The following is a 121,896-nucleotide window of genomic DNA, read 5'->3' on the forward strand; positions in this document are numbered from 1 at the left end:
CCTTGCTGTTAACAAAATGTTCCTGACAACAAATTAGTTTTCATCTGGCCAGTTGTTATTAATGCACTAGATGCAGATAGAGTACTGCTGCCTCTCTATTCTGCCTCTGCAGGTAGTTAATTGCATTCAACGTGTATCCCTTGTGTAAAATATTCCCTGATTAGACAGCTAGAATGAAAAGCAGCTAGACTGAGAAACACTAAATTAACACTTATCTAGAAATACATTAAATGTTTAATAACTTGATCTGAAGGTGTAAATTGTTTTCATTTATTGTATTTGGTTTTATCACGTAAGTCAGGTGAAAACAACTCCAAGGGTCACATGGGTCAGCAGGTTGACAGACGCGTTCGTCCCTTTAGAGGACGTTGAACCTCCTCAACTGTGGCAGCAACCTCTGTTCCGCCTCCATGGTTCCTGCAGCAGCCTCCTCCTCTTGCCTCCCCTCGGCAGACGCCAGCCCTGCGTCCAAATAGAGTTGTAGAAACAAGACAATCCGGGGCTTAAAGAACAAAAGAAGAGGCCAAGTTTGAGCGAGACAGAGAGAGTTGGCGAGATTAGAGCCGTCAATCCCGGCATCTTTAGCACCTAGCGAGGCCTCCTTGTGGGATCAACCACAAAGTTATAATAGGGGCGAGGGAACTTTTCTAGTCTACCGCCGCCCCACTTCCCTCCCATCTCTCAGCAGCACCAGGACTGGGGTTGAGAGAGGTTTAGGCGGGGTGAGAGAATGGGTAGATGGGGCGCTGAAGAACTTTCCCTGAACTCTTGCTGGCTTTGTGTCTCTTACTTTCATCTCAGGTCACTGTCAGTCGAGGGTTTATCTCGTTAAAAGCGGCCCTGAGATGAAACAGGGACCATTGCTGCTGAACACTAAGGGCCTGGCTTCCGGTGCTGCTTTTCTTCTTCAGATACCTCAGAGTGAAGTTTTTCTTTGTGCTAAATATGGGTCATTTAGTCTTGAGATGCAGTAACCCCACTGTCTCTACCTGATTAATTAACTTGTGACTGGAAAATTCCACAAAGCGTGAAATTGTAAGGAATAAAATGGATTGTGCTCAGAAGAAAAAGAGCCCTGAAAATACCTAATCCCATATTTCATTCTTCATAATTGAAAGAGTAAAATAAGAGAAGCCACCACAAGGGAATAGAGAAACTCTATTATGATTCTGTAGCTCGGCTATATAGCAGCTAGTCACACTGGGAGAAAATAGCTCAGCCGGGCCTTGATGAACACAGAGGCATACCTAGACGACAAGTTTGGATCAGTCAGATAAAGCCAGTGTCAGGAAACAAAGACACTGACAAAACTGACAAAAGACACATTTGTTCAGTTCTGATGTGCCACCAGAAATCTGACAGTTACTGAAATGACTTGCTTTCATGAAAAGCCAGTGTTTTCTCACTCACGTGTTATTTGGTTATTGTCAATCGCGTCGCACTATTGTTGTTGCAGGCCTGGTTTTATGATAGCAAATTCATCCCAGCCTGCCCAGATAATAAAACAGTAGCAGCGATGGGAGACACAATGGATAGCAAATGACTATCAGAGCCTGTGCTTTATCTAGTGGCTGTCTGCCTTTCCATGCTGCACACAGGTAAGTTCGATGACACTGATGGCTCACTCAAATCATCATTGCCTTCCATTTGTCTGCTTTGTTGTAGTAGATGTAATGCTCAGAAACATCTCATTTGCTCTTGCTTTTACCAATTTTTAGCTTCACAATAGAATCAGAAATTTGTGTCGGTGGACAGACAATAAAGAGACAGCTTTGAGGAAAAATGATTTCTACAGACATTATGCAGCGCCAGATGCCTTGGTGTTCATTGTGTCTGTGACTCTTTAATTTGGTTGCTAAACCTCGCTGGAGCATAATGCAAAGCTGCTCACTTCTCTGAAAGCAAAGCTTTGACAGCTTTTTTTTTTCTTTCAAATTTCCTTTTCATTGTGGTCGTCCCTACATGCTGATGCTCTGAGGTATATAAATCTGCTTTCAGAAACATTTGATGTAGCTTATGACCTTCAGTAAGGACGTGCTTCACATGACTATATTTGTTGCTATTTTGATAAAAATAAAATTGATTGGCTTGTATAATTGAAACTGATTGATGTATCGAAATTTCCTTGATAACTTTAGATCAGCAAAGTCCGTAGATGATCCTGCCAAAGTTTCGGGACGATTGGCCCGACGGTTTCTGACGAGTTGTCCCTGAGTTTGCGTGGATTTTCTCAGGGTGCTCCGGTTCCCCCACCATCAAAACATGTACAGTATATTAGGTTAATTCTCCTGTCAGTGCTCTTGACCAAAGCTCTGGCTTAGAACTGGAGTTGGTCCCTGGGCACCGCACGGTGGCTGCCCACTGCTCCTTTGGATACTTTGGATGGGTTAAATGCAGAGAACGAATTTCACTAGGCGTTGTGCGCTGTGTATGATTGTGTATGTGACAATAAACGTGATTTGATTTGATTTAGCAAATCAAATCACAAAATTAGAAAGAAGAATAATGAGAACAAAAACAATAGGGCTCCAGCAGCTTGGACGGGTAACTAATCAGTGTAAATACATTTAATGGCCATAGCAGTGTAAATGCCAGCCCTAAATAGTATTAAAAAATTAGGATTGATAATGATGAAACTCTTAAGGACTATAACTTTAATGTGCTTTCAAACACTGAGCAGGTACAGCTTGATTTGCCACCCAAAAATATATTTTCCCTGCTGTGGCTATGCCCAAATTGACCTCAACACTACAGTTATCCACCGACCCTCATCTCATCATATGATGTAATATTTCAAAAAGGTGTACATGATACACTTAATATCGCAAGTTTAGTACATAGTAAACATTGTTTATTGGCCCAAGTTTGAAACTGTTGTAGCTCCATGCCCATTTGTTTCACTGATTTCTTTGTCCAGCAGTGATAAGATATCATATAATTTGTTGTAATCAAATGCAAATATAACTGGCTACTCCGTTGTTTTTCTCAGAGTGGTTCAAGTGGTTGCCATGGTCATGTGATGGAAAAGTGGAAATTAGTCGTGGACTTACATGAGAGCAGGAACTGCCCTCAGCAGACACTGTATTTTTTTTTTTTTAGGTGTGATCACTTTTGGTTACACTTCTAGATAAGTGCTTCAGATATATTGGCTTAATCTGGGGTTTGTTGTATGATAGTTTTGTTGTATGATAGTTTTAGATATTATATATATATATATTATATATATATATATTATATATATTGGCTTAATCTGGGGTTTGTTGTATGATAGTTTTGTTGTATGATAGTTTTAGATATTATATATATATATATATTATATATATATATATTATATATATTGGCTTAATCTGGGGTTTGTTGTATGATAGTTTTGTTGTATGATAGTTTTATATATTATATATATATATAATATATATATATATTATATATATTGGCTTAATCTGGGGTTTGTTGTATGATAGGTTTACCGTACTCTTTGCCCTGTTAGACCCTGTTGCGATACAATGACAGCACACCTCTGATCTGAGTAACCACTAGGAATGATATGACCCATGTTGTGTGGGGGTGGGGCATGTACTTACTTTGACACAGAGACACAGGAAGTCAAGTGTTATAACCAGGATGAGTCCCTCCTGCTTCCTTGTGTCTTATCCACATATAATCCAACACTGCGCTGTGAGGGATGTTTCACACAGCTCAGGGGAACACGGCAAATAAACGTGATCCATCTTGGTGCTAATTAGAGACGTCTCGGTTTTATTGGCGCGAGAAGGACCGGATACTGTTCATAACGTCAGCTCTGGTCAGCGTACGTGCTCAGGCGTCTATTCTTCATCAAATTTCCGATAACTAAATATAGCGATAACGCCCCTGAGGGCAGTCTCAATAATGGGTACAACTGTGATGCATCACTGTAGCACCTATAATAACAGTAAAGGATGTCCTCAGGGAGGTTTTCGCATTTATGCAGCAGTTACCAATGCATGTGGTCTGAATGAAAGGTTTTCAAATTTGTGCGTGGTAATCATCAGAATGGTGATCACGTCTTTAGCCAATTACATTGCTTGGGTGAAACTGCAGCACCTGTTGATTAAATAGAGTAATGCCTCATATTTATTCAGAACATTTTATTTTCCATTCCAGCCTTTCACAGCTGCAGTAAGACTTTACTTGCTGCTATACCATGGATTAGAGATTCATTTAAAGTATTGATTTAAGTTTTTCTATTTCCTGTGCTGAACACTGTGATGTTTTTCTTTTTTTTTCAAATCATATATTTACAGAAATTCTAACTTAATAACCACAAACATTAAGAAAGCCATCATAGGCCCACCCATGCAGTTACAAATGCAGTGCAGAAACAGCAATATGTGCTTGAAAATGGGAACAGACTGAAATAAATGAACAAATAATAAATCAAGTTAAAGAAATCACAAGTAAAAGTTCACACTGTTATTCATCCGATCTTAGAAAAACTCAGATAGTGAAAATAATGTTCAAGCCCACATAAATCCTCTGCACCTGTCAGAAGTAATTACAATGTACAAAGTGAATTCACTAATTTGGGAGTGCTAATTTGCAAGATGGATGATGTATTATATTAAGAATTCATTACCACAGCTGTAATATAATATAACCATTAGTTTTATATTAAAAGTACATAATGAAAGCAGACATGTATCATATTCATTTGCACTACTCAAATACAAAGTGTTACAGGAATGAGGCAATTTAAGATATTATGGAATAGTCTGGGAACTTGTTTAAAGCAGATTGGATTATGTGATCTATACATAATCCAAGAAGACGTGATGCAAATAATTTCTGCAGTGGGTGAAGGCAAAGACATTCTGTTTTCATTGTAATAACCTCGTAAATTTAAATGGCAGCTAGGAATCTCAAATATACATAGTAAGGTTAAAGCTGCCCTAAACATTACATTTATGTTTAACAATAGATCAAATGACTAATTGCTTATAGTGACAAACCCACAGAGAATTATCACCCAGCACTGCAGTTCCCCTCAGCTCTTCTGAGCTTTTTAGCATCTTTTTGCTCATTGTTTTTCTTTAAGGGCCCGCAACTTTAGCGTTCACTTTCACAACGCTCATCAACCTTGTTTCCAGAAGCAGTGGGCAGCTGTTTTTCTTAGTAAAAATGTGACAACAATAATAATAAACCCACCTGTCCAGTACCAAATGGCAGACAAGGTACAGCCTTTAGCAGCTAAAGAGCCAGATATTTCCCTCAGAAATAGGTGGAGGTCCAAACAGAGCTAAAAGGAAAGTGAATGTTGGACAAATGAATGCTAACGTTGCTCCATGTCTCCTGGATGTGTAAATAGGCAACTTCTTTCTAAAACGTCCACCATATCAACTTTAAAAAGCGATGATATGTCAGTGTTGTGTTTACAGCTTGTGCCGATGCTCCCAAGTGGTCAAAAAAAAAAAAAAAAGATTGCTGCTTTAAGGTAGTTTGAGTGGCAACTACTGTGTCAGGGTGATTCAAGATTTGTTGCAAGAGTCCAGAAGATCAGCAGGGTCATACGCATGGTTTTCAGAGTTATGATGAATGCCAAAAGTAAAAATTGAAGAGAAATACTTTAACTATGCCTTTTTATTATTTACATTAATTTTTGTGAGTCTCACACCACATATCCTTCAAACTGGCATTACTTGGCCAAGAGAGACTGTGGCTTTTGGACCCACCCACTGAGGGCTTACTCAACCAATCAGATTGTCGAAGTTTCCATAAGCTGCTGTTTGTTTGTATTCTGGTCATGACTTTCACAGCTGAGACAAAGCAAAGTTTCAGACTGGAGTTCCCAGGCTTGACTTAAAAGGATTTCAACACACAGCAGTGAGAAGGCTACTGTGAATCAACACTTCTAACAGCTATAGCCTTTATTATACCCGCAGAAACATATAAATAATTCCACTACAGTGAGTGTCTCATTTGTCATGGCTTGATGAATGCATCAGAGGATTTCCTATTGCTGGATGTGAGGCGCATCCATAAAAATGCAGCATTCATTAGTTGTATATCACGCATATATTGAAAATGTCACACAGACTACTGCGTTGCATCGGGAAAACAAATGACATAATCAGATGAAAAATTTCCTGTATGTTGGTACCTTTGCAAGTGATAACTTTTCAACATATCTCCTCCGGCCTGGAAAGTTTTGAAAGACTCCATATCAGAATGATTTACATCCACATCTGTAATTCTCTCTCTAACATGTAATTCTGACAAGTCCTTTTGTCATGTAAAACGATTACATGAAATTAAAGTACAAAGCTGTTGATAGTATCAACGGTTTACAGTGGGCCTGTGTAATGAAATTTCTTTTCCCAGAGAATCGATGAGCTCCATTCCCCTGGTGGACTGTGTAATTACAAAACCCTCATTAGATTATGAAACTATACAGCATATGGTGAGAGGAGGAGATTCTTTTTATGTGCTCTTGTAAAGACTGCAGCAAAATAAAAAATTAAAGAGAGAATTGCTTGCCCTTACTTCATTTGAATCTCTTGAAAGAAATCAAAGCTTTGAAAGCAAGCATTTCTGTATTTTGCAGCTCCCCCACCCCCGGACACTCCTCCAACTCCTCTGAACTGACTCAGATACCAAACAGGAGTCTGGCATTGACCCTGGAAATGTCGAGCTGTTTTGACACACCGAGGCCAGCAGTGTCACGGCCTTTTGATTCATGGAGAATGTTTGCCGTTTTGCCAAAGGACGCCGTCGGTAAAGAATAATTAAGCTTGATGAAGGAAGCGCTTGCTCCTTGTGAAACATGAGAAAGACGCTTTAGGCAGCACTTGGAAAAGAATAGCAGGCTGGGAAACAGTTGTTCAGTGTAACTATGTTTGACAGGCGCAGACAAGCAACAGTATCTACAGCAAGCGCAGAGGGTATGTTACAAAAGGAAAACCAAGGTCCATTTAAAAAAACCTGAAGAAACGAGCAATATCCCTTTTTCAAATTCTTTTGTTTCTCTGTGTCCGTCAAGCATCTGCAGCTGAATAACCTCCTGATTACACTATTGCCTCCGTTTTTTCTTGTAATTTCCCAAAAGAGAAGCATTTAGTCAGCAATGCAACAAAAAAGCATGGAAAATCCTCAACAGTAATCTGGAACAGTGCTTCTTAAACTGTGGGTTGAGATCCAAATTGACTTACAGGCTTGTTGCTGATGGGTCCCTTTATGACAAGGATATGAAATTTTTTAATAAGCCTGTTTCCCAGAGCAAGGAAAGCTAATTTCTCACTGGGGTCCTCAGCTAAAAACATTTAAGAAGCTCTCATCTAGACAACAGAATTATGTGCAATATTGGGAAATTTGTAGGTGAGATAGTGTCATGAACCATATGTTCATTTATGGGAGGATTTTGTCTGTATAGGTACGGAACTTAAAAGCAGCAGCAGGTTGTAAGGGTTATTTAGCTGTGAGCTACAACTTTAGCCCTCAATTCTGGCCTGTATTTGTTTACTTTTTGGCAAATTGGCATCATTAAAAGTAAACCAGCTACTAGCGGTTTCTGTTTGCAGTGTACCCATGATTTTACAGATAACTATCACTGGATTACTAAGAAAGCGTAATAACACGATGATTCTTAGGTAAGTTCTGGAGTTGAAGGGAGCGTCTTTTCTCTATGATTTCTAAGCAGATTTTTGGACGCTTATTTGCGATGGACATCAGAGATAATGAAGTCACACTGAATCTAAAAACGCGTATCATGTCTGTGTGTTCAGATTTGACTGAGTTATGATTCAGAGGGATATGGATTTTTACGCTAATTGCGGCTCACGCTTCACACATGGTGTATTAAGGAGAACTGGGTACCGCATTCAAAGATGGCACCCCATTCATTTCAATGAAAGTTGCTCAGTGAGCGCATTGCCCTGGCCTCCAGCACCACAGTAAGCCTCAGAGTTATCTTTGATCAGGATTTATCCTTTAACTCCCACATGAAACAAACTTCAAGGACTGCCTTCGTTCACCTACACAACATTGCAAAAAGCAGGCACATCCTGTCTCAAAATGATGCCGAAAAACTAGTCCATGCAATTGTTACTTCTAAGCTGGATTACTGCAATTCCTTATTATCAGGCTGCCCCAATAAGTCCCTTAAGACTCTCCAGTTGATCCAGAATGCTGCGGCACATGTTCTGACAAGCACCCCCGATGCTCAGAAAAATGTATTCATCATTTTACAGCAGCTCCTTTTCCAGTGATTGTGTATGGGGAAAAAAGCCTTTTGGGCCAGTGTGTATCTGAACCGGAAGTTGCAATACCCGATACGGCCACTATCCCTTCACATCCCAGCACCGTCCCTGGGGGCTTGGCCTCACGTCTCTCCCTCCCTTGCATTATTGATTTTTTTGCCACCTGGCTGTAAATCCAAAATTGACACAATATTACCTTACAGCATAAAGTTGAAATAGTGAATGTGTTCGCAAACAGTTGCCTATTTATTGAGCAGACACAGAGCAACATTGGAATTGAAGTCGTGTTTCTGGTTTCACTATCCTTTTAGCTCTGTTTTAGTCTCCACCGACTCCAAAATATATGGCTAAATGGTCCGCTGTGTTCACCAGCTACAGTAGTTGCTAACTTTGTGTGTCTTTGGTCTTGACAGTTAGCATACAGTGGGGTTATCAGAGCTTTTTCACTAAAAAAACAGCTGCCTGCTGTATCCAGAAACATTGCTGATGAGAGCCGTGAGACTGAACAAAAAAAATTAATATTGTGTGGTGTAAAACCAAAACAATCAGCTGAAGGATGCTAAAATGCCCTGTAGCACTGAGGGGAACTGTAGTCGGGTAATAATTCTCTGTGGGTTCATCTGTTCATCTGAGTGACACCTTGTTGATAAATATAAAACTTATTTTTTATATTATTAAACTGTTTATTATAGCAGCTTTAAGTTAGAATCCAACTTTGTGCTGTTATCTCCTATCTAGCTAGGAAATTGTTGAGTGTGTTTCAGGGATGAGCCAACTTGTAATTTTGGAACACTTTCAGTCGGAGCAAGTTGTACCAATTCCCTTCAAAGGACAAACAAAAAAATTAAGTCATTATTCACAGGATTGTTTCATTTTTCAAAGAAATAAGACTCAGAATGGGTCAACATGTTGATAACAGATGCTACTCTTGTTGTAGAAGGCAGGGAGAGATAAGAAAGACCATAATTTGAAACAATTTAACATGAAACTACAAAGCAGAGATAAATCTGTTGCAGGGCTGTGCAAAATGAAATGACCATTTTGTATGGAAGCAAATAAGGGTCATTCATATTTTGAGCTTGTGAAATGATGTTCAAATAATTTCACAGCCTGTATATCACCTTTTGTGTGCATGTGAAAAGAAATTGTAAAAAAAAAAAAATCTCATAAATTGAAGTTTGCAAATGTGCAATAAAGTTTTGCAGCTGTAAAAATATTTAGTGCATGCGTGATAAAGTTTTGTGCACACAAATGCAGCACACACAAACAGCAACATAGCAAAATGACTGAAAGAAGTAGGTCTAGTTTAGGTGGCCCTAACAAGATGAGTATTTTCAGTGTAATAATACTGAGACTAGCATAGTGACCTGCCACTGTTTGGTACACATAGCTAAATCTAATCAAATGCAGCAGCCCTGCAATACCTTTATCAAGGCTATCATATTCAGATTTTGATGACATTGTTTCAACTCTTCGGCCATGTCATAGTCCATGGTGGTGTTGTATTGTGTTACAAAACTCTGAAATCTGTTTCCAGCATTTTATCCACCATCATATTAGATACACCTTTCTGTACAAATCAGTCCAGTCAACACCAGCACTGAGTAGAACCTCCACAATTAACAGCTGAATCAACACCTCTCTGACACAGTGTCCTCAAAATCTGATGAATGATAAGCTTCATGAAGGTAGAATTTATTGCAGGGCTATTGTATTAAATTGAGTATAGAACCTGGTAACTCACCATATGGTTATCCCCTCTGAACTGTCTACTGTAGACAAATGTATGTGAGGTTGTACTTAGGCACAGCAGTGCTTTGAGCTAAATGCTAACGTGAGACATGACGATACTAACATACTGACGTTTAGCAGGTGTAATGTTTTCCATGTTCACCATTTTGATTTAGTGCGTTAGCATACTAACATTTGCTGATTAGCACTAAACATAAGTACAGGTCAGGCTAATGGGAATGCCATTGGTTTTGCAAGAATTTGGTCATAAACCAAAGTATTTGACCTGATGTTGGCCCTAGATGAAAGTTTAAGTGCCCCAAGTTATTTCAATTGAATCTGAGGGGGACATTAATGTCTAGCAATCCATCCAACTGTTGTTTCACTCAAACCCACAAATGTCAGCCAGCTGGTGGCACAAGAGGAAAAATTAGGGGATCACCAAAGTCATCCTAATGAGACCCTCAGTACAAAATGTTATGTCAATAAATCCAACTGTTGTTTTATTTCCGTCTGGACCAAAGTGGTGGACCAGCCGACAGACTGGCATTGCCATCCCTAGAGCTATGCCGCAAACGTGGCTAGAAACTAGTCATTGTTAGCATACAGATGCTTAAAAGTCACAAGGCTTTAGTTACACAACCATACTTTATTACTGATGTCATCACTTACACAGACAAAGGAAGTGTCAGCAATACCTACTGAAAGGTGATCAGCAAATCATACTCAAGTAACTAGTCGAAAACAGTTTTGGGAACATTGTTGTCATCACCCAGCCGGCGGCCAGATGCTGTGTGTTTAATTCACACTGCCGTTGTCTAGAATCTGAACACCAGAGCTGATACAAAAAACAAAATCTGGCAGAAGCAACAGGAAATGCAGAGAGATATTCAGAGGAAAAATAAACCGTGACTGGATCCAACTTTTTCTGTCTGTTAACAGCTGGTAGATTTGATCAGTTTATACCTTTTACAGCAATGGTTTAGTTTAGAGGTCCTTACATTCTTAACAATATCTGGGTTGAATTTAACACTTAAATACACAGATAATATAAAGTGTGGTAGTTTCAAATTGAATTAGGTTTATTTTCCATTTCTGTATTATGGCACACCGTATCAATGATACAGTGATGAATGTGGTTGTGTGTTTCTTTGAAAATCACCCTGAATATCTGCTGCTCAGCCACATATTTTCATATTTCATTTTATCTGAACTTTTGAAACTACACTTTGTTAGAGACGAAAGCCACAATTGACTGAGAAAACAAAATCACATTTTGTATTGAATATTTGCGATGCTTACAACAAACTGACCTGCTGTTCACCCTGGTCAACTTGTGATGCAAAATCCCCTGTAAAGGACATAAATACTCTAGAAATTAACATATAGGCAAAGTTCACCATTGTCTTCCACTACAAGCAGTACAATGTCAGAGAATAAATCCTGATGTCCGGTAAGGCTAATCATATGGAGTCCTTCAAAAAGTACTGAATGATCAGTACTTTCAATAGGATCTACTCCTCTTTTTGATGTCCACAGAGTTCAAGAAGAAGCATTCCGAGTTTTCCAAAGATTAATTGCAGTCCAGAAGAAAGGAAGTCTCTATTTACAGAAAGGTCCTTTGCGTTACTCTCTTCTCCTTTTGATGATCTGACAAAGACCAGAACTGTTGGTTCACCTGTGACAGAAAAAATTATGTTAAAATGAAATCAGAGCCATCAAAGCAATGGCAACATCAAATGCCATCTGAGAAAGTTACCCCACAAGCAACACTGAATGTATTTTAGTGTGTTTAAATAATCACACAATTTTAATATATATTGAACATACATGTCTGCTTCTCTCTGAGTTGTATAACACAAAGAAAATCCAATGGAAGCGAGCAGTTGACATGAGCAGAAACTGATACCATGGCTGAGCAGAAAAAGAAAAGAGCATGACCTGCAGTAATAAAACTCCACTTTATCAACAGAAAGTCCAAGCAAGAAGATATGAGACTCCCGCCCACACTGACTGGCATGACAAAGATGTTGGCCAAGCAACTACAAAATCAGAAGCATTTCAACACTCTTTTCATTCTTGCACTTTATTTTTTATGTTTGCCACTGTGAGAAAACTCTTGTAACTCCCTATCTTCTGAGGAAAAATAAGGATAAAGGTCTAAAACCCCTGCTAGTGGCTATGTACTGTAGAAGAGTTGGATGAAACAAACAGCAGGCCAATGGTTTTGCTTTTTGTAGAGGCTTGCCACTAGTTTATCATAGGGGTGGTGCTACGGGTATAGGCCATACGGTCACTAAAATCAGAAGGGTTTATCCCATTGGGAACATGAATGTGCTTTGCAAATACAATGACAATCTCCCCATTAAATATATTGTGTGTAAAGTGGATTTAATGACCTGTAGCTGCTACTAGAGAAGAGGTCATAGTGTCTAAAAAGAAAAGGGTTCAGTAAATTTAATGTCAATCTGCCAGATTTCGATTTTACTTGCGGACAAGTGTACATTTTAAGCTGATGGTGGTGCTAGAGGAAAGGTCACGAAAAACAAACTGGCATTAGCAGATCTTTTTGGCCATTTGGGGGCTGCAAAAAGAAGCTGTAAACACATCACTGACATTATCACCTTATAAAGTTGAAATGGCAAATTTGTGCTTGTTGCTTATTTACACATCCAGCTGATACAGAGCAACATTAGCATTCATTTAGAGTCAACTCTGTGGCCACCTGACGAATTACAATATTCACTCTCCTTTTAGCTCTGGTCTGGTCTCCACCAAGTTTCGAAAGAAATATCTGGCTCTTTAGCTGCTAAATGCTCCATTATGTTCACTAGCTAGACGCTAACTTTGTCTGCTGTTTTGTACAGGGCAGCTAGCATACAGTGGGTTTATAAAAGCTTTTTCTTTGAAAACAGTCATTCTGTACCACGTTGGTTTAGATCGTTTCGATAGGCGACGTCATTAAAAACAAGCCTCCTCCACATGCGGCTCACCTGTTGTAGTGAAAATGGAATTGCGGGTGAAAAAATCCAAAATGCGAGTTGTGTTTTTTGGGCGACTTTATAAAACATACTGCTGACAAAGAAAGTCAACAGAGCAGACATACAGCCTGTGTCTATCCCTGTATGATACAGTGAGAGAGAAACAGAAAGAGGCGGGGCAAGCCGATGTGTGTGTGCAGGATATCAGTGTTGGTGTGTGTGTGTGTGTGGCGGGGGGCGGGGGGGGGGTATCTGCACATCGATCAGTTGGAGTGTTATACAGTGTTCAGGATAGAGGATGCTGGTGAGTTGGGTTTGTGCTCCACGCAAAGGTTTTCTCTCTCCTAGTTCGATGCTGTCAGATACTCTGAAGACCTCCCTTCTCCTTGAGATTAAATTGCCTGTCATGAAGCACAGTGGCTGACTGGCAGCTCCTCTGCTTCTCCAAAAGTACGTTCTGGAAAAGACTCTCGAGGAACACAACATAACAACCTTCATAACGACGTCCGCTATCGATTCTAACTGTCTGTCAGCCGCCACGCAGGTTTGACGGAGGGAAGCCGTCGGCGCACTTGTAAGGCTCCGTTATCGATGCTGAACTTTTGATAGGAAACAGAAAGGTCTAACAGCCTGGTTAGATTAATTCACAAATGGGTCGTTTGACACAGAACAGGCCAGAGCAGCAGCACTGCACTGCACAGTGTCATATAAATCATCCTCAATAATGCAGAAAAGCAAAGCAATCCAAAAACCATCAGGCCATCGCTTGACAAGAAAACCTGCATAATCATATCAAACACGGGGTAAAGAGTTTCCACAAATTTAGGTTGTTGCAGCACTTTGCTGGTCTCTGTACAGGCTGCAATAAATTCTTCCCTTTACAGAGTCATTTACATTCTGAGCTGTCACTGTGATTAATGTGGTACTAATTTGAGAATAATTCCACGCTGAAAAGACAAAGAGCAGAGCTGCTTCTTGTCAGAAGAGAAAATGTCTTCAGAGATGGATCTACATTGTGTCTCACTTCAGGAGGTGGGGGGAATCATTAACAGTATTTGAGTGACTGTCTGAAACAATGCTAAAAATACTGAGAGGAAAGCTAAGTCTTCAGTGGGTGTTGCGTTAATTGGTGGCTGACAAATGCTAATTTAACTGGCAAAGGAATCATTTCTATTTAGTGTCTGAAGTAAGGTTGGCTGAAAGATTTAACACAGCAGGTGCATGGGCTTGTGTTTGTGTAATTCAGCCGTGTAATTGGCACACCGCAGTGTCCTTCTCAGCAATATGTTTTGGGTTGTAACTTCCGAGGCTGGGATTTTCATAGTAGGGCTATTTTAAAGCTGCACTAGGCAGGATTTTTATGTGAAAATCCACCTGTAAAATCGTCAAAAACAGAAAACAGGGACACTGCAGATTCCCCTTTACAAGCGGCATAAATTAGCTTCTTCACACCATCTACACAGGTCACACTCAGCAGTGCAGTGGCTCCTCCTGACAGGGTGAAAGACAACAGTCATGTGTAAAGGTCAAGGTCACCTGGGGAATTCTTTCAGATTCAATATCATTCCAGTACCTACTCGTACTAAATGAACTACTTGAGAATCTATTAATCGATTCATTACCAACTATTTGATGGTTCCAGTATCTCAGATGTGAGCATTTGCTGTTTTCCTTTGTCATATATGGTAGAAAACGGAATATCTTTGGCTTTTAGAATGCATCACCATCTGAAATTGAATCAATCTATACCATCTAAATTAGTGGGGATGAGACACTCCTATGAATTGCAACCTTGATTGTTTCTGATAAAACACTAATCGAACATCTCTTGGACAGTCTCTTGTAAATTGTAGATGGTGTGCCTTTGATGGACAGAAGAGTCTATATATAGGCATGGTATGACAGCTTACTGTACTCTGATACACAGACTGCACTGATGTGTCTCATTGTTCCTGCGCACAAAATGCCATCAGAATCATTTGAAAGAAACTATGATCACATAAACTTTCTACACACAGTGCCTTTTTAAAATCTGTCCTAGTGAACATTCAAGAGTAAAACACAAACGGCTCAGAGAGAAAAGCATCCAGTTTCCCTCAAACTGCAGACTTCCCTGTCTGCCCACATTAAATTGTGAGATCTGGTATGTGCAGGATGAACAGAGATTGACAAATTTAAAATTAAAAAAGAAATACAAACAGTGTTGTAAACAGCAGTCTGCACTCGCCATTGTTAGATCTTTATTCTCTCGCGTCCCTCTGGTATAAAGCATCACAGACTGTGTGCAGTTTACTGATGTCACCTTCCAGGATTTCTGTGTTTACAAGTCCAAAAGACACAATTTAAACTGTTGCTGCAGATGTTCAAATTTTATGTGCACAACCCTCTGAGATTTACTCCAAACTGAAATACTGTATTCCTTGCTGTATCTCGGGCTTTGTAGTAGCCAGTCCCTGCTTTGTTTGAATTCTCAAGGTGTTTCCAGTCTCTATGAATGCATTTATAATACAGAACGATAGAGGTCAGTATAGCTGGAGGTTCCAGGTTTATGTTTTGCTGTTTTCCTAAAAGCTCAGCAGAGGTGAAGAAGAAAGCCTGACCCCCCGCTGCCTTAAGCAGCCTGCAGAAAGATTTCAAACTTAAGAAGCTTGTTTCTCTAGCTGAGTTCAAAGGTGTGCGAGATAAATCCGCTGGGTAATGCTGATGCTTTGAACAGGTTGTTGTTGTCTTTTTGGATCGTACCCATCTCCTTGGTCTTCTCTCTCTGGTGTTGTTACACTACTGGGAAATGTGGTTAATAATACAGTTTGCCACATCTGTTTTAATGAAAATGTGACGGGACAATGATATGCATATATTCTTTCTGTACAATGAAGTAATAATAGAACACATTAATGATCCCTGTTGGGAATTTCTTTGTCTTTTTCAATTGGAAGTTAGGACTACAATGAATAAAGTAGTAAAGTACAAGTAAAACCTTCAAATGTAAAACAACAAACAAAAAAAAAAAACTAACCAACAGATTTATTACCTGGACTCTGCTGTGAAGCATCTGACGTTACCAAAGCTGGTCTCTGTCCGCGGAAATCTTTCCAGTCATCCGTGTTAAAGAAGACAACAAAAGAAAATATATGTTTAACTTTCATACTTTAAGGACTTATCAAGATCTGATAATTACCAACATCTATTTTCAGACATCACCAGACGTTCAGGCTTGTCTCAGAACCCTGGACCACTAAAAGAAAAAAAAATTATATATATCCCATTTTGAGGTCCCGACAAGTCCCTGAATCAATAGCCCCAGGCTCCAGGCTCCAGGCTCCAGGCAGGTGTGGTGCGGGCAGTTTAAATAATTAAGTACATGGAGAGAGGCAGAACTGAAGTCTACTGGTCGTCATAACACAGTGAGAGATACGGGCATCACGTTACAATGTTAAAAGCAGGTAATTGGAGTGAGTAATTGGCCAGTTTGGGTGCTCAAAGAGGCCTGAAAGTGCTAAGGAGACATGGCAGCCCATTGATTACAGGCCCCCGGGGGTCCAAGCACCGACTGCAAACATTAGCTGTTTTTAGGTAAATGCAAGGCAGACGACTGTAACAGAAGCCACAGCCTGTTGACCTTGAAGAGTTGAAGAGGTCAGATTCAACAGGTTTGAATATGGTGTCATGAAAGTGCCTTTTTTTCTTAAACTCACCTTAGTAGTTTTGATCTTGTTCCCTGTAGCACAGCTCCAGCCCTTCAGATCAGGAAGAACTTTGCATTCCTCCCCATCTAGGCACGGATGCATCTGACACCACCACTTCTGCTCCACTATCGAGGCTGGTAAAGAGATGTAGAGGTCAATGAGCAAATAGTTCGAATTATTTTTGCTCATGTTGTCTTCTGCTGGCTTCATGCCAGTGTTAATTGCTTCAGCAAAACCGGTATCAAAAATATTCGTTGAGGACCTGTTATTTTTCCATGATAAAAACAAGATTAAAATGAAAAATAAAGTAATTTCATTTTGTTTTAAATTAAAATTTAGAAGAAATGTATTACAATTGTTGTCAACAAATAAAAACTATACAATAATGTGAAAGAACGAATGTATAAATAATTATTGTTTTAATGCAAAATCTTATTCAACGACCTGCATGCAACTGCGAAATCACACATTGTATGATCCTGATTGGTAAAACTGTATCCTCCAATAGCCAAAAGTATCTCTTCTTCAAGTTGATTTAGCTGTCTCTGCTAGTTGTTAGCTAACGGAAGGACTAAGGTCCTACTGAAAATTAGACAAGAAATGGCAACAAAACAGCTGGGACAAACTATGAAAACATACAGGACAGCACACAGACATTTTACGAAAAGGTAAGCTAACGTAACATTATTAGGATGTAATGTTAGCTTCAGTCGGCTATCTTTCGTGTTGCTATCCGTAGGAATGAGTGCAGGATCAATGTAGGTTGTCAAGTATTTAAATCTTAATTCCCCTAGATGTTCACTAGTTCAAGGACTATTACTGTTAATGTTATCCTATATTTCTGATGATAATGTTACGTTAGCTTACCTTTTTGTCAGTGTTGCTGTGTTGGCTCGCATGTTTTCTTTGTGTCCTGTTTTGTTGCCACTTTCATCAAAAGATTAAGACTAACACCAAATCAAAATCAAGTGCCAAAATTAACACAGCTTCATGCTCAGCTATGAACTTTTTAATTTATTTATATGACCCTTTTTATTCATTTCAGACCATAATTTGTGTTTATGTTTTAAGCACATTCTCATGATGTTATGAGCCTGAAATGAGGAGTCTCCTCAAATACCATTCAAATCATCATAGCTGTGACTGAAGTCAAGTCATGTCACATTTTGACAGCTGTCTCAGGTAAACGATGTAAGGTTTGCTTTTTGACTGACAACACTCACTAAATCTATTTTGAGTATTCAAACACACAAGGTGCTGAGAGCCTTGTCATACATATCCATGTGCTCAAGATGGGAACTGCAAAAAGACTCCAGTCATGTTAAGGGAAAACCTTCAGCTGCATGGAAACACCTCCTCCATTGCCTCCATAAAAGTGAGCATTAAGCTTCTCCTACTCTATTGTACAAGACATCATTTAAATTTGGCGTATTACAGAGGTCATTATCTACGTTCCACATCCCTCTTCACCAGCATTAGTGTTCTTCCTAATTAAGAGGACGGTTATTATAATCCACACATAACACCAGAGCCTCAATAGAGTAAATTGCACAGAATTGGCTACTTTATGACAAGAGGGAATATAGCAGCAGTGTGGTGTAAAACATGCATCAGGTCAACTGCAAGCAGATGGTGGTTGTGTAACAGCAGCTATTAAAAAGCCACAAAGGTTTCTCATGAAATGAAATGGGAGTATTGATAACCAAACATACATAAAGTGCATGGGATACATTTCACTTAACAGTTAATGATGCTTTAAAAACACAAAGGCAAAAATGCCTCAACATTTTTTGCTTTGACCTTGAGCTCATATTCATAAATGTTTTTTTTTTCTCGGATTTATGAAAATAAAAGGCAAACAACTCAATTCAGTTATGGTCTGAGCTGTGTGGCCACATGAAGGTACACGGATATTTCATTTGTGAAAAATTAAGATGTTTTTCTTTTAATCAAAAGTTAAAATGCCTTAATTACAATCATATGCCAGCATTGAAGATTACAGTGCGAGTGTTATGGCTGAGTGTCTTTGGAAATGGGCCAAAGCATGTAGTTCTGGCAGGAGTGGGACATTAGCTAGCTCAAACAGCATAGTAGATAGTAAGTTGTAATTTTGCAAAAGTGCAAAATTGGAAACCAAACCTGGTAGCTCTCTCTGAAGGTCATGGTAAGATTTTACATAGATATTGATGCTCAGTATAACTTTCTCCTCCATATTTAAGCCTGTTGTACCTTACACAGACTGGTAATATAATTGTGGATTGAGTAATCAGCAGCAAATGGGGTTAAAGTTCAAATGGGTTGAACATAGGGTGTCATTATATATATGGGAATCTCAAGGGACAACTACGACCAGCAAGGCAGTGATCACATAACGGTTGGGGCCAGTTGTCAGGCAACCAGTGATTCCAGCCAAGAAATGGTCCGGCACATAACCCAACATTAAACAGCACGTTTTCATTTTTATACTTCAGTTTTTGTAGGGATTAAACAAACAAGACACAATGTGTCACAATGTGCTTTAGAGGTTTTTTCCTTTGGACAGAGCCAGGCTAGGTGTTTCCCCCTGCTTCCAGTCTTTATGCTGAGCTAAGCTAATCAGTTGCTTGCAGTAGCTTCATATTTACCATACAGGTATGAGAGTGGTATCAATCTTCTCCTCTAACTCTCGGCAAGAAAGCAAATAAGTGTATTTCCACTATTCCATTCCACTATTCCTTTAAGGTCCCTTTGACGTTTCTGTATTTCAGTTGCATTACACCGAATTTCTTTAATGGATGGATCTGTCACCCAGCAAAAGACTCCCACTAAAATTTGTTCAGGACGTCTTGCTGGAGAAATATCTGCTAATGAAGAGGGCACAGTTCAGTGCCATGTAGTGAAAAAACAACAAACACCATTTGCAATAATCAATTCCTACTGAAATGTATCCGTTGTTGCAAAAAAACATTGTCAAACCCACAGCCAGTGTGGTCTATGCTAGCAGATTAGCTTGCTGGCGGTAGTGCTAGCTCAACTTCCCTTTTAACGTGACCATCAGGTTGTAGTGGTCCCTCGTTAGTCTCCCATAGTAATGTATCTTATTCATCTAGTACATCAGGTTGATACCAATCCATCCACTAGATTTTACGTGTAAACTACTACAACCACAGTCCAGTGAATGGCTTTAATGTTGATCTGACATTGAGTGCAGAGGCAAGACGGGAAACCTCCGCCATGTGTTACACCCAGTTAGTGATTCTGCTCTCTCTATAGGAAATCAATGGCTCAGCCAATGCACACCAGTTTTCCCATTCATGATTTAGTAGCTTTATGATACAGTTTGCCCTCTAAATTTTCTTTATTTCTATCACAATGTTTTGGCTCATCAGCACCAACAGAATGTGCATGTAAGTTTATAAGCCACAATCAAGACACTTTTTTAGAAACTTCATCCAGTAAAGTTTGCAGGTATTTTCTGTGGCTACCTATCGAAATTACACATTCACATCTATTCAAGTTTTCTCAGATGTCTGGAGGTTCTTTTATCTTCATATAAAGAGGAGATTGTCTCACACAGAGTGGAGCTAAAGGTAATCCCTGGTTGTAGAAAAAAGAATAATTAAAAGGTTAAGTGCTGATCATTTTTTTCTGAGATCACCCGTGGAGCTTTAAACTGCGGCCAGTGGCTCACAGCTCTAATTTGCAGAAAATGTCAATACTAAAATGTCAAGTAATAGGTCAAACACAATTGAGTCCAGAGTTTAGCCAGAAACCTGTGCTTTTCAGACCAAAGTGAGGCAGGCACTTCAGCCGAGTTGGGGGTCTGACACATTAGCATGCTAAGAGACCCTCTGAGTCATTGACTTTACAGTCTGCAGTGGACAGCTTCACATTCATTCATCTGTGATTAAACAACCCTTCAGGAGCCTCTTTGTAAGGCCCCTGGATTCACCAGAGAGTATTCACTGGGTGCTTAAAGTCAAATATAACAACGTTACGTCAGCCTAATATGCTTGCTGCTACTAATGCGTCTATCACTGCTAGAGTAGATCTTTTACCACCATAGTACTTCAGTGAGTATCACCACTGATGCTACTATTACTAAAAAAGATACCACACCTAATTCTACGACTACACCTACTCCTGCTATTACTACTACTACTACACTTTTACTGCTACTCATACTCTTAGCCCCCAACTAGTTCCACTGCTACTGTACAGTATTATGCCCATTATTGTACATTATAAAAGGGTATTAAGCTAATGAAACCTTTCAAGGGAAAATAATAACAAACTACAGGCTTGATTTTATAGAATTAACCGTAGAATTACTGTTATTAATATTTTTTCTAAAATCAGATTTTTAAAGTTAGAAAGCCAGTTGTCGGGAGATTTTAAGAAAATCACAAATTGTGACCAATGTTGGAAGAATATAGGATGTAGACAGTTTGGGTGTTTACTTAAAAATGTACTATTGTAATCGTACGTATAATTCACTGGATCTACCAAGTTCAGACACAATTATTGGTTAAGTCATTTTATAAGCAAAAAATCCAAACGTTCTCTTTCCAGGGCATCAAGCATGTTAAACTGCATAGGGGAGTATGTTCTTCCTACTGGTACCACTTTTCATTGCACCTCCAGCACCTAGCAGAGCCTTTAAGCCAGCTAAGCCATGAACACTTTAATCCTTCTGACATTTTGGAGACCAAACAATTAATTGAGAAAATAATCAACAGGTTAATTAACAATCCACAGCATATGAAGATTTGTATGTAAAATGTATATATTTAAATGTATCAATTGAAATTGAAATGGCGTAATTATCATATGCAGTTATCACCAGTCCCTTCCTCATATTGTATAACAAGATCTTTGTGTCCATTGAGCAATAACAGAAATCACTTTTGTGTAATGTGTAATCCAACATGTAATTATGTAATTACCTAATGTTCCCATGCAGTTGTAATCTGCTAAGACAACAAACATTTTATAGCTTATTTCAGACTTCTTTACTCTTACTATACGTTGCCTCCTTGACAGCATCTTCTGGACAAAATTACACTTAAGTGAGTTAGTGTGTGCTGAAACAGTTATCGATGATCTCAGCAAAACTAATCCTCAAGATTTGTGGGAAGGAGTATCAGCAAAAAAAAGAAGATAGCCCATGAAATATTCAGCTGGAACGTACCATCTACACATGACGGGGCGGCTCTGGTGGTGCCGGCCACTTGCCCGGGAAAGCAGGAGCACTTCACAGTTTGTGACCGCTCCTCAATTTTGTTCTTGTTGCAACAGCGATGCAACGCCACCACCTCGCAAGTGCCTGTTCGGACAGGGTGCGCTGCTGGAGAAACGAAAGGAAAGATGGAATAATCAGTATTCAATCATTCCCTCATCTACACACCCACACTGCTGGCCGTGGACTGAGTCCCATAAGAATATCTCTCTTGGGTCTCTGTTGGCTGCTCTGAATCCCTCTCATCAAGAAAAAAATACCAACGAGAGCAGACTACCAATTTCCTTAAAAGGAGTCGTTTATTACAGAGAGTTCAATTTCCCTCTCTTTATATGCACATATTCTATAATATCGTTGTTTTTTTCTGAGTGGCTTAAAGTTTTTGAGGTTGAATACTGATTTTCATTGTCTTTAAATTAGACCAATTTCCTGGATAGAAAATTAATGGATATCACACCAATTTAATTCTCCACATCCATAAAGTTGGGGGACTCACAGGAGACAGATGGGGGGGGAGATAGGCGTATAATCAAAGCAGCAGAGGCAGAGATATCCTGACTTTTATTCTCTAGTATGGGTTATTTTCTTTACTTGACAAAGCTCCCCAAGAGCTGTCCCCAAGAACAGAAGACATTATACAAGTGTTTTCACAGGCTGAGTAGTAAACTGATTTAGTGTTTCCTCTCAGAATGTTCCTTTTTTGGGGGGGGGGGATTTAAAACTTGTGACAAAGTATAGCTCAAGCTCCAAAAACACTGGAAGCTACATTTCCCACAATACAACTGCATAGCATTATTCCTTAGGCCCTCCCTGACTGGTAAATGCCCACGTCTTTAAAAGCCCACACCCTCAATTTGTAACACAGGTTTTATTATCATCAATCTGGCGTCTTAAAGGTACCCTGTGGAGCTTTTGACCACTGGTAGCACTACAGAGCAATGTTTTCCTGAGTCCCTGTTTTGTTTGTATCACGTACACGCTGACGTTGTAATACACAGTCTTGCCGATCGTTTCACGTTATTCCACTGACGCCCAAAGAACTTTAGCAATTGGCCAGCAAAAGCAAGGAAGAAAATGACTGCTAGCAAGTAAATATGGATATAAACAATGCAGAATTAAAAAAATTTAAATTGTAAAAAAAAAAAATTTGCCTTACAAATGTTTTACGAGCAAGAACATGCATTCAGCACATTAGTCCACACAATACGTTTTGGTAAGAAACGTCGAATGTAAACAAACCTGATGACAGAGCCACAAAAGACATTGTACAACTGTACTGTAGCAAGCTGAGTAGTACTCTTTGTGACGAGTAAACTAATCTTCATGTGTAGAACTGTTAGAGTGTCCCTTTCAGAACATTTAGTACTAGCAGCAGCTTTAAGCACTGTAGTTGAGGTAACCAATCAGGATCTGGCATTGTAAACATCATGAAGAACATTATTTTTATCCTGATCAGTGTATTTGATGAAAAAAAGGTACCTTTAAATAAATAATCTGAATAACTGTGATAACTGTGAGAATAAGTGTGAGACGGTAATGATTGGAACTGATACCGCTCTAGATTTCTCACAATAAGCAGCAGTCCTTAAAAAAATTCAGATATGTCAAGGGGAAAGTGCAGCTCTGCAGTATTTTGAGCCAATTTCCAGATCACGCTCCATTGTCTGAATTATTTAGAGCCTGAGCTGCTCCATTCTCTTTTAATTGCATGTGACATTTTCTTGAGGTGTCCTTCTGCTGAGATACTCACTGCTGCTGCGGTAAACAGTAAATCTGAAATGACTGCGTGAAAGTGGTCCTACCTGTCTGTACTGTAACAGCTCAATTGAACCCAGTTAATTACGTTTTCACTTCAGCGTGTTATATTGGTGAACAGCAACACTTTGCAGCTGCTGTAACAACTGCTGAAACTGGGTAATATCAAATCTGACAAAGACAACTGTTGAGCATCACAATACCCCTGGGATTTCCCTATTTACAGAACTCAGAAAACATGACATTTACACGTTTTTCCCGTCCTACAGTGTTTGGGTTACCTACTGTCTGTGATTGGAGAGCATAAAACATTTCACTGATGGCTGCTGCTAGAATATATAAGCGAACAGCAGGTAGAAAAGGACAAAAAGCCAGGAAAGGGAAGTTCTGTTCTGATTATGCACTCAACTTTTGATAGCATATCTGCCCCCCCCTCCTCATACACCAAAAATAATGCAGGTAGTTGCCCAAAAGTAGCAGAATGCTTACTCATGTAAGAGAAGCGCTGCCAGTATCTCTCTAAAGGACATACTTCACACTGACAGGCTGTGGTTTTTCTGACTGGATTTGGACTTGTACTTGGATGCGTACTCAGCTTCTCCTGCCAGCAGACACAGAGAAATAGCATTTCACTGGGGAATCAGTCTGTCCTGCAACCCAGTCCAGCTTTAAACCCTGGACACACTGCTGCTTCTGCTGCTGCTGTGGTTGTGTTTGTCTAGAATTGTCTTTCAAAGTTTTATAAGACAGGCATGATGCCATGAAATTTAAATAGCACGATTCAGAGGCGTCCTGGTGGCCTAGTGGTTAAGAAACATACCATATAACCGCAACATCCCCAGTTTGCTTCTGGCTGGGGACCTTTGTTGCATATTGTTCGCTTCTCTCTCTCCCCACCAATGTTTCCAGTCTGTGTCTCAACTGTCGCTATCCAACAAAAGGCAAAACTGCAACAATAAATAAAAGTATCCATGCATGAAAAATTAAGAGAAATGTTTTGGGAAAAGGACACCTAACTAGAAATTGTGAGTAGTTATACAGTTAGTATACAGTATACAGTGGTGGAAAGTAAGTGGGACATTTACTGTACTTTTGACCGAGTTTCATTGTGCAACTTTTACTGTTTTATATAGCCTGGATCAAAACCAAGCTTAGTTTAATTCTCTAAACCAAACACTAACCTTTGTTTTCATTGTTTTAGTTGCCTAAACTGAACCAAATGCTTGTCTCATATTTCTTCAACTGAAAATCAAGTTCCATCCATCCATCCATTTTCTTCCGCTTATCCGGGGCCGGGTCGCGGGGGCAGCAGTCTAAGCAGGGACTCCCAGACTTCCTTCGCTCCAGACACTTCCTCCAGCTCCTCCGGGGGGATCCCGAGGCGTTCCCAGGCTAGCCGAGAGACATAGTCCCTCCAGCGTGTCCTGGGTCTTCCCGGAGCCGCCGCCCCGGTGGGACATGCCCAGAACACCTCCCGAGGGAGGCGTCCAGGAGGCATCCGGATCAGATGCCCTAGCCACCTCAGCTGGCTCCTCTCGACGTGGAGGAGCAGCGGCTCTACTCGAGCTCCCCGTGTGACTGAGCTCCTCACCCTATCTCTAAGGGAGCGCCCAGCCACTCGGCGGAGGAAGCCCATTTCGGCCGCTTGTATCCGCGATCTTGTCCTTTCGGTCACTACCCAGAGCTCATGACCATAGGTGAGGGCAGGGCGTAGATTGACCGGTAAATCGAGAGCTTTGTCTTTCGACTCAGCTCCTTCTTCACCACAACGGTCCGATACAGCGCCCGCATCACTGCAGACGCTGTACCGATCCGCCTGTCAATCTCACGCTCCATCCGTCCCTCACTCGTGAACAAGACCCCGAGATACTTGAACTCCTCCACTTGAGGCAAGGACTCCCCACCTACCCGAAGAGAGCAAACCACCTTTTTCCGGTCAAGAACCATGGCCTCAGATTTGGAAGAGCTGATTCTCATCCCAGCTGCTTCACACTCGGCTGCAAACCGTCCCAGTGCATGCTGCAGGTCCTGGTTTGAAGAAGCCATCAGAACGACATCATCTGCAAACAGCAGAGATGAGATCCTGTGGTTCCCAAACCGGACACCCTCCCGCCCCTGACTGCGCCTAGAAATTCTGTCCATATAAATTATGAACAGAACCGGTGACAAAGGGCAGCCCTGGCGGAGTCCAACATGCACCGGGAACAGGTCTGACTTACTGCCGGCAATGCGAACACAGCTCCTGCTCCGGTTATACAGGGACCGGACAGCCCTTAGCAAAGGGCCCCGGACCCCATACTCCCAGAGCACTCCCCACAAAGCGCCCGGGGCACACGGTCGAATGCCTTCTCCAGATCCACAAAGCACATGTGGACTGGTTGGGCAAACTCCCATGAACCCTCGAGCACCCGATGGAGAGTATAGAGCTGGTCCAGTGTTCCACGACCGGGACGAAAACCACTCTGCTCCTCCTGAATCCGAGGTTCGACTATCGGGACGAATTCTCCTCTCCAGTACCCTGGAGTAGACCTTACCGGGAGGCTGAGAAGTGTGATCCTCTGTGATTGGAACACACCCTCCGGTCCCCTTCTTATACAGAGGGACCACCACCCCGGTCTGCCAGTCCAGAGGCGCTGTCCCAGACCGCCACGCGATGTTGCAGAGACGTGTCAGCCAAGACAGTCCCACAACATCCAGAGACTTAAGATACTCAGGACGGATCTCATCCACCCCTGAAGCCTTGCCACCAAGGAGCTTGCTAACAACCTCAGTGACTTCGGCCAGGGTGATGGATGAGTCCGCCTCCGGTCCCCAGCCTCCGCTTCCTCTTCGGAAGACGTGACAGCGGGATTGAGGAGATCCTCAAAGTATTCCTTCCACCGTCCGACAACATCCCCAGTCGAGGTCAACAGCTCTCCACCCGCACATTACACGGTGTTGGTGAAGCACTGCTTCCCCCTCCTGAGCCGTCGGACGGTTTGCCAGAATTTCTTTGAGGCCGACCGATAGTCCTCCTCCATGGCCTCTCCGAACCTCTCCCAATCCTGAGTTTTTGCCTCTGTGACCGCACGGGCTGCAGCACGCTTAGCCTGCCGGTACCTGTCAGCTGCCTCGGGAGAAAATCAAGTTACCTTCACATAATTCTTGTCCACCTCAAATAATCCACACGTCACAATTTGTGCTCATTTCACATATTTCCATGAGATGTTGTTGGTTTTGCTTTTGACTGACAGATTCTTTTAGTCATGCTAGCAACGTGGCTCTGTGGATGGCAGTGTTGGCTGGTCTGTTGGTCGGTCGGTCGACCACTTTGGTCCTGACTGAAACTTCTCAACAACTGTCAGATGGATTGTCATACAATTTGGTACAGACATTCATGTTCCCTTCAGGATGAAGTGTAATAACTTAATCATCTAAACCAAACACTAACCTTGCCTAAACTGAACTTTCTCCAAAAAATGTCCAACATTGTGTGTTATGTGACAACTGTCAAATAATCCTTCAACTGTAAATTAAGTTTCCTTTACATGATTTTTGTCCACATCAAATATTCTACATGTCACAATTTCTGCTCAATTTTACAATTTTCTGAGATTGTGTTGGTTTTGCTAGATTCTTTTTGTCTAATCAGTAGCCTGGTTTTATCTACTGGTTTTCTAAACCACATTTTAGTTTGGGATGATATGACTTCTTTCCCTCTGAAAGAGGAGAATTTAATGCAGCCAGCGGGTCTGGAATGAAGTCATTTTTAGGGCAAGTCCACTTTGGCCTTTGATAAATACAAATATATTAACAATTACGAATCAGTGTATTGAAACACAGAACTGAGTTTATTTAAACTGTACACTGAATGTTTGACTTTTCCAAAAAATGCTGTCTGATAGATTTTTTTAAAATGTGAACAAGTCATTATATAAATTGTTATTGTTATATTTTAATGATAAAATGATGTTTATAAACAGCATATCAAAATTAATCTGAACGAGGTTCAACACCCATGCACCTATTAGCATTTGAGTCCGAGATAAGAGCTGTCACAAAAATGACTCAACTTGCTACAAGCTACGAGAGATTTCTCAGTAAATATGTGCTGGTTGGTGGATCAGATGCACGCCGAATTAAACACAGACTCCTAACACTGTTAATTCAACGTCTATCGTGTGTGTGTGCGTGACGCTAACTTCATTTGAGGAGTTTTTTCGGCGCTACCAAAGTAACTACCCAATTTGCTGCTTCCCGTTTGGTGCTGGATAGATATATGCGCAGACGGTAAGAAAAACTTTTTTTTTTGACAGCTGAGTTTATTTTGTTTATTTCTATTATTTCAACACAGATTTGCTGTTCACAATGCAACATTAGCATTATATATGTGCACTCCTTTTGTGGCATTGCGCTGAAAAAGTAGCACCCCGTCAGATCTCACAAGTTAATGTTACAGATAAACTCTATGAACGTCCGTAGTTAGCTAACCCTATGCAGCAATATCCTGGTAAACTTTAAAACACGTGTATTAATACTTAGCTGTGTGTGATTATCACATAACGTTAATTGTTAGCTAATGTTAGCTAGCAGGTTAGCTGTTAATGTTTATTGTTTACGTTTACATAGCTATACCTGTGGGAGTGGGAGAAATCTCGTGCTACTGACGGAGACAACCATCACTACTGCGCAGACTCTGGTTGCAAATGACATCAAAAACGCAAAATAGCAGCTCCTGTAGCTGGGATATTTTGGCTTCACTTTTGTACAGTGGAAGAAAGTGGAGATGTGTCGTCCATCTTTAAATACAGTCTATGGACACAGCGGCCAGTTCAAAACAGGGCAAGCCAAAGTGGCCGTGTGGGTAGTTCATTTTAGAAAGGGCAGTAGGGCCACACTTGTTTGGCCGTGGTGTAATTCCTGCCTTGAGCCAGTTACAAACAAAAGCCCTCAGGCATGTTACATTGCTTTGCCTGCAGGTAAAAGGGGGAAAATCATGTACAGTAAAGAGGCACTTCCAGAAAATAACAAGGGAACAAAACAATGATGTAAGTCTCTTTTAATGATTAGGTTTCATGTTAAAATCATTGCATGCATGGCCCATCGTTTTCAGTGCTGTTTTCTCACATCAAACTAGTCTTCATACCCTTTTCCAATTAAAGCACTGAATACATTTAAGATGTGACAGGGTATAAAAACAGTGTAATTGTCTACACTCTGGATCAAGATTGCAGAGCAACATAGTTTTGGTAAACATAGATGTTTGAAAGATAGCAGTGTAAAACCTGCTGGAGACAACAGGACGACTGACGTAAAGACTAAATATCTTCTAGACAGAGTGAGCAGCCAGGTGCTCCCACCACTTCTCACAATGAGGGCGTCACACGTGTGGAGGCTGACACTATTCCCCTGGATCCCCTCGACAGAGGCGTGCTGCAACTGAACTAATCTTTTTTTGTTCCCCTGAGTGGAAATGTGATGTTTCTGTTTTGATGACTCTCATCAACAGGTGGTGTTTGAAAAATGAAGACACACTGTTTGCATCAGATGTGTACGCTTTCAAAAACCCACATCCAGTGAGTCAAAGCATCAATCATCCTGCCAAGAAAAGAAACCTGTTTGAAAATGAAACACTACCTTATCACGGGTAGACAGAGCACAATGCAGTGTTGCAACATAAAAACAAGATTGAATTAACTTTTAGTTGAACTGCAGTGACCAGCAACCTGATGTTTGTTAGGACAAAATGACTAAAATGTAATAGCGAGTGGTTACTTTTTACGTTAAGTAAATTTTAGCTGATAATACTTCTGTATTTTTACTTAAAGGATCTGAATACTTAGAGATTACTGAGTCGATTTGATGATAAATCCTTAAGGTTGATAGATTAGGGCGAGTGTAGGAAGATATTGGAAGGTCAGCATCGATTGTTTTGCTTTTTTTTTGCTTGCATGACCAGCCTCAGTCCTGAAGCTACGGGTGAGTCAACCTGCTCACCCAATGCCAGCGAAACAGAACATATTCACGAGGGACAAACAGGAACATCCTCACGTCAAACTTGCAAGTTCACCAAAGTTGAACTCAAGCGCAAAAGGTTAGTGCTGATCTACTTCAGCCACTCTGTTGAACAGTTTTAAATTTAAAGCAATAGTCGACATTTTGCGAAGTCTGCCTTTTCGCTCTCTGGCAGAGAGGTAAATGAGAGGATTTATACCACTCCCACTCTCTTTAAATATGAAGCTAGCAGCCGGTCAGCTTAGCTTAGCATAAAGACAGAAAAGAGGCGGAAACAGCTAGCCTGGTCTGTCCTAAGGTAACAAAATCCACCTACCAGCACCTCTAAAGCTCACGAATTAACATGTTATATCTCATGTACTTGTTTCATCCATACAAAAACAGAAGTGTAAAAACGACACATCGTTGTGATGTTGCCAGGCAACCAACAGAGACTTCATAAAGTTACTGATCTGCATGCATATTACTTGTAAAACCACAACATGTTTAAATTAAGTTGAACCCCAAAAGCAGCTTAGAATGAAATTGCGATCAGATCCTGAGAACTAACTCTAACGGGAACTCCCAACACTTGATGCTGACTATCAGACGGTATTATGCTTTTACCAGGCATTTAATTCCTTTTAGTGAATCCTTTACTTTTAGCGAGAAGTGATGGGCCATTTCTCTCTGCGCTGTACTGAAATTACTCTGCTTGAGAAGCTTTTATACGTTGGTCTCTGGAGAGAAGAAACTGCAAATGATGCATACTTTGTATCATTCACAAAGCTGTTGTGAATAATAATGTAGTCATTGCTTTGCTTTATACGCAGCGTTGTGTGTAGCCAAAAACACCACCTCTCATATAGAGAAATGATCTCTGACGATGAGCTATGTACAAACCTACATAATGAGGTGGAGAACTGTTATGTTAATAGTGATGAACAGATTTCCCCCTCAAACTATGTTACTTTGTTAGTAGCAGTTTAGAAGAGTGACAGATGAGGAGCCGCTGTAGTCAAAGCACAATCTTTCAGCCACATTTATAAATGAGATTCAGGGAGCCAAACTCAATGCGACTGTAAAATACTGAGCATGTGGATTGATTGTTATGTTTAACATGGGAATCCTGTAGTGTCTCTGACTGTTAGTTAGTGCTCTCCCAAGGGTGCAAGCCGTGCTTTCCTTTCTTGGCAAGATGCTTCTTATCCATCACATAAGTCATTTTTATTACAAAGTGCAGAAAGTCTAAGGTGCAGAGCAAGCAACAATCGTTAATGCACATAACACAAGACATAAGTCGAGGTCACACGTCAGTGCAACATTTACAAGAGTAAGGAAAGCACCTCTAAAGACATACTGCTAACTGGAATTACACCTAGACCACCTGAGTGCTACATTTCTAAAAATACTTATGTATGAACCATCAAATATTCTTCATTCCGCTCAGGTTCAAGTTCCCCCTTAGCAACCTGTGTGCTTTGATTCTTGCTAAGTGGTTTCTCATTGTGGACACTGAAACTCAAGGCTGTAATGTGTCTGCAGGGATCACGCTAGCACAATTTGAAGGTCAGAATTTAAACTCTCTACACCCATTTGGGCAACCATAAAGTATAAAGGTACTGTACTGTGTCCAGAGACGTGCTGCGTCAGGTGGAGATGTATCCCGGCCGTTTTTCTTATGATGTAAAGTTGTCTCAATCACTAAGTTGATTTTTACGAAACTGATTAATTATCTGTTCATGTGAGCTAATGTTGCCTTCTTCACTGAGGATTAACTCTTACATATTATAGTCAGAACATAGTGTATCTTTACATGTCAAAACTATACTCAGCGACCTGTTGACTGTGCCAGTGTGTTTAGATTATTAACAAAGATAAGAAGTAAGAAAACAAACCTATTTCTACACCTATTCAAATTCTGTTTATTTTTTTCAGGCTTTTCACAAATCTTAGTTTTCTTATTGTAAAATACTTAGTATAGTTTTACTTCTAAAAGCCTAAAACGTTTCAAATGATACCCTTTCACTCTTTGGTTGAATTGCTCACAAGAAATGTGCAACCTGCGGCAAGAGGGTCACAAGTTGGCATCACAAATCTCTAAACCACTGACCTAGAGCTTCCTTCTGTTTTCTTTAGTATTTTTGTGACATTTTCTGCCTTTATTAGACAGTGGACAGCAGACAAGAATTGAGGGGAGAAAGATAAAGGGGATGACATGACACGGTCAAACAGTGCTGGGAAAAAAATGAATGAACAAATATTTTCTTAGGTTCGGTGTGTACCGGCTGCTTCTAGTAAATAACCACAGCCTTGCGAGTCCCTACATTACCGTAGCTGCATGCGTTCGCTGCTGAGGTCATTCAGTACTACAAACCCGAATACACGACTCCACCTGACTCGACTCTGCTGCTGCTGATACCAGCTCTCATACATACCCGCTACTGACGACACTTCCTGTACTTGCCAAACTGCTGCTAGATGCCGAGGTTAATAACTGTGTTGCATATTAATTTAAATTTTCTGCCACTGTGATGATACAACTTAACATCCAGGGCATGTTCGTGGATTTTTGTAGATTTACTATAAATATAAAACACAAGCAGAATCAGCACAGTTATCCCAGTTAAAACACTGCTTGAGTTACTAGTTGAATGTAGCTGGAGTAGTGTAGTTGGAAGGTAATAAAGCATAAAATGTTTTACTTCCACTCAATACCAACACATCCTGTTAGCATGCCTTGCATTTTTGTGGCCTAAAAGACGCCTAATGATGTCTAAAAAACCCTGAAAGTTCTGATAGATTTAGAGGTGCGATCCAGTATATACTGAGGCGACGTAACACTTTAACTTCCCGGCACTGGACTGGAACCGGGGACGCTGCACTTATAAGGTCAGTGCCTTAAAACTCCAGGCTGTCAGGATTCCCTGTGTTTCCTTATTAACATTTAAAAAGGCTTCCAAGAACAATATGTCACAGAGTAGGAAATGATAAACACATTTTCCTAGAACCTCCCACCGCTTATGGGTTGTTGTTTTTTTTTTTTGAAAGAGTAAGAAGGAAAGGAAGAACAAGTTGAATTTGGAAAGGGGCATGTACAAGCACAGGAGAGCAGGCAACTCAAACGATCGATTACAGAAGATGCTAATGAAAATAAATCAGATGTCCCCACAACTTGTGAGCCAAGCCAGCCTGGGACTGAATAAAGTCAATAAAGGACAAGCACAAAGGCAAACAGAATGACCACTGACACTTTTTAAGTTTATGTTGTAAACACCCACAGTAGTAAAGGACAGACTCCTCTTTGCAGTATCACTGTCTGACAAGAGAGCGCAAAGGCAAACCTTCTTTTTTCACGAAGAGGAAAATAAACAGAAGTAACATACTGTCAGAGAGTAAAAAAGGTGCAAATATGATCCCGTCTTTGCTGACACAAACTGGTTATTTAAAGAAGTGAAAGCTCATATGTGCATTAGTAAACCAACTGGTCTGCTTGCTGAAATGAACTAAATTGTCCCTGCTTGTTAGAGAGTAGGCTTACTTTTCCTCTTCTTCTTGTGTTCTCTGGGAAGAAATACATTTTCTATATTTTGGATGTGTTCTGGGTTCATTTCATCCCTTGAATGATAACAGGTTTACAGCAAAAGAAATAACACCCAGGGGAAATTAGGAGGCTGCGCTGGCTATCAGAGAGAAATTGAATGCGTGCGAGATTATTCTGATCCACTTCCTGCTGAAATGATGAGCGCCTTGAGTGGGGATCGCTGCCAATCAAAGCCACGCACATCAAAGTGCCACGCTCCCATCTAATTGGTCGACAAAGAGAACAGAGGTATGCACGAGTTCTATCATGCTCGCAAATGGACACCCTGTCCGGCAGCAGCACTGCCTATACACCACCAATTACCTGAGGCTGTGTATTGTCAGCAGGACTCCCAGTGATGAAACGTGGGTTGGCCTCTACTTGTAATGTTGCTGAGTTGCCATAATTGATCTCCCTGGGTTTACTAGTGACGACTCAACAACACTTTAAATGAGGCGAGGGGAGATGAGTTTGACTCATACCTCCAAAATAGCTGTTTCAATCCAATTACTTTTGGCCACCTGGCTGAATGTTCACATTGAGCACATGATGGGATTGGGACAACTGACTGAGCCAAAATCTCTTCAACCTTGATTTGCTTTTCTTTATTGAGAAACTGGAGCAGTGGTCTCCCTTTTTGAACCCTTTGTAGAATGATATAATAGGATAAGAAACTCTGCATACAGCTGAACTTCCAATGGTCTTTTGCTGTCATCACATTTCTGCTATTTCCTTTTTTTCCTGGTTCTATGAACAGCAGTTCACTTGATAGGATTCCTGCCATTCAAAGCTTTCCGGTTCCGTGTTTCTATTGAAATAAACATCTGAACTCCGATTCTACACCTCAGTATCAGTTTACATACTCTTTAGTCATAAAGAGTATGTTGTTTAATGTCTTCTCTGGCTCTGGAGGAGCTTTGTCAAGTCTAAGAAAATAACCCTCGATGATGTCATTAGGGATATCTCAGGTTAGGCTTGGAGAATAGATTTTTAATGGTATAGTAAGCCTGCCTGAAAAACTGTGCACGTGGAGTTTGAAAAAGAAGCACAAAAAAAAGCACTAATACAACGCTGCGACAACAGTCTGTGCTGCCATAGCGCTGCTGAATTCCATAGGCCACTTGTCACAAAAACGCACTTGTATTAGTCTTTTTGTCTGCATGTATATACTGTATGTATCGTACTGCACAATGTATCCTGGAGGCACGCATAATACACACTCTGTGGAAACATTTTCCCTTTGAGGACAATAGAAATCTATCTATCTATTGAGTTGCATTATGCAAAACGTAGGATGCAAGATTGTGGCGCTTGACTCACACTAGGGACTAAAAGTCAGCACATCTTGGGCTCTCCTGCATCAAGTTCACTGTATACTGTGTTCACTGGAGTACCTCTTTAAAAACAGTTGCTTTAAAGATGGTTAGATTGATGGAAAGCTCCTGAATCATTTCGATTGCTGCTTGCTGCCTAGCTACTTTGGGGTATATGGCTCTGGTAAAAGGGATTTAAAGGATAAGGCTGGCATTACCAAAAGACCAAAACCACCAAAACTTCCCGACACTGTTTCCACTGAAAATGTGAATCTTGTAATAAATACAGCTGGGTGCTGTTGTTTTTAGCAAACGTTACTCACACAGGAGTAAATAGTGCATGCCCTCATTTTCAGTGATGTCGAGAGTACAAAACAGAAACAGACAACACTTACTGGTCTTTTCATGGGATTTGTTGGCAATAATAAAAATACAGAATATCACCAGCCTTATCCTTTAACATTATGAAATTAATTTCACTTCATGAAACACCAGCCAAAAAAAACAACAAGATTTTGAATAAATATGTAGTTTCTTTTGCTATAAATCTTAGCAGCAGACTACTACATAAAGTCAGAGCCTTTGTCACTGCCAAAATCATCACAATATAACGCATAAACCGAGCTGCTCACACTGTAAGTAAGCAAAGAGGCAGTAGGATCAAGGTAGTCTGTCAGACGGTATGCTAATAATGTTTCTCAACCAACAAGTTACTGCAACAGCTTTGGAAACTTCTTAAGTGGTATCATGAGGATATTTAGGTTCCGATTCCACAAGATGATGTGGGGATTACAAATTGCACAAAGACAGAAGCAGGCGGTTACAGTTTTGACCTTTTAATAGTTAGGTTGCCTTATTGGAATATGCATTAGTGCCCATAAGAAATGTGCTCACCTCTAGTTCCTTCCGTTGGAACGGTCATCTCGCAGACGCTGATCACAAGCACCATTACAAGTAGAGCCCCTTTACTTCCGACCTGCGTGTATCGCTCACTCATCCTGGAAAAAAGAAAGAAAGAGGAGTGTTACCACGAGTAGCTCATTAATTACAGCAGTAGTTTTAACTTGTTCCGGGTAAACCCATAACATTCTTACCTTTAGAACAGCATTATACATTTTTAACACCAGCCATTGGTTTATTTACATTTACCAACCAACAGCAGTGTGAGCCCTTGGGTTGGATTTTAAGGTTTTATGGCGCAGAACAGGAAGAGGGTGCTGTTTGACTAGCTCACAGTTTAACTTCACAATATCTTAGCTTGTCTGAATGCATATTTGCTCTTATCAAGAAGAGATACTTGCTCTTATCCTTCTTCTTGCTTTTCAAAACAAACTACAGCTGTGAATGTGCCCTAGATTACTGTCTCCAAATTACCTCTTTCTTCCCCTGCACCTCCTCCCCCCTCTCCTCCAACAGAAAGGCTCTTACAGCGGGAACATGAACAGAAGGTGAAGACCCTGTGCTGCTACAAACAGGCTTCAATAAGCCTCTCTAGGCTCTACAGTAGAGTGGAAGAGAGCGAGCAGGCCGCAGTGGCTAATCCATCCCTCCACAGTACCTATTCCCCTGCACTCCCTCTCCCTAATGAAGTGTGGTGGAGCTGAGGCCACACTGCATAAACCATCTGGCACAGTGTGTTATCATTGACAGACAGCGATCAAATTTCAAACGGGGGATGCTGCAGTGGTACGGTAATTACTGGAAGAAGCATGGTATCGCATGGCGTGAGCGTACAATGTTACAAGCTGCGTTTACACCTTATTTACCGCCTCCCGCCTCTTATCTGCCTGCCTCATTGACATATAGATTGGCTAAACCTCGTTGGGGTTCTCAGATTATTTGTGTAATTACGTTTATTTTGGCAAAGCGAACATGAGCTTTTGACCAGATATTCCTATACCCAGTGTTACACAAGAATTAGAATCGAGTAATGAGTCAAAATAGCCCAGACAGGACTGACATGTCTAGTGTGCCCTCTAAAATTCTAAATAAGAAGACTATCATCAAGACATGCAGGCAATGACAACATAAACACAAGGGAAACAATTTCTCATACTGACTTTATGTACATATAAAAACACTTTGCAAACAATTGGTCTGGTTGTCTTTTAACTTTTCTGAAATTATGTGAGAAAACACCAGGTGAAGAAAGACACGCACTGATTTGTGTATCTGAAGCATGAAATTCACTTGCGAATGTTTTTAATATCTATATTTATTGAGAATTGACTTAAAATGAATATGTCATGTGCATTTCATTTGTTACTGACTTTTTAAAAAAGCTTGACATTTAGAGAAATACTGTCGGCTAGTTGCCTGGCATCCTCACATTGACAGCAAGACTCCGGGAGGTCACTGGCCTGGCCAAGAAATAGTTCGAGCACATGACTTCCCGCAACTGTAGTTTTTACGTTTGGAGAGCAGAAACACTGGGATTGAACTGATATGTTTGGCCGATATCAATCATTTTGAATGTAACTAAGTACCTTTACCCGAGCGCTGCACTACAGCATAAGTACAATTTTGAGGTACCTTACTGCAGTATTTAAGTTTTTTGCTATTTTACACTAATACTCCACTACACTTCAGAGAGAAATTCACTTTTTACTGCACTACTTTTAATTACTTTTCAGATTACAGATTTTGATACAAAATGATCTTATCATAGTTTAGGTAAAAGTTAGTTTAGCTTATAAAATACTATGCATTGTTATGGATTAATCTACCAAACATAAATAAATAAAAAAAGTCAAAATTAGCTCCATCTTAACCAAATACAACAGTAAAATGCTGCTAATACTATTATGCATCAGTATTAACAATCCAGTAATATAATAAATAAAAATATAACACTCACGGTTGCATTTTTCTGCATTTTGATACTTTTAGTACATTTTGCTAATAGTAATTAATAGTAACTAATACTAATAGTAACATTTTGGGAAATACATTGATTCGCCTTCTTGTTGAGAGTTAGATGAGAAGATTGATACCACTCTCACATCTGTACACTAAATATTTAGATAGAGCCAGCAGCCAGTTAGCTTAGCATATTACAAAAACTGGAAACAGCTATCCAGGCTCTGTCCAGAGGTACAAAGGCACAAACCCCCGTAAAACCACAGCATGTCATTTTGTTACATTTGGACCGAGCCAGGCTAGCTCGTCCCCCTGTTTCCGGTCCTTGTGCTAAACTAAGCTTATTACCTGCTGGTGGTAGATTCATAGCGCACAGACATGAAAGTGGTATCAATCTAAATGTCGAATTATTCCTCTAACATACAGTAAAACCTTTTTTCGTAGGAGCGAGAGAGGGAGACAGACAGACAGACGGTATTCCTTCTGCTATAGGCCTACTCCATTCAGGAAATGCAGACAAAACACGGATTGTGGAGGCGGGCATGGTTAGCGAGAGGTGGGGGAGTGGCTCAGGTGAGCAGTGTCAGGGAGAGCTAATTGTCACAGCTGTCTCTTGGTGACTAATTATGCTCTCCCCTACATAAGCAGTAGCGTGCTGGACCTGACGGCTGCCACGCACATGGACAAAGATCATTGTTAAAAGACCTGAATTGAGACCTTCAAGTTTTACTACTGCAGCTTATCCTGTCAGTCTGTGAAGCTAACATTAGCCACTTATCCACAGGAGGAAGAAAAATACACCAAAGAACTAAATGGGCCCAACTGATCTTTTATGGTGGATTTCACCGAAATGACGTAAACCTCCATAGAGGCCAAGATTGCCAGCTTCATACTTAGCAGGGAATGCAAGGTAGCTGGAGAGACATTTGAGGGAAAGTCACTCTGATGTTAAGTGTGATAGCAACGTAATGGTGAGGTTTATGTATTTGCTCAATTGGACCTTAAATTGTACACCTAGGTACTTGTACTAGAGCGGTGGGTGCTAATGTTCACTTTCATGGTGACAGATTTATAGCCGCTGGTTTGCCGAATAATTGGAGGATGGGTTGAAATGGTGGCCAGTCAATTCAGTGATGTGTGTGTGTGTGTGTGTGTGTGTAAAAAAAAAAAAAAGGGTCATTGGCATTGGTGACAGAGTGCATGGCAGAGTACTACAGCATCATTTGTTGGGTGCTGTCTAAGAGTGCAATTCTATAAATGACATCTCATTGTCCCTGAATGTGCTGTGTTGTCTTTGGTGCGGCGGTGTGCTTGGCAGAGCAAGACGCTGAAGATTTGTTACAGTTTGAGGCCATTTTACAACTGTTTATTTGACCTTGAATTGGAGCAGCTTCAGCAGCTTTGGAGAAATACAAAAATACTGCTGCATGAATCCAAACTACCTGCTGTTTATATTATCACTATAACGTAACTGTCTGTTTAGCTGATCCCTTCTCACTGATATAACACAACAACGTGATTCAGCCTGTATCCAGTTCATAGAGTTCTAGCTGCTTTTCTGCTGCACAGGAAGTGATACATTTTATGTTTATACTTTCCAAAACTGTTATAACTGTATGATTCATATTATAAAAAATGATTCATGTGACAGTTTTCTGATATGCCAGGTCTGAGTAGATTGAGGAAAAAACTACTTGGTTAAGGTTAGGGAACCTTATATCATGGTTAAAAGAAACCAACGTGGACCACTTACAGAAACTTAAACTTCATCAGAAAATATAATCCTTTTCTCCTAAAGCTGCACTAATTAAAATACTTATATTAAAAATGAATCAAATGACCATGTGTAATGTGCAAAGAGTTACTCGTAATGACGAATCCACATAGAATTATCACCTGACTCTGCAGTTCCTCTCAGCTCTACGAAGAATTTAGCATATTTAAGCTCATTGTTTTACGGCCCTCAACTTTACTGTTTTGGTTTGGTCTGACCGCTCCACAGCGTCCTTTGAGATGCAGCAGGCAGCTGAAAAAACTCAGATAAATCCACTGTATTCTACCCGCCCAGCATTACATTTACGTATGGGTTAAACATACAAGATACATTGTGTAAATAAGACACCTTTAGAGAGTTTTCAACTTTGGACAGTGCCAAACTAGCTATATTCCCCAGTCTTTATGCTAAGCTAGGCTAACCATGTTCTGACTCCAGCTCTATACTTAATGCACAGACATGAGATTGATATAGATCTCCTCATCTTGCTATCAAAAAGAAGGCAAATAAATGTATTTCCCAAAATGTTAAATTATTCCTTTAAAGGTGGGGTATGCGATTCTAATCCAATACACGTCTTTTTGTCAGATTCAGCAAATATCTCCTCACGGTCCGCTAGCTGTCCGTTCGGTGTACGCGCTGAAAAAAGGTCCGGTGTTTGTCCACAGCCCTGGCTCTGTAAATGGGAAAAATACACAGTGACTCGGACCGAGCCACACAACACTATTCCAGCCATGATTTGTGTGTCAGCTAACGTTAAATGACTTGCCCACGGACATTCAGCTTACTTTCTAGTTTGCCAAAACATGCTGTTGTTGTGATGTTAGCTGTAGTAGCAGGAGAGTTGTGAGTATCGCTGTCTGGAGCTGCTGTGCTGGCTCTGGGAAACCGTCTCGTCCTCTCTGGCTGTTAGCTTCGCAGCAGCAACTGTAGGGACAGTTTGCTAACCCACAACCTAGCTAACGTTAGTTACATTACTTGCTGTGTCGTTGTTCGCTCTGTATCATGGCATTTGTCATGGTATTGGATTTCTCCAGAATTGCCTACCCCACCTTTAAGTGTGATCAGCTCAATGATCATGGATTTTCTTTGAATATTCCCTGGAATTTCATTTGGCTAGAACAATAAAGATAATTCTCTTGGTAATAATTACTTTGGTGAAGTACTAAAGTATTTTTACAGGTTTTATTCATTCATTTTATACATGTTTGAACAGAGGAGCTTTCATTGCCAAAGGGACTTTATATTTCAGGTTTTAACAAAGACTGAAATGTGTGTTTTCAGAAGACACAAACTCTGACTTAGAAACTGTCTACAGTGGTTGGAAGTTTTAATTGTGCATTTTAGTCTGACACAGAATACTGTAGGCCCTGAAGTGAAACACATAATGTATGCAGATGATTGCCATAAGCATGAAACATGAACTGCACACTGAAGTGTGGAGGATAGCAGATGAAAAACAAATACTAATAAACAAAATCTTAAATGAAATGTATAATTATCCTCTGATTGTCTGCAGCGCTTTATTTCTCTTCTTGCCAGCAGACACAGAACGTTTTTCTATCTACAGTATATTGTGCGCTGCACTTGAGGACATTTTCAAATGCAAATGAACACCTTTACTGAGGAATAATGCATATTCTCTTCACTGGTGTCACCTCGGTAGTTCTCCTGGATTTGTGTGCTGAAATTTATCCAGAGATTGGACTTTTATCCCTTTGTTATGAGTTGGCTCTGTTGTGTGGCGCATAAGCCTGCGGTGTAGATCATTGGATTTCCTTTCAAGAGTACAAAGTGAATTTGTTTAAAACTGAATGAAGCAAGAAATCCCCATCTCTGACCAAAACGCTGATCGTCTCAGTAGTTTCGTCCTGCCCTCCCACTCCTTTCCTCTCTGTGAAACAAATTGGATGGCAGCAGACCAATGAGCCTGCTTTAAAGGGACAGTTCCCCCCCAAATCAAAAATACATATTTTTCCTCTTACCTGAAGTGCTATTTATCCAACTAGATTGTTTTGGTGTGAGTTGCCGACTTTAAAAAAAATCAGCCATAGAGATGTTTCCCTTTTTAATGAACTAAATGCACTCGGCTTGTGGTGCTCAATGCGCCAAAAAGATACATTTGAAAAACTCAACAACAATGTCTCTTTGCAGAAATCATGACCCGGTTACTCAAGATAATCCGCAGATTTGTTGCGAGCAGTTTCACGTAGGAGCTATTTTCTTTCTACCAACCAAGGTCACAACCACAGCAAATTCCCACCTCAATTAAATCAAAAGAAATAGTAGCGTCTGTATACTGCAGTAATGCTGCCAGCCTTATCTCTGATGTACTGTAGCAGTAATGTCCCTGTACTGCACACACCTCCATACACTCATCTAATAACTCAACATAAATTATGAACAAAGCAAATTAGACTTCCTTACTTATGATTTTCTATTAATAATGAAAATGCATTAATTTTCCTTTACTGTGTTTACAATAGAGTTAGAGTTTAAATTAAATGCACATTATTAGGCAGCTCCAGTTTTCACTGAAGGTTTTGTAACTGCAGAAAAGAAAAAAAATTGAATGGAAAAGTTTTGACAGGGCGAAGTGCAGCACTGCCCAGAGTCTACTTTCACTTTATTGCTGTCGATGGAGAAATAATAACATTTGGTTTACTGTTGCCTAGAGACACAGTGAACAACCCCCGAGTTTGACACTATGCCCAATGTTTTTTTTCTCCTGTACTGACAATGAGACTGAATAATGCATCAAAAAAGTTTCAGGTCATGTTCTTCTGTTATGTTCCCTTCTTCTGCTCCCGGCGGCCATATTGGGGCTCTCTCCTCTTAACAGCTCATTAGCATGCTAGTTAACATGTTTAGGGCCTATCAACTTGTCCCAATACATTTAGCAGCAGCGCACTATTTTGGCATTTAGTAAAAGGAAACCGATGTACTGTATCCTTTTGTGCTCACAGGATATACTGTAAGCACATGCTAATAGCTAACTATAGCTGCATTCAGAATGTTATCACCAATTTCAAATTAGAAAACTTCACAAATATCAAGTGAAATGTGTATTTTCAATATTAGGCTATTTTTTTGCACAGGCAGGTGAGAGCTTAACAAAGATTTAGACTGACTACAGTATTTTGTTTGACAAGCGCTGAAGCCAGCACACTGGCACTAACAGACAGTACATAAAAAGATTTCTCTACCACACAGCTACGATTTCTCAGTGAAAATTCAACCTGAAACCAAGGACAAATTCAGTGTATCAAACATCTACAGTTTGTAAAACATCAAGAGGAAAAGATAAGCTGGTATCTTCTTATACAGTCATGCTTTAGAATAGTGTTGTGGTGTAAGAGGAAAGTTGAATATAAAGGTGCATTTGATATGGCAGAACAACTCTGAGCACTTTAGTGAAATCAAGGACTGCAAGTAGATCCCGATTCTGACCTCTTTTCTCATTGTTGTCCCATTTGTGTCACTTATTTTCCTACTTTGATGGGCTTACGCAAAGCCGCAATACTTTTCATTAGCGAGTGAAGGACTCTATTGTCCTTGGCCTATTAATAGTAAATGTTGTTTGCGAAGGAGAAAAAAATGGGGAATTTGTCCTTCACCTGCTCTCTGCAGGCTGAGGTTTTTAAGGTGATTGTAACGACAATGCAAATCGTTTCTACAGCATGCAAACCTGCAGCCAAGCATGTACGACACATTTTAAAAGGTAATATGTCTTGTACAATGATGTAATTTTCTAGGAGACAATTATTGACAATCAAGGGCGTTACTAAATGTTACTAATCAATTTCGGCAGAATTGTCCTACCATCAACTCTTTGGTTAACATTTTAGAAATAAAGATGATTGTTGTGATCAAACTACTGTATATAGGAGGCAAGGTGAAGTGAAATGTCTATTTCATAAAACAGCAGTAGTAAGCAATCTTTTAGGTAAAAGTACGCCTGTCTGTTGAGTCTGCTTCAAATGAGAGGTATCTCTTCTAAATGAGACACGGTGGGTGTTTTGACCTTATTTGCCCAAATTCATTTCCTGGAAAATACATTTCTGGTGATATGGTCACTTATGCAAACACAGGAGGTGATGAATAACATTTTGAAGAGTTTTAGAAGTAGGCAGTCTGGACGTCTGGACAAAACAAGAACTGCAGAAACATTATGACTCATTCAGACAGGCATTCGTGTGGATTGTGGTATATGAAAGTGTATTTAGTATTTTAATATGAATAACACTCTACATGAAGGATGTTTTAGTCCACTTTTTGTATGAATGCCTCATTTACTTCACTTCATTAGCCAGAAACACTGTGCAGTAACATCAGGGAACTACACGTCATCTTCTCGCTGGAGAGTTCAGCTTTCTGCAGAGCTCAGTGTGCTCTTTCGGACAGCCTTTCGAATAGTTTTCTTAAGCATAACTCTTTTGGTCCAGGTCTGGTGTTGGTCAAGTACAAAAAAAGGAACAAATCTGAGGTTAAAGACCCCTTCCAGACATGTTTAGCAGACATAACTGCTGGACACGAGATGTCTCCTACTTCAATGAAACATTTTCAGTGTGTGTGCAGTGTTAAATTTCCACATCTCACTTGTGTAAGTTTAATACTGGACCAAGGCTTGGCTTCCATACTAGTTGTGATGTCACAAATCTCGCTCATACGTCCAAGTGTTCAACTGAGATTTAAGGTGAGCACAGAGAAACTTTTCTCCATTCAACAGATGAATGTGGAATCAGTCCTCTAGTATCAAACACTGCACATCCATTATTCTGCACAGTGAAGGTCAAGCATCCAAATTAAGTAGCAATAAGTGGAGGGGGACTTTAAGTGTTTCATTTTGTGGGAATGGGAAGTTCTTCCTTGTTTCAGACACTTTAAGGCCTCGAGGAATGGCATATTTTTCCATAAATATCTTGCCTGTAAAGCAGCTTTAGTAGTAAACCATAATGTGTTTTTTACTTTCGTGCTAGTAATCATTTTAAAAGTGTAAGATTCAATTTTCAGTTTCCCTCAATTGTAGGAAGAAGCACCCTGGAAATGCACAAGGCAAGTGTGTAATCCACAGTATCACAGAGATTGCAGGGCGGGCAGAGGCAGTGTTACTAAACCATAAAAAGCTGGACTTTCCCTCTCTGTTTCTGCAGCTGGATTCGATACAGGGATTACTCTCCCCCCCCCTCCCCTCCATCTCTATCTCACTCTTTACTTGGACCGTGACAGAGACTGTCACCTCGGACGGCTGCAGGGAGCCGATTGCTCCGTCGCAGAACAAACATCGCTCAGTCGCCAAAACACAGATGTTCCCTTCTGACAGTTGAGGAGTGAAGCTCTCAACCCTGTCACGCCAAACAAGGGAGTTTGCCCACTCTTTGTCACACGCTCTGTGAAGCATCTGCCACAAATCCTGCTCAGTTCACTTCATAAACACGACAAGACAGCTGTCAGGGCCGTGTTGAAGTTGATGTATGAACTTAGGACTATAAAAGGAGCCCTGCTTTAGCACATTGTCCTGACGACTTGCTAATCAAATCATTATACACCGCAGCGGGACCGAGTTATTCCGCTGCGTGATTCACATTCCAAATTCTGTCATAAGAGACTGTAAGTGGCTCTGTTCACACCTCAGGTCTTCATGCTCACTTCTGATTTGCTGCTCATGTATGATTTATTTTTGCATGACTGTTCGTATCAATTCCAGGATGTAATCCATATCACAAACCAAGGAGCTGACAGCTCTGTGAAATATCCGCATGCAATAAAAACGTCTTTGTATCTTCGTTTCTCTCACTTGTTTGTAACAGATTTCAGTTGAGCATTTTTCACGAATTTCTCCAAATCTCCTCCAATCACCAATCAAGCTACACATTTTCGCGCTTGCTTGTAATTGCAGTGTCTAGTTGGCCTGCTGCAGAAATGATGACTTTGTGAGATTTGCTTTGGATTTCAGCAAACCAAAATCATCTGATTGATCAAAACGGCAAAAAGTGACACCACACAGCTTTTTTTTCTGCTCACACTGATTATAAAATGCAATCTCTGAGTCACATGTAAGGGGACAACTGACTGGGACACTTCAAGCTGCAGCGTGAATGGAGCCTGAGCAAAGAAGGCCTTCATTTCAAATTTCACCAAAGAAGAAGCCCAGGCAGAGCAAATATCAGCGCTGTTACCCGACACTGATGCTGAGTGCCCTTTCAGAGAGTTAACCACCAAAGCGACCTTCCGTAACGAAACGTCGAGATGCTATCTGAGAGGCCGCGCTCATCAAAACCGCAACAGCCAAATGGTCTCAACCTTAGTTTTCCTTTGATCAAAGTGTCTATGCATCACCGTCTCATGATCCCGTGTGCTATTTCAGTCTAACCCCACCTTCAAATATTGCCTGGCACCATCAGCACGCGGCAGCATTCATACAGATCACAGTGTACCTCTCTAAAGCCAGTCTCCTCTTCTTTCTTTTTATAGTTAAGATCTCATAACACAACAGCCTATTGTTTGCCTTTGCCTGTAATTGCTCTCTTAGCTGAGGCTTTATGAATTATCAATGAGTACAGTCTAAACATTTTAGTAAAAATAAGCATGCTTGTGTCACATTAGAGAGCAGAAAAATTGGACTGATGTGTTGGGCTGATTTCAAAAATTTTGAATGTGCTTTTACACAAGTATCATTTTGTGGGACTTTACTGCAGTATTTAAGCTTTATGCCATTTTACACTTCTACTCCAATACTTATAATATTTCAGCGAGAAATTGAATTTTACTGCACTAAATTTCAGCTATAGTTACTAATTACTTTTCATACAAAATTAGCTTATCAGAGTTTAGCTAAAAGTTAGTTTAGCTTATAAAATATGATGCATTATTATGGATTAATCTACCCCACCATTATATAAAAAACTTATTTGGTGAATTTCAACAGTAAAATGCTGCTATACAATTATGCATCAGTATTTAGGAGGCATTTTTCTGCATTTTGATACTTTTAGTACATTTTGCTAATAGTAATTTGTACTTAAAAAATAGTTTGACATTTTGGGAAATATGCTTATTAACTTTCAAGTTAGATGAGAAGATCAACCACTCTCGTGCCTATACGCTAAATATAGCTAAAGCCAACTGCCAGTTAGCTTAGCATATCACAAAAACTGGAAACAGGGAGAAACGGTTAGCCTGAGATAACAAACGGCGCATAACCTACCGTAAAAAACCACCACATGTTCTTTTGATACTCTGGTTGTTGTATGAATTAAACAAACAAAATATAAACTTTTAATTAGTGAACTTTAGAGGTGCTGGTAAGCAGATTTTGCCCTATGACCAGAGCCAAGCTAGCTGTTTCCCCTTCCAGACTTTATGCTAAGCTAAGCTAACTGGCTGCTGGTGGTAGCTTCATATTTACTGCACAATCATAAATGTGGTATCGATCTTCTCATCTAACTCTTTGCAAGAAATCAAATAAGCTTGTTACCAGGATATCAGATAATTTCTCCAGGTCAAATTCTTAATGAGGGAATTTTACTTGTACTGGAGTATTTTTACAGTGTGGTATTTTATATACTTTTACTTGAGTAAAGGATCTGAATACATCTCCCACCACTGAACGTCATCAACCAGTAAAAATCTGGACTGAACGTCAGTCGTCTCGGATTCAGTGGAGAGTGTTAATGTCACACAATGGTCTAAATGTGTTTTACATTTGGAAGGGCAAATACCACAACCTCGTCATTTTCCCCAACAAAATAGAAACAAAGTGCCTATAAAAGAGGTATCAAGACAAAAACTCAGTTATCATTAGCTTCAATACTAAAATAAAAGTAAAAAACGAGTAGAACTGCTCTGAGCAGAGCATTCACAAAAGTGTCCAATTTCATAAACCCAAAGAGTTTCATGAAGGACAGGCAGGAAATGAAGTCAAACTGTCAAAACTGCATCAAGGTCCAAAGTAGGTTAAATCACCAAGTGGCATTTTTGTTAGCTCTTTTAAAAAATATATCAATGTCACGTTGCGGTGTCAGTGTGTCCTCGTGGCCACAGAGTCCGTCCTGTAACTGGTTTGATCCCTGTGACAGCCTGGTGTCCTTGTGCGAGCGGCTGAATCCCTCCGTCACTGTGCATCGCTGTGGATGAGTGTTTCAGCTCAATGACTGCAGAACAACATGGAGGATAATAAATAAATGATGTATGAAAAATTATATTTATCCCAGACAGCCAGTCAGGTGTGTGGGAGTCAGCAGGAAGCTCTCGGTCTGATTTAATTTCAGTTTTGTGGGTCACAATTTCGTGCTATTGCAGTTTCTAATGCGCTGGGATGTTTGATTTGATTAAATTAAATTGGCTGCAGTGCTTATTGTCTTTCCTCCGTCTCACTAACACCTCAAAGAAAATGATTATTACTACATTTGTGGAAGTTACTGGAGTTGTTCCTCGGGATAGAAAGGGGGGATAACAGGACATGGCAACCTGAGTTGGAGCCTTTTTTGCTGTCCCTCGGCTCCGCTGTCAGTTACGTGATACCCCAGAGCTGAATCACAGGCTTTTTGATTTTACATGTATCAGAACATTAAATGTCATTTTGATTTTGATCCAGTTTGATGACAGTAGAGAAATTGCATTCTGTATCAGAGAGCAGATAGGAGCTCTGTGGTTTTCACATTAAATGTGGTGAGAGTTGGCTTTGAAAAAATGATTTTGAAAGTATGTTGCGTTTATTAGATTGGTTGACAGCAGACAGAGAGACTAAAGAGGTGGATTCAGAGGTGGTCAGATTCAAACCAAGGACGTTTGTGTCTAAAGGACACTTTACTAGAACATAAACGACATTGCATTGCTTTAGCTGCTTTATATTAGGTTGTATCTATTATTTAAATATTTATTATGTATCTTAACCACCATTTAGCATTTATAAGCACTATATAAATAATTCATAAATGGTTTACACACTATAATGTAGTCGTAAGCAGATATACATTTTATGTGTTTATTTTTTAATAGTATTTTTCAATAATTATAATTTCTCCTATGAATGCACATTTTATATTATTTTATAACTATGTTATAAGACTATATTGTCATTAAGTATCTGTTTATACACCAGCATTTACTTCTGTGTGACCAGGTTTATAGTTGTTATCAAAGAATTAATAAATGCTTATCTGCTTACAACCACATTATAGCGTGTTACCCTTTATTTATTCAACACTCAAATGCATTGGTGTTTTGTGAAACATTCCTACAAACCCCCGGCCTTTAGAAACCCCTTACTTATATTTACACAGATTGACCTACAAATGATATTGTTTGTAAACTTTTCATAACCTTAGTATTAACAAAAGTGGTGCTCTGCAGTGAACCTCTAACATCAACTTCTTTAGCCTTGTGTCTGCATTCAGTGACACAAAGTGAGGCCAAACAGGAAAACACAACATTACCTGCTGTTACCATCTGCATACTGTAAAAAAAATAATAAATAAATAAAAATACTAGAGGACTGTGTCTCTAAAGACCCGAGGTCTGCTTTTAAAGGTAAAAGATGTCGTTTTGTTATGCTTGTTATTTAATTCAGTTCTACCTTAAGAGGTTTTAATTCATAAATATGTAATGACAGAAGCATAGAACAGGTATTTATTTGACTTATTTATATGATTTTTTTTTTACCTAGTGCTCGATAAATTTAACCAAAAGTTTTCTGCACAAAATTCTGCCTTTTTGCCCCAGCACATAAACACAACACCACTAGCGTTTCATTCCTTGTTGTTAAGATGTCATAATGTTGTTGCATGAATTTTTCAGTAGACGAAACATTTTTTAATTCTTCTTCTTATTGTTTGTCAGTCTTAATTGTATTTTCGTTCTAGTTTGCTGCAATGTTGTTTTACACACACCTTTAAAGCACCTTCCTCATAACATTAAATATTTGTGTATCACCAATTTTTTTAAAGATTTTACATGTATGTATATGTAGATGTGTGTGTGTGTATACAGTGTATATACTACAGTATATGTATATTTGTGTATATGCATATGCATGTATATGCTGTATATTGTTTCATTCATTCAACCTTTATTTAAGATTCTCGGAGAAATCCTTGGGTGACCCTCATTTACAATGATGCTGAAATTACACCATGGAAAATACAAATATACAAAATCAACAAACAAAATCAGTTAAAACAGTTACAGGCAGGTAATGGACGATTATTAAGTACATTCCTAAAGTGTCGAAGAGGTAAGGTCATGTTGCAAGCAATTCCATGAGTCTGCTGTACTAAAACTAAAAGCAGTCCTTCCAAGATCAGTCCTGGCACGAGGTACCTGAAGAACCAGTCAGTCACTGGACACCAGGGTTCCAATGCAACATAGATGTTATATATGATGGTAATTTTCCGACCAGGGCTTTATGAATACACAGACGCCAGTGCTCATTGCGTCCTTCAGTCTGTTTGTGTGTGTGTTTGTAACTAAATTAACGACAATCAAAGTTAAAGCTAAAGGAACAACATTCTGGAAACATAAGCAAAAAAACCCAACCCAACTACCACCAACAACATTAGCTTTTTTCAAATAAGCCCCGCCCACTGAAAACCAGCGGGAAGTGCGCATGCAAAAATTCAAAAATTTTTCACGTGAACAAAACAAAACTGCTGTAACTTTGGCAGATTATTGTGGGTTCATGTAGGCCCACCTTCGGTCCTGGTAGGAAGCTGATTGAGAAAATAGATTTTGAGGGCCTTGGATGTTAGTTTGAATCTAATGCAATATCCCTGACATGGCTGATTATGTCTCTGTGGCAAGAGTTTTGTCCCTTTCTTCAGATAAAATGTACTTTTGCTAGAACAAATGAGAACCTGATGGAATTAGTTTTGTTTAGGGGGAGCTTTACAATGTGGTTTATGTCATTTAAACACAATCAAATTACAGCTAAATCTCGACTGCAGCGCGGAGGGACTGATCACTGCTACTGTAACACAACTGCGATTCATTTCAAATTCGCAGCGGGGCCAGCTTCTCTTTAAAATTAAGGAAGAAAAGCTATTTGAGAAATCACATAGGAGAATAAGAATACATTACGCTCTGAGGTAGCCCGCCATTTATCAACATTAATAAACAAACAGCCAGTGCCTGAGTCTTGTGCCTGAACGTGTCAAAGCGTAATGCTGTCGTCTCCCTCTGCCCCTTCTTACCTTTTCGTCCCTGGCTTTAAATTCTTGCTGTGTTTTTACAGAGAGGAGCAGGAGATAATATGGAGTGGTTATATTCAGGTTCAACATGGAGCTGAAGCAAAATGGAAGGTGTGTGAACACTTAGTAACAGAGCCACAGAAGAGGAGAGTGTCAGTCAAAACATTGTGATATTCGTGCACTCTGTGTGAAATACCTGTCAAGGCTGCAGCCGTCTTGCTCTTTGCAAAGCTAAACAGGCTAATAAAAGAAGCAGATATGAACAAGGAGAGAATTTGTGTCTAAATTCAGACATGAGCTGCACGGCTGTGAAGAACACAGAAGAAGACGAGGTGATATTAAAAGGAGTGATCGTGAGTGCTCAAGTTTTCCAGCCATGTTTAAGAGCAATAACAGAGGCTGTTTTTTTTCCCCCCCTTTTATTTCCTTCGCGACTCCGTCTCACTTGTGACTATAAATGCTTTCTTTGTTGACAGGCTCAGCTCGCTCAGCCTCGGTGCACTTCCTTCAGTCTGTGTGATCGGAAACCCAAAAATTCCCACCTCGGATTAGTTGCAGCCAATAAGTGTTGGGGAAACATGAATAGAGTCGGCGCTCACGCTTTGATGAGAAGAAAAGGTGAGGAGTGAGGTGTCGGAGCATGGAGGAAATCTATTTTTAGGTGTCTAATGAAACTTTTTAGTGCCGCACCGACAACAGGAGAGAAGTTGACAGGCGATTATGATACTCTTTAATTAGCTCCCGAGCTCTGGTATATCTGTTAGCCAATTATCATCACTCAATGCCACATTTGATGCCTCCTTCCCAGGTTTTATGTCAAAGAGCCGAGGAAATGGGGACTTAATTTATTATATTTATTTACGGTTTATTTGATAGAGACAGATACAGTATACATAGACAGACTGAAAACAGCTATCTGATGCAAGTATCATAGTGTTTATAGCAGATGCTGATTTCGTCCCTTTTATGAAAATGAGATTAAAACAGTGAGGTAAAAATAAGGTAAACTGAAACTGAACAATAAAGCACACATTTAAAAACTAGACACAAGTACAGGTTTGTTGCTGAATTAACCAGGATTAGGTAGCACTTTTAAAAGTGGTGACGTTTGCAGCAAATTTCAAGTGATCGGGAAGCAAGTTCCAGGACTTTGCTCCTTTCACAGAAAAAAGCTGTCTGAGCAAAAGATGTTTTGCAGAATGGAACTTTACAAATGCCACTTGAAGCTGCTCCGGTTAGATCTGCTGTAGCTCTGTAATCTCTTGATATATTTGCAGAAAGGCTGAGAAGCAAGTCCATTTAAATATTGAAACACAAGTTTTACATAATGAAAATCAATAAAAGTGCAAAACTTCAAATCTTGTATTTACTTAAAATGCGGCAATGATGGTACCTTATTTGCTTTTTGTCCAGGATTTTCAAGCCCTGATTGTAAAGAAACTCTATGGATTTCATTAGAGACTGGCCTGGCATAGAACAGATGTGAGAACATCATTGAATTTAGAAACAGTAAGTCACAGTCAAATTATTCTTATTCTTATTCTTATTATTATTATTATCATCATCATTTTAAAACAGCTAAGGTTCGCCTTAATCATTTTACAAATCTTTTATAGATGACTTTTAAAATTTAACTGAGAATCTAAAATTATCCCTAAAATTATTATTATAAATACTTCACCTCTGTTACTTGTTCAATGAGCTCTCTTTTAAATGTATGACATAGTATCTATTTGTGCATGACTTTTCATGTGGAGACTTCATGACAAAGTGGTACAAGTTCCATCTTCACCCACTGAATCTTTGAATGAAAATAAACAGCATGAGACCTTAGCAAAAGATGAGCAAGAGTCTTCATCAACCACTGCTGTTGCTGTCAACATACATGTGGACATCTATGTGGGATAGTGAGCAATAACTAAGCAAACATAGACTATGAGACATCCTGTCCAGATGTTTTCAGCAACTACAAAGGAGTTGTAGCAAAAAATGCTTCTGTGATCTAAAACGTCAGCTGTAAAGACCAAAGGCATCTTTCTACAGGCGCCATTCCATTTTGCGCTGATGTTTGACACTCACACAGGGAGAAATCCATCGTAGAAGAGCCACAGAGGCCAATTTATAAACCCACAGAAGAAGAAAAAGACCAGCACACAATGCAGCAACAAGACAGGTTGGGTTTTGAGTCAGAGTCAGTTGGGAAATCTCTCACCATCACTGTCTTTCCTTCTGTGCAAAACCTGCAGCTGATTGCAACAACTTCACGCCACTTCTGTGGAAAGCATTCTGGGAAATGTAGGAAATCACTAAATAAGATGAGGCAGACTGAAGGAGCTGTAGAACTACAACTAAAACTAAATAATAAATGCTGGACAGCGTTTAATGGATAATTCAATTGTATTCCAACTTGGATCTTATTTTTGATGATTATTTTCATTATCGATTAATCTGCTGATTATTTTGTTGATTCACTGATTATCATTAACTAGAATATTCAGAGGAAAAAGTTCATGTGCTTGCTGCTGAAAATTTACAGCTGAAACATTTAAAATAATGAAAGAAGTCTAAATGTGAGTACCGACTGAAGTCGAAGTGCCAGTTAAAGTGATGAAAGGAGTTGAAGTGCCATTTGTGTAGGTGATAAATTGAGCTGGAAGAGTCAGCTGAAGTGGATGTCCTGAAAGAATAATAGTTCAAGTGTGCTAAGATAACGCAAAGTGTACTAAGATAACGCAAAGTGTGCTAAGATAACAGATTTATTGAAGCAGTGAGCAGGTGATGATGAGGACAGTGGTGAAGAGGCAGAAACATTAAAGACGAGTGAGCGGGGAGCAGGTGCTTTGTCATGCTTACATGCTATGTGCTGTGGACTAGCTAAATGAACTAACTAAAGAACAGAATGTGTTTGTTAACCTTGGGGTTTCAATGCTGGAGTCCTGCAGGTTTGACCATTTCCAACACTTTATATTAGGGTACACATATTCACCATTAAGTAGTTGCTTATTAGCTTGCATATTAGTAGCATGTTGGCTCTTTATTTGTCATTATAAAGCACTTATTAATGCCTTACTCTGCATGACTATATTCAACAACTACTCAATAACCTCCTAATTACTGCTTTGATATGACTGATAGTAAGTAAGGAAGATGTTGTACAGGAATTACGATCTTAATATGCTTTGCTCACTATGGGCCTTATAAGGTGGTGGTAAAGAAAAGTCATTCTCCCTTAATAACTATCGTCTATTCGTATGTAACAAAACACAAAACCACAAGTGTTAATAGTGTCCAAATAACTCTAAATGAAGTCTTTCTAACTCAGAATATGTTCCCCATTGTAAAGTGAGGTCTTGCTCATAACTAATTCACTAGTAGTCACTTATTAGAGACACTTATTAACCCACACAGGTTCCCTATTCTAAAGTTGGCCCTTCTTAAATCCATTATTCGCTACTTGCAGAATGTAGTGAGACATATATCCGTGCTGCACGTGACGTCTGTTTACTTCCTGTCAACTCTAACGTTACCTTCCAACCTTAGTGATCACCTTACAGTGCTTTTTCATCTTCAAGTTAGTTACTTAACTTTTCACAGTTAGCTTTGTACATATTGTTATAGTATTTACCGTTCGTTTTTGTATATAGTGTTTTTTTTAGCATTTTGATAATCACCTCAGTGTCTTAGATAACCGCAGCGTTAGCTAGTCAACCATTGTAGCACCAATGCTGAATTTCACAGCTTAGCTAACGTTAGGTTGCTATGGTTCTTACTAAGTGTGAAGAGGAGGCAACTTTAGAATAGGGAACCTGTGCGGGTTAATAAGTGTCAAACTACTAGTGAATTAGTTATGAGCAAGACCTCACTTTAGAATGGGGAACATATTCTGAGTTAGAAAGACTTCATTTTGAGTTATTTGGACACTATTAACACTTGTATGTTTTGTTATAGAAGAATAGCCCATAGTTATTAAGTGTTATTAAGGGAGAACGACTATTCTTGTGGTACTACCACCTTATAAGGCCCATACTGAGCAAAGCATATTAAAATTGTCATTCACTTACAACACCCTCCTTACTTACTATCAATTTAGCTGTAATTAGGAGATTGTTGAGAGAAAACTCTTAGTTAATGGCCTAGTAGTTGTTGAATATGGTCATGCAGAACAAGGCATTAATAAGTGCTTTATAATGACTAATACAGAGCCAACATGCTACTAATATACATGCCAATAAGCAACTAGTTAATGGTGAATATGTGTACCCTAATATAAAGTGTTACCCCAAGGTTTAACTAGTCAGACTCGATGCACAAACATTTACGCAAAATTTCTCTAAAGTGTTTAAAAAATGTCATCAACTTCAACTGCAAATGGCTAAAATAAACATGTACATTTGATCATTTTCTTCTAGACTAGGCTACTCATCAATTCTTTTTTGCATTATAGCCCATAAGGCATAAATAGCCAGCCCAGAAATAAAAATTATTTGTTAAATATGTATTTACCTATGTCAAGGTTGGACTGTTTATCACGAATTTAATGAACACAACAATATTTGAAGCTCATGTCATGAAAGTCCAAGTGATGTCTGTTTTATGCATTTTTAACAAACAGATAAACCAGAGTCAGACAGGGAAGTCTTTGCAGGGACCTCTATGGAGACAGGTATGTGTGACGACCAGCCAGTGCCACTGAACAATAGAGTTTAAAAGTAATTGAAGCACAGATATGTTTTGTGGTCTTATGTGGTCTTACTGATTGAATACAACTAATTACTGGTCATCTGGAAATTACAGATGCAGTCATACAACTTTAAATTTTTGGTTTCTGTACACACAAGCATGTGGAGGAAAACCTTGGAAATTAGTTTCATCATTTTACATATTAGCCTAACACAAACAATACAAATGAACAGATTGTGGATTTTTTAAAATTAATTATTCGTTGATCGACAAACATGTTGTGTCAGTTCGAATTTGGTGTATCAAATTGGGGCCGCTTGACAGCAATTTCCCAGGCTGCTTTTTGTTGCCGGTGAAGTGGTCTGAGTCCAGCCAAGAGAATGCTTTTGTAATTGTACTAAGATAAATGTATGTGTGTGTGAGGAAAAGAGAGCCGAACAGGAAGAAAAAGAAATTGGAGAGAGGGCAGCCCTGCCAGTTTATCATAACTGATCCACCCACTCCTGCACAGGCTGTATTTACATTCCGACCGTCTTTGTACAACACCAACGACGGTCATGAATGCGTCGCGAATGACGAGCTCTGCCGACACGAGCCATAAATCAACTGCGCATCGCGTCCTCTTATCTCCTGCTCTTTCGTGTCGACCTCTCTCGCATGTCAGAGCGAAAGCACATGGCTCTGATTAGGGCTGCTCCTCTATCCAAAGGCCGGCGAGGGCTGCTGGGACAGAATGGCCAGGGCAAGACGCTGAGGTAAAAAAAAAAAAAAAAAACTGTTTAATTACACAAAGCGATTGAGCAGAGCATACAGGCTTTAAATTAAAGTGCACCTGGGTTTTGTTTGTTTTTTTGTTACACTCCTCTCTCTGCTGTTTTACATCATGGAACAACGAGGCTCAAGTTATTTTAGCCATGGCCCTCGTGAGGCTTATAATCCAGGCTAAGTGACAGGCTAATTTGTGGTATTAGATTGCTTTCATCGGGTCGTTTGGGCCTGCTTCGAGCGTTAGCGGTATGAAAAGGCTGCTCTGGCTCAGCGGTCACATTGACTTGTATGCTGTGTGACTGCCGGGGGTGGACGTGTAAGGGGGAGGGGGTCACAGAGGCTCTCGGAGACCATATTTCCTCAGTCGTGTTTAATCTTCTCACTGCAGATAGAGAACAAGCAAGAAGGAGAAACTTCCAACCAGCCGAGATCAGTCGACTGTTCAGTCTAATCACATTCTGAATTTAGTCTGTTTATACAGTAATGAGCCATGAGAGTTACATTTTAAATTGAACTAAAGGTCCATGGAATGAGAAAACAGGTTTTCTGCAGGTGTGGAAATTCATCAAAGGGACAAGAGGCGACTCTGGTGACGTTAACATGAGACAAAAACATCCAGTTGAAAATCTCTCAGAGAAGAAATCGGTTTGTGAATGTATGTGTGTGTGTGTGTGTGTGTGCACGTGTGTGTTTGGGGGGTGTTATTGCCAGACTAAAGCCTCAAGATATACCCTTAAACACAGACACAAGACCATTTTCTTTAACAATAAGATGTGACCCATGCTAAGTCAACTTATTGCTGATGACCATTGAGTGTGTCAGAGGCCGGAACAAGTAATTAAAAGCAATAGAAAAATGGAGGATTAGTTAGAATTAATCCGCAACTTTTCCAATTTTCTTGCAGAAAATGCTGAAATGGAAGGATATGGAAATCTAGCAGAGCACAGCAGAACTAATGGGTTGGCAGCTCTCCCCCTGAAATGAGAAGGGACTAATGGATCCGCGGCCCTGGCTAAGATGGCTGAGGCAGATTGCATGTGGATTTAAGTGATTAAGAACATGGTGGCCCCCGGTCCTGCTTTTGTCAGAGAAAATGTAATATATGACAATGAATGCTAAAATATGAAATTCCTCATTTAAAGCTGTTGCAGAGAATTCAGAGTACAATTCACATCCGAGATTAGGAAAATATATGCTATTTGAATGCATATCGTGTTGGAAATGATAGGGATGCAGAGGGCGTGGTGGGCGGGACAGCGGGAGTCTGCAAATGAATGACTCAAATAATAGTTATGATAAAGGTTTATAAAGATTTACATGATTTATTTCAGCAATTTAAAGGAGACAAAAGTGAGATTTTTACTGTGGCTTTGGCAAAAACAATGGATTATTGATTAATAGTGCTAATTAAGTCAAGCTTGTAGCAACTTTCTATCCATAAGTGCGATAATAATACTGCATAAAATGTGACAAGTTGTAAGAAAGGGGAGACTTTTATCACATTAGTGGCCCTTAATATTGTTAATATTATTATTGGCTCATCATTTAACATTCTGTTATGCCTCACATGGAGATATGATACCATATAATGTAATATTGTGATGTTATGTTATCTGAGAATTGATTGCCTCACCAAACTCTATTGCATTTTTAAGCCATGTAAAGACACCATTTCTTACATTTCACCAAGTTATTACATCATCTATCAACAAAAAGACCAGAGGGCTATGTGTGTGTGTGTGTGTGTGTGTGTGTGTGTGTGTGTTAGTCTGACACATCAGAGAAACTAAATTCAAATGTACAAATTACAAAATTATAAGTTACAAATTTGACATGGCGCCATTAGTCAGAGAGTCAGAGTACAAATTTCTTTAGTCGTGTTACAAAAATAATTTATTCCAGATTTATACCAACAGGTTCTCAAATCTAAACGACATGTCAGTGCATTTCAAAATCCACTCATGGTTAAGTCTAGGCAACTAAAACTACCCGGTTAAGGTTAGGGAAAGTTCACTTGCATGATTTGAGACCAGATGTAAATCCAGATCCATCCACCCTGACCTCCTCCTACTGACTTGTTGCTGCACATCGTACTACTTCGGGTCTAAACAAAGGTCATTGTTGCCCGACCACGTCAGAAATGAAAAGTAGTATATAGGGGGTTTCCGAAGCAGTTCAACATTTAAAAAAAAACCTCAGAGAAATCAGGTTACACAGGAAACCAGACATATACACTGTAGTAACCTGGTTACTGTAAATCCATGTAGGCATGTAAGTCAGTAATCAGAATTCTCCCTACCCCAGAAATGATTTTGTTAGCATTACTTACTTATTCTAAGTATAGTAGTGATGAAAAACACTGCTCCCTGATTGTGTGTGTGTGTGTGTGTTTGGGAGCCTGATGACCGAGAGAGAGGACAGGCCCTGTAGTGAGAGCGCACAGCTTTTCCTTACAGTACCAATGTCTGAATATACAAATACAAATATACAAATTTTCAACCTATTTTGACTTCTGGAGGTTACTTTGTGTTAGTTCTGCGTGCACATCACTCCCTTCATCTTGCCGCTCAGCTGTCACATATATTTTCCTTGTCTGAAGTCTTTGTCATGCACCCTGTGTTTTCTTGTTTTCATCTTGAAACGGGGAATAGTGATAGTGTAAGAGGAGACAATAATGCTCATGTTCCCCTAATTGACTCTTTGAGTCACATCGGTCGTCAAAGCAGTTTCATTATTAACCTAATACCTATAAGATAATTACTGCACTACTTGGAGAGAGAGTATAGTGACCAACCCTGGATGTCTTTCCAAAACTCCAGTACTGGTCATTCTGACCTTCATGGTGGTGGGGGGAGGGGAATATGTCCATACTGCGTTTGTAACCCACCAATTCATCATTCAGATGTCACACACACACAAAGGCAACATACAAGTTGTAAAACCCTTCTCCCCCCTTTGATAATGTGTGATGTGTAACTTTTTTAACATCGAAGCTGAGGTTAGCTCTATATCATTACAATGCTTGGCCTTCTGTAGCCTATACCTCGGGATATTTCTGGTCTAATAATGCCTATGTAATTATTACGCAGGCCAGAGGCCGTCTGTCAACACTGGTGAACCGGATACTAAAGGTTAACATCTGTCATAAACACTCAATCTCCTCAGAAATTCAAATGTCTGACAGTATTCCATTTTTTCGCTCTGCGTGGCCCGTGAGGTGCGTGCAGCGGTCACTTTCAGCGCATGCGCACTGTGAAGAGTCAGAAATCCGCAAATCTGAAAAAAAATCTCAAAAGCAGAAATTAGACTTGTTTTTTGGTTTTCTATTTAATTTGATTACCCACTTCAATATGAAACAAAAAACTAAATTCTGACCCGTTTTTCACTTGCCAGATTTAATGGAATAATTGAATGATCGGATGGCACAGAACATGTAAAGAGCTGATTAGACACCCAGTTATGTGTATACATGGCCAAGAAATGGACTTTCTATAGGAGAAATAAAGCTGGTGAAATCAGGTTTCTCTAATCCTGTACACCGACTATGGAAACCAGGTTTTCCTTTTACATGATGTTAAAGAAATCATCTTATTGCAGAAAGCTGACTGTAATCTGGTTACTTAAGTGCATGTAAACTCACTGCATCATAACTATGATGTGTAAAAAATAAAGTGCATTAAATAGTTAATTAAGTTGACATCTGTGTTTGTTATTATTTGTTATCTCTATTTGATTCGGTGCATGTGAATGCCACACCGCTCAGCAGCTGACTTGGAAGTCAACAACAGCCCTTCTCATTCAAATGAGATAAATCTGCTGAGTGGAATCTTTCCACTTTAAATGCTGCAAACTGATTGGGCTGATTTCAGAAATTCTTTAGTGAGCAGAACCTGTCAGGACCACGTACAAATCTGATGCCTCTTTAAAATGTACAATTCAGTGTGCTCGTGCCATAACAACCCCCCTCTCATTAGAAGAGAGTAGAGGATATACAGTAGAAAGCAGAGGGGTGGGACTGCATGCGTGCCATCTGAAAACGCCACTCCGTACAGCCACGACTGACTTCGACAGGTGCTAGCGGATAATTGGGGCGCCATGCCGGCTACAACCGCAGCACTGCTGTCTCCTAGAGCTCATTACCATCACTCAGAAGCTCCCCTTAAAAACCTCCACAGCCACATGACTCTACGTATTTGGTAAACCGACGACTGAAATCTCTTGAAATGCTGACATTAAAGGGCCTGTCACTCTGCGAGCTGTTGTCGTGCTGTTTGGACGGGTAAATGATTGCGCTCAGCATGCCGTAAGCCTGGAAAGCATGAGGTGGGACACACAGGTTCAACCGCATGCAAATACACGCATATGATGAGATCCAGTCAATCCTTTTATGAAACAAGTGTATATCAACTGTATATCAGGTGGTGATGACAGCTTTAAAGCAGGACTTTTTTCTGCTTAATTGTTTGTAGAACAGGTTGTTAATCAGCTACCGTGAGCCAAAAATGTTACCAGGAGTGAAATTTCTGTCCTTGAAAAATCACTTTCCACACATTTGCAGTTTCTGTTTAAAACTTCACCCTCTATACCTACTGGGGTACATGTTTGCTTGCTCATTAGGTAATGTTTAAGGCATTTTTGCCTTTATTAGATGGAGACAATAAGGATGGAAAGACAGGAGAGAAAGGATTCCACTAAGCAGGATGTTGTGATTACCCTTCTGACTAACTGACCAACCAGAATGCCACCCACTGGGGCTATTCAGACTGAATATAGCCCTCAGCAAATCACTGCAAAGGCTTGTGTTGGTGTTGTTGTGTTGCCAGTAAGAAAACATAAACCAGAGAGTCCAGTTTAAAGGCTTGTCAGACGTCAAGACACTGCATGAGTTTACATTATACTCCATTAACAAAGGTTTGCATAAGAATGGAGCAATAATGAGCAATGATTTTCTCCACCTCGATGCTTGTGAGTTAAATCATAAAAATCTATAAAAAATTATCTACCAGGAATGTGCACCTGCACATATTTGATTGGCCTATGCAGTGCCTTGCCGAATGACATCACATTGTAGCAAAAGTCACGTTCAACTTTTTTGCAAACAACGCTGTGTTCTCTTCCTCTGTGAGCTTCATTCAAATGAAGAAGGCAGCTGCGTTTTTTATTTTCACACAGGGCTAAAGTCAGTCTGAACGTGGCCTAATTGAAATTAATGAGGAGCTCACATTTCTTATGCCATGCTAATGTCAGTTTAAACATGGCCGTACAAGCTCTCTGCAGAGCTTTCAACTGTATCTCGTCGTCTTCATCAGCCCATGAGCTACAAAAGCAGACCTTTGAGTTGAGAATATTTTCTCACATATACTGTTCCCAGGGTCAAGAATGTACTTCCATGCTCAAATGGCCTTACAGCTTCAAGTACTCAGCAGTGGAGGACAAGAGATGATACTAAAAATCACTCTTTTGTTGTAGAAGAGTATAAAAGGAAGTTTCTTTTTCCTTTTTTTTTTTGCTCTCATTACCTATCTTACTGGGTTTAAAAATGGGACTTTTTTGTGTTAAGCCACCGTAGCCCAAGGGATTGAGAGGAGATTGTGGTGGTGGTTTACTGTCCCACAGACTTGTTAGAAGAGATAAACTTAATTGATGTTATTGCAACTCCTACTGCCTATAGCAGTCAATAAAAGTGATAATTACTTAATGCCCCTTAAACAACTCCTAGAATCATGTCATGCTATTGAGTCATGAATTTCTGATAACTGATTTGATTTCTGTACACAACACTGACTGGGAGGCATCATTAAGCTTTCGAATAGACACCAAGCCTATGATCAGATAACAGTCCTACACATTTACAAGTCGACTGTCTCTTTATCTGCGACTATTTGCTCAGTAGACAGAAGCCAAAGACTGGAGGGGACAGACTAACAACATCCAAGTGAGCAGTCCAACTCTGTGGTTGAAGAATAACAGAATTTTAATCTGATCAGTCACAGATGCCTGCTGACCATCCTAATAATTCCCATAAAGCACAGCTAGCGATGCTAAATTGGCTGCTATTCCATCTCTTGTGGTAATCAGGGAGCTAGTTACTTATCGATTTACATGCATTTCCAAAAGAAAGTTTCTCCATTTTGGAAGAGAAAGTTACTGTAGCTGGTGGTCATTGCTTCATATTTAATAAACCAGATGATTACATTCTCTGAAATGGCATCCTCTGACAGCTTCAAGAGAGCAAACAACATCAGCAGTGTTTGATATGGGTTTCATATACATGTACATGTCATATACATGTCAGAACAGATGCTGTATTTTTCAAATGGTGCGTATGTCACTGACGCAAATCTCTTCAAAATCAAACCAGTATCAAGCAAAATCAAAAATCAATAGACATAGTTTGCCAAACTGCTCTTGGTAGCTATGATGAATTGTCTCTAGCTTTGGATAGCAGTGTGTTCTTCTTAACAGGGCTGTGATATGTTCATGTACACACACACACACACACACACACATACACACACCCCTCAATCTCATTACAAATACAGACAGTGCTATACTGAGCAGATGCTCCTCAGTATGTATCAGATCTAACACTTTTGAATAAAGGTTGGTGAAGAAAACCAACACCTCAGGAAGCAACTGCAAATTGCCGGAGTGTGCTGATACCCTGAGTGCTTTCATGAAGTGGATGTTAAGAGAACATTTACATTTTATTAAAGCTTTTAGTCTTCTCTTCTGTCCTCATATCTCATACCCTTTTCATATTCTAAACCCAATCTGCCCGTAAGTGAAATATTATCACGTTTGTAGTGTAATACTGCTCCTCTCAAGAGTTGTCTTGAATCAAGTTAAAGATATACTCCTTTAGTATTCTACTTCCATGAAGTTGGGGGGCTCATACAAGAAAGATTCAAAGAAGAATGATCAAAATCAATGCAGCAGAGGCTGAGATACCCTGACTTTTAATTCCTAGTATGGGTCAAGCTCCAAAAAGGCAGAATCCTACAATTTCCATAATGCAATGCAGTAACCCTGATGATGTCATCAAACTTTAGAAAGTTCTCTCTAGAGACACCGAAGACATTATACAACGGTTTTGTGATCAGTAATCTGAACGTCATGTGTAGTAACTGCTAGCTAGTTTCAAGCTAGTGCTAAATAAAGTTGCACCATTAAAGCCTAAGAAATATCTTAGCTAGTTAAGACCCTTATACCCCCTAATATGTAAATCGGTGTGTGTGTGTGTGTGTGTGTGTGTGTGTGGTGGTGGTGGTGGTGGGGGGGGGCAAACGACATGTTAAAATTAACTAACAATCCCTTGTAAATGTGTGTATGACTTTGTGTTATTTATATATCCATACATGAAGAAATATGTGTGTTTCAGAGTTAGTAGTAGTCATGCAGTTTAGAATGAGTGGGAAATATCAAATTATGCTAACCTACGTGACATGATTTGGTCATTTAGGCTAATGTTATTAGCATAACATTTTGTAATTTGTGAAATTCAATTAAATATCTTCCCTGTTCATATAATTTGTTAAACAACATTTTGATGGGTCAACCATATTCCATATTACTCTTTTCACTCGTCAGTTTAATGGGTCTTAATTAGCAAATTAACGTTAGTTTTATCATTTAGCTAAGCAACAGTTACATCTAGCAGTTACTGGGTGTAAATATTTGCTAACAACTAATCTGTACAAAAGAACTAGCTTGTGTGGGGAAAACCGACATGTAAATCTCCACTTAGTAAGTTCAAAATTAGCCTAATTAAGTGTTTACTGAGAGTGGGTGTATATTGGTGTTGTTGTTGCTCACATTGCTCAACAAAAGAGTTTAGTAGCAAGGCAGAAGTGACGAACATGCCCTTTAAAGTTAGATTCATTCCTCCCTGTAGGCAGAGAGGCTTACAGACAGTACCCATCAGCAGATTTAGCTCAGGATGGGTTAGTCTCCTCTGTTACAATTTAGACTGACAAGAGGGGTGTATTTTCACATACAGTACTGCCTTAATATGATACCCCTCAGCAGTCAGGTGTGCTGTCTGAGGAAGATAGACTGCTCATTGCAAGTGTTTCCTCACTCTGGGTTTTGTAATTAGCTGTCAGCACCTTGAGCTTGACGATATAATTGGTTCCTATGCTGCTTTAAACTCATTAAAGATGACTATTTGAGAACTTGATTTGTGCTGTGTCCCTCAGAGTGACTGAAAAGGAAACATTCAGTTCACCGCAGCGTTCGAGCTATCAGGAGCAAACCAATCCTCCACCAATGCACGCAGGCAGCTAAGAAGAAGAGGACAGTTGAGAAGCTTACTGGGACATCCTTCTACAACAGTCAGATCCACCACTGACTGGTCACAGGGCATTGTGTGGCACATCTTTTCATCTATCACTGACACATGTGACACCAGTGCAGTATATCACTTATTTTTGGACCTGGATTTCACCACAGCCTATCCAGAGATGATATCTGCTGTGCCAAACAAACAATAATGAAACTGGACTGAACTGACGTCAGACAATCCAGTTTTAAAAAAGGTTAAGAAGCCAGTGTTGGACACTGATATATGAGGAATGTCATTAGTAAAAAGCTGTTATGAAAGTATTTACATTTACATTGCCCATTGTATATGTCTAGATTAAAGGTGCCACATGTTGCAACTACAACATGAATGTTAATAAATCACGTCACCTTTGTATAATCATTGGAAACCAATGGGAAAATAGTAGAGAATATAGGTCACCTCTGTCTCACACTGTTGATATTGTTAGTGCAACTGGTTGTCTAAAACCAAAACAATGGAATTTCCTAGCCCTGTGATACTTTGTGTTAATTATGGGCATGACTTCTGGTTATTCCTTTAACTAAACCAGCGTCTGCGAGAGTGTTACGCTACAGGTGTTTTATTAAAGGAGGTGGAACGGAACCCTGTCTATCTCAAAAAAGACATAGAGCCAAGTCAGCTGGGCTAACTTAGTTTGTCACTGCTATCTGAGGACACTTCTTCAAGTTGCCTTCCCATTCCTTGCATTATTATCCTGTTTACAGAAAAAGTTTGACATTTTGGGAAATACACTTATTTGCTTTCTTGCTGAGAGTTAGATGAACAAAATCTGACTATCAGCAGCTCTATAGCTCATTAATTAATACGCTGTAACTCATTTGTTACACTCAAGAAAAGGAAATACAAACACGGCTATAATTCACACAAGGTATCTCTGGGAATGATGGTGGATAAATCATTGTAGAGCTGAGGGTACTGCAGAGTCGGGCGATAATTCTGTGTATTCGTCACTAAAAGCAACACCTTTTACATTACACAGTCCTTTAACACATTGTTAAAATAAAAATATTGATTAGTGCAGCTTTAAACCTCGGTTTGATCAGGTTTGAACAGTGATTGCATTATCATTCAAACGCACCAGCAAGAAAACGCAGTAAGCGATTACCTTGCATAAGATGGTGACCAAAGGTGCTGGGTCTGATCGTCCACAGTTCAGTCTGTTCAGGCTGTTTTGCTCAGTTCAACAGAAAAAGTATAAAAATCCTCTTTCTCATTCTGTGATACTATCCACAGGCCAAAAAACACATTGCTAATTGAATAATTTGAACATGAATCTGTCCGGCAACTATAACAGATTGGCAACGATCTCAAGTGGCACCTGGAACATCTGGCATGTACATCAAGAAATCAACAGATCCTAGAGCCTTGAGACTGGAGCTCAGTGGGCTCTGCAGTCTGGAGGCTTGCTTTTACTCATGTCTGGCATGTTACTGTACTCGCAAGCCAATGTGACAGCATTTCTCTTTTTTTCTCTCTCCCACAAGTGTATAGTAGCTTGACGTTGAGCCAGAGTGGCTAGGGAGCTACAGAGGAAAGGACGTGATGTAGAGTTTATTCATCACCGCCTCCACTGCTCCTTGTTCTCCAACAGAAATTCAGTTTTTTTCTGTCAGATTGCAAGAATGGCAGCTGATGTTAGAACACAGGATCACACTTAAATACACAAGACATTCTGCGTGACATTTGATTAAACACTATAGGCCTACAGTAGAGCAGATTTGGCATAGTGCAGGCTAGTTTTAATTTTACACTAATTTCTCAGAAGCGGAAATGCAACATGTTTAGATCATAAAATAGAAGCTTGAAAGCAAAGGACAGTCACATATAAATATACAGTATATACAAATACAGTGACTTATTTTATTATTCATTGATGATCATGGCATTCATGTTGTAGAAAGGTCGCCAAGCTAGCAAACTAGATTACCTAGATAGCTGTGGGCTAATACGGCTGGCCTGAACTTGAAAGGTCTGCTGTTTTTAGCAGAGGAGCTCAAGGCTATATAATATTGGCTTTCTGCTCACTGATGTCATACCTTTTCTTGAGGATCCCAAGGGTTGGGTGGAGCAATATCTCAAGTATCAATACTATCAATACCAAGTCTTGTTTTGAGTATTGATATTGGCATCAATAGTACTGATACTGAAGTGGATTTGTCGCTTGGCTGTTGTTTCCATGTTTATTTCAGTAAAGAGTAGGGAGACTGTCTCAGCAAACAACGTTCTGTTGACGTTTTTGTTAGATCATGTTGTGTGAACACACTTCTTAGTGCATGCACTCTTTGCTTCTCTGCTGACGTGTATATGTGCAGCTACAGTACTCCCGTATTAGTTCAGAGAAGACACACACACACACACACACACACACAGCTTCACTGATGGATGAACAAAAGAGGAGCATCATTTGAAGTTATTTCACATGCATGAGATTGAGTAAGTAAAGAATAATAAAATTAATTCTTAAAGCAATAGTTTTACATTTTGGGAAATACACATATTTGCTTTCTTGCTAAAAGTTAGATGAGAAGATCGACACCACTCTCATGTTTCAATCTTGTCATCTAACCCTCTCAAGAAAGCAAATAAATGTATTTGCCAAAATGTCAAACTATTTCTTTAATGTCTGGCAAATCATTTGGTGACCATGAAAATGTATTAAGAAGTAGCATTATCAATGACGCATTCACTTCATAAATCATGACACATTGCTCTTCTTTACATGATAGCACATAAGCCTTTTGATAATAATAAAAAGTAATTAATGTATTGTATTGGTGGTTTTAGCTCTGGCACAATTCTTTGGTAACACCTAACCCTAGTCTAAAGTTACTCTAACCTGCATTAACAGAATTATTTTGTTTTTTACCACTTAGGGGCAGCACAACAAGTTATAAACACAGCACTGACATATTATCACCTCATAAAGTTGATATGGCTTACGGGTTAGCAAACAGTTGCCTATTTACACATCCAGCAGACACGCAGCAACATTAGGATTCATTTGGAGTTGTGTTTCTGTCCACCTGGTGAATTCACGTCCAATATTCACTGTCTTTTTAGCTCTGTTTTGGTCGCTACCAACTCCCGAGAGAAATATCTCTTTAACCACTAAATGCTCCACCATGTACATCAGCTAGTTGCTAACTTTGTCTATGATGAGAGCGGAGAGACTGAACTAAAACAATAAAGTTGCAGATGTAAAACCAAAACAATAAGCTGAAAGATGCTAAAACACTAGTGCTAAGGCGAGCTGTTCTTCACTATGAGCAACATTGTTTTTATTGCACATAGGCATTTTTTGCCATTGTTAATATAAAAATATTCATTTGTGCAGCTTTAACCAGAGACAAATCAATCTAGGCTCCACCCTCTGAGGTTTAACTCAACCGATGAGATACTTTCTTTTTCTTAGAAATGTTTGCAAACCCAACATGTTTTTTCCTGCTGCCTCTTCACTTCTCCAGCTCTCTCTCCCTTCCCCTCTGTTTCCATCTCTCTCCCTCCCTCCCCTCATATCTCCAGCTGTCGCCTGGTAGAATGTAAATGAGCCTCTCAGCACAGAGCCTATGATGGTGTCAGCCCTCTCCTTAGTCTCTGGTCTCATTAGAAGCCTAGTGTAGCTGACATTTACCCAGCCGCTGTGTTGACTAGTTCTTCATGCGGGCCACATGGGTCAAAACAATACACGGTGAAACTTCAACAATCCAAATCTCTTTGGAAAGGAAGGTCGCTGGAGGCTGTGAAATGACTGGATGTCGACTAAAAAACACTAAAATGCCAAAATAAAGCTTTGGAGAAAAAAACTCCATACCCATTCCTTTATAAATGACCCGTGTGTGACCCAGTCTAATTGAACTGAAGTAAAGTTAAAAATTTGAAGTATTGCCATTCATGATGTTCTGTGTCCTTGCTGTATTGTGCTTGCTGTAAGTTGTCAGTGTTTGTGTACCAATGTCAGCAAGACAAATCCCTGGCAGCTGGACTAATTAAGATTCCGAATTAACAGCAAATGCACCACGTTTTCTTTCCTTTTTATCTGCACAAATGCACGAAAAAGCTGAAATTGTCAAGGTCGTTTTGTACAATAACTTGTGTGATTTTACACATTCGTTACTCCCCGTCTTCCCATTGATAATGTCAGTACACTACACACTATCATCTTAAGGAGATGATTCAAATTTGCTTTGATTTCGGTGAACTGAGCCCTACAGTTAGCTGGAGAAACGGCTCTGTGAGTTTGAAATTAATAGGATGGCCACAGCTATTTCCTGACTCTTCCTCCTCTTGGGATCCCGCAGCTCTGTTTTTCTGCGGTCCTCTCATCCTGTTACTAATGCCTGACTCTGTGTAACCCTTATCTCCATGCTCATGACATGGCCTGATAGGGCTCTGTGTGTAAGCAATTAAAACGGTTTATTTGCCAGATAAGTGGGGGAGAGCGGTCAGATTGAAAGCCACAGGCTGCCAGTATCAGGTCCTAAGGTTACAGCCCCCAGGTTAAATAGCCCAGGGGTGCAGAGAGAGCCAAACTAGGCGTACAGCTCAGTGTGAGTGTGAGGAGAGGCTGAAACTCTGCCAGAGGGAAACACACACAAGGCACTCTGTATGTTTTCCACATAACCAACATACACCAAAATTAATATTTAACCACCATCATAAATAAAGATGGGTAGATACATAGAAAGGATATCTTTCTGTCTTCAAAAAGCTGTTCATATATATATGTGGATTGAAGTAGCTGTGCACAAATAGAATATAATATATTCTTATTATATATCCATGTAATGGATATACAAAAATGTTACACCATTCTTCCCTACAGTAAAATTGTAATCTCAGAGCCATTCAGTGGCAGAATTACATTGGAAGAGCATTGTGGGGGTCAAAGTATTTGGGGTCAAAGTTTAAAGCACAAAACATGGCGGAAACTCAACATGCTGCGTGCCCTAAAAACTTCACCTTACTGGAATGAAAAATGTAGCACCCATAGCATTTTTCATTTGTATTGTTCCCATAATACAATGACTTGCTTTGCCTTTGGTGCATGTGCACGCTACACCTGTCATTGATGGTACTAAATAATTATGATTTATATGTGTCCAAAATCTCAATTTACTACTCACTATAGAGTAAGTTGTTGAGTATTTATTATGTGAGGAATGTATAATGAATGAGGGAGTAATTTAGGACACAGCCACTGTCTTCTTGTTGATGGATAAGTCTGTCAATATTCTGTATTTTTCTTATTGTCAAAAAATCCTATGATGAGACCAAAACCAACAGCTCCATTGTTGTCCATAAACTATTGCCACGCTGTTGCACTGGATGACTTGTTCCTTCATTTTGATGAACATGGCAACTGTAGTTTATTTTTATACCAAATTTGTATTAATCCAAGGTTAAAATAGTCTACAGTGCCCAGCTGTTTTAGGAAATTACTCTTGAAAGATTTAAGTCTTCAGTAGGAAGGGATTAGCTTGAGGCTATGTGTGTATTGAGCACACTAGCTAACGTAGGGTATACACTTGTACAAGCTAGCATAACCATCTTAACGTTAGCATCATTGTCGTCCCTACATGAGCCTGCTGGCTAGTTAGCAGCACTTTGTTTAGGTGAACTAAGCTGTTTCTTACATGTTCTGTGTCACAGTAACCACAATGGGCAATTTTCATTATGTATTATCTTGTAGTCTAGTCTTTTCCATTCTTTTCTACTCTATTCTGTTGGCTTACATGTCTAATTTGATTGTAATGTAGCAGACAGATCATCATCCTTATGATTAATAAATACAGTAGCTGACAATACCCTCAATAAGCTGAACAATAAGAATGAACACCAGAATAAAATAAAATAGAACAAAATAAGAGAGTATTAAGAGACCTTCAGGGAAATACAGATAATCACTAACTGAAAGCAAGGCAGCGGATGTAATAAATGAAGGTTAACTGGGTCACAGTAAACTACATGTTGAGAGAAATCCACATTAGAGAGTTTTATTTTTCCAATAACGTTTCAAATCTACAAGCCTTATCAAATTTTTCCTGAGCTCAGTCAATGATCTAATGGACCACTATAACTGCTTCAGATGCGGTTGCTGGGAGATTTGCTCACAAAGCATGACATGAAAACATACATAGATTAGAAAAAGAGGGGGAAAAAGCAGCAATAACCGAGTCTGCTTTCTGAAGACGACATGGCGGAGTGATGGAGAGGGAGAAGACTTCGACCTTGGCTGTGACCTGAACAAACTGTAATGAGTTCTGAACTTCTGCCTCAGCTCAGTATTGTTGTGGTTTTCAGAGTGCTGAGAGCTGGTAAACAGGATATTGAGTCCCAGATGGGTTTGGCTCACATCATGAAAGTACTGTAGGCCCACAGCTCTGCACAAACCATCGGCCATCGAAATGAAGCGGGAGGGATGGGGATGGGTGGGAGAGAAGAGAGGGGACGGGATACTGGGAAAGAAAGATGTTTCTGCTGTCCAAAATGTGCGTTGGTGTTTGTTTGGAGGCTTTTCGGAGGCTGGAGTTATCCTGCGTGACGGGCACATGTTTATAAGCCACTGGGCCACACACAGAGCAACACTAAGACGCTGCTGAAGAGATAAAACGGCCACACGGGAGGAAAAACCTGGACACAGACCAGCGATTCTCTCAATGTTGTTTTCAGTTTCTATCACGCCTCTTCTGTCTCCTGCTTTCCTTCTCCCTCTTATTCTCCCTCTGCATGAAAGAGGATTCCAGTTAACTGGAGTAGGACTGTTGGATGAGGGGGAGGACAGTGTGAACACAAACTACAAAGGCCAGGGATGTCCCAGCAGAGGAGGATTCTGGGACGGCAGTAGACGACAAGAAATAAAGATCGTCAAATCATGTCATCAGAAAGCAAAAGTCCATTAAAAAAAGGCTTAATTTCAGCCTGTACTCTACATTAACTTATACTGATCACAGCTGCAACACACAATATTCAACTCCCGTTGAATGAACTCCCAGTCATTTGATTCACCTTTTTTAAATGAGCATGTTTTTGTAGAGGACATAGTTGCTGCTGTAAAGGTTCATTGGAGCATTTAAGGAATATTTTTCCACCTGGGTCCTGCTCTGGCAGTTGTGGTCGTCATTCGTATCAGTTACTATAACATTTTATTACCCAATTTCTTTGCTGTGATCTGGAGGAATGGGAACACCAATAGCCACAGCTTTGTTGACAGTTCTGCAATGCCAACGTTCAAGTGCCAGTGTAGGAAGCCGTGTGCCCTTTATGTTGTGAGGTGAAAATACGAGTGTAGGTGGGCGTGCAACTTTCATGTGCAGGTTCCATTATAGACTCCTAGATTTGTTTTGTTTTTACATCAATGGTAACACTTTACTTTGAATACTTTAATAAATGCTTATATCTGCTTACAAGGACATTATAGTGTGTTACCAACCATTTATTAAATGTTAATATACTGCTTATAAAGGCTTAAGGTAAAGTGTTACCAAAATTAACCTTAACCACGCAGTAGTTAGCATGCGCAGCTATTGTAGAAAGAAAGACATCATCAGGCCTTTTGCAGAATCATGCAATGCAGCATCATCGGTCTTTGGAAAGTCACAACAGAAGTTAGCACAATCAAAACGTCTTTTATACTCTAATTTCCCATTGTGTTTTAAATCTGTGCATGTTACAGTACTGTAAATGTGATACGTATGGTCACAGTTGAACCCAAGAGTGGCTCTGCAAAATCTAATAGAAAGAGGGATGTTAAAAGTTATACCCAAATTGTCTATTTAATTTGGTATTAAGTGTTTTAGTTAATATGACTAATCTGTGAACTTGTTTAAGGCCCTAGATGTCAGCAATCAAGTGGATGTGTAAAATGATGGTCAACGTGGCATCCTGGTGGTCTTACACAAGACGCTGAGCATGTAATCGCAACAGTCCCAATTCAAGTCAGGTCGATCCTCTCTCTTCCCTCCCTTCCTGTCACCGCTACACTGTCTTTTATCAAAATAAAAGCAAAGATTCATCTACAATACATAGCTAGAAATAAAGCTATAAAAGAACAAGGATGGTCAATGTTATAAAAATGCAATTAAGGTTTTAAAACAAGTGTAATTTTCCTTTTACTCACCTTGCTCAGAGTCAGTTATAAAGGGGATGGATGCAATGCTTCTCATATGTTTTCTAAAGGCCAGTGCAACTGTTTTTCATTTGAATTCTCAAATTTGCTGCTTTTATTTTATCAGTGCTGGCTGCTCAAGATGGATCTTGATCATCGTATTGTGCTAATTGGCCCATTTTCTATGTAAAAAAAGTTTTTTTGTACAGCAAACAAACAGAATTTTCTAAATTAGTCAAATATTGCCAGATCTGCGTCTGTTCATTCAGCCATACTTTTCTGCAACTATTAAAAATAAAATACATTTCTTAAAAATTCATTGCAATATGATTACTTTTTAGTGTAGGACAGACTGCAGCTCTCCCAGCAACAACCTCCAGGTCACAGTGTGGGTATTCAGAGTTTACAGCAGTGTGGTTAGAGGGCTTCAAAGCAAGAGAGAGTAAAAATGACTGGTGGTCGTTACGGTCACATTTATCACACATTTGGCTGAACAAAAGTCCACAGCAGCCAATATGGAAAATAATGAAAGGACCGGTCAAATAATAAAGCCCTGCCAAAAACTGTCACCAGGCAAGTGAGATAAAAAAAAACTTATCAGAAGAAGAAGAGGGAGAGTCAGGAGAAGAAGATAGAGGTCAGTGTGAAAAATGTATAGGAACCTTTTGCTATTGTTTTATCATTTCCGCAGAGTTCCTGTTTATTCAGCGGCTGGTGAGTTTGTTTTGCTTTGAATGAAACAGGAAGAGAGCAGAGCGAGCCACAGATCAAATAGATTGTGAAAGGGAGTGAGGGGGGAAAGCCCTCGCTTGCTACTTACATCAAACACCCGCACAGTGGGTGCCAATCAGCCGATATTTTACACATATTCCAGTGGTTTCAGGAGAAGACAACACAAAGTCAGCCGAGCACCGGACCTCTTCTCAAGTCTGTCAGTCTGGAGCAGCGAGGGATAAATCTCTGGGCAGTTTACTGGTCCTTGCAGGTTTCATCTAACACATTCAGAAGCTTTTTATATATTACTGCAAAAAAAAAAGTCCAATCTCCTCTTCAAGACTATTTTCTTCGAACAAACGGTGGTTTGACGGGGAGTTACGTCTTTCTTTAAAGTTAACACCAATTAGGTGCCTATACTGCACGTTTACTTTGTATTTAAGGACTTTTGTAATTGTTAAAAGTCCCTTTGTATCAGACTGATTTTCCTATAGAAACGTTGATGATGATGCTGTTACTTTAACTTTTGGTCTTGTTAGGATTTTGTATAGCTAATAATGTAGGTCCAGAATTAATAAGGGCACCTACAAAGACTCAGGATCAAAGATCCCCCCCCACACACACACACACACACACACTGCTGGTGTGCTGCATGCCACAGCTGTTCAGAGGCAGCGCTAAGTCGGCGTGATTGGCGAGGAGCAGCGGACCATGAAGCCTCGGTGTCATTGCTGTGGATCAATGGCGAGGCAAGGCGAGGACGAGGTCACGTGACCCGCCGAAACTAAGGTGACATTGGCTGATCCGCCGGAGCTGGCCAGACAGTCTGCACCAGGTCGCCCAGCTGGAGGGGGACCGGTCTGACCTGAGCCAGGCGGCCCAGAGCTTTAAACCTGATCATTCACGGTGGGGGAGCCGCTGCCAATGCTTTGCTGAGGGAAGTAGCTTTTGGCTGCTAAAAAACTAGCTAGAAGTTGCCAGATGACGTCATTATGTGATTTGCTGCATCCCTCTGTTCTGTGCTGAGAGACAGCAGCAGGAAGTATCCACATCGTTTATTCAAGTGAGAGTACAGATTCATTCATGTAAAAATAGTAAAAGTCTTACTTAAGTAAAAGTACATAAGTATTGGCAGCAAAATGTGCTTAAAGTATCAAAAGTAAACGTACTAATTCTGCAAATGTAATTTATTATATTTTACATTGAGCTACTTTGAACTATTTTATATACAGTTAGGTAGTTTGGTCCAGTGGTTCCCAACCTAGGGGGTCGGAACCCTCCAAAAAGTCACAAGATGATTAATGGGGTAACAAAGAAAACAAAAAAGTTCTGCTATACAAATTTAAGCCAAAAACAGGCCATTGTGGTGTATTTTAAAAGCTCATCATAATGTTTTTTTAAAATGTAAATTCTTAATGTATCTAGCAACTTTAGCTGTCAAATAAATGTAGTGCAATAAAAAGTACAATATTTCCCTCTGAAATGTAGTGGAATAGAAGTATAAAGTAGCATAACGTGGAAATACTCACGTAAATAAGTACTTAAGTAAATTTACTTCCCATCGCTGAGAGATGTTTCGCACAAGAACAAGTCGTTTAGTTACCAGGGAGTCTGAAGAGTGGCTGCATTACACGTTGAACCAGCAAGTGGAGTTTTAGTTTTACAAACATAAATGTTCTAATTGGTTAAAGGTCAGCAGGTGGAGCCACCGTTTTTCTGGCTATGCCATGTTAAACTAAAGGTCAGGGATAAGGTGAGAAAGGAGGAAGCTAATGTTATGAAGTGTTCTGTTACTAACAGAAAAAAAAATCACTCTGTCCATACAGCTACCAGTACGCTGTAAAAATGTGTCGCTCTTTGAGAAATTTCCAAATGATACTACAAATCTGCACCGCTGCTCCACTGCATAGGCTACTTCTTGGTGTGCTCTGTCTGCAGTCTCTTCCCGTGGTCCTCCATCCTCTGTATCATCCCAGTATTGTACACCAGTAAACTGTCAGCTCTTGTTCCTGTTGTATTGAGCAAATTAAAAGCATTAGTTCTGTGGCAGCAGGTGGAGGAGGAAGCCCGCCTGTACCTCCTGCCACTGTGTCACTGCATTTCATCATCACAGGACTCACACGGTTTGCTTCAGGTGAGCAGACATTAGTCTCAGTGCAGGAGGTCAAATCGATACATATCACTATTAAAATGAGTTGACACTGGTCACGCCACACCTACCAATAACACCAAACCAAAAATAAGATGTATTTCTACATACAGTATTAGTTCTGGGCACTGTTGAGTGACTAATGAAGAAAATAAGTTTAAAAATACAAAATCCTTCTTTTATAAGACCACACAGCTGAGCCTGTTCCAGACTCCATTGTAGACTGATCTCTGTCAGCCCAGCCTGGCTGTATGTGTACTCAGGACCGCTGATTGGGTGAAATAAAGTGAACTGAATTGACTGTAAAGCTCCAATGACGGGGACTAACAACTGGAACACTGCACTCACCAAAGCCAAAAACTGAACTGAACTCAAATACTTTTGTTTTTAAACGGGAGTTTGGTTTAATGAGGTTTCAAGAGCCCTCATGGGACATTCTCCAATTTTACAGATTCTGCGATAATAAAAAAAATAAGACAATAATTCTTTGACTCCAGTTTTTTTTTTTTTTATAAATATACTGGAAACAATGAGGCATCACTGCACCATAAGTATGAATAAAAATGACCGAAAGAAAACAGTTCCAATGCAGAATAGCAGACTGTCTATCAGAGGAAGAAAGTGCAATTAATGTATTCACCTGTTTTATATAATATATTTTAGGAATCGGTTACAGATAAATGAATATTTTTCATTTCTGCCTTCCCCGAGAGAATGGGGAGTGACTGACAGGTAAACCAGGCCTAATACCCCTTTTTGCGGTAATTGTTTCGGTCTTGATTGGATATTGATGCGGGGCTGATCTACAAATCAAACACTTGCAGTGGCTGAGTGGGTTTCTGCGCCTGAGTGTGCACTCACCGGCGGGCAAACTCTTAACAGCCCCCCGAAAGAGGGCAGAAAACGACTGTCGGGGTCGCCTGAATGGCTCTTACCTGTAATTGTCCCACTCCCTTCCCGCACCTTAACGCCCTTTCAAACCATCGGCGGGGCTGCTGCTACAATCCAGTTGCGTGTCTGTGATGTGGAGGCATTTGCGTCCTGGGCTGGTGGAAAAAACAGCCTTATTAAAAATCAGACACGATTATTCTTCTTCCAGCGCGGCAGCGTGGGCACCTCATCCGCCGCACAGCCGAGACTCCCCTGTCTGTTTATTCCGATAGAGTCCAGAAACAACCAGCAGCCTGTTCAGATAATGAGCTTTAATTGCGTCCCGTTGGTGCGCTTCTGCTGGGTGACAGTCACCCACAGGATCAGACCACACACTTGAAACGAATATATTAAATTTCTCAAAGTGGGATCGATCCTGATCAGTCACTCCAGCCTCCAGTCTTTGCTCCGCCGCGTCTCTTCCCAGTCTGACAGCTCAGCTCTGTGCGCACTAACTTTTATGGAGACTCCGGAGCGCAGAGCGCACCGCCGCTACCTCTGCTGGTAACGCGCTACAGTACTCTGTACTCCGTATTACTGTTACGGAATTGTGTCATATTTACATGTGACTTGTTCATTTGAGTGTCACAATTGACTGACCCTAAAGGCAGTAGCCTACGCGTTGCTTTAGCTATCACTTCCAAATGAACCTCAATGTGATAATTAGTTAGACTGTATTGTCCCCCGGGGGGTTCTTTGTCACAGCTCTGTACATCACAGGGAGAACTCGCATCATCGCACACCGGTGACAGACAGAAATACATTAAGTACAACACAACAGAGACAGGCAAAACAGCCTGAAAACAAGACTCGTAGTTCCCTCAGCGAGTCACCCTGCTTAGGGCTGCGGGTACCAGGCTTTTGCCAAAGCGAGCCCCTCTGCACCTCAGGGACCAGTACAGTGAAGTGGCGGTGGAGTGGGTGTGTGATTTGCAATGAGTGTGATGGCTTTACAGTTGAGCTCTGAGAGGTCGGGGGGGGGGGGCTCTAAATCTTGGCAGCAGTGCTGGTTACGCGTTCCGGTTTGTGACATAAAGCATGTTGAAGAAACAGGTGGAGCAGTACAGCAGGTGTGTGGGGGGGCGCGACATATGGTCATTGACAGACACTGAGACATCAATTCCACCAAAAGCAAGACATTAACAAAAGACCTAAATATGATTCTTGCATCTCCCACCAGTTCCAACGATATTATGAACTGCAGCCACATTTAATCCTATAAATGTGTGTGCAGCCTGTTTGATGAACTGCTGAACTGTGAACAGCCACTGCTGCTCCTCTCTCATCACAACTTGTCCAGTATTGCCATCATGTGGATATTTGATGTATTTCACCAAACATCACTGACGTTCTCCTGTGCAGAGAAACAGGAAATACTAGAGAAAAACGCGATTAATATTCAGGTAAATATCTTAAGTTGGAAATATAGTCCACGCTAAGAGAATACAGTTTGATCAAAAATGTTTATTCCATGGTGAAAACATTCCTGTCAGACACACACACACACACACACACCCAACTTTCTTTTTACAAACAGCAAAACTCCACAGTATAATGCATGTGAGGAGACCAAAAAAAAAAAATCATAAAAGTGACATAAGCACAAAGTGATTGGCTTTTGCAGTTCATTCAGAAATAAAAAGAGAACACTTAGAAAGTCCTTTCAGCTCGGTCCATCAGGAAAATCAAAACAACTGATGCTGTTTTTTTTCTTTTTACTTCAGGAAAATTTCATCCTAAGGCAATCTTAAGAGAGATCAGATTTCATGTTCGTCTGTGTAGGACTGATACGAGAGAACGTCCACGCGCTCCAGATTCAACAACGATTGTTCAGGCTGCTTCTGAAAGGCATCAGCGGCTGTAGTAGTAAATAGTTCATGGACTCGTTTTTCCCAGAGTTCCTTAGCATTCCTCTTTGATGTAGATTTGTTCGTCTGTGTCGGACTCCAGGTGCTCCAGCCGGTCCGCCTGTCCGTTCATTATCTCATCGGGAGTTTTCATGAACCTGGTGAACGTGACACAGACAAGGAAAGGAGTTTGATCATTTATTGAAACTGCTGTTTTTAATCTTTTTACTATTTGGCCAGTAACCCACAGGAAGAATGGATTCAACAATGTTAAATATATCATTAATAGCCTGACCATTTTTTCAAAAAGGTGTCTTTAAATAGATATACCTGAACAGAAGTCTTTGTCCGGGCTCTTTCCTGATAATGTTCAGTTTGTAGTAGTGTCTCAGTGCTCGCGACATCTTCTCATACGTCATATTGGTCCTGTTCTGTAAGAGGTAAGGAACAAAAGTGTCATTAATAATAATAATAATAATAATAATATTGGTACTGATCTACAAAACGAGACGTTTTCTACATCTTTAGATGCTCTGTGCCATTTAAAGCTGCACCAATTAATGGTTTGGTCACATGAGGGCAGAAGTTCACAACAAGCTGAAAAAATATCTGACATAGAATCTATGACCTCATAAAGTTGTTATGGCAAACGAGTTAGTAAACAGACATCCAGGAGACACAGAGTTTGTTGCCCATAAAACCAAAACAATGAACGAAAAGAGGCTAAAAAGCTCTGCAGAACTGAGAGGAACTGCAAAGTTGGATGTTAATTCTTTATGAGCTCATTACTATGAGCAACACTTTTCATTTTACATAGTAATTCAATTCATCGTCAATATAAAAATATTGATTTGTGCAGCTTTAAAGCCTTGTCCATAAAAAGAAATGGTACGAAACATGATTTGAAAGGTGGAAACGGTAAACCTGCAGTAACGGATGATGTTTTGGCCACTTGTGGGCAGCAGAAACAAGCTGCAAACACAACAGTGACATATTATCACCTAATTAAGTTGATATAGCTAGCTTGTTAGCAAACAGTTGCTTATTTACACATTCAGCAGAGACGGAACAACATTAGCATTCATTTGGAGTCATGTCTCTGACCACCCGATGAATGTAAGGCTGACACACTGTATGTTCTCTTCTTTAAGCTGTTTTGTCTTCACCAACTCCTGAGGGAAATATCTGGCTCTTCAGCTGCTAAATGCTCCACTATGTTCACCACCTAGTCTCTTATTCTGTCTGACTGCTGTTTGGTGCTGGGCAGGTAGTGTATAGTCGATTTCTACATTGGGTTTATTAGAGCTTTTTTGTTGAAAACAGCTGCCTGCTGCAGCTGATAACAAGGCTGTTGACAGCGTCAGAGTTTGTGGGCTGTAAAACCAAAACAATGAGCTAAAAGTGGCTAAAAAAGCTCTGTAGAGCTAAAGATGAACTGCAGAGTTGGGTGATATTTCTCTGTGAATTTATCACTATGAGCAACAGATTTCACATTACGCGTCATCTTTTGAGTCATTGCTGATATAAAAATTTTTGATTAGTGCAGCTTTAAACTGTTCTAGAAAAGACAGTGATAGTCTTTTCTCTTGCCTGGATGTGGCAATGCTGCAGGTGCTGCCTGATCAAAGACAACAATAACTGAACACCTGGAGCCCGCAGAGTGTGTGCTTACCTTGTGATTGCCCCAGAGCCTGGCCAGGCCGTTGGGGTCCATGATGCGGAAGACTTTGCTCTCTGTATCCTCCCAGCGGATGTAGTTCTCGTACCTGCTGTCTGACAGGAGTTGGTAGACATAGTCCCACAGCAGCCTGCAGTCTGCAAGGACACAACGGGGAAACACAGAGTGAGTTTGCATTAAGTGGTATGGAATTTTCCTTTACGTGTGATACTTTGTCAGAGAATACCAAAGGGACAAGATAAGTAACCAACGTTCTGTTGTCTCTGTAATTATCTGCACACACTGTGACTAAAGATGTGTTTTTAAATAAAGATGCCACCTTGTGTAGCTGTAACCTTTAACCTTCTGAGGGCTAAATCTTACCTGCTATCCGTCCGATGGGTATTTGTTGCTCCTCTGGAGGAGACACGGGCATGATGACGTGGTTCCTGTAGAGCGCCTCCTCCTGCTGCTGCAGTAGATGCTGCTGTTGCTGCTGCTGCTGCTGGGACAGTGGTATCTGATGGTGGTGGGCGTGGGCTTTCCCCTCACGCCCGTTCTCGAGCGTCACCTGAGACGGGGGTCCAACGCGGCTGTGCCTGAAGTCCATGGCGGCACCCCCGCCGCTCCTGCTCGGGCTGAGGAGCAAGGGGTTCATGATGGCGCTCGGCATGAGCTGGATGACGCGAGGAGGGCCCGCCTCCTGGCCCCCAGGGCTGCCTGGGCATGGGGCTTCCCGGGGCGTTGCACAGCGGCCGTTCGGTGCAGCCGGGGACACCGACAGAGGGTACATTTCCTCAGGCAGGTGGTGGTTGCTGTCTGGCAGCTGGGAGAAGGCATGGAGGGGGTCCTCATTGGCTGGGCGGGGGTGGTTTGGCTCCGGAGGGGATCGTCTGGTGGTTGGATGGTGGGGGGAGCGGGAGCGGTGCCGCAGCTCAATGGTTGGTGGATGCTGGGGGAGTGGCTCTGTACCACGTGGTGCCCGCCGTACCGTTTCTGGGGTTCCAAAAGATACAATATGTGATAAATATCTACAGCACCATTTTATACCAAAATACAGCTAAAACAATTAGTCAGTTAGTATTTTAAGTTATTTTTCAAGCAGAAATATTAACAATTTGACCGCTTTAATTTGTCTTGCTTTATATTAAACTGAATGTCTTTGTCAGACAAAAAAAGCAACCTGAAGACATCGCCCTCGGCTCTAGGAACGCATGATGGCCATTTTTCACTCTTTTCTGACTCAACGATTAACCGTCAACATTATTCATTTGATTATCTAGAATAAAGCACAAATGATCAGTTTGTCCTAGCGTTCCAGTGATGTTAGCAAAGCTTTTGGGTCTATGCCATTTTCTCTGTTTGCCATACAAGTGTGCCAACCATACACAGATATTGGCTATCAATAGCACATTGATAAAAGAGAAAGTCAAGACTGTGACCAACTCTGGCCATAGAACTGAGTCAACACCTCTCTGATAGTGACAACTCAAATTCAGTACTATGAGCTTAATAAAAGGTATTAATAATTTCAGGACTGTGGTACTGGCTTGCAATAAAATCTAATCTAGGATGTCCCAATTATTTTGTCCGTTCATTGTACATGTGTCTCATCTTGTACTGTGCCTGTCTCTACTTTGCGACTGTTCAAAGTAGCAGAAAAGCCAAAAAATACAACAATCTTACCAAATAATTTGAGTAACAGAGCATGAAATGAAGTGATTTAGCTATTTTCCAACTTGTGCCGCAATTTGTCCCTTCTGCCAGTAAGTTAAAAGGTGCATATTACTGTTAGTTCCTGCTACACTGGCCTCACACAGAAAAGACCACTAGGTGTCACTAATATCCTACAGTTGGGCTGAGAGTGCTGATTACATTATTTTTGATAGGTTTTTGTTGGAAGTGGTTAGAATTTTGCTCTGATTCCTCTACGAAGTGACACTCAAAACAAGGAAGACAGTAGTACCAAATACCAGGGAACCAATCACTACAGTAAGTCACTGGACTGGTTTGTGGTGTGCTGTACTGCAGCTTGTTTAAATAAAGCAACATTTCCTTGTAGAACAGGTTTTTACTGTCATCATGTGAAGGTATGATGTTTGTTGCCGTGTCACATTTGCTCAGATCAGAGCCAGAAAACAGTGTCAGGTATTTCACTGAACTTTATCATTACTTCTTTGGTAACAACAAACACAGGTACCGAGTGACGTCTGGGCTTCTGAGGGAAGAGACCGACTAATGCCTTGCACTTAAACTATCTTACCATATATACAAAAAGATCAGCTTAAATTATCTACATTTTCATTCAAATCAACATTAGCTTTATATTAAGCTACTTAGCTAATTTATAGAGAGACACTTACCATAATATTTGATTTCATTAAATTATTGGTGTAAATATTTATTGATTGTAGATAACATAGTTTGTGTGTATAATGTTAAATGTATATACTGTATAGCTGCAGGTTGATCGATTATGAGCCATTCCAAACCTTCTTTTATTTTATATTTCTCCTTCTACCCTGTTGACATGGCTGCTTGACACAGCTGATATAGTCAAGTCAATTTTATTTTATAGTCCAATATCACAAACTTGCCTGAAGGGGCTTTACAATCTGTACAGCATATTATTGGACTGACCTTCAAGCTTCAGGTGCTGCACAGCGCTTTCAGGCAGCGAGTGGAAGGAGTTCCCAGGAAAGTAGGCAGACGGGTAAAACACGTGGGGCTTCCTCTGCTTCAGGATGTGCTGCAGTAGCTCATACAGGACGTCCCCTGCAGAGATACAAAGGTCAGAGGTTACAATACGTCTCCCGGTAGCATTTCACGCCTGCATAAAATGGGAAATTAGCGCTGGCGTCATTCACAGAATCGTGTTCCCCTTCTCCTTTGCTCTGCTTTCCAGGCAGCAGGGAGCTTGAGCAATAATGGAAGTCACTGGGGAGCCAGACACCACGTTAGTGTGACCGTCTCAGGACAGGGTGTCGTGGCAAATCGGAACTTGTTTATTACCAGAAAAACATTTCCTAAATATTCAACACCTGACCTGACGACCCAGTGTGTACAGAAGGGGCCCAAAGTGCAGGTTCTCTCTCAGGTGACCCGGTGTGTTTCCTCTTGGAGAAGAAGCATTTTTCTTCCACAGAGCAAAATAATCCATCCTATTTAACCAAAAAATAATAATAAAAATTCTGTGTTTTAACCATGTCCTTTAAAATCAACATGAACTAGATGTTGACACAAGTAAATGGGCTGTGGGTCTCTATGACCCTGCTATTCTCCATTAAGTGGTTATACAGTAGTGTTGACACCAGATACAAAGGCTGTGCAGGAAGTTCACTGAATGATTAACAGCTGTTTGTTTTGCCTCAACACCAACGGCTCCTCTCCAGGCGTCACAAAGCATTTACATGGTTAACAAGTAACCACAAGTACAGTGGATGTGATTTCACACATTACCTTAAAGATCTTTTTTAAGGCTTAGCATAACAAGGAAATGATTCTCATAAAGGAAGTGATGGTGAACACACGGACACAAACACACACACACACACACCCCCCTTTCAGTTCTCACTTTCTGGTCCTGTGGCATTGAGTTGCAGTGTGGGGAAAATTCCTGCTTCCTGGTGCATTAAAGTTCGCTTTCATTCTGGATTTAAAATGCTAGTTTTAAACTTCTTTTTTTCACATTTTGTCTAATGTCTGCACACACAAAACAATAAGTTGTCAACAATATGTTTATCATTATGAAATACAATTACTAGGAAATGAAAGAAACAGGTGAAAGTGGCCTGTCGTCTTATAGTTAATCATAACTGATATATGTAACACCCTTTTTGGCTTCACAGTTTTCCCATTAAAACACATTCAGGTTGAAACATGTAGCTGCAATGTGGCTTTAAAAACTGCGTGGCTGATTATTGGAAGTGAGGTTAAGGAATTCCAGGAAAAAAAGTGTATTATTATAAGACCTTCTAAAAAGGAAAATATGGCACACAGCATGGACTGATGGGAACTGCACCCTAATAGTCCCCCAAAGGAGGAAATGGACACATCACAAGGCAAAAAAATGTGCTCTGTTCCCTAAAATGACATTTTCACTGATGTCACTGACAACAGGGCCAAAACAGCTACCGATATCGAAATGTAATCAATCACTGACTGCTTTATCTCTCGACACCTTATGTTTTTGTTTTACGAAAAAAAATGTGATCAAACATCTAAAGTTGCTGATAAATTAAACCATTTTACAACAAAATGATCTCAGTGTCACATAGCAACATCTAAAACCAAGTAATAAAACCTGCGATGATGAATCACATTTTCCACATTTTTTTCTCCCAGACCTCAATTTCTTCACAGGATGTGAAAGTTTGTGCAGAGTTGAAACGGAAACATCCTGATATGAGCTTGACAACAGCTGTCAGCTGGGCCACATCGTTCTTTAACTACAGATTATTCCTCATAACATGTAATATCATTTAAAGGAACACATCGGGGTCTCTTATTGTAGGAAATACTGAACTGAACAACTTTTACTTTCTGTTCGATTCTATGGAGGATTAGAAATGACTTATTCAATTAATCAATGTTTATATCAAATACATAAATAAATGCTGAAATGAATAAATATTTTAAGTGTTAAATAAAATAATATATAAGCTCACTGGTAAAGCATGTGCACTATGTACTAAGGCTGAGTCCTTACCGCAGCAGCCCGGATATGATTCCAGGCCGTTTGCTGCATGTCATCCCCTCTCTCTCCCCCCTTTCCTGTCTGTTCCTATCTAATAAAAAGGCAAAAAAGCCTGAAAAATGTATCTTAAAAAAAAAAGGATTGTAGAAATGTCTTATCTTTATATTTCACAATGCTGATTACTCATTTCATCCCACTCTTATAACTATCATCATGAATCACACCACACAGCACTGACTATGTGTAGTGTAAAATTTCCAGGAGACACTATCAGACAATGAATCCTGTTTCACTTACAGTGAAAAATAGACACCCAAAACTCTGTAAATGAGAACAGTTCACTTTTTTTGCTTTATTTTCATGCGCCTGGCCGCTGGCGTTGCCAGGGCAACTGTTGAGGTTGGTTTTGTACTTCCTGATCAACCGTCTCCTACTTCCTCCCCCAGCAGCCTCGCTGTAGCAGCTGCCTCCCTCCACTGTCGCCTGACACTGCTGCCTTCCCTCCTCTTCTCCAGCTGACTTTATTGATTTTTAAAGGGTGTAGTTTTGCTGTAAACACATTGATTTTAAAGCTGCACTGACGCAGGTTTTCATGTTCAAATAAACTATAATATTGGTCTAAACCACAAAGCACAAAGGACAACAGTTGATAAAGGGTCAGTGTTTTCCCCAATAAAATTTTGTTGTGAAACAAAATGTGGTCATGGATGTTCATTTATGAAGTGTTTCACTTATCTGTGAGGACCCCAAACTATCCATTTCAAATTTGATTTAGTCCTGTCAGTCATTTTGTGACAGCACTCCCTTAGAAAAGGTGCTTCTATGTATAATTGCACCAATTTTCCATGGTGTTTCCATGATCTAAAACAGCTCTTAATTCCAAGTTGGTAAGTCTTGGTCCTGTTCCAGTTGGACAAAAAAAAACATCTAATGCAATCAATGAAAGTGACTCATTTGTAAAACTTTTCACTGATGTCTGGTTTTCCCAGCCTGCAATGCACCTCTAATATCACAAAGAAATTAATGTAGAGGTGGAAAGAAGACTAGTACCGGAGTGAGGGGATCGGTAGCGGAAGTCCTCCTTGGTGAGCAGCAGCAGAGCTTTGCCATTCATCTGGAAAGAGCCGCTGGTGATCGGCCGCAGGGCAAACTCCTTCTCGGCCCATCGCAGCCACTGGGCCACATCCTCCCTGCTCCAAAAGACTGGCTGCAAACCTGGAGGTGGAAGGATTTGGGGGAAGAAGAGAAGGGAAAGGAAGAGGATGAATGAAAGGGAGTTGAGACCAGGGTTTGGAAAAGAAGCAACAAAGTGCAGGTGAAGGGGAAAGGACGGAAGAAAAGAAGGATGAGCTCAGTGAAGAAGAGGCAGAAGGACGGGGGGTTGGGGGCAAGGAAGGAAGAAAGAAGGAAAGGCAGGAAGGAGGGGAGGGTAAAGGGGAGCAAGGGGTAGGGAGGAAAGGAGGAGGAGAAGGGTGGGGGAGAGGAAGGAAGGAGGCAGAGGCAGTAAAAAGGATATTGAGGAAGTGGAGATAAAAGCCAAAAGGAGGGAGTGATTACAGGAACGGCAGTAGAGATAAAGAAAAAAAGATGAAGGAGGAGACCGAGTCAGAAAGGGAGAGGAGGTTAGAATAAAAGATTAAAAGATGATAGGTTAAGGAGAGAAATACAGAGTGAATCACAAGGATAAAAATGGGGGGGGTAATGTGAGAAACACGGTCAGACTGTTATTTTATTTGATCTGCTATGATCTGTGCTGTTCTTTGCTCTCTGAACTCCAGACAGGCACATCAGAGGACGGACAGTTTATTAGTTTGTGTATAAACGGACAAGGGCACATGGAGGGAAAGAGAGCAGAGGAAATAGCAATGACAGTATCTCTTTTTTCCCTCCCTCGCACTGTGAAATGTTTCTTTTACGGCCATGGGAACAGGAGTGTAAAACATCTGCATGGGTGACCAACAAGCATTTAGAGGCAATAGGGAAAGAATAGAGAACACTGTAAAAACGAAAAAATCTGAACAAATGCTCAATTTCCTCAGAATGTTGAATGGATTTTAGTTGTAAAAACATTTCTCAGATCTACTGTGATGCAGAAATAATCTTGGAATTAAAGCTCAGTTGGTGGAGCTAAAACAAATTTTGTTGGTGTGCAAGTTAGCTAACAGAATGGCAAAAAAGAAGCCTTGTCAAACTCTAAATAAAAAATGTAAATGGCGGTTACATTTTATTTCATTCATTTATGATGCTGAAGTGCTAACTAACTAGTTACCTAGAAAGCAACACAATAGTATAGCTAAATTGACACCAGCAGCAAGGTAAATGAACCCCCTTTTCCCAGAAATACAAAGTCAAAATATTTTTTCCCACAAAAAGTTGCAGTTTGGATTTGATTATAAGTTTGTCCCTCAATAATTCTTGAGTCTTTGTACAAGCTTTTGTTTCAACACTGGTTCACAAGCTAGCTAGCTGAATGGCAAAGAAGAAACTTGGTCAATATATAAATAAAAACACAAACAGCAATTGCATTTTATTTTATCAATCTATGATGGTTTGAGGACTAACTAATTAGCTTATCAAGAGTGCAATGTAGTACTATGGCCAACTTCACCCTAGCAGCAACCACAACAGCTCAAGTGCATAAAATGCATTTCCTCTAAAGGCCACTAAATACATATTAGCCTTTGGAAAACTCAGAGTGTAATGAAGTGACTGACAATCCCCCCAAAGTTTCTTTAGAAATACAAATTAATTTTTTTCCCAACCAAAAGATAAGCGCCATTAGCCAAATTAGCTCAAATAGTTAAACTAAATATGCCAAGATTTTTTTTTAGATAATATGAGAGCGCTGAAATGTTCTCAAACTGTAATATTCTTGATATTGTCTGACATAAAAGGATGTATATTTTTAGCATTTTTGATCCTTATTTATCCCTTTTAAACACAGATACTGCCACCACATCTTAATATTTTGCACTCTCTCACCCAATGATTTACAGTCTGACTCAGAGTCACCTTCTCTTTTTCTATCTCCTCTCTTTCACATGCATATACACACACAAAAACAGACTTGCAACAGTGTATAGCTCCGATCAGAACATCCATGACACCCACGCGGAGCATCACTACTCATTTCTTACATTGGACTTATCGCCTGGCCTCAAACACTTCCTCTGGGAGTCAGACAGCTGTTATCTTTGGCCGCCAACGTCATTGTCACACAAGTAATAGGAACCTTGTGCTTGCTTTCAGGCCTCTCCCCTTCAGCTCCCCGTCAAACAGAGGAAGTTTTCACAGAGAGCAATCAATATAAAATGAAACCCTGTCTAGATTGTCAGATTCCCATTTCTTCCCTTCTCTTCTAGTCCTCTGTATTCAGATAGTGGCACGAGCGTTGCAGATAAGCCCGGGAAGGCCTTGGTTATCTGAAGCATGGCTCTGACCCTCAGCTTGTCAACAGACATCCTAAGAAAGTGCCAGGGAATGGCATACAGGTGTTTCACAAACACAGGAGCTAGTGGTGGTGGGCAGATAAGGAACTATATTTCTTCATATCTTTTACTGGGTTTCTACTTTTTTCAAAGGATTGGCTTCTTGGGCACAGTAGAAATCATAGCTAAGCTGCATTATATCTAGCCTCTAGTATGTTTAATATAATGTATGTTAATGTGCTTGTTTTTAATCCCTTGTTTGATGATTAAAGCAGTATAGGTAACTTTAAACATCAGTGGTAACGCTTTGAAATATTCCCCGAAAACCAGGGATTGGAACTGCTAAGATTAGGGGTTTTTTTTAACCTAAAATGTGTCCCTTTGGAGCTTCTACAAATGACTATGTTTAAATTTAACTGGACTATATAACAGGAATATATCTAGGATGCACTGGAATATTCCTAACTGACTACATCATTGACTTTCTATCAATATTGAATTAAGCTGCCATCTGCACTGCATGAACCAGCTGTACGTTCGTCTCTCTCGTGGCTGACATGTGAGAGCAGCGAGGCCGGGGCGGGCAGCAGTGCAGCCCAGGTCGCAAGGTCGTGGCTGCGGTATGCTCTCTCCAGGGCCGGAGAGAGGTGCAGCTTTGCCAAAACCCCTCCGAGATCCGGTCTGCCGGCCTCAGCCATCTGCACAGAGCCCAAAGGAGGAAGCAACAACGGGAGCAGAAGGGAGGAGGAGGAGGGGGGGGGGGGGTGGAGGATGAGGAAGAAGGGGGCCCAAATAAACGTGTCCCACAACTCACTCTGGCAGGAAGCAATCCAGCGTGGGCTCCATTTCAGCACAGGAAACTTCCTGCGGTAAGGTTAGAGAGTGACGCCGGGAGGCTTATTAACAGACAGCAGCGAGACAGAGAAGAGAAAAGGAAGAGTGGAAACAGAAAGGAAAGAGTGAGCAGCAGCGGATAGTGTGTGAGGACGGGGAAAAAATGAAGACAAATGAGGTAAAATAGCAGGAACAAGAGCACTTAAAGATGCAAAAAGGGGAAGGAAAGACAAATGGGAAGAGAAACAGATACTAAGCCAGTACTCAAATGAAGTTCCCAGAATGGGACATCATGCTCAGCCCTGAATTCCTGCTCATATCTGATTCTTTTGACTGTTCATAACTATTCTGGGGTGTAACCAATATATGAAGCAAAGCCTGCAAGCTAGTTCAGGCAGTCAACCTGAGTCAGCCGCTACATTCACATGGTATACTCTTATTCCAACATACGTATATCCAACGCACCCTTCAATTATGGCGGTGTAAGTCAGTTCTCTGCCTTCTGCCACACCGCTCACCTGAAACCTATGCTGTCACTTGCTATGCTGTAACTGCTGCAGCTGTTCATACAGCATTTCAAAAGTTCAACTCCACCCCAGCATCCACCTGTGGGCTCTGAGTCTACTTTCCCCTACCTGTCACTCCCCACTCCCTGCTGTGCTGAGCTTGGTGCTTCCTTGTGGGGAGTGACAAGGTCAGAGCCAAGATGTCAAATATCAATGCTGTATTAACATACTTGATTCCAAGTGAGCTGGCTGATTGACCTAAGGTTCTGTATTAATAGCTGGTTCTAAATTAGAACTCCATCTTCCAAATTTACTTTTGCGTTTATTGATTCCTGAAGGCAGACCTGTCCAATCCAATCTCAAGTCTGTGGTCTGAGGTCTCAGCTTTTTGCCTTCAAATGTTGAGTTAAATCTTCAGGCCATCAAGTCTTAAGGCAGATGACTCCAAGTGAAATCACAAGTCTTAATTTTTATGACTCAAATCTGTAGACTTGGGCTCAGATATATCACTGAATCTGTCTTTGCAACTAAATGCAGTTACAGTCTGAATCTTTCTTCTGAATGAAATCAAGTGTCTCTCCAAATAAAGATCAAGTCACAAATATTTTCACTCCCCACTGACGTGTCTCTGTCCTCCATGCTATCATTGCTCAGCAAGCTGCAAAAACTATGACAGTTGTAGGTGAATCACAAAGATTTAAGTGCAGTCTTGTTATCACTGATCACTTCTGATTTCAGTTTTAAAAACGTCCCATTCTAAGTCACATTCAAGTTGCGAGTTTCAGGATCTTATTTTGTATCTCATATCCATGTGATCTAGACAGGAACTGATTCCAAACATGATAGGAAACTTTCTGTTGCAGTGCAGCCAGTGAGACATCCTTTCCTTACTGAGAGGTGGAAAGGAAAATGGATGGCATGGACAGGGAGTGAGAGAACAGAGAGAGCACCTTCGACCCTGACACTCTGTTCCTTCAACACATCCACACACTTCCTCGAGCTGATAAATATGGCCTCTCTGGTTGTTTTCTGTCAGAGAATCTGTTACAAATTCGTTGCAGGTTACAGGAAGAAAATCAATTTCAGTTTCCTTGTCATCAGTCTCTGTGTTTCTTGAATGCATCTCAAGTTTACACTATTCATGGTCTCTCTCTCTCTCTCCCTCTCTCTCCCTCCCTCTCTCCCTCCCTCTCTCCCCCTCTCTCTCTCCCTCTCCCTCTCCATATATGTGTGTGTGTGTGTGTGTGTGTATGTATGTTTACATTGAATAAAACCCTCAAGCACGACAGCAGCAGGATCCCAAGCCCTTGACTAAACCGTGGGCTCCTAATCCTCTCTGATGACACATAATTTTCACTCTGTGGTTTCTCAGGCCCCCGCTCTCACACACACACACGTACACACACAGAGCGCACAAGTTGCCAAGGCAACTCATAAGCGCTTGGGATGAATGAAGGGAAGAGCAGGATGAGATCACTGGTATCTTGTTTCGTTGTTGCGGTACAGAAGCCCTCAACTTCCCCTCGCAGCAAGACGAGTTAATGAGGTCCGTCCTGCTGTGAAGCTTAAAGGTCCGGTCCAGAATCAAAGTTTAGCTCTGCACGCCTCACCAACACTCACACCACTGCCATACTGCGGCTTATGTTTGTCTCACCCAACTGAAGACTGCAACAACGCCTGCCTCTTGGATACTAAAAAAACAGCTATTAACTCTAACCCCCACCTCTGGTGGCCCTTTTAAAAGGTTCATAATTTTTGGGCAAACGTGCTAGCAGCTGTGTCCAAGCTCAGTAAAGATGAACAGACATGGTTAATTTCTTTCTGTCTGTTTCTGATTAAGAACTGATCATTTTGTCACTGTTCTGTCTGATTATATTGCTTTTTAGCAAGCTAACTCTAGTATCTACTCATCTAAGTCTTCCGATTAGCACAGTAGCTAATGAATCACTGTGTCCCAACTACATACTAAATGCTAATTATAACCACGTTTTAATTATGTAGTATTTTCACATTGGAAAAATGGTATGGAACTGAAGTATGTTACATAAATCGCTACATATTTAATTGTGGTGTTAATAAACCCTACTGTTCCACAATGCAACATACAATGGAAATGTAGGATAGAAGTGAAACAATTTTGGTATTGCGCCAGCTAGGGAAGCAACTAATGATTACTATTCATTATCAATTCATCTATTGATAATTTTTTCAATTAATGAGTTAATTGTTAAGTCTATAAAATGTCTGTAAATAGTGAAAAATACCCATTCCAGAGCCCAAGATGATGTCTTCAAATTGTTTGGTTTGTCTAACCAACAGTCAAAACCCAAAAATGATGACGTTTTTATGTCATTTCCAAAGAAAGAAAAGCACAAATGAATATAAATGTTTGACATTTTTGCAGATTACATACACAATTGATCGATAATTGAAATCGTTGGTTATTCATTTTCTGTTGAAACAACTAATCCACTTAATCAACTAATAATTTCCAAACTGGTGCCAGCTCCACTTCACAGATCCAAAAAGTAACAAAGTGATAAAAACAAGAGGGCAATAAAACTGGGGAGCCAAGCGGGTGAAACATCATGACCCGGCTCTCATTTTAGAAGAATCTAGCATTACAATGTTAGCATCAACATCAGTGTTTCTGCTAGTTATTCTTATAGCTAGCAGGTATATTTAAGTAGGTATGGTTAACGTCATAGCATTATTGGGACACAAGAAGCTACCATTACAATATTAGCATTAACATCAGTGTTTTGCTAGTTAATTTTATAGCATTAGTATGTAGTATAACATCGCGACACAACTTCTAGAGAAGCTAGTATTATGCTGTTAGCATTAAGTTTTTGCTACTTAACCTGAACATGTAAACTGAGCTGACTCTTCTCAAGATATAGCTAATTCACAGTATTTTGTAGTGAAGCTGAAGATAAGACAGTTTGCATTGTCCACCTCCATTTAGACAGAAATCTACCTCCTTCCCAGCCTGTTTACTTTATCTGTGGACATTCCTGAATGGATCTACAGGCACACAACAGACTCTTTTAACTAGTTCTCTGTTTGTAGCCTGGTTGGTAGATATTAGCCATTCAATTAGGCAAGTTTTCAGTAGCACTAGTTGAGACAAGACAAAAGTAAAGCCTCTGCATGTGAGTGCCAAAATCTCAGTTTGAGGTACATTTTCAATAAGCAAATATATCATGGGACTGTAAGAAAATACCAAAAGATGTGGATAGGAATAAATGATAATTTAAATTCCGTTTCCTGTTGTTATTTTGTAGCGTAACAAGTAAGGTTTACCATAGGTCATGCATATTAATTTCTCATCAATCAAGCTGTTGATTGAATGTGTTCAGCTTTTCTTGTGCGTCATGCATCTCTGAGCGTTTCCTCTCTCTTTATTCGTAAACTGGAACAAAACTGCACACATGCTGTATTTTGAGTCATACTGGAATCTGAAAGTCTCAGATATTGTTTTCTGTAAGAAACTCCTGACTTTCAACACTCTAAACATACACAAAGACGCAACTGATGCACATAAAAACACAGGACTTTGGCATAGCCACGAACTACAACTAAATAAACAAAAAAAGCATTGCTGCATCAGTAAGGCTGGGACTTTGCTCTCCAAACTCAAAGCTCCTTAGTCACTCAGTTCTTCAGTAAATGTTTGCCTTTTCTCTCGAAGCAGAAGTAGGCGGATATTAGTCTTGCTATCTCAATAAAAGAAAAGGTTTTCTTTCTCCCAACAGAGGAGGAGGAGGAGGAAGAAGGAAGGAGGAGGAGAAGGAGGGGGGGGGGGCTGGCCATGACCTTCTGACACCCTGACTCAGGGACATGTGGGTATGAGAGAAACACAATTCCATAGTTAATCTTCACACACTATTCATCTCCCCTCGCTTTGTGTGTCTCTCTGTACATTGGTTCCCTGTCAGGTGGGTGTGGCAGGGGAAAATCCACACACACACACACTTTTACTTTTCAGTCAAGAGAAATCCCCCCCTCCTCTCATATTCATCCTCTGCTTCCTCCACCGGCATGCACGTGCCTGTCCCCCTTCAGCAAATCTGGACTTCATCCAGTCAAAACAAACATAAAACAGATCATCAATCACACGGAACTTTTATGGCCAGGAAGTAGCACGACCTGTTTTTGATAGCTTGTTGTTGAGCGCAGGAGCAAGCCGGCTCTTGTAGGTTAGTTCCTGAATCCAGCCTCAACTGCCACTCTTCCTTTTGTTCAGGAGCCAATTTTTCTCCCTCTTTCTTTGAAAATGCAGAAGCTTCAAAGGCATTTGTTAACTAAATCAAAAGGCCCCTGCTTGACTGAACCCTCCCCCAACACACACACCCTGTAAGCAACATATACTCTTTTTTTCTTTCCATGTGAAGAAAGTGAAGTCAGCATTTTGTGCAGTGTAACACTTGCAAAGCTTCCAAGGCAGCGTTTCACAACCTGTTCATCTTAAACAATGTCTATGTGTGAACTCTCATCCCAGGTTGCATATATCTACGACCTGTAAGGACTTCAACCAAATAATGGTTTTCACTTCTCAGATAGTTTCATTTGAATCATCTTCAGAAGTAAACCTATACATGAACAATTTTATGTAGCCAAAATATGCTTTCATTTAGTTTTCCTGACCTTTCCCCAGATTGGGAACCATTGCTCACTGATTTATGTCATTTATTTCCGACAACTCCAGGAATATTGTGGAAAACAAGAAAAATATTGAATAACTAAATCTTTGGGGCGTCTCGGTAGCCTAGTGTTAAGACGGAAACCACATAATCACGGCGTTCACATAGTCAGTCAGTCCAGCTGGGGACATTTGTTGCATGTCATCCCCCTCTCTCAACCTGTGTTTCCTGTCTGTCTCCACTATCTCTATCAATAAAGGCAAAAAAAAAAAAAAAAAAAATTAAATCTCTGGAAAAACATTTTGCTTTATCTTTTAAGTTAAATCCAAAGTTGCAGTTTGATATTATATTGTATGTATAATTTTCTGCTAGCTTAAAACAATAAAGAATGTTGATTTCAAAAGCACTATACTATAAAAGATAAGTATATGCTACATACTGTATATACTGTATATAATTACAATTAGTATGTAATGTAATGTAATTGAGACAAAGATAAGGATTTTGATAGACATGAGTGTTGCATTATGGGAAGTGTAGGATCAGGTGGTTTGGGATTTTGGACCACACTAGGGACTAGTGTGACCATTTTGTTATTAATCTGTCTTTTGCACGTCCCCCAACTTTATGAAAGTGCAACACTAAATCTCTGGAGTGGCCCTTTAAAACATTGTTGCCAGTTTAAGTTCCTGTAGGAGGTCTGTTGGTCTGCTAAATACCCAGCATTTCTTTTTCTTATTCCAGACATACAGGAGATATAAAACACATCATCTCCTGTGTGGCAGGAAAGAGTACTACTACCACCAACACTACAATCAACATGCCACCAGTCAGTAATACGAGTGTGTGTTCATTGTGATGTTCAGAGTAAAGTAACCCCCCCCCCCGTTAGAAACGCCATGTGGAGTGTGTCGCGAACAGGAAGAGAAGGGGGCTGCGCTCAGCTCACTCGCTGGCTTGTGAGAACAGTTTCCCTTTCAGAGGAGAAAAGAGAGCAAGTTAAAACACACACACACCCCAACAACAACAACAACATTTATTCAGGAAGCGCCGTCTGCCCACTCAGGAAATTCCTGAGGACAAGAGCTGCTTCCAGGGGCAGGAAATTTCCCCTCAGAAAGACCAAACACACACACACACACACACACACACACACAACATACTTTATAACACCGATTCCCCCACACAGTAAAGTGGGTAATATACCACAAAGAAAGAGAGAGCGACCAGAGGAAGCTGCTGAGAGGGTTTGCAGTCATGTACGATAACACACACACACACACACACACACACACACGTACTCATACACACACACGCATACAATATACACCTACACTACCTCTGGCAAGCTTTGCACAAAGACACAAGATTCACTCACACTCATCCACCCACTCATACAAGCATGCATAGTGCAAACCCAGCTGTGAGCACATGCGCACACACACACACACACACACACACACACACACACACACACACACACACGCACGCACCAAGGAAACGAGCCAGTCTTGTTTCCATGGACATAGAGTTTTTTTAATCATGCAGTAAGAGATTTCTAAAGATTGCAGCCACTGTTCTTTCTATTTCATGCATGTTTATTGTAAAATAATACAGGAACGCCTTGTGTTTTAGGCCTTTAAATAATTCACTGTTTTCCCACTGACTAGCTCTCAGTTGCGTCATGCTCCGAGTATGTGGGTGCCATGTCGAGCGATGTTGCCTGGATTGCGATTGAATTAAAACTCGACAAATCCAGTTCATCGGTTAACGTCAGCACTGCTTTATTGTGAGCGGTGGCGAAAACCCTCCCGGGCCTTTTAGTACTTGTCTCAACACAGAAAAACAAGCAAAACATCTTGGGTGATTGACAGCACTCCTCCACTAGCTGTTTAAAGCTGTACATTTGTCTACTCGCAGACTAGTACTGCTGGATGATTACTTTAATGACCTGTTTAATATTTTTAGAGTTTTTTTTTAAAGCCACAATGAAATAAAAGAAAGTACAGTTCTTTTTTACAAATGTATAATTCATGTGTTGTAGTGTGGCTCTATTTCTTAAAAAAAAAAAAGGCCACTTAAGCTATGAAGTCAAAGCATATACTTGACATGTGCCTCAATAAAACTATTAAGTTCATGCTTTTTACTGAAAAATGTTCTACTTACAAAATGAAAATACAAAATGAAATGTGGTAACAACACAATAACCACAAGGAAATATAAAGAAGGACTAAAGGAATAGTTCAATAGGAAATGTGCTTAGTAATTAACATGTTATATCTTGTTTGTTTTATTTGAACAAAAGTGTAAAAACATTTATGGTTTTTACGGGGGGTTATGTGCTCGGCTATTTCTTGGCTGGGTGCAGTGACTTCCTGAAGTCTTGTTGTCACAGTGAGGTTACCAGGCAACCAGCGCAGATTCTAGGAAGTGTATTCTCCAGGCTCCATAGCTTGACTACTAACTAAATTGACTAATAAGCACAGACCTTAGTTGATCTATATTAACTAATCAGAAGCGGGAGCTGTCAGAGGTTGTTATTGTCTCTTATTAAATATTATACAGTGGAAATATTATTCATTATTCAACTATTAGTAATGACTTTATTGTGACTAAATGACTAAATCTCTTATCTTAAATACATGTTACTATACTGCATTTGGTGACATTTGACTACAAAAAAATCAGAGGCGTTTATATTGAAATGTCTTTTCTTATGAATGAAAAGAATTCTTACAATTATTTCACTGAAGATTCAGTGTTTCACAGAGCAACAGACAGGAACCAAGATGGAGAGAAGAATATGAAAAACCTGTTAAAACATGAAAGAGAGTACAACACCCCCAAAAAAAAAAAAAAAAAGATGAAGCAAAGGATCTAAACACAAAGTGAGAGGAAGTGAATGAAAACATATTTTAGGGCGTGATTAGAAAAGAAGACAATTTATTGCCAATATAGTTTCACGAGGTTAGGGTTTGTAGTGTGTTACAGTGATGTCTGGCTGAAAGGGTTAAAATCGAGCCTGGTAGCATTCTTTAGTGTGAGGAGCAGGCTGCAACTCTCCCCGATCTAATCCACTTCCTCCCCAGGAAATGGAGAAGGCGGATTTCTGCCCACACTGCAATTTCCTCCCTCATTCTTTTTCTTTCTGTCTTCCCCCCCACCCCGCCTCTCCTCCTCCCTCCTCCCTCCTCCTCCTGCTGCTCTCTTCCTTTCCTCTCCCCCCTCAGGACAGAACTCCCTCTGAGTGTGGGGGTTAATGGACAGCTTGTTTTCCAGCACATGTGTTTAGATAGGCAGGAGGAGAAAGGGCGAGCAGAGGTGTTTTAGACTGCGCGCAGTGACAAAGACATGTTGCTGTCTGTCTGAGGAAGGAGAGTGGATCCCAACCAGCAGCAGTTATAAACTAAACAATGAAGAGGGGGTAAAAAAAAAAGACATTATCCTGACCTGCAGATGTGTGAGAGTCATGTCTGTGTGAGGAACTGTGTTTGAAATATGATTAAAACAAAGTAGGACTTCCACATGTCTGCGGATGTGAACTGACCCATCGGTTTACTCGACAGGAAACTCAACACGGACCTGTTGAGCGTTCTTCCTTTTTCTGCAACAATGCAAAAGAGGAAGTGGGCTGAGGGAGTTTCCTGTGCATCTCATCCAGCCTCAGCCTGTGCAGCCGCCCATAGCCCCCACAAAATCCCTGAACTTCACACTTGCTAAAAAATAAAATAAACTGGTTAAATATTGACGGATGCATGGACAAAGCAGCTCAGGGTTACTCTTTGAACATCGAGCCTATCTCTTGGCACAGCTCCAGCCCCGCCTGCTCTATGATTGGTTAAGCAACAGTGAGCTGATGTAGCCGCGCCGAAGTCCTGAAGGGCCGTAAATGTCAGTGTTGCTTCATGTCATTTACTTACATAAAAACATATTTCCTTAACTGCCTCACCTGCAGACTGTTTGCTTCTCACGTTGCTTTCTCTCTCAGTTCAATTAACAACAGAAAGTTCAGGTAGTGTCAAATGCTGACCGGTTCAGGTAAATCTACAATTGGTTTTCGTTGGTCTGAAGCCAAGTGGAAAAGATGTCCTTGTATTTCTACTATTTATTTGGTTTGTTCTGATTCAAAGTAGCCAATGAATAGGCAATCAGTGGTTCTAAACAAAAGCCACATGACTTCCAATTAGCTTGTTTACTGATCTCATCGAAAACAGGTCTGCTTCCAGCTACTCTAGCTTTAGCTAATCATGACATATTTGTCTGCTCTTGTCTTGACAAATCAAGCATACCTAATATTAAAAAAGGTGCCCTGTGGAGTTTTTTTTGTAAACAAACAAAAGTTATGTTTACATTCAGTGTTACTCACACAAACGCATTATGTATATCCTTGAGGTTTAACAAATGTACTGAATGCATTGCATTTCCTTCCTCATAAAACATTTGCAAAGCCGATTTTATTTAAATCCTGCATTGTTTACATCTAGGTTTGCTTGCAAGCAGTCTTTTTCTTCACTGCCTTTGTGGGCGCATTGCGACATTTGTCGATCAATGGAAAGGGTAAAACCAACAGCAGGATGTGTGATCACCATGCCCATATGCACGTGCGTCTTCATTTGCAATACAAACAAAACGGGGGCCCACTCGTAAAAACAATGCTCCATAGTGCGGTCAAAAACTCCATAGGGTGCCTTTAATCCAGACCAATTTTAGCCTGATAATCAGAATGAATTGCCATTTTATTTTACTTCACCACTAAGTCCGACAACTTGTTCATGTTAGCTGTTTGGGAGAATTTTCTTTTATTTTGCCCTGACCCATCAGTATTGACTGACGTATCCGCCCCGTGTATGGCATTTTCAAGCAACACGTTTGCTAGTGCTATTAATTTCATGTTTTTCAAGTCAGTCAAAGAAATGTCAATTTAAAGCCCAACTATGCAACTTTTGCTGAACAATTGTGGGAAAAGGATAAATGCTTAAACACTGCAACTGTAGCACAAATAATAAAGAGGCATCACATCAGCCAACTGACTGTAATGTCAGTTACACAATATTAATATTAGCCACCTTAAGCTACTGGTCATACCAGACTGAGTAAGATTGTATCAGCAAAATTCACAGTGAATTGAACTGAGCAATGGTGCAATTTATTGGTTATGAATTGAATAACTTTTCTTTCGTAATAGGAAGAATATGTTTTTTCTTCTTTCAAAATGTACATAGTCTCGCTTTAAGAGTTGTTACTTCTGCAAGGCAATTTCAACAACCTGCACAGCTGCGTCAATAACACTTCTTGTCATTTTCATGGCTATTTTTCTGTCACTATTTTTCAGGCTCTGGCACAGGAAGATGACATCCCCATTCTTATCAAATTCTGGCTCAGTTGGCTTTTCAAAAGAAGCATGGCCTTCATTGAGCACCCAACCTTTTTTGAATCAATAACAAAATCTGAGGTGTTGGGAAACAATTCAGACCTATCTTTATTCCATAACTGCAAACATTCCACTGCTTCTATTTTTCCAATCATTCAGTTATTCTATTATAATGCAGCAGGACTGATTAACCTTGCTGATGCATTCAAGGAAGTTCAAGGATGCCTCTGATTCAATGGTCAGAAGAAGTGTAAAGTATGCATCTTGTGTGAATGGTCTTTATTAAAACATGATCCTTTAAGAAGAGAACATGCAAAATAGATGAATTTAAGCATCAGTCCAGACATAATTCTGTTCTGTTTGGCTTTCCAACTATGACGAACTGCACCCATGTCCTACACTTGAGTTTTCAGGGGTTTTTTCTCTAAATGGTTTGCAGGGGTCCCCTTACACCAGCCCTCCACTTCTTCAAGCCTTTCTCTTCCCTATCAGTTTGTCGTCCCTTCTTCTTTCATCATTCCCAGCCCCTGTGTGTCCTCCACTCCACATTATCTATACCTGACCGCTGTGTAACTGTTGGTTTTTCCAGTACAGTAGGTCTGTCAGTTCTGGTCCAGTGGAAGCGTGTACGGTTCAGGTGTCTGACCCCAGATCTGCCTCACCGCCTCCCAGCTGAGAGGGCCAGCATTACTGGGCTGGCACTCATGCAGTGATAATGATGTGTGCGTGTTGTCATAATTGGATGTGATGGGTTTTAACTATTAAAGTGATATCTTGCAACATTTTTATTTTCTAAACTCTCTGATGTCGCCACCTGCCAAAGCTCAAACTGAATCTACAGAAAAATCCAAGGTAGATGTCACAGTCCCGCCCACACGGTTTGATTGACAGGTGATTTCTGGGATAAGACAAATAACCATCTGACTTCCCAGATTACCACTTCAACTAAACAGAAACATTTACAGTACAAGATGCTAAAAACACTGACAAAAATCAATCTGTCCTCTTCAAATGACCGACTAATCAATGTGTGTAGGAGTCACTGGTCATCTGGGTGTGTGTGTGTGTGTGTGTGTGAGTTTGAGTGTTTGTGACTCACGCAGGTGCGCAGGCAGCCTGGCAGGCTCGTCCTCCATTCGGCTGGCTGGCCTCGCGGCGGGAGCATGGACGGGGGAGGAAGTGGAGTTTGGCAGCGGGTTCGCGGAAGGACTGAAAGAGCTCCTCTCCTGCTATGAATAGACACAGAGACACAAAGCATGGCTCACAAAGCTCCACGACGCACCGGCCCTGAACCCAAACTGCCCCACGCCAACTCGCCTCACCTCGCCGTGCACCCACAACATCGGCTAGCCTGTCATGCTGTGAAGACACATTCTGGAGACGCAAATATCCAGAATGCCATACATGCTTTAGCACATGTGTTGTTTTGCAGTGCAGTAAAGTCCTAAACAAACCAATGCTCTGTTTGTAAAGATGGCAATCTCGGTGTCTTCAGGATGCATTTGTAGCTCAGAAACAATACCGCTGAATTTTGGTCATCAATCGTTTGCTCTAGAAAATGTAAAAGAGTCACATTTCCATCACGATTTCCAAGAGCTTGAGGTGGCGTCTATAAATTGAAGGATCAACAGTCCAAAACATATAGTTTTAAATTTACAATGATATAAAAACAGAAAAGCATCACAATGGGGAAGCTGGAACCAGAATATTTGACATTTTTGCTCAAAAAAAGAAAGATTTCATCTATAATCAAAGTTTTTGTTGACGTTTTGGCGATCAACTAATCAATAGGCTACATTTACTAATGGTTTCAGCACTAACTAGCACTATCTTTGCAGCAAAAACGTTTTACGATTATCATACAGACTGGGCAGTCTACAACTAATTACTTTTATTGATAGATCTCTATTATAAATGAATCGATTTGTCTCTAAAATGTCTCTAAAACACCCTTCACAACTTTCCAGAGTTGGAGACGATGTCTTCAAATTGCTTTTTAAGTCTGACCAACAGTCCAAAACCCCCTGAATATTAAATTTACATGACAGAGAGACACCACAAAGGCTCACAATTTTGTTTTGTTTCAGTTTTGTTTTTCAACTTTGCTTAAAAAAAAAGAAATTTGTTAATTATTTTCATTGTTAATTTTTTCATTAATTGATTCATCAAACATGTGTCGTTTAATCGGTTAGTTGATTGACTATTTTGTCCTTTAAGTTATTTTTCAAGCAAAAATGCCAAACATTTGCTGGTTCCAACTTCTCAAATGTGAGAATTTGCGGGTCTTACTTTGTTTTATATTATATTAAACTGAAGATCTTTGGGTATTAGACTGTTTGTCAGACAAAAAAAAATAAAAATTCTTAGACGTCACCCACGCAGTGATGAGGAAACTGTGATTGACATTTTTCACTGTTTTTTGTAATTTTATAGACTCAACAATTAATTAATTTAAAACATGATCAGCAGATTAACCGATAATGAAAATTATTGTTAGTTACAATATGGGTCATTTTTAATGATATGAGCCAGATGTTTCATTTCAGGTGCAAAAGCTTTAGAATATTATATATATATATATATATATATATATATATATATATATATATATATATATATATATATATATATATATATATATATATATATATATATAAAAACACACTGTCAGTATTTTGGTCCCTTTCAAAAAGAGGACCAATGCAGACTTAATGAGTCAGTGCAGGCCAGATGTGTTAGCAACAACAACTAGTAGTAATTGTAGTACCATGCCAGTTACAACAGCAGGCACAAACCAAACAGCACACACACGTACAACCATCCATGTCTGAACTGAGGAAGCTCAGACATGGATGTTATGAAGAACATAAACCCTCAACTGAGAAGTGTTTCAGTCGTATGTCATTTTTTTTCATTTTTTTTTTTTTTTAAAAGCCAAACATTCCCAGGTTTCCCCTTCCAAAATTCCAAAAAAGTTTTGCTGCATTTCTCTGTTTCATATTATTCTAAATTGGATATCTTTGGGTTTTGGACTGTTGGTCGGACAAAACCAGCAATTTGAATATGTCAGCTTGGGCTCTGGGACACCGTGATGGGCATTTTTTACTATATTTATACCACTGTATAAGACTAAACGATTAATCAACTATTCAGAAAATAATAAGCATATTTTTCCATAATGAAAACATAGTTGCAACCCTCTCCAGGATACTCTCAGACTTCAGACACTCCAGCCCTGCTATTGTACAGCACACTTTTTGAATCTAGTTTAAGGTATGAGGGTTTCCAATTTGCGGTCATTCTCTGTTGACTGGTTTCCTTTCCTGCAAATGAGGGCAGCATGAAGCCACCTCAGTTTCTTGAGGAAATGAAGCTTAGTTTTGGCTGCGTCTCCTTCCAGTTTCAGCCTGCTGTCACCACCCAGCCACTCTGAGACCTGCACACCAACTGTATGCACCAGGAATTTCCTGTGGAAGCCAAGCAGCAATCTTTAAGTCTTTTATTTCCTCCTCTCAGAGGTGAAAGCTCTTCACCCCCCGCTTGACATCCACTTTCTTAAAATTCAGTTGTTCAGAAAAAGGTTGAGTTAGTGGCAAAGCGACAGGGGCGAGCTTGTGATGAAGACACTGCAGAAAAGGCAAAGTGATCAGTGATAGAACTGGGCTGCAGTATGAAGGTGAGGGGGAGTCCAGTCCACCGGCGGCTGTGGTGGAAAACTTCTCTGAGTAAAGTGCAAATCATTCATCAGCATGCAACTGCAATCGAGCGGTGACATCAGACTCAGCAATGAGATGACATCCCTCATAAACAAAACATCATATTTCACTTGCTGTCATTGAACAGCTTGCATTGTTTTCAGTTGTTTCAGGCTGAACTTGACATCCCAAATGCTATTTCTATAACGTTGCTATTAGGGCTGCAACTAATGATTAAATCAGCGACTGACCTGTCAATTTAGTTTTTAAATAATAAAAGGTCAAACAAATAGTAAAAAAAAAAAAAGTTCTGAGAGCCCAAGCTACATCTTCAAATGTCTTGTTTTGTCTGACCAACAGTCCAAACCCCAAAGATATTCAATTGAAAACAATAGAAACACACACAGTTCCTATTGGGACTCAAAGCAAGTCTGTGCTGATCATTAGTGTCATCAGATTGTTTACACAGTCACAAAAGCCAAAACTAACGATTATTTTCCTTATTGATTGCTCTATTGGTTATTTTTCACATAAATCAATTAGCCGGTTAGTCTATAACATGTCAAAAAATAGTGAAAAATGCCAATCACAATTTTCTAGAGTCAAAGGGGATGTCTTCAAATGTGTTGTTGTCTGACTAACATCCCAAATATTCGGTTTACAATGATGTAAAAACAAAGAAATGCAGCAGATCGTCACACGGAGATGCTGAAATTAGCAAACGTTTGGCATTTTTTGCTCAATAAATGACAACTAATCGATTATCGAAAAAGCTGCCCATTAATTTTCTGTCGATCGACTAATCGTTTCAGCTCTGAAACAGAGGAAACCTGTCACTTTCAGCATTTGTTGAGTTGTATTTTAGTCTGGTAAATGGCCGAAACGATTGGCCACTAAAATTACTTATTAAAAGTATTAAATACTCCTACCCCATTACAGTGCTCCATATACTGTAGCCCGTGTGTTATAGGCCTTTCCAACTGTGAGTTCACAGCTCCAGCTCCTCTTTATCCCTAATGTTTTGTTGTGACTGAACGAGAACCCCTTATAACGCTTTCTTATTGATGCTCCGTGAACTGCATTTCATAAATGTGTTATGTGTAGGTTACATGTTCGCCCACAGGCTTTGATCACTTTTTTGGGGTGGGGGTGGGGGTGGGGGCCGGTAAATCAAACGTTTTGCGTGTCACAGACAGTCACGACTTGTCCCCATCAGCAGAGTGGAGGCGAACTAAAAAGCGTGGAGCCGCGAGCAACAGATGACTAGCAAAACAAACGCGCCGCAACTCAATGGCGCTGCAGCTCGTGCTCCTCAGCCACACGTCTGTAAGAGGTGATATGCAGCTTTGTAAACCCCTGAATATGACAGCCACGCTACGAGGGATTCAAACCTTAAGTGGAAAGTGTCTGCTGGAGGAAAAACAATGAGGAGAAAACGAGCCGACTGTGTTACCTTGTTCGCAGCGGAGGAGGATTCAGACATTATCTCCCGTCAACTTCTCTCCTTCCACTTTTCCGTTGTGCTCTCTTCTTTATCTCCTTTTCTTTCCTATAGAAACCCACACAGCAGCAGCAGCAGTCCGACTGCTCGGCTTGTTATTGTGGGAGAAGTTGGTTTTTTTCATGTAGCCTGCTTTTTCTTTTTTATCTGCTGGCCGGCTCCATAGCGCGGCTGTCGGTGTGAAAACTTCTTTTGTCTGCGTGTGTTTTCCCTTCATATGTCGGCAGCGTGCTGGTTAATAATCCCTTCCTGGAAGAGCAAGACCGAAGAGAGAGTCTCTCTCTCTCTCTCTCTCTCTCTCTCTCTCTCTCTCTCTCTCTCTCTCTCTCTCTCTCTCTCTCTCTCTCTCTCTCTCTCTGTCTGTCATTGATCTGGCTGTGTGTAAAACGGCGAAATGACGTGAATTCCCAGCATTGAGCCTTGCCCCCTTTTAAAGGGAAACCCGTAGCAGGAAATCGCAGCAGGTCGCGAGGCCGAGATACAACAGCTACAGGCTGACTGACAGGCACACTGACAGATATTTTTTTTTTCTGTTTCTTTTGTTTTTTTTTAATCAAAGCTTAATGCAAATGCGGTTACACACTAGACTAAACCGCCATGCTTTAATGAGACAGCATGCAGTGCCAAAAGCAACAGCAAAAGTGTAAAGATATAAAAGCAATATCAGCCCTGTAGGATATAGGAACTCCATATGAAACGAATTATTTCTTACTAATTAATACATATTTTATAACTGTCATAATATGAATCGTTAAATATTGCATATAGCTTATTATTTACAGACCAAATACCACAAAGTAGGCTATGAAAAGGTTACTTCAAAGTCATTGACTTCCACTCAAGAGATAGGATACAAAAGGCTTAGGCTACTAAAGGAATACTACATGACAAAGGAACTGAATAGTACATGTTGTATTGCATAGAAGACAAAAGGGAATATATTCAGTGCTATAAAATATTTGTTGTCATGGTGATTCTAGAAATCAGTACATCAGTTTCAGTTGTAGCCTACTTGGAAATTTGAAATGACTTATTTTCCTATATGTTGGCAGAATATTTCACTTTCACACAAAGGTCTTAAAACTGAATAGAGTACTAATTACTTGTTAAAGGGACTTTTTTTTACATTGGACTGATCAGACTTATGGGGGAAAAAAGGCATTTAGGTATTAAGTGGTTGTCAAAGTGAGGTCCTCTGCTAAACCCACTGTACACTACCAATGTAGGAGTAAACAGCAGACAGTTAGCAGCTAGCTGGTGAACATGGTGGAAGCATTTAGCAGCTAAAGAGCCAAATATTTCCCTCAGGAGTTGGTGGAGAGCAGAAAGAGAGCCAAAAGGAGAGGGAATATTGGACTTACATTCATCAGGTGGCCAGAAATGTGACTCCAAATGTATGTTAATGTTGTTCTGTATCTGCTGGATGTGTAAATAGACACATCCAATTGTTTACTACTTATAAAGTTTACACCTTTACTAGTTGATAATATTTCAATGTTGTATTTTCATCTTGTTCCGTTGCTCCCAAGTGGCCAGAGAATCTGTTAATACTGCTTTAAATAGATTTAATTGCTGCACAATCAGTCCTTTGCACAAAGTGATTTCCATATAAACAACTTGATTGGCACAAGTTTCCCTTCACAGATGGTGCACAAAGCTAAATTAACTAACCTAACAACATGAAATGTCTTTGGAAGGTGTCAGGCCACCAGAGCCTCCAGGACAGCTTCAGTGCTCCTTGGCATGGATTCTCCAAGTCTCTGAAACTCACCACTCGTCCAAAAGATATTCCCACATTTGGTGTTTTGATGATGGTGGATGAAAAAAAGAATCTCTAAAATCTCCCACAGGTGTTTTAGTTGAGATCTGGTGACTACATATGATTTACATCATTGTCCTACACATCAAACCACTCAGTGGCTCCTTGTGTCCTGTATAGAAGCGTCTGACATGCGACAAAGGTCCCGAGAGGTGGACACAAACTGGGACCCCCTTGATAACTTGGTGTTCAGCTTAGATTACTCGATTAGGAGGAGGCCCCATTAATTTGTATTGAGCCATCGTGAGCATCCAGGTCAGATTTGACAGTGAACCTGGATTTCTTTACGGCACCAAACAGGAAGAGAACGAAAGCTCTGTTCTTCTACAGCAATGAAACTTAAAGCTTCAGAGTTTCTGGTGGCAAAAAATCCTGGAAAAATCCCTTCCAACATGTAGGCTACTGTATATTCTCTTCAGGGAGGAGGAGGGGGACAGGAAGCAATGAGGCTGATGGGAAATGTGCTGCAAGTTAATGAGCAAATGCAGATGAGTGAAGAAGCTGAGGGATGACGAACCTTCATCCTGAGACCTGGTGAATGATTGGACTTGCATGTTTTATGTTATTTCATTTTATTTATTTATTGACAGTGGATGTAATTAGGATATTTTTTTAACAATAAACCATGAATAAAATCTACAGAAGTTGATCTAAATTAAGGACAAACTTAAAACACAAAACAATTGCTTAAGTATTCATCGCCTTTGCAATGATACACATTTCAGTCACTGATGCAGGCAATTGTTTTTCAAAGTAATTGTTATAGGCATTGCTATATTTACATGCTAAAGTGTTCATATCCAATTTGTTGTATTTTTGAGATGGAAAATGGGCTAAAATAAAAAAGTATACGTTCTGACAGCTGTGAGAATAAAACTATAAATGTATTGAACTGCTGGGTTTTCTCAAAACGTCAAGGAACCGCAGGGGAGACACATCATGTTAGGCAGACTTTTAGTCGGTGGGACTGACAGATTACATTAATGGGATTACAGTAATCGGATTTAAAAAGTGGCAAACGTAATCTTACACACCTACTGCAAAAACGCGGTAATCAGATTACAGACACTTTGAAAGAAAAGTGACAGAAGAGTGACAACTTGCTGATAGTCAGAAACATAAAATGCAGAGTTTTCAAATGATTATTTATATATTATTTCATGTCATGTATTTTCAGTGTGTTGCCCGTTCAGGATAGAGATCTGAAGGTGAATGTAAATATGTCTAACATGTTTAAAAGGGACAGATTCTGAATATTTGGTGGAAATTTCCCCACTGAGCTCAACAATAAGGCAGAGGGAAGTCTCCTCTGTTCTCCATATGAATACAGGTCTGTGTCAGGTCATATAACACCGGGACGCCCCCAAGCGGAGAAAAGCAGCGTTACAGCATTTACTCCGGCTAAAAATAGTTAAGTTTCGGTTTCCAATCATCAGAAATGATACCGAACAAGTTTGCTGCTGCTATGAGCTCAGCGGGCAGCCTCCAGTCCGGCTGCTGCCTTGTCTGTAGGTGGAAGGAAACAAAGGGAGTGCGATGGAGTCGGAAATATTGAAGTTCATCTGCGCCAATCAAGGAGCAGTTAACACTGATTATTTGGTGTTTAATTTCCCCGTTAGCGATTTAACGAATGTGTCGGAGATCATTTGTAACCGGGAGAAATTTGCTTCGTGTTGTCCTTTTGGACAGCCGAAGGTGGTGGCCAGGACCAAACTGAGACTGTGCAGAGCCAAAGACTGCCAGGGATCGTGCAAATGGCTACACCTGTGTAAACAGTTCCTCTTCAGCGGATCCTGTCAGTTCAGTCGGTCGAGGTAAGTATGTCTGCTTATTAAGTATGAGGCCTAAGGTGAGTCATATAGCCTTAAACTGGCCTGTCTGCCTGAACTTGCTGGAGTGGCCTGTGACTCCTTCAGAGATATCTGAATTGTTTTTAAAAGGAGCCTGTATTGTTGAAAGTCAAATTATCATCATTTTCTATGTGGGATTAAAGCCGTTCAAAGAAGGACCACACTGTCACGGGTTTGTAACGGTAGTGAAATTTAATGCTTTGCATGTAATTTCTATTATTTTAAAGGCCTTGGCCTTGACACACGCGGTGCGTTCAAGTACATTTGGCGAAAACCGACACTTGCCATAACAGTCACGTGCCATAAGGTGTCATAAAAACAAACCTAGCTAGAACAAAAATGGACATCATGTAGCTTTACAAGCTAATTTAATACATTTGACAGCTGAAGTCTGATGGCCCCTTAGACTTTTAGGTAGCTTCAAAGTTAGACTAAATCTATTTGAAGGAAACCCATTTAGGCTATTAACTTTGATGAGACTGTCATCTCGCATGTATGCTAAATATGAAGCTACCGCCAGGAGTGGGTTAGCTTAGCTTAGCTTAGCGCAAAGACTAGAAATGGGGAAACAGCTAGCTCGACAATTAATCAAAATATTATCGAAGTCTTTTTTTGATAAAGGTCAAATGTGTCCCAACATACCATTATAAATGAAGCATACAGAGATGCCCCAGCCCACAAATCATATTCTCCAAACAGGAAACATGCTTGTTTGGTACAGAGCCCAGCAAAAATTACATCATCATTTTTATATTTTATTTCAGTGAAAATGAAATGCTAAAATTTCCATTCCCACTAAAATCATGAGTCATATCACAATCGCAATTTCTGTTAAAATAATCGCAATATGATTTATTTATTTTTTTGCATATAGTTCAGTCCTATTAGGTGCTGGACTATTTCTTGGCTGGGTGCAATAACTTTGTGGAGTTTTGCCTGGCAACCGGTGTGGGCTCCAGTTTTCAGTCTTAATGTTAAGCTAAACTAACGGCTACATATTTACCATATGGTGGTATCAATATTATATTTCCCAAAACGCCAAACTATTCCTTTAAAGCTTGAAGACATTTGTAACACACAGTAGGCCTACACTCTGCCTACTTGATCCAACACTTACACAGGGCGAATAACCAAATCCAAGATACCTTTCATACTCTTGAAATTTCAAATGAACTCCATTCTACAAGTGTCATACAATGAAAGCAAGTCAAATATCTTGTTAGCTGTGCTTCACAGTTCTGGTGCAATGGTGACCTTTAGCCCTGTCAGTATGTTACTGTAGATACGTTTGGTATCACTTAAACATGTCCAATACCTCTTTGTAGCTGCTGCTATAACTCATATTTGTTTTAATGTGTTACTGTGTCCTTAGATTTATGTATGTCTATAATTTTTTACTTTTAAAATAGCAGTGCTATTTAACAACAGACTTCGTAGATGTTAGACTTTCCAACCACCACATTAATGCATAATTACTTTCATATTCATTCAGTAATATGTCCTTTCAGCTAATCTAAATGTATTGTAGTTACAAAACATCATGCAGGAACTATATATTTAACATTAAACTCATGACGGAACTGTGTGTTGATGACAGGAGAGGATGCAACTTCTCCCATGAGCTCGACTCTGATCACAATGAGGGGATACTGAAAAAGCATGAGCTGGAGAATCTGAGCAGGTCGGAGCTGTGCACACTGCTGCTGCAGAGCGACGACACGCTCCTGCCTCCTGTGAGTTTGACTACGTACAGAAGATGCATCCGGAGGAGTTTTTCAAATCAGATTGTTGGATTGCTCACAGAGTGGATCAGACCTAAAAACTGTTGCCTCAGTGTATGGAAGGGTATACAGATCCTGAAAATATGATTGCAAGAGACCCTAGAGTTCTTTAGAGTACCAGAAGTTTTGTTGACTTTATCAAAACACTAGCTGGATAACATCTGTATTTAGCATCTTAAAGGAGTTGTTCACTGAAAAATAAAATGTTGTTTATATCACAACAGCAATTTCCTGTTTGTTGTTTTCTAACCCTGTTTCCTTGCTTTTTGCTTTGCGTGATTGTAACTACCTTTCCTCCTTGTCTTATCCTCCCCATACCAGATATGTTACGATTACAACAATGGTGATGGGGAGTTTGGCCGGTGTCAGGAAGCCAATGATTGCAAGAGACTGCATATCTGTGAGAGGTACCTGAACCGCGACTGCAGCTGCTCCAGGACTCATGATTTTAACTCTCTACAGCCATTAAAAAGCCTGCAGAATAAAGGCGTGCCTGACAACCTCATTTGCTCCATGAAGTCTGTTTATGCAAATAAAGTGGCTTTGAGGTACTCTGACAACAAAGGCAACCGTCAACCAAACTCTTCCACCTATGAATTCGCTGCTAATGCGAGCGGCAACGATGGTCTGAATTTACAACAAAGGCAGTGGCACAGAGGGAGAGGTGGTTACCAGGGCAACAGAGGAAACAGGGGCAACAGAGGAAACAGGGGAAACAGAGGAAAAAGGGGCAACAGAGGAAACCGGGGCAACCTTCAGCAACACACCTGTTCCACCAGTGACATCCTTACTGTCATCAATGACTTAGATCTGTATGGTGACGAGGGACCAAACGAAGGCAACAGTGACCAGCAGCAACTATACTCTTCCACCAGTGACGTCTCCGCTGCTGCCAACGACACTGATACGAGCAGCGACGATGGCCAGAACAGAAAACAAACACGAAATCGCAATAAAACTTCAACAGCTGTCAGAGGGAGAGGTGACAACAGGGGCAACCATCAACCGCTGCAACGAACCCGTTCCACTAATGACGTCTCTGGTGCTGTCAACGACAATGCAAACAGCAATGATGGACCGAACAAAAGAGAAAGGCAAAGACCTGTCAGAGGTAAACCACACCAGCTGTTTTCTGAAAGAACTGTGCTAAATGTAAAAAAAAACTAAACAACAGTTTATAGTGCAGTTTTTGTTTGTTTCCTTTAGATAAAACTGAGATATGCATGTACTTCATCAAAGGACACTGTATACATGAGGGTGAGTAATCAGTGATAGATCGTAGATCCTCAAAACAGTAATAATTACACATATTTTGTGTACCTTAGAGTGATTGTCAACAGTTTGATCCAGTGACATTAATCTTGTTTAATGGCCGATGTGTTGTCAGGCCGATGTTTTAAAGCTCATGACAAGATGCCGTACAGATGGCAGATCAAAGAGGATGATCAATGGACCGCCTTGCCTGATAATGAGACGATTGAGAAGGACTACTGTGACCCTAAAAACACATACAGGTACTCTCTGCTGACATTTAATGGGACTGTAGTTCTGTAGTCCTGGCATGTTACTCTTAAAGTCAACTATCTTGAGGTGTATACTTTAACAACCAATTTCCAAACTTCGACCTACAGTAAACCCAAACCTCTAGTTTGGTCTGCCAGTTGCTAAGGGGGAATTGCCTTTGAAACATCAGACTGATAAACCCAGACTGATAAAATAGCTCTTTACAGAAATTTTGAGAAATACGCTTATTCACGTTTTTGCCAGAGTTAAATGAGAAGATTGATACCACTCACATGTTTGTATGGTAAATATGAAGCTACATCTAGTTAGCTTAGCTTAGCTGCAAAAAGGGGGGAAACAGCTAGCTTGGCTCTGTCCACAGATAACAAAATCCAAATACTGGGCCGGGCACCTCTTAACACTCACTAATTAACACATTATCTCCTTTCTTTAATCCGTGCAAAAAGTGTAACAACAACATGTGGGTTTCGGGGAGTTTTATGCTGGACTATTTCTTGGCCGGGTGCAGTGACCTCATCAAAGTGAAGTTGCCAGGCAAACAGATGAGACTGGAAAAAGGCTGATAGCTGCTTCTTGATATTTACCGTATAGACATGGCAGGGGTATTGATCTTCTCATCTAACTCTCTGCAAGAAAGTGAATAAACTTATTACTCAAAATTGTCGAACTTCTTTAAGGCAAGGTGAGGCCAATTGACCTGCAGGCTTTAGACTGAAACTAAACCAAAATCAGAGCCTTAGCTTCCAATATTATCTTGAGAAAACAAAGACTGACCGATATCCAATCAAGCCCAATAAATCGATATTAATAGCATCTTGCTTCTTTGTTTCCACATTATATTGGTATGTTGGGTGGGACATAAAGCAGAGAGGGATCATTTGGTGTAAATCAATGACATAGTTATGGAGAGAGAGAGATTTTTCACTTGATGAATGGGGTGGGATTGTTAAAAAAATTTGTCTGGTTATATTTCCTCTGTACCAGCATGAATTCACAATTAAAGATATTTTAAGTGGCCATTACAGGAAATAAAATGTCTTTTTTTAAATTTAATAAGTCGTTTTATGACCTAGAAACACGAGTTGAAAGGTAATTTTTCATTGGATAGGGAAAATCCCAATATTGATTTGATGTTTCAGCAAACTAATGTATTGGTGTATGTATGAATTGAATTAATAGTTACTTATTTTTCTTCCTGTAGTAGCAGCAGCCCACCTGTGCATTTTGACACGATGACCCGTGGGCCGAACAAAGTACGACGACTCTCTACCGTTAACGCTTTGCTCGAGCCAAACTTTATCCACACCACTGAGTGGGTTTGGTACTGGGAGGATGAGTTCGGAAAGTGGAACATGTACGCTGTGAGTAACTGGAGTCACAGTCATTTTTATTTAGTTTTAGTGGTGATAATGCAGACATGAGGAAATGCCAGGAATTGTCACTGGGTGACACGGTTTAGAGCACGACACACTACACATCCATTCACAAAATCTAAATAATTTCATAAAATATCATCAGCACTTCAGCATACATTAAAGGACAGTTCCAGTATGTTCTGAGTTGTGTTGCATTTCCTGTATCCTGTTAAAGCTGCTCTAATCAATGTTTTATAGAAACAATGGATCTAATGATCATTTGTAAAAACCCACTATACGCTCCCTGCTCAGCACCAAACGGCAGACAGACAAAGTTAGCTACTAGCTAGTGAACATAGTGGAGCATTTAGCGACTAAAGAGCCAGATATTTCCCTCAGGAAAACAAAACAGCTAAAAGTAGAGTGAATATTTGACTTACATTCATCAGGTGGACACAAACACAACTCCAAATGAATGCTAACGTTGCTAACTGACTGCTGGATGTGTAAATAAGCTGTGTTTGCTGACACGTTTTCCATATGGACTTTTAAGGTGGTAAAAGTTCAGTGTTGTGTTTTCAGTTTTTTTTCTCTGCCCCCATGTGGCCAAAAAACAGTTAATTCATTACATTCAGAGGTATTTGCTATTTTTAATAATAATCTTAGTAATCTTAGTTATGTAATGCTATGTGGTAAATATTCTGAAATAGGGATGTATCCCCAATCTGCAACAGTGATATTGCAGCCAATCAAGGCAAATATTATCTGACCATTTTAAGGCTGATCAAAGTTTAAAGTCATGACTCTCCAATAAGGCCACATCATAAAAACCTTGTAAATATCCCTTGTTGAAACATTCAAACAGTCCCTAATAGATAAGGAGGAGGAGCAGCATGAAAAAGCAGCAGCAGCGCACAGTTTTCATTGAAGATATGCACACTGACAACATGCCTCGGCAAGCGAAGCTAGTGGAGCTGATTTGGGCTAAAAATGGCCACTTTACCTCTATTTCAGTGACATTTCGGAGGCGTACCACAACCCTAAATGCTGCTGTCGTGACAACAACTCACTGCAGCACTGTCACTCTAATAAATTTTGCACACGATGAGAAAGAAGTGAGGCTGTTAAAGCTTTGCAGTGGAATTTATAATGTGATATTAGCCTTCTGATGCAATACTCTATCAGTTGCTGTCTGAGCTATACTGGCTGTGGTCCATGTGGACTCTGACAGTTGTCGTGGAAAGGAGCAATGTCAGATTTTGTCTCTCACACCAGGATTGAACTTCCCACTTCATCCTTCCCACTCACGGTCAACTAATTCTGCGCTGAACAGACGACTACATGTGTTTACATAATCCTGCAAGTCTTTATATTCTGTTTCATCCGTTTTATGTTTATGGAAGACATTTCTTTTTTCCCTGCTGTATTCTGTTGCTTAAACTGCTACCCATGCACATCATTCAAGTTTTAATCTTATCTTTTATGGCTCTACATCCACACAAAAAAATCAAAAGAGGCGGAGATCTCTGAGGAAAGAGATTAGCAGCAGCAGAGATTGTAGTCAGATTGCATAAATTTGAATTTGTCAGACTCATACTGGACTGTTGAATAAAGAAATAAAGTTTTTTAAAGGCATTTGGTGGAGCTTCAATAATCCAACTTTCAAAGCTGAGTCCCTCTTAACAGTTTATCCTCCAGGTTTACACTTCCAAAAGGAACATTACATGAAGTTTCAGATTTCAGACTTTCAGAGCAACATGTGAACACAGCATAAAAAGTATGAATATAAGACTGTCTTGGTAAAAATCCAAGATCTGATGAAAATCTAATCATGGAACAGATTAGATTCATCATATTCACATTGTGTCTCACATTTCAGTCAAATGAATTCAAGTACTGAACTTTTAAGGCACATTTGGTGCATTTGCCCAAAACTGTATGGTATTAAAATTTATTTTAAACTTTAATTCAGTGTTCTAAATTATGTTATGCTCTGAGACATTAGATATTTAGGGTCTAAAATAAGGGGTGATTAAAAGGGTGATTAATAAATACATCGAGGAAGAATTAAATGTTAGCCCTTAACTGTCTGAACTGTGCTACAGTAGATCTACTTCATCATCTTCATTTTTCTTGAACACAACAGAACATTTTCAATTTGGGATTTTTCCAAAATTTCACAGACGACACTAAATGTCACCATACTTGAGAATCATACAAAAATATAAATTTCATATCAAGCATTATCCATTACCACAAGGTTGCAACAAATGTGAGCTCAATATAAGTTTAGTAAAAACAAAAAATGTAGTTTGACAATAGGAAATACAGTATTAAGCAACAATGAAGGAATTAAAGGAGGAAAATATGCTTATTTGCTTTCTTGCTGAGAGTTAGATGACACCACTCTTTAAAACCCTTATGTTTCCTTAGCCATTGCACTGAAGCCAGCTGAACTTGCAGCAGACAATAATTTGACTGAAATTCATGTTTGTATATTTACAGTTTTTGTAGGCAATAATGTTTTTCATACCATACCACCTAGCTCCTGATTGGTCATCTACCGTTTCAGATATGTTTTGAGGTTAAAACAGACTTATCTGTCTTGTGTGGCAGACTGGTGGACACAGACCAGCAGACATGGACAGCGCTAAACTGGAGCAGAAGTTTCTGGACAATGATAAAGATGTTGTGGAGTTCACCGCCGGTTCACAGTCATATTCACTCAGTTTCCAGGGTAAAAAAAGATTATGCAATTGATCTCTGTGTTTACAGTTTTGTGCAGTTTAAAATATTCAAGCTGTATTATAATCATGTTTTATTTCCTCAGACATGATACAAACAAACAAGCACTATGGAACTAAGAGGATTGTGAAAAGACGGCCCCTGTTTGTCTCCGCAGCTGATGTCCAAACAAGGAGAGTGAGGTATGACATCGCAAATATACTATGTTGTTCACACTTATGTTTTCTACCTTTTTAAAAAAAAAAAAACCCCATTTAAGTCAAACTACCTCACAATAAAACTAATCCTAATTTGCTTTCTGACCACAGAAGGCCTCTTGGTCAACCAAATTTTACCACTATACCAGACCACTGGGACAAGACACAGATTCCTCAAACAGGATTCAGGGTATTGTAAATACACCACACCTTCAAACTGCATGAGAAACGGAATGTACAAATCCCTACTGTTTAGGCTAACATTCATCCCAGGCTTAGGAGTTATGTGAATGTACATGCTATTGAATATTTTAGAAAAACAAGTACATCGGTAACTGCTAGTTACCAAGTAGCCAAATGCACGTTAAAATTTACATCATGTCCATATTTGCTTATTGTTTGCCTGTTGTCTCCTGGGTGTGATTTTCTGATAAAAGGGGGGAAAAATCAATGCAGTGTTGGTGTTGCTTGGCAGCAACCTGGAAATCTGAAGTTTCCAACATTAACATAATAAGACATGCAGAGATTTTAATCTACAGTTGTCCTGGCTCCTGTATATTGTTATAATGTATACAGCCCAAATTAATGTTGACACTGTGCTGTTTTGGCAGTTAATGTTCTGTCCTGTACTAACATGAAATAAAAGTATGACTCTGGAAAACCACAGCCAGTGTCTTAACCAAAGGCCATTAAATGTGTAACAGATTTTATTACTTACATCTGACTTTTTTATGTTATTTTATCAGCTTAAGATAGCTCCTTCATTTTAGTTGTGCAATGTATTGTGGCAAGATTGTGTCTATAAACACCACACTTTAAAATCAAATCATTTGTCTTAACTTCATGTTTTTTTCATTTTCCCACCATGAATACACTATAAACTCAACTCATTACTATAAGTACACAATGGGGGAACAGCTAAAAAACGATAATATATTGATGGATTTATTCAAGCAAGTGGTACCAAAATGACATTAAAAGATAAGGCTGGCGATAATCTATATTTTTCTTATTGTGAACAAATCCTATGAAAAGAGTAGTGTGTAGTCAAAATGTGACATAGCTTATTTCAATGAGCCATAGAGCTCCTTTGTTAAAACTATTGAAAACATCAATGAGCCACACGTCTCTTCATTACCATGAACATGGGCACTGTAGTTTATTTGGACTCAATCCTACATACACTGTCCTGCTGCTGTAAATACTCCAAATGTGTATTAATCCTCTGCTGAAAATAGTCCCCAACCAATCCACTATTCGCTCCTGTTTGAGTAACATTTGACAAAAACCACAGTGCCCAGCTGTTTTAGGAAATTATTTAGCCTTTTTTAAAGATAAAACTATATATTTGTGGCAAATTTTTAAAGATTTACATCTTGAGTAGTAACCAATGGGCTTGGGGCTGAGTGCCACAGACAGGGTAGCCAAGTCAGAAAGTATTGAGAGACTAACTCAATTGGTTTTGGTCTTTTGTTCTTTGTTTTTTTTTTTTGTTTGTTTGTTTTTTGTGACAATAACCAAAATTTTAAAATAATGCAGGCTTTATCTTGAAGTGGAGAGAAATTACTGCTGGAATGAAAAACACTTTGAGAAATGTAACGACGACACACAGTGTTACTGATATGAAGCACCTGAAACCAGTCCGGTACCACCTGTAGGCAAAAGAACATGTACAGCGGCAGGTTTGACCTATAGATGTGCTGATGAATTCCATCTAAGGGCAAGAAAAATAATAAACACTATAGTGACACCAGCAGCTATAATAAAAGCAAAACATGCACTTCAAGAACTCATTGGCTGTAGGTGACACCAGTGATAAAACTGAGGCAGCTCCTCCTTGTGGAGAACCTGCAGCCTTCAAACATGCACGCAAAGGTATGACCTCCTAGTGTTGCTAGAAATTTACTGTAGGGCATGTGTGTTGTCTCATAATTTCTGCATACTGACATATAACTTCTTTTAGCTAAACAAAACTGTCACTCCAAAAGCATTTTCCATCAGTATAACCTAATAATTGCTTTTTAATAGAAATATCTACCTTTAGTATTTTCACTAAATTTGAAATTAGAATTTAAATGTTTTGCCTAGCAAAAGTTATTTCCTTTCGCTTGTGTTTTCCAGCGAGTCTCCCTCCTGCGCTCCTCAGATGAATTTAAGGAGATTGAAGCTCTTTTCTGTAAAACCATGAGAGGCTTTGACATCGTCAGACTCGAGAGGATTCAGAACAAACCTCTTTGGGAAGTCTTTCAGTGGTATGTATGTGATTTTCATGTTTGGTCTGGAAACTTAGAATTCACACTTAATCATCTGAGCGGTTGTGAGTTTTAATATCTTCATAGCTAGGTTATCATTGTATCTGCTCTGATAACCACCACTGTCTGAAGGTTAAAGGGAGACTATGTAACTTTTTAAAGAATAAATGACATTCTTCCTCTTACAAAAGTTGAGTGCACATGAGCAGTAAAATGCACCGTTGCTCAGTCGAGGGGTTTGGCCACTACAGCAAGTAGCTAATGGTGGCTAACATTAGCTAATGGTTAGATAAAGGTTAGATAGATATTGCTTTATAAGTGACGTGTTTTTCTGATTTTCCTTTTCCTCAATAAAGGCAGAAAAATCAGATGAAGAACAACAACGGTGGGCGTAATGTGACAGAAAAAAGGCTTTTTCATGGCACTGACTCTAAATACGTTGACATCATCTGCCACACCAACTTTGACTGGAGAATCTGTGGAACTCATGGAACTGCTTTTGGCAAAGGTGAGTTGAAGAAATATTCACTTTGGGCTAATTACTGATTTGATAACAATTAAAAAGAAAATTTACTCTGAGAGCATGGGACAGTGTCTATCAGACCAGTCCTGCAATCGTAACATCACGCTCAATGTGCGCACAAATTTAAAGGGACACTTCACCCAAAAAACGTATTTTTTAGCCTTATACAGTGTTTAAGTTCTCCCTCGGTGTTGCTTTTTTGTGATTTGCTCTGGTTCAGAGACATTGGTCATAGCTCCTCCCAAGACAATGGATTTCAGTTTGCTATGTGGTGCTCAAAATGCCAAAAAATGTTGTTGTTGTTACATGGATAAATTGATCGACAGAAAATGAATCAGTAACTGTTTTGATAAATGATCAATTGTTTAAATCAATTATCAAGCAAAAATGCCAAACATTTACTTGCTACTTTCAGGTTAATTATTGTGAGAACTTGCTGCTTTTCTTTGTTGTATGTGATAAAAAATTTAATATCTTTGGGTACGTTTTTTTTCACTATTTCCTGATATTTTATAGACCAAACAAATAATCGTTTATTCAAGAAAATAATTTGCAGATTGATCGTTGCAGTTAGTTGCGGCCCCTAGCGTCTTTCCACATGGTATAATGACATTACAATAATCCCAGATTGTAATTTCTTTGTGTCCAAACCCAGGTAGTTACTTTGCCCGGGATGCCAAATACTCCCACAGCTACACCAGTGACTCTGACGTCAAATCCATGTTCGTCTCACGACTGCTGGTGGGAGACTACACCAGAGGGTCCTCCGACTACCGCCGACCTCCTTCCAAGGACGGCGGGGACATAAACTTCTTTGACAGCTGTGTAGATGACGTTATAAACCCTTCCATCTTTGTTGTGTTTGAGAAGCACCAGATCTATCCCGAGTACCTGCTGCAGTACAAGACCACGCACCCGCTCGTTGATTTATATGGTGCTGTACCACCGGCACCGAGGCCAGCTCCCAAACCCAGAGTATCAGTTTATCAACCCACAGTACCGGCCCCGAGACCAGCTCCCCAACCCAGCGTATCAGTTTATCAACCCACAGTACCGGCACCGAGACCAGCTCCCCAACCCAGCACACTGTCTTACAGCCCCAGCCCCTCTTACCAATACCAACCCAGCAGAACAGTTACCCATTTCACACAATCTTCTCCACCTTCCTCCCCAACCCCGAAAGCAAAGAAAGCTGATACGTGTGTCATTGCTTAGGGACAAAGGTTAAGTGAGGGCAGGTGTGTTTTTATCGGAATGGATGACGGCATTTGAAGGAGCTTGATGGAGTGTGCAATGAGTAGAGTGGCTTTTATGCAGCTTAAAGTGCTTATTTATGAGGAAGACCTAATTATTAATCACACAGATAAAAACAGTCAAGTAGAAAAAAACTACAGTGAACAGGAAATATTAATGACAAGTTTACCGTTGCCAAGTTTCCATCCAAATGTAGTGAATAAATGCATTTTCCATCCACTGCTGTTATGCAAATATTTCCATTAAACCATTGTAGAAGAAGAGGGCACAACAAGAAGACGGAATTAAAGATAAAGAGCCCAGTCAAACTTTAAATGAACAAAAACTATGTAGAAAACATGATGGAAATGTAGCATTTATGTTTGTTTCCTGTATTAATTTGAGGAATGTTAGTCTCCTCATCGCTCCACACATATCTGATGTTTTCATCTACGTTATGATTTTTCACTATTCACTATTCGCTGTGTTTCTGTTGCACTTTGTCGCATTTTGCTTTTATCAATACACAAACTTTAACACCTCAGCCAGGCATAAAAACTTTTTTGCGATATTTCAACTTATTCAGAATTTTGGGGATTTCCACTCAGGTGTTTTTTATGCGCAAATTTAGAATCCGCACAAACACGTGCTTGGAATAGCGCTTATTATGGAGTGGTTTATCGAAATTAACAAAAATACATATGAAATTAATTTCAGTCAGCAATTTGCTCAGGAAATGCACATCACAATAGCATTTAAATACTCATGTTCAATGATTTATAATAAAAGAAATACATCATATTTAGTAATTTTTGCAGGAAGAGACGCTGCTGCATAGCTCCCCAACCAGTAGAAGGCGACAAAATTCCTTGTCGATATTTATAAAACGCACCACTTGCAGATTTTGTGTTGAGTGTTTCATTTTCTTAACAGTACGATTCCACTACAACTAAAAATATTGCCATTACCCAAATTGTTGTACTGTTTGCAAACACTTCTGATTTTGTGCATTGAAAATTAATGTAATATTCACGTTAATTGCACACAAAAGACTGTTTAATTTTCAGGTTTGCATTATATGGCTTTGTTCGTTACAGTTGGAGCTGCATTTCTCTCTCTGTCTGTCTCATAAGTGAATTGAAGACGCCACCAGCGGTCAGGTTGGGCCTCTTAGTGACATGAGGCAGGGCATGAAAAATTACCAATATGGCTGCCGGTGCTTCCTGTGACATTAGGCCTGCAAATCATCCCCCCACTCAACACACACACACCAGTATACATACACTAGCAACTGCCTCCTGTTGTGTTTCCTGACAAACTGCAGTGTGATTGTGAATATGTTTGCATGTTAAGATGAGATTTCATAGATATGCGCCCTGACTTTTTCATTGAATCATTCCACAAGCTGAAAAATGCTTTACACAAAATCGATTTACACTAAAGCTTAACACTAATTTGTGCAATATCTGCAATGGGTTTTACTATGCTTCTTAGATGTTTTGAGTTTATGTAATGATTTATATTACTGTATGAATATTAAGACAATTTGTTCTAAAACAGAAGGCATTTCTCCATTCCATGTGCTGATTTTTTACTGTATTCAAAATTACAAGACCACCAAACCCTGGTCCAGATGTGCTCTGATCAGGGCAAATGTAAACAATAAATGCACTTAAATAAACTGCTTTGGTTTGGACCAAAGAAAATTTGAATTAAAGCTGCGCTAATCACTGTTTTTATTAATAATCGATCAAATGACAACGTGCACTGTAACAGGTGTTGCTCAAAGTGACAAACCAACTGAGAATTAATGTGGAGAAAAGCAACTGTTAGCTTACACGTTTGACATATTATCAACGTATAATGTTGATATGGCTATGTTGTGTTTACAGTTTTTTGCACATCCACCAAGTAGCCAAACAAAAACATGTTGGAGCACGTTCTTTGAAAACTCTTTATGAGAAGACCTTTAAATCCTGGCTGCAGATTCCTGTGGGGACGAATCCCTTCCAACTTCTGAAAAACATGAAGTTGTCTCCCCCATAAATTATTACTAAATAAATTATGTAATTGTGAAATAATTCACACATAAATACAACACTTTTTGAAGGTTTTGTTTATTTCCCCCTATGTATCCTGCTGAGGGTTCTATAGATGCGGTAATTGTGTTCACTGCTCTAATTCAACTGAGACTAAATATTTTTATCACCCCCGTACAGGTAAAATATATTCTTCTTCAAACTTCAATCAATTGTAATTCTACACGTCATATATATCCTGAAATGTCTGTGCGGACTAGTCTACGTATGTCAAACTAAACCCATCTCAAACAAAGAATAGCTGAACACAGGACTGCAATCTGCACAAAAAATATGGACTATGCAATCACACGTCACTCCTCTCAGTGGAATCACTGTTCTCCTGTTAAAAAAAATTACACCACCCCCTAGAGGTGGA

At 40.0% G+C, this 121,896-nt stretch overlaps 3 protein-coding genes and 1 long non-coding RNA gene across 14 annotated transcripts; 2 read left to right on the plus strand and 2 right to left on the minus strand.

The window, feature by feature from the left end:
- Window positions 1-10,591: 10,591 nt before the first annotated feature.
- Window positions 10,592-76,738, minus strand: LOC122871465 (chemokine-like protein TAFA-2). Of its 5 annotated transcripts, none has more exons than XM_044186626.1 (7): window positions 75,985-76,738; window positions 74,816-74,909; window positions 35,366-35,469; window positions 21,800-21,955; window positions 16,639-16,763; window positions 15,975-16,031; window positions 10,592-11,640 (listed from the first exon to the last, which is right to left on the minus strand). In XM_044186626.1, exons 2-6 carry the CDS (start codon window positions 74,869-74,871, stop codon window positions 16,002-16,004), a joined length of 471 nt encoding a protein of 156 aa, XP_044042561.1. In that variant the 5' UTR covers window positions 74,872-74,909; window positions 75,985-76,738; the 3' UTR covers window positions 10,592-11,640; window positions 15,975-16,001. The 5 variants fall into 5 exon arrangements, with proteins under 5 accessions (XP_044042561.1, XP_044042564.1, XP_044042563.1 ...); XM_044186629.1 differs by having other exon boundaries at window positions 74,793-74,909; window positions 75,985-76,702; XM_044186628.1 differs by lacking the exon at window positions 74,816-74,909 and having other exon boundaries at window positions 75,985-76,691.
- On the plus strand, window positions 54,960-59,435 carry LOC122871466. Its single transcript, XR_006376874.1, has 2 exons — window positions 54,960-55,725; window positions 56,643-59,435. It is a non-coding gene; the product is annotated as an uncharacterized LOC122871466 (long non-coding RNA).
- A 685-nt stretch (window positions 76,739-77,423) lies between the features above and the next one.
- On the minus strand, window positions 77,424-104,526 carry etv6 (ETS variant transcription factor 6). 7 transcript variants are annotated; one of them, XM_044186064.1, is made up of 8 exons: window positions 104,113-104,526; window positions 100,064-100,190; window positions 85,230-85,394; window positions 82,124-82,258; window positions 79,868-80,479; window positions 79,499-79,641; window positions 78,157-78,257; window positions 77,424-77,984 (listed from the first exon to the last, which is right to left on the minus strand). In XM_044186064.1, the coding sequence occupies exons 1-8, from the start codon at window positions 104,140-104,142 to the stop codon at window positions 77,882-77,884; spliced, it is 1,416 nt and encodes a 471-aa protein (XP_044041999.1). In that variant the 5' UTR covers window positions 104,143-104,526; the 3' UTR covers window positions 77,424-77,881. The 7 variants fall into 7 exon arrangements, with proteins under 7 accessions (XP_044041999.1, XP_044041998.1, XP_044042004.1 ...); XM_044186063.1 differs by having other exon boundaries at window positions 100,064-100,193; window positions 104,113-104,478; XM_044186069.1 differs by lacking the exon at window positions 104,113-104,526 and adding an exon at window positions 103,589-103,754.
- A 2,894-nt stretch (window positions 104,527-107,420) lies between these two features.
- si:ch73-252i11.1 (uncharacterized protein LOC553517 homolog) lies at window positions 107,421-121,156 on the plus strand. The gene is made up of 12 exons (XM_044186183.1): window positions 107,421-107,793; window positions 109,427-109,562; window positions 109,932-110,721; window positions 110,817-110,867; window positions 110,998-111,124; window positions 112,336-112,495; window positions 115,106-115,226; window positions 115,320-115,416; window positions 115,543-115,621; window positions 117,553-117,683; window positions 118,040-118,191; window positions 118,862-121,156. Exons 1-12 carry the CDS (start codon window positions 107,516-107,518, stop codon window positions 119,419-119,421), a joined length of 2,682 nt encoding a protein of 893 aa, XP_044042118.1. The 5' UTR covers window positions 107,421-107,515; the 3' UTR covers window positions 119,422-121,156.
- The last annotated feature ends 740 nt before the right edge of the window (window positions 121,157-121,896 follow it).

Source organism: Siniperca chuatsi, linkage group LG23 (genome assembly GCF_020085105.1).
Source record: "Siniperca chuatsi isolate FFG_IHB_CAS linkage group LG23, ASM2008510v1, whole genome shotgun sequence".
In the NCBI taxonomy this organism is placed as follows: Eukaryota; Metazoa; Chordata; class Actinopteri; order Centrarchiformes; family Sinipercidae; genus Siniperca; species Siniperca chuatsi.

Bases quoted from the DNA above. Each gene is read 5' to 3' on its own strand.
- LOC122871465 (XM_044186626.1), bottom strand. From the start codon at position 74,871: ATGATACAGAGGATGGAGGACCACGGGAAGAGACTGCAGACAGAGCAC. The intron at 35,470-74,815 runs GTAGCCTATGCA...TCTTTTTTCCAG, and splicing joins CAGACAGAGCACACCAAGAA to GATGAGTGAGCGATACACGC. The intron at 16,032-16,638 runs GTGAGTTTAAGA...ATGACTGGAAAG, and splicing joins ACAAGATCAAAACTACTAAG to ATTTCCGCGGACAGAGACCA.
- etv6 (XM_044186063.1), bottom strand. From the start codon at position 104,142: ATGTCTGAATCCTCCTCCGCTGCGAACAAG. The intron at 79,642-79,867 runs GTAAGATTTAGC...GTGTCCTTGCAG, and splicing joins ACCCATCGGACGGATAGCAG to ACTGCAGGCTGCTGTGGGAC. The intron at 78,258-79,498 runs GTAAGCACACAC...TACCTCTTACAG, and splicing joins GGCTCTGGGGCAATCACAAG to AACAGGACCAATATGACGTA.
- si:ch73-252i11.1 (XM_044186183.1), top strand. From the start codon at position 107,516: ATGGAGTCGGAAATATTGAAGTTCATCTGCGCCAATCAAGGAGCAGTT. The intron at 109,563-109,931 runs GTGAGTTTGACT...TCCCCATACCAG, and splicing joins ACGACACGCTCCTGCCTCCT to ATATGTTACGATTACAACAA. The intron at 110,722-110,816 runs GTAAACCACACC...TGTTTCCTTTAG, and splicing joins AAGGCAAAGACCTGTCAGAG to ATAAAACTGAGATATGCATG.